Here is a 105,810-nt window from a genome sequence, read left to right as displayed (position 1 = left end):
ACTGCTCTTTGTATGTTGCAGCTTCATCTTCTCGTCCTAGTCCCTCCATGCAGTCAGTAGCGGGAAAGTTGTGAATAAGGCTTCGAAAACACTGATAATGAAATGTTTTCAGAGATTTTGATATAATTAAATAATTAAAGAAACAGGTTTGGAGGTGACAACTTTCTTCTATTTTTTTATATGTTTTTCTTCCCATATTTATTGTCTCTATTACTCCTTAAAGATAATGAAGTTATCTAAAATTTTCTTCTGAAAATTAAGCATCCCTGTAAATTTTGCAAACTCTAATGTAATTATCAATTTTCTTCTTTCTCTTGTTTCCTTGGAGACTATAACTTCATCTACATATCAAGGTTATATGCAGGGGATTTTAATTGGAATGCATTTCTTCTTTTCGCTACGAAAGAGAACAGTAACTTAGATCACCAAATTTTGTTCTTTCCTCAGTGGAGACTAGACACGTCCACATATAATAATAGATTTTGATATTCCTTGGAATATGGTCAAGTGATGAATGCCATCGATGATACATATGAGTTCTCGGTCTGTCCTATAAGGCAACACTGGCCTGGTCCGATATCAAATTGGGTAACAGAAAATAAGTTACAACTATTAACCATTTTTACCGGAAATTGATGTTCGGATGGCTGCTACTTGGATATATGGAACAAAGGCATACCTTCGCCCTCATTATCAGCCATCAGCAAACAATTTGGAAGAACTAATCTAAATTTTAAGAATTTGCATCAAATTATCTATTACATACTTAAAAGGAAACTTCAAAAGGACTTTTTCATTTTGTTATGTGTAAGCCTAAAGAAATGCCATGTTTTCAAATTTGGATTTTTAGATTTATGTCAAAGTTTGAAAAGGAAAAATCATGACTCATGAGTGAATCAAATTAAAATGTCTTTTTTCCGAACGAGTTTACTAAAATTTAAAAGAGAATAGTTTACCCCAACATGATGAGGGCCACATTCTAATATATCTAACAGTAAAGGGGTGATTTAGGTTCTTGCAGATCATTTGGATATTGTGAAAAATAAATGTCAAGATCACCAAAGAATTTTTCCTTTTTTTCTTCTCTAAAAACTATGAATGAGAAAATGATTTGATATTATATGAAATAATAATCTCAACTGACTATTATTTTTCGAGAAATATTGTCATCGTTATGTCAAATTTTATTATTTTTTGACAACAGTTTTACAAGGTTAATTAATAAATTTGTTATCTGCATAAAAGGACAATATAGCCGTCTTTTTTCATGAAAACAACATGATACAATTAATTTAAAAGAAAAAAATCAAATTAATTCTAAACTAGATTATATAATTAAAAACAAGTACTTTAATTATTTCCCAATTAAGTAGATCATGCTAGTCAATGTTAGAGAGATTCTTAACATAGTATTCTACATTCATTTCTTCTCGTGCTTTTGCTCAAACGAGCTCAAGTTGTAAATGAATCATGGATTAGATTTAGCCCAAGGACATTAGAAGATTTGTTTTTTCCATCACATATTTATCCTCATACCTTCATTTGAAGTATATCAACAAAGAAAAGAATAGAAAACAGGGATGCAATTCAACTTTTAAGGGGGAAAATATATGAAAATGGAATATAGCAACTCTAAATCCATGGAAACACCTTAATTTGTTGATTTTTTTTTTTTTGTTCCTCTAGCTACCATAACAAAGATCCCTTTATAAAGTTATGAGGTAATTAAGTACCAGAAAAATAAAGTTATGAGGGCAAAGTACAAAAAAGAAAAAAAATGTTAGAAACAACGAAACTGAAAACTTGGATTTGCCCTTTACGAAAAATGACAATGCAAAAAAAAAACCCACATCACGAGAATTGGAGAGGTTGTTCCTTGGAGTAGATCGCCCGCTTCCTGAAAAAACAATAAAGACCGTTAAGCTAGCTTCAAGAATCAATTCTAATTAGTTTTTAATGAGCTACTGAATTAACTTATGATAAAAAAACACCATAAGGGAACCCCAACTTCATCCAACAAGTTCCAAAACAATTTCTTGCAAATCCAACCAAGCCAAGTCACTTCTTTCCCTAGTTACCAAGAGGTTCTCTCTCTCTCTCTTCCCGTTTCTCTTTGGAAGCATAGTTATTCGGATTCACTTTGAGAAACTAACTGAAACTTTCTCCCAGAGAAACACGTTTGTCTTAGTTGGACAGTTGCAGAAGTAGTACTTCAACAAGAATTCTCGAGAACAAAGTTGATTCTCTAGAATTCAACGAGGAATAACTAGTCCCTAATGCAAGGTTTTTCTCTCTAGATCCATCTAAGACTAAACACTTGCTCTATATAAACACACTTCAGAGATCATGGAAATCAGCAAAAGCCTCAGACAAATTATACACTTCACACACACACACACACACACACCTCCCTCCACTAGCTAGCCAAGATGACAAAATACGTCAGAAGCTCAATACAGTTAAAAGTATAGAAAAACAGGTTAGGAAATCGAGATCTTTATTTTATTTTTTTTTTCATTCTGCCTTTAGATTTGTAGTCTCTTAGGTCAATACAAGGAAAAAAGCGTACAGGGTTCTTCTAGCTAAACTACATGCATGTAAATTCTGCATAGTTCAATGTAAAGTTATGTTTCCAACTCTTTCTTGTTTCTTAATTTCAATAGTGATATAGTGCCATCCACTATAACATTAAACCAAGCTGAAATGATTAATTTGTTTTCCTCTTCCTCCTTTTTATACTCAATGAAGGACAACTTGAATGGAGCATTAACTCTGAAACAGAGCAGCCCTCTTACAATCAAATTATGCTTACTTTTTAGGCATTGTCTCAGTGGGATCAAATTTAGGTTCTTTTTTTCCGAGTTAAAGGACAGAGAAATTAAAATGTTCCACATTTCTTCCAGAATCCTTTCTATTTTCTAGACTGCTTACCGTAAAGACAGTAGAATCATTTAACTGGCCTACAAGAGAATATGTAGCCTAAAGAAAGCAGAATGAGCTACTAAGAGCAGCGTTAGTGTTAGGAGAACACAATGGGAACCTGGGTTGTTTACGTACTTTCAATCATGAACAAGAAGTGAGATCCAGTAGTGTCTGGGAAGTACAGGATGTTTTCCTCGGTTTCTGTCAAAGATGACAGCTGGGAGTTGCTTTCCTTCTTTGTAAGAAAGACTAGACATCGGCCAATTTTAGAGCCGGAAATCCTTAACATCATCGAGGATTGGACTTCTCATTAATTTTGTCCTACTACTGCGTATTTTGCATTGGTTAGTTTCATTAACGAGTTGAACAAAGAAATTAAAAGGTTAAAAAAATAGCTGTTGACCATACGTAGTAATACTATATGAGTACAATGTTGGACTTCTTTTTTTTTTTTTTTTTTGAAGTAACTATGTTGGACTTTAAGTGCTACGGAATCAAAGATATTCTCTACGAACCGGAAGAAACAGAGAGCGAAAACGTAGAAAAATTTGAAGTCGAACGAAAACTATGATCATTCTATATATCTGGTCGAATTAATTTCGTTACCAATTAGCACTTGCATCAAATTATGTAGCTTGCTCTCGGGAAAATAGAGTTGGCTGAGAGCAATAAAAAGTTGTCAAAATTAAATATCTTATGTAGTTAATCCAACAACTCGAGTTAAACCGTCACTAGCTTTTTAAGCAGTAATTGTCTTTTGTAATTGTACAGATTTTTTATACTCATACCATGTCTTTATGTCATGAGAAGTTTCTTGTTATTTCAGCAAGAGATTTAAAATGACATATTGGTTCTCGAGACTAATAAATATGTTTTTTTTTTTAAAATCTAACAATTCTTAATATATTTAGTCAATATTTTATTTGCTTAATAACTTTTTTATATTGGTACAAATATAGTGATTTTACAATACTGTAAATACAATTTTCAAAGAAATGCAATTTTGTCATTGGGAAGAAAAGTCGCTATAGCGGTCATTTTCTTGGGGACTGATACGATACAACTTCATCAAAGCATGAAGTTGCTTTCGCAGAAACAATTGTTCCCTTTATATATACTCCTGGAATCTTACTTGCAAACTAAGTGTAATGCCTGGCAGAATTGCAAATTATTTAAATTCTCATGATGTACGGTTGTCTTGCGTAATCACATTAACATTCCAAGTGGGATGAATATCACATAAAAAGGTTCAATAATATTGATCTTTGTTTGCAACACAAAGAAAGAAAATCACTCTGGTCGTCAGCCATTGTTCTTATCTCTTTCCATGGAATAATTGCCAAAGTTGCATAATGAAAGAATAAAAGAAAAGACCATTCAAAATCATGTGACGTGGTTGACATCTTTCTTAGTATTGTCGTTGTGCGTGTGCGGAAAGACGTACAAAAATGTTGTATGCAAAGTGTAAAGACATTATCAGCAGAGAAGAGAACTACTATAGCGAGGGGATTTAGGAGTAACATATATAAGCATATAAACAGCAGTTGTGGTTAATTTGATTATTAGAACAAGGCTTGATTGGCTTCTAATGCCCTTCATTTAGTGGTCTTAGGAGATGTCATATTGGTATGATTATAAGGGTTTAAGTTTTTAATTATGATGGTTGACTATTTATATCAGAGTTTGCATGGTCCGATTATTCAAAATTCGAATGTGATAGCTTGTAATCTTAAGAATTAATTAGCACTTGCTGATTGAGGTGGGTTAGAAAATACTATTCTCTATCATTTCAGAACTATGGGTTCGGTACAGAGTAGGGAAATGAAAAAGACTAAAAAATCATAAATTGAGTTCTTTTCAAAAATACCTTTCATATATAAGCTGTTTTTAAAAATAATATTTTTTATAATTTTAACTATTTTTAGTTAAAAGAAATAAATTTTGGATAAAATTACCTTTAATGAAACCGACACATATGTTTAAATTCGCATCTCAAACCGACTCATATCCTTTGAGCTTTCTTTACCAGACTATTCATCTCCGAAGTGTTTATTGCTAGAAAGAAAAATTTTTAAATATTTTGAGTATTTTTGAGTAATTTTTTATATACGAACAAAAACCTTTGAGTGTTTTAAGCATTTTTAAGCATTTTAGAATGGTTTTTGATACATGATGAAAAACTTTTGAGTATTTTGAACATTTTGAGCATTCTTCGTTAAGTAGGCATATTCGTTGATTATGTTGTTAAATGGAATATGGTGTATTATTTGAAATTGTTGATTTTGTTAAATGAAATTCAGTAGTTTTGGTGGTTTTTAGGCATTGCATGATTGATTTTTAAGTATTGTATAACTGATTTTTAGGTGTTGCATGATTGGTTGATATGAAATTGTGTGACTAGTTAGTAAGGCATTGTCTAAAAATCAGTTATGCAATGTTTAAAAATTAGTCACACAATGCCCAAAAACTAGAGACGTAATGATTAAGTCACATAATATCTTAAAATTAGTCTCGCAATACCTAAAATTAGTGACACAATACTTAAAAACTAGTAATGCAAAACCTAATAATTAATTGATTTGCCTGCTCGAAGTCAAGTTTAAGTTATCAAAGTTATACAGTGTTTTAATTTACAAATATATCTAATCAATTTCAACACATCAACTTTGAGGTTCTATGAATAAATCAATAAATCTAAAATATACCGGTTGCTCGTACCATGGAAATGGAGGATGAGATCTAAAGGGCAAAGGTAACAGTCAGAAAACAGAAGCCAAATTAAACCGATACTACTTGGCTTTTATTGGTAGCTAAATATAGCTCAAGTCTAGAAAATTGGATACTTTGTCGCATAGGAAATTACCGCCATGTCGTATACAGAAAATTTGAAACTGTTAAAAGATCCATCAGAGTTTCAAACAATTAGCTAGTCAAAAAAGGGTGTCTTTCGGCAAAAACAATGAGAAAACCTCCCCTACTTCTACTAAAAATTCCAAAAACAAGCCATTGCAAACTTAACCAAGCTGATTAAGCCAAGCCACTGATTTCTCCAAAGTCCTCATAGATTCCCTACCACTCCAGTATCTTCCGTCTCTTTTTTATATACGAACAAAAACCTTTGAGTGTTTTAAGCATTTTAGAGTGGTTTTTGATACATGATGAAAAACTTTTGAGTATTTTGAACATTTTGAGCATTCTTCGTTAAATAGGCATATTCGTTGATTATGTTGTTAAATGGAATATGGTGTATTATTTGAAATTGTTGATTTTATTAAATGAAATTCAGTAGTTTTGGTGGTTTTTAGGCATTGTATGATTGATTTTTAAGTATTGTATAACTGATTTTTAGGTATTGCATGATTGGTTGATATGAAATTGTGTGACTAGTTAGTAAGGCATTGTGTGACTTAGGCATTGCCTAAAAATCAGTTATGCAATATTTAAAAATTAGTTACACAATGCCCAAAAACTAGAGACGTAATGATTAAGTCACATAATATCTTAAAATTAGTCTCGCAATACCTAAAATCAGTGACACAATACTTAAAAACCAGTAATGCAAAACCTAATAATTAATTGATTTGTCTGCTCGGAGTCAAGTTTAAGTTATCAAAGTTATACAGTGTTTTAATTTACAAATATATCTAATCAATTTCAACACATCAACTTTGAGGTTCTATGAATAAACCAATAAATCTAAGAATCTAAAATATATATCTTGATGTCATCTCTACTCTTTGGGATGGCGAGAAAGAACTAGATGATAAGATAGATAGTATTTGGTAAGAGAGAGAAATCATGATTCAATTTTGAAATTTTTGTCTGGATGGTGGAATAAAAAAAACCAAAACCATTTTAATTTATTTGAAATTATTTAAAAGGTATTATTGTCAAGTTATGTCAAAAATTAACTAAAAATAATTAAATTTATAATAAAGAATATTTTTAAATTGGACTTATAAAGAGGGTTATTTTTCACAATTTTCTTTAATAAATTTCCTCTTATAATCTCATGAATAGTTGAATGCATTGGAGAGAGAAAAAGGAAAAAGAAAAAAAAGGTGAATTTTAAATCAATTAAAATATTATGAATTAGGAAAATAGTATCAGATCAGTTGGCACAAGCAAGGGAACCAGAAGCACTTGTTTTGCCTGAATCAAACCAGGCAAAATATAAAAAAAAATGCTATTAAAAAAAAAAAAACCAAGCAAAGGATCAATGGTAGGTGTGGAAGCAAGTAGGTAACTTAGAATTAGAGGTGAGTAAAATTGGATCAGATTAATGATTTAATCGAATCAAATGTAATATGAGTACAATAATTTGATCTAATTGGTTTATTGGGTTTATTGGTCCAAAAATTTGATTTAATTGATTTATTTGATCGATTCTTAATTTTAAAATTTTTAGACCAAATCAACCAAAAGACCAAACTAATTTTATATATTAATAATATTTTATATATATTATTTTAAAATTATTATAAATATATTTTTTCATTCTATGTTTTATAATAATGAATGAAATTTATAAATTTTAATATTATAATTTATAAAAAATATAAAATTTTAATCATTTTGGTCTAAAATCGAATCAATCGAATCAATTCAATATTTGATCGATTTATTTTTTTTTTATATTTGACCAAGTTTGATCTAATTTTTAAAAATATTTAATTTATTTGATCTTTAAACATGATGGATCAAACCAATGAATCGATCAAATTGTCCAATTGCTTATCCTTACTTGTGACAAGTAGTAACTAGTATGTACTTAAATGAACACATTGGAGAATTGTTATAATACTTAAAAGTTTCCACAACCCCTCCCCGCTAAAGAAAAGATAATTAATTAGTGGTCGTATGTTAGACTAGTTTCCTCATACCGGTTGCTCGTACCATGGAAATGGAGGATGAGATCTAAAGGGCAAAGGTAACAGTCAGAAAACAGAAGCCAAATTAGACCGATACTACTTGGCTTTTATTGGTAGCTAAATATAGCTCAAGTCTAGAAAATTGGATACTTTGTCGCATAGGAAATTACCGCCATGTCGTAAACAGAAAATTTGAAACCGTTAAAAGATCCATCAGAGTTTCAAACAATTAGCTAGTCAAAAAAGGGTGTCTTTCGGCAAAAACAATGAGAAAACCTCCCCTACTTCTACTAAAAATTCCAAAAACAAGCCATTGCAAACTTAACCAAGCAGATTAAGCCAAGCCACTGATTTCTCCAAAGTCCTCATAGATTCCCTACCACTCCAGTATCTTCCGTCTCTTTTTTGTCGCCAAAATTTGTTTTCCAATGGGGATTGAATCTTCCCTTGACAAGAACGATTGTCTTAGTTAGAAAACTACCGCAGCAAGAACCAATTTTTCAAGAACAAAGTCATCTAGAACTCAACGTGGAGAACTAAAACAAAATTGTTCTCTCTACATAATATTCCATCTTTGACGCCCACCTAGCTCCTATTCCTTGCTCTATATAAACACTTGTAAAAGCATGCAACACTCTTTAACACGTTCACACATAAGCACTTAAAGAGAGACAAGAGAAGAGACCCTTACTTAAGAGGGAAGGAGATAGAGGGAGAGAGAGAGAGAGAGAGAAAATGGCCATTGGAGCAGCTAAGACGATGCTCCGATGTGTCGTTGAAGGAAGCCTAGCAATTTACGAAATAGAGATACAGCGGAGGCCATACCATCGGAATTGCGGCTGTGCTCTGCATAACTTACAAGGTGTTTGTTCCTCCGCCTGTTTCCGTACAAGGAATATATCATTCCCCAAAAGGCAGGCTTGGAGTGATTGCTCCTTGTCCATTGGAGCAGCTCCCAAATTCTCTTCTCAATCTTCTCTTTCCAGCCCTGAGTGGGCTCCTCGTCAGACGTAATGGCCCTTTGTCGCGTACATATGTTTGTAGATGATGGAAATATTTACGAGGATTGATACAGCTAAGTGGAAAAGAAACAGTTTAGGAAAAACAGAGTTTCGGTTTTTTTTTTCAATTAATTTCCATATTTCTAGTGATCTCTATACTCCGTAGTATCATACTCCTAGGGCTAATGAAATTACGTAGAGGAAAGAGCGCAGGCATTCTTCTAGCTACCTAGTTGTTAAATCCTTGTAAATTTCTGTCGAGAACAAGATGTAAAGGCAGTTCTGTACTTCGTTTCCTTTGGAATATTGCATTTCAGCAAATCAGAAAACAATACAAACAAATTACAAGCCTTTCGTTTCTTAACTTCATATTTTACAATTAGTGATTGTAGACCAGAGGGAAAAAGAACAATTATTGGTTATAGGAGGTCTCGTTCTGATACTATATTTTCATTTTCTACTTTACTCGACCAAACCCGAATTGACTGAAGAGTCATTTTCTACTTTATCTACTACTATTATTGCGAGGAATGCAACAACTTCAAAAGAAAACTTTATGACAGAATTTTATGATCTTTCCATGCTAACCGAGTCTTTTCACTGAATTAATACCATATAGACTGAAAAGGGTAGATATGCCTCTAAATTTTTTTACATGTTTAATTATTATAGTAAAAAAGTAGAGAAATACCCATTTTCCACGTTTACCATGGTTTCATTAGTCCAATTAAAGTTACATCAAGGTGAAATCAAAACTTTTACGAGCTTTGCAATTAGAGATCCAAATAAGCATACTATGTTATTTCACTTTACAAGTAAAATTTGAGTGTGAAACGGTAATACATATGAGTACTGGCTCAGAACGATAAATCCTAAGTTAATCAGCTCCTTTTATTTAATTAAGTATTATTTTCTTCTAAGTGCGAGACAGAGGCTGGAATATGGAGGACATCGCATTCTAATATGTTGTTTTCTAAGTTGGAGACTGAACAGAGGAGGTCTCTCCCAAAGATGGCCACGTCCTTAATATCATCGAAGATACAAAACAGATTAATGAGTTTAATGTTCTCATGTACGATATATATATATATATATATATATATATATATATATATAGATTGGCCTTGTTTGGATGAAACGTGACAATGTAGCATTCAAATTACACACAGAAAAGACAAGTAAATTGCCACAAAACTGGAACCTTATATTTTCTTGTTTGGTTTTTCCAACTCTCATAAGTGACAAATGATGCTCAAGGGGAAAACAAGATATTGATCCTGAGAGTATCTTTGTCAACCTATGCTTTAAAAAAGAAATAATTTTTATTTTGTAGAAAATGAGACAGAGAAATAATTTGATACAGCTGAATTAAAACAGTTAGACAAAATCCATAGCTGCTTTTCGCTAGCCTGGATCGAACTTAAAATCTTACAAGCACTTAGCACTTCATGCTGCAAGACAAAAATCATCAAGTCAAACGCTAATTCTCGATCACCACCATCAAGTAGACTTGGGGATGAGTTAACCCATTCTTTGGCTCGGCTTGATTGTGAATTACATGGGATGTGAGCGTGGGAAATATCTTTGTTTATAACTCACTTGATATCAAGAGTTAATCTTGAATGAATGTTTTATTTTTCAAAAATTCATTCTGCAATCTAACTCTGAACCAATAACAAAAAATGTTATTTATTATCTCATATCATTTTTGGATATATAGATAAAATAGCATCACTTTCCTTCGTTATATACTTGAATTAAAAAAAAATGACATTTTAATTTACCTATGCCTCACTTTATTACCATGGCTGACTTGTTCATCATTCCGACTCGTTGCATGACAAGCCCATACCCATCCTACGGCCCAACAAAATTTGATAAACTCTAGCAACTAACGAACAAAGGCCTAATTTCCTATTGTCTATTTATCCACTTAATGTAGGCCCCACTCTCCCTCTAACTACCAACCACTGCTATCAGCTTCCCTCTCTCTCCCTCCCATCTCCCACTAGCCATGTCTTCTCCACCCTCATGGCCGCCCCTCTATCTCCAATCCCTTTTCCGCCCCTTCTCTCCTCGTCCTCCACCACCCTCACTCGCCGCTCCCTCCTCCTCTCCTCCACCTTCTCCACCGCCCTCAACACCCCATCCTTATCTTCATCCTCATTTTCACCCCCACTAGACACCGCAATCACTGACCGCGTCTTCCTTGACTTCTCCCTCTGCCCCACCTACTTCCGCTCTACTGTTACCAACACATCCACGACCGCCGCCGCCGCAGATACCCCTCTCTGTACGGACCCTACTCCTTTAGGCCGCATAGTCCTCGGCCTCTATGGCAACCTCCTCCCTCTCACAGTCTCCACTTTCAAGCTCATGTGCACATCTTCCTCCTACAAAAACACTCTCGTCCACAAAGTATTTCCAGGACAGTTCTTTCAAGCTGGACGCCAAGGCCGAAGCCGAGAGTACAGGGAGGTCCATCTCCTTCCTGCCTTGGACTTGCCTCTGAACACCGAGACTGTTGACTCTAAGGCCTTCTTGCTTAGACATTCAAGGGCTGGCGTCGTTTCGCTTTGTTTATCAGAGAACGATGATGATGATGAGGTTAAGCTTGGTTCTGATTATAGGAATGTTGAGTTCTTGATCACTACAGGGCCTGGTCCCTGCCCTCAGCTGGATAATAACAACATTGTTTTTGGGACAGTGCTTGAAGGTAAGGTTTCGGTCTGTCTGTTATGTCAGCAGTGCTTAAATTTAGATTTTATGTGTAGTTTAGCATATATGCATTTAATTTCTGCTGATTTCGTTAATGAAGTTTCGTTCGGGGGGATAAAGTAGTGAAATTCAGTTAATTAGTAGGTAATATATGCAGGTGCATGTTTTATTTCTTCTGATGAGGTTAGTCTGATGGGTTTGGTAATGTTCAATTTGGGTACTTTATGAATAGAGTTTGTAGGAAAGAATGGCATTGCACAAATTCAAATTTCTTAATATCTCTAAAATATGTGATTGCGATGGTAAGTGGTGATTGTAGCTGTTCCCAGTTGGTAGAGAGACTAGCTAGAGAACTGGTTACTGATGTTTTGCAGTTTCTTTCAGTCTTCTTTCTTGAACTTTTGCATAAAAACTTGAAGGCAGTTCTTTTCTAATGATTCCTCAAAAGCAAACAGCTTCCTTATAAATACTCTGTTTGTTAAAATTGGAATCACACTGTTGCTAGAAGTAGGACTTTGGAACGCAGTTGTTGGACAATATTAATTTTGGAACTTTATTATCTATTTTTGAAATGGCCTTATGAGGTGAGTTAGTTCTTACAATTTTCTCTATTATATATATATATATAGTTCTTATTTTTGGAGTGTCTTTGGTCTTGTCTAATTCCCCCACAATTATAAACTTTGTGAGAATCAAGGCATAATAAATCCATTTGGATGGCATCTCTCAGAAATTGAATTGAACAAGAATATCTGAATCATGTTTTTGTAATTTTGCTCAAGTTTAGCAAATGTTACTCTCTAGGGTTGAATGTAACAACATAACAAAATACACCAGGGTTGGGTTCATTGCAGTGATTTTTGTTGCCTAATTTGGTGTTACTACAGCTTAAACTCTTTTGCTTAGGGGCTGCTACTTTTGTTCCGAGGATGATAGCATCTGGTTTTGAGTCGCTTCGATTGGGTTGTAGTCACAGTTCCAAGTACTGTATGTTAGCTTCTATGCCAAAAGGAGTCTTTTACTATATAAAGTTCAAGACTCAGCATAGCATTTTAGCTCTTCTATCAATAAAACACTAACTTTCAAAAGAAAAAAAAAAAGTGCCACAGGGTTAGTAGAGCACATGTGTCTCTAATCGTGTTAAGGAAAAGGTTAACCTCATCTGACTTCAAATGCCTTTGCCCTTTCCTTTTGTCCTCTTTGGAGGTTTGTTCTTAATTCGAAATCCATCTACACCAGAAAAATCGAGATCTTTTAAATGCTGTGACTTCTTCCCAAGGAAATGCTTTCTGTTCCATTAATTATATCTTGAAGGTTGCTGCTATAGTTGAAATGAATGAGTAACCTTAAGACAGCTTGCCACTGTTAGAGGAGAATCACAAAATCTCTCCACATTTATTGAATATAAACGAGTTTAGATCCTTGAACATTATGTCTTGTTGCTTTGATGCATATTGCATTCTAATGACTTGTGTCTGTTCTGGTTTGCCTTTCCAGTGAAACACATACCATTTGTAGCATGTGGTTCTGCATGCATGCTGATGCAAATTCGCCACACTTGTGTAGATATTACCAATGCTCAAACTCTGATATTACTGTCAAAATGATAGGTATCTGTGGTGCGGTATGAACCTCTAGAAGTGTTTGTCCTTTTGAAAACTGAAGAATTCTATCAGACATTTTGATATGCAGGAACTGGAAATTGTTTCTGGAAATTGTTGCTATCCATATATTCCCTCTTCATATTCCCTCTTCATTGTCCTTGTGCGTTTTACACACATTGTCTAGATTTTAAGAAATAATTTGCCACCTTTTGAACTTTGATTTCATTTCAATTTCAGGGTTGGATGTTGTGACAGCAATCGCTTCCATCCCAACCTACAAACCTTCTGAAAGAATTCGCCTACTAAATGACTTGGCTGAATTTTTTGGAGATGAAAGAGCACAGAAAGGTCGCACGTTATGGAACAGGCCCCTTAAAACTGTTTACATCAGTGACTGTGGAGAGGTCCAAGTTACAAAGCCTTCTATGTCACCTACTCTGCCGTAAGAAACAAGTAATATATTCATTCTTTAGCCTCCCCTTTTGCATGTACAAACTCTCGTCGTGTAACTTGTCCGATCTTGCAGAAAAATTTCGTAACAATATGTATGCATGAAAGAAAGAGAGAAGAGTATTGCCCTTCAAACTTCAAACTCAGATACTGTCTGTAACTGGGAGCAAAGCTACATGTTGCAAATGATGGTACGGTAAGGGAGGTTTTGTTTTGCCCCTCATCATCCTTTGCAGGCAAATCTTAGCGCCCACTGCATGGTTGATCACGGCTTACCGCTAAAACCGGGGCTTAATTAACAAACTAAGCTAGTCTAGTAGGCTAGAAGAGTAGAACAAACAAGAGCAAAATTAAGAGAATCATAGCAGATTGGATTTAACATGGTTAGGATCTAGAGCCCAAGCTATTAAACCTGGGCTTTGAGATTGAAGGTTTCAAAACTTTATGGAAAAATCAATTATAAAAGTTAAAAAGAACTGATAAATATTTATTAAAATGATATTTATAATTAATATATTTTATCTTCCTGAATAAGTATTTATATGTACCCGTTAAACTGTTTAAACATCAATGAATAGAGTAAACCGTTGAACTTGTTATTAAAATCTATGTTATTAACAATAAATTATTTAGCACCGAATTGACAAAGCTTGAACACCATGTTGACATCACGAGGGAACTTGGAGCTTAATTAGGGTAGGCTAAGGTTGAAAATGTTGAATTTTTTATTACCAAAAACCATGAGACATGTCATCCCACACTTTACAAGAAAAATCTTGAGCATATCAAATGGCCTATCTATTACATGTAGAGAAGGTGGTCTCTTAGTCAGATCCTTCGACTTGTAGTGTAAGATACATGGAATTTTTCATTATTGATGGCCGAGTGTTCGTAGCAAAAAGCTATTCAAGCTATGCTGAGTAAGAGGGGGCAAGCCGGGACCATTTGGGTCAACTTTAATGGGTTTCAAAGTTCAAACTCAGCAATGAATGAATTTGGCTCCTTGGCTTCATTCAACCAGTAGCTGTTGCAACATGTAATTTTGAATGATTCCTATTTCCTCCTACCGACAGAATATAAACCCATATTCAATTTAATAGTGCCCCAAAAATGCTTAGTCATTGCTACTTAAACCAACTTAACTTACCTATAGCACTAGTTAGTCAAGGTTAGGTGAAGTTTTGAAATTAAATAGTGGGTTCAGTATTTGATATACAAAAAAATTAATCAAGTCGCTATTTGAGAAAATCAGAAATCATTATTATATATTTAATTAAAGTGAGAAAATGCCTTGAAATGTAATTAACATAAACCAGTGATTGAATATAGAAAATCGAGTTCATAATTTCTAAAAATAAATATTTATTTTCTTTTGCTGGCAGCGGTCCCTGGTTAGCCTGCAACGGACAGGTGAAGGGATGTAGTTCGTTCTCCTAGATGGTCCCACCGGTGGTCCAATGAAATATGAGGATGACACGTGTAGAACGTACGGAGACAAGGAGCTGGAAATGGGCAATGGTGTCATCATAGGGCTTCTTGGCTTCTTGCAATGAAATTCACAGTGTCCTTGCCTTTCGAGCTGGGCCTCGTCCTTTTTTCGGTCAAAGGCTTGACCTAATTTTGCAGAGCAATGTTTTTTCACTGACCAAAACAATAAATATTTATTTTTTTTGTTCTGGTTTGGTAAATATGCTAAAACACAAAACTAAAAACAAAAATGTACATTTCCTTTTACCTTTGCCTTTAAAGCATAAAGCTAAGGAACAAGTCAGAGAATGACGGATCACCCGATATAATAATAAAAAAAGTTGGTTAGGGTGATATTTACAAGAAAAAAAAACTATATTGAATGTATTTTCTTTTAAATTTAATGAAAAACAGTATCTTAAACCTAAAAACTCTTCTTTAAAACAATATTTCAACAATTCTGAATCAATACTTATAATTATTGTTAACTTAATCATTAAACCATGATAACTTTTTAACAAATTACGATCATTATGGAAAAACGAAACATAGTGAAGTCTATTTGATGAAGGTATCGATTTAATGAATTTTTATGTAAGTAATAACAAAATTTTGTTGATATTTGTATGTGAATACTTAAAATGGAAAAATGGTTTAGCAGATAAATACGGTAATTATTTTTGGTTTTGTTGTATGGCATGAATGGCTACCCGTAAAGAGAGATGAAAGACGCAAGTAACGGAAGATGTGTCTAGGTCTTTTGTAGTAACCTTATTATTTTGATTTGGCTGTGATTGTACTTGAAATACTAGTATTATTACAAATGGTTTTTATGTAATTAAAGGAGGTAAACCAGTGAAACAGAAGAGACAAAAAAGCCAACCAAATTAACCACCAAAGACCTAGAAATTTAACTCAAACGTCAATAGTTGTTCCCCTGCATCATAGATCCCCCTTTGTCTTTATTACCACAATCCCTCCAACAACCGCGCCTTCCTCTCTTTCTTTCCTTCTTTCTTCTCCAAGACTCTCTCTCTCTCTCTCTCTCTCTCTCTTCTTATCTTCTTCTTTACTAAAACTCCAACCCTTCAAAGCCCTTTCATCTCTTTCTCTGAACATGGCTTTCGATGGCTTTGTCTCCGACCACACCAAAAACATGCAAACCCTTGCTCTAAACGGAACCGCTGCATCGGCTTCTGCCTCAGCTGCTGCCGACGTCGACCACTGGGAAAGAGCCAAACACAAGGCCGAGATAATGGGACATCCCATGTACGACCAGCTGTTGGAAGCACACGTCGCTTGTCTGCGTGTTGCTACGCCTGTTGACCAGCTCGCTAAGATCGACGCTCAGTTGGCTAGGTCCCAGCAAGTCTTGGCTAAGTACTCAGCTACCGCTGCTACTGCTTCTGACGATGAACTCGATCACTTCATGGTAAACCCTTTTCTCTTCTTGTTTCTTGATTTGGGCTCTTTGCTTTTCTTTTTTTGGCTTAGTTCTTGTTATCTTTCTTATTTGGGTCACCGTTGACCGGTTGGTTTTAGGTCTTTTTTTCTTTTTTCTTTGTTTAGTTATGATCCATTGGTTATACTGAGTTTTTTTATTTTTATTTTCTATTTGTAGTATACAAATTTTTTTGTTAATTATTTGCTTTTAATGAGTAGCTGGACTTATGGGTTTTTATTTTACAACAGTATGTGACTATTTTAGGAAAGGATTTCTCTTCAAGCTAGAGATTTTTTGTTTTCATGCTTTTTCTTTTTTTAGCTATGGAGATGCTGCTCCTTAATAAAGCTGAAGTTTTTAATCTAACCCTTTTACTTTTTTGGTTTCTTATTATGTAATTTAGTTAAAGAAATGAGGGGAGATAGATGGGTTTTGGGATGTTTTATGTTGGTAGTATTTTATGTGTCAACTAAAAAGATGGTATGCTGGAGTTTCTTAGTGGAGGATAGTACTTGAAGGTGTGCCTTGTGATGTGAACCAGAATGTGCTTTTGTGGCTTCATTGGATGGATGATGCTTTTCAGTACCCTAATAATGGAACTTTTGGAGTGCTCTCAAGAATCTTTTGTTTCTTGATTGTTGTAATATGTCTCTCCTTGCTTACGGAATTTGTTCTTGCGTGAAGGACCAACTTTCAGTTTCTGCCATTTTTTTTTTGGGTGGGGGGGAGGGGGGGATTGTTAGGTTTCTGTTTCCATATTGTTTCCGATTCTGGATGAGCATCAGTGCTCGGGCCTTCTGAGTGAATTAGTATCAGTTTGATGGTATAAACATGCAAGTACCAACTGGCAATTTAGTTGTTCAATGTTTTTCCCCTTTAACTGTGTAAAGAAAACTTAATTGAATTCTTAAATTTCCAATGGTTTGAGCTATTCTTTTTTTGTTTTTTACATATTATTTGGAATAAGAAATTGCTGTTGGAGATAGCTGGAAGCATGATCTTGGTTTCAACTCTGGATGATACTGCAACTAATTTTTCTATCCAAGCGTCTATATTCCTCATTTGGTCTTTCTTGATAATAGCAGATATATTCTCTATGATGCCATTAAGTATTTCGGAGACCAAGCTAAAAAAGTTAACTCAGTTATGGAAAAAAAAAATTGTGTTTCAATCAGGCATCTGATAGTATTAGAAATCTGTTACTTTTTTAGAACTATTTTTGTTGCTTGGATTGCACCTTTATCAGTCTTTATGGTGTTGGACAGTCTTCTAAAGTATAGTGGTTTCTTTGGTCAACCTGGCCATAGAAAGCATTCGTACAAGCCAGCATTACAGGTCTTGAAAGAGCTGGCATTATTTTTAAGACAAGCTAAACATGACCTGTCTATATTTAAGGAAGTGGTTTCTTGAATTTGACAATGCAAGAAATTTTTCACAATAATCTTTACTTTTATGATGAGGCGTAGGATTATGCAATTATGGGACTCACGATAGATTATTGTCCATTATTGTTAAAAATCATTTGAAGTGATGTCTTTTAAGTTTTGATCTGCCTTTATTGTATATTTTGTGGAATAAGGAATAGATCAGAATTTCCCTGTCCCCTCTGTTTCACATAGTTGCCTCACCAGATCAATCCCCTAAAATTTTTTGTAAGCTGCTGTAAATATTCAATGATTTTATTGAATATTTAATAAGTATGAGATGGTTTATTTCCCTTTTGCCTTTTTTTTTCCTTCTCAGCTTTCTAATATAGACATGTTATATGTGATCATTGGCATCTTTTGAATATTCTCTCTTTTCTCCCTTTAATGTAGACAAATTATGTTCTATTGCTTGGTTTCTTTAAAGACCAATTGCAACAACATGTCCGTGTTCATGCAATGGAAGCAGTTATGGCTTGTTGGGATCTTGAGCAATCACTTCAAAGTTTAACAGGTAAATAGTTCACCTTAAGGTGAACAGTTTTTGGAACAGATAGCAGAAAGTAGTAGTAGCATGCAAGTGCATCATTCTGATGCATTGGAGCTATGTTATCCGTAATGATTGCATCTTTTAATTAGTTATGCATTTTCCTTTTTCTGGTTTCTAAATGATGCTCCAACTATTCAAGTGTCAGTGCTCTGATAGTAGCATCCATATTCCAGGCTTCATGTCACATCCATTCTACTTAAATCTTCCTTGTTATGTCTTTCCTCTATCAGGAAATGTTTTGGAGGTTTAGATTAAGCATATGCATTAAGAGGTCTTAGTTCCTAGCTAAGTTTTAATTTTTATTTTCGTTAGAAATTTTTATCATTTCCTTTTCTTTTTGTTTTTCTTCCAGACTATCTTTTACCGCCAACCATTCTCGTTGATCCAGGGTTGAACCGGTTTTTTATACACCATTATATTTGTTAGCTCCCTTCTAGTGAACCTTGTGTTGAGACTTCTCTGAGCTATAAGTTGTAGATAGTTAAGCCACCTTTCTCTCTCTCTCTCTCTCTCTCTCTCTCTATCACACACACCTCCCTGTAAAAGCCAAACTGACAGCTATGGCCAATGAAGAACAATGCTAATCACTATGATATTGTCCCTTTAATTCACCTAGAACTGAAAAAGGGTCTATACATAAGCCTTAGAAGTTGGTTTCAGTATTTGAATTCTACATCTAGCTTTCCCACCAGCTATAATTCATAATAATGAACTTATCCTTCCCTGTTTATTTTATTCTTTTAGTATTACTGCATTAGCCATGGATTAAACTGGCTAAACTTAGATCTAAGCCATGAAGTATTGAACAGGTGTATCTCCAGGTGAAGGCACTGGTGCAACCATGTCTGATGATGAAGATGAAGTGGTAGATAGTGATACAAGCTTGTTTGATGGAAGTTTGGATGGGATTGACAGCATGGGATTTGGTCCTCTCATTCCATCTGAAACTGAGAGGTCCTTGATGGAGCGTGTTAGGCAAGAACTGAAGCATGAGCTGAAGCAGGTATGCTTTCTTAAACTTAATAGTGGAAAGACTTGACATATACTCTGCACCTAAATGTGCTTTCTGCATTTTAGGGTTACAAGGAGAAAATTGTGGACGTTAGAGAGGAAATTCTGCGTAAGAGAAGGGCTGGAAAGCTACCAGGTGACACCACCTCCCTCTTAAAAGCTTGGTGGCAGTCACATTCTAAATGGCCTTACCCAACAGTGAGTGTGATATATTTCCTGGGTAGCTCTGTTGACCTTATGATACGTACTTTTCATCAGTTTTCTGACAAAATGTTGTTGCAGGAGGAAGACAAAGCAAGATTAGTGCAGGAAACCGGATTGCAGTTAAAGCAGATTAACAATTGGTTTATAAACCAGAGAAAAAGGAATTGGCAGAGTAACCCATCTACTTCTCTGAAAAGCAAACGTAAGAGGTAGGCTGCTTATGAATGTGTGTGTTTCTCAATCAAAATGAGCTTTTCTCAAGAATCATTCGCCAAATTTAATTTGGAAAAAGAAGTAATGCAGGTAAAACCAGCAATGAACACTTAATGTAAATTAAAAACTATAGAAAACTACTTGTTTCGCTTTCTGCCTATACTGGTGGAAATTCAGCTTCAGAGCATGCATTATAGGCGATTGCAATGGAAAGTCTGGGTACAAGACAACTTCCGTTGGGTGCTTTATTTTGTTAACGTGGTTAGCTATCATCAATAACAAGTTTTGTGGTTCAGCTTTACAAATGGGTTGGCATGAGCACCAATCAGTTTTAGTCAATAGGTAATCCGCCGATAGGTAATGATATCTGTGTAACTATGTTGTTTTAGATTCTTGAAATTTAGAGCCTACAAGACTGTAAGAAAAGTCCTCTACATAGAATTAATGTATCATAGGTAGCTGTAAATTTTTAGCTCATGCTTTTATATCTGTGGACAAGAATGGCTTTAAGTCATGGGTTTATAATGTAATTATCAACTTGTTCATACTATATGTAATGTTTTACCTGTGAATTGATTGAAGGTTAATGCTTGCAATAATATGTAGACAGAGACATGGGGTTTGAGGTATTTCATTTTCGATTGGTCAAACTATTTAATAACACCACCTAGATTTCTGGTGTAGCTTCCATATCATCTATTCGTGGAATGGTTCCATGGTTCTTTTTTGTATGTGCTGTATCAGCGGTTTTCCATTTGATAAATGTCATTGTACAATCCAGAAAGGATATACAGGATCAATTAAAATTTTGTTTAAGGGAACGATAATAAACTAGCAAGGGCTAGGTATCAAATAACGGGACTTGTGACCGCAACTTAGCATATATGTATTTTGGCTAAATGAAATCTCATTCATCTTAAAGTCAGGAAGAAATCCTGTTAGTGATACAAAACAAACCAAGCTGCATGAGAAGGTAGGCAGAAAGCACAAAGAAACAAATACAACGATAAGACAAAACCAATACAATCATACCTAACCACAAAAACAAAGCGTAATTAATGCTTCAAAACTTCTTCCTTAAGTCTCCGGCTGCAACATAAAAGTCTATTACTCAAGAGTATTTTGAGATGTGGGAGAGACAATTTGCTGTGAGCAACACAATTTACTTCATGGGGTTAAATTAGCTGCAGGATTCTTTGGTCCTTAATGTCTTCTATAATTTCTCCCCTGCCTTTAAGCATAAATTACTCGTGCATATACATAAACAAATAGTTTATATTCATGTCCACATAAGTGACTTGACTTAAACCTCTATATCTTAATAAAAAAATTTTCAAAGCTTTGGGTTGCTGAAGCGAAAGGAAAGTATCCCTGTTTCTGCTTAATCTGCAGAACTATTGTCAAAGCAGCGCTGAGTAAAACCAGGAAATAGACAACATAAGAAATATCATGGTTCAAAATGTTGTTTGTTGTTGCCTGGTTGCAAAAGGACAAGGCATGAGTGTCTGCTTTTTCAGTTTCGCCTATATGGTTTCTCTAACAACAATTTTCCAAACTGTCATGCAGTATAATATGCATTTCTTTATGTAAAGCATTCAAGGTATCGCTCCATGTCCACCAGGCAAAGTAACTAAGGTGTATGAATATGCCTTGTACCAATACTAGAATATCGAGTTTAACAATTTGTCCCCTATGCTAGCTCGCTAATTACATCTTGTATTGAAATCTTGATCTGAATTGGTTGGGAGTTGTTCATACCTGAAAACAGGTTTGCCATAAATGAAAGGCAGGCATAGCTTAAGGTGCAAATACAAACAGATTCTATTCAAACTCCATTTCAGAGGCCCTACATACAAATTAATTGACATAACGCCCATACCTTGCAGTTAAATTTACGTTAACTATGTTCCAGGTTTGCAAGAATCAAAATAAGCCAAAGAATATAACTATACTTCACATGGATTCCAATTAAGAGGGTATAAAGGAAATCATATATATGCAAACATTTTTATCAGTATCATTAATTTGCATATGCTGAGAAAGAGATACCAATCATTAAACCAGTGTGATTACATTCCTGACCCAGCCCGCTGTCTCTCGTCCGAAAATGGCGCAACAAACCTGTCGGAGAAATCCTGAAGCAAATCATCTCCTTCTTTATCCGCACCATCGTCAAAGTTGAGAGCATAGCTATAAGAATCATACTGAAACCTGTTCTTTCGAGTCCTACGCTTATTGCAATATCCACTCATCTTCCTTATAAAATTCTTCCACTTTGGCCCTGCAAGTTTTTCCGAGACTTCTTTCACTTTCTTCAGTTTGCTTTTCCACCATGTCTGTGTGGGCTCTCCTCTCTGGTGCACTAAGGAATCAGTTTCCTCGATGTCGTTTCGCCGCCATTTGAGGCAGAAGAGACTAAACCAATCACATCCTTTATCCCAAACTTCCTCTTCATGGTCATCAACATCCTCTCCTTGTAATGGTGAATGCTTGTGCATGAAGATTGGTTTCTCTTCGGAATTTGTCATGGGAAGGAAAAATATAAATTAAAGATAGAAAAATAAGGCTAATGGTTTTGGATTGTGACGAAAGGAGGCTTTTATATGGAGAAGTTCTAAGAGGTTTAGGGGAAGTTCAAAAGAATTTGATTAGAGAAGCCATGCAAGGAAGTTGAAGAGAAACAAGCAAGGAAATATCATGGGAGGTGGAAATAAGGAGTCTTGTAAGCAATGCCTTGAGTAGGATAGATTATCATCAAGGCCCAATATAAAAATGCCACCTGTATGAAGAAGAAGAATCTTGGCTATCCAATGCTTAGAGGGGTCAATTTTATTGGTCATTCACTAGGGTGCGTAACAGTTTGTGATTAGTAGGGAACTGGAAAATGATAAGCTAGGGACTTGAATTTGACCCACTTGAATTTGACCCAGTCCGTTTGGCGGCCCATTGCAACGCGGCAATGGAAATAACGCGGCTGGAAAGAGGAAAATGGCATCAGGTGTCACTGAAGAAATGCTCATGCTAATGCTGGGGTCAAAAATATCAGCACTAAATTCATTGCATTCGAATTTTGAATAAGTGTGCTAATTTAATTAATTGAGTTTTGACTATTAAGTGTTTAGCTTAATTATAATCCAAAATTGTTAGGTAATCCTGCCAAACCTGAGCTACTTGTGATCCATTTTAGCATGCTGAATTAATCGTCTTTAGCTTAACAATCACTTACATAATTCAACACATCCAACCCATTTAAATCAATTACATTATAAATTTATAAGTTAATAAATTAGCAACCGGCTTGCCAGGGTCCCTAGCTGATTGTCCTTCAGATCATTGGTGCAAGCATTCTGGTTTCAAGTCATAGACTAAATGCTGTTCTGCTAACTAGGTGGCCAATGCCATAGATCATTGGTTTTAGTGCAAAACCATCCCCCCTCCCCGCATGTTGCACATCTATAAGCTTGAGAACAGAAAATTTAGGTCTATGAAACTGGATATACGAAACAATTCAACCCTGTTAGATTGACAGGATATGCACGATTTCACCATAATTAACCAATAAATTGCATATCAGGACATTTTTCACTTATAATGGAATTGTAAGAGCTAACACAATCAAGCCAGTATAATTTCTATAAAAATAGGGGGGGGGGGGGTGTGTTTTGTAACTTAGTTCCCTGTATTACATTCAAGCCAAGCACATTTACATCCTATTCCTCCAACTGCCAGAAACAGAAGATGATTTAAGCCAAGCACATTTATGGTGGGTTTTGTCCTCTAGGTGGAACTTTTGCAGCCATTGAGCGTAACTCATTGGCAATCTCAATGAAGCTTGGTCTCTCTGATGGCTCTGATGACCAGCATCTCTCCATCAATGATCTCCATTCCTGGTCACATGATTCTGGAACCGGAGGCCGTAGTGTATTACTCACAATACCACCTGAAAGCAATTCCAGGCAAATGATCACTATGATTTATCAAAGTGGAAAGAACAGAGTCCATGAATACGCGTACATATAATGCAATTACCTATAATAGCCCCATAGTGTAAGTCTGCGTATGGTTCTTCTCCAGTGAGAAGCTCCCACATCACAATACCAAATGAGAACACATCAACCTAAATTAGAGAAAATATCAAAACAAAAATCTCATGATTAACTATACGTAGACAAAAAAAGTTTACATGATTATGTAGGACATAAGTGAAGTAAGAAAATAAAATGATAAGAGATTAGAGGGCACCAGAAATGTGCTAAAAATCAGACCTTCTCTGAGACAAGACTGCTGCTGCCATTCAGAAGTTCTGGTGCCATCCATGGAAGTGTTCCACGTACGCCACCTGAGATCAGAGTTTGACATTTCACCTTAGATAGGCCCAAATCACCAACCTGCTACCAAAAACTAGGCATGAGAAACTGAATCTGCTGAAACAGTTCAGAATGAAATTGAAAGAATCATTAAAACCAATCTATAAAAGCAACATAACCTTCAGTCTGAATTTAAGAGAAACAATCTATAACAGCAATATCTTAGAGGGTATAGTACCATGCAATCACCAATTAGTTGGCATCAGATTAAGCTCCCTCCTCCTATCAACAGTTGATTAAAGGACTACTAATATACCAGAATTCATAATTTTATGTTGAGAAAATTGAGGTCCTCAACTCAAGATTAAATAGATTGCATATAAGCACTCTGCACATTTCAATCAAAATCATTTGAAACATCCGAGTCAATGTAAGTCCAAATAAATCAGTTATTTGTATTTATAGCTCAACAAGAAAGTTGGATAAGAGCAAGTTGTTCTAAGTTTTGCAGATGACATCTAATTAACCTTTTAAAAGTGAGCAGAACAACTTTTATCTTCAGTGCTTCATTACCAAATCAATTTATATTTCCCCTTTATCCTTCTCATTTTGCAAAAAATGAGAAGAAAATACAAAGGAGTGTTTCAAATATGATGGACTGATATATAGAAATTGACAAGAGTCAACTTCACAACTGTTCAACTCAATCATTATGCACCAATCATATTTTATTAATAATTTAAAGTATATAAAAGAGTAAGCATGCATTGCATGATTAAACTGAAAAGGAATATGGATTTTAAAATTTAATTCCTCATCCTCAAGAGCAGCAAATCAAAAGCAAACAAACAACAAAAAAGCTAGTAGTAATTTGTGACTGCAAAAAATCAAACCACAAGGAAATGATTTCTTTAAGTAGCTCAGATTGAAGAGGATAGCTAACAGCCACTTGGTTATAGCCATTTTTACATGCATCAAACAGAAACATGAGAGAATAATTCCAGATTATTTGAATTATAACAGGTATTCATGGGTGAAAGTTGCAGAAAAAGCATAGGATAAAGAAGCCGCATAATTTGTGGAAAAAGGTAGATTGACATTGACAACAAAGACCCAAAATATCTAGCAAGATTATTTCTAATTAATAGACAACTTGTGTTTCCCCAACCAGAAAGAAAAAAAAATGAAAAAGAAAAGAAAAGGAAGCTTACTTTTTAAGAGAAGTTGATAACTATGAAAGGACTGGGGAAAAAGGGAAAACAAGGACTAATAAAATGGCCACAACGGAAAGTTCATGCTGAATTATTAATGAATACCAATCAATGTATAAAACTTAGATGAGATTGTTTTTGAAGCAAGTAGATTTTTCTGTTAGAATTAATCCCATACCAAAAGGTATATATATGACCAAAGGCACATGGAATGCAATTAGCATGCTACTACAATGAACAATTAAGGCTTGTCCATCCAGCTAATGCTTTTAGTTAAGATTTAGAGCAGGTTGAAATTAAAAGGCTACTACTAATTATAGATTACTCATAAAGAGCTCAGAAATATTCATTCCAAGTTAATAAATATTAATACAAGAGCTTGCTCTGTTCTTCTGTTATTAATGACTGCTGTTTTGCACCAAACAATAATTTATGAAAATCCACAATAAAAGCCTCAAACCCCAATCCCATCCCCAAATCCTCAGCCAAGAATACCTGAATATCTTATATATCTTTTTTCTTTGTTTGGATAAATAAACATCTCATATATCAGTCAACTCAGTTATGAAATTAATCTCCTTAAGATGAGAATTCAAGACAAGACACTTTGTTAATATGCCAATTTAACGTACTCCAACAGGGAACCAAATTTACATATATGTCCAATTAATATCCAGAGTGAATCTAAAGAAATGCCAATTGGATCAAAGATGTTTGGGATAAATAATCAAAAGCTTTCCCACCATAGAACTTGCACTAGAATGAGATTGCAAACAAAACACAGGCCCAAGCACTAACCTTGCATATTGGGCGATGAGGATCTCGAAGATTGACAAGTAAATTGTCACTCTTCAAATCAAAGTGCACTATATTCTTTCCATGCAAGTACTCCATCCCAAAGGCCACATCCATGGCAATCAAGAGACGCTTACGCTTATCAAGATTCCTGGCAACAGCAAGTCATCCAATAATTATTTATTATCAGATAAACCTACAATTTACACACAATTATAGGGAAATGGCTATATGGCATAGCAAAACTAGAATTGTGTAGTACCTCTCATTCTTCTGTAAAGCATTTCTTAAAGAACCATTAACCATGTACTCTGTCACTGTTGCCACAGAGCCGCCAGGACCATCAAGCACAACACCATAGAAAGCCACCACATTTGGATGATGCAAGTCAGCAAGCTTAATTGCCTCATTCCAGAAATCATCTATCTGATCATATGCATTTACCACAGTACAAGTTGTGAGCAAGTGAAGTTAATATGGAGAAAATAGGAGCTTGCAAAGAGAAAAGAAAGTGTGAAACCATGCGTTCTTGTTCAGAAGGTTTTCCGGCAAAACATCTATCATTAATTCGTTTAATTGCAACATCAGTACCCCGCCACTTCCCATGATAAACAGTACCAAAGGTGCCTGAACCCAGCTCTCGCAGCTCTTCAAGGTCACTGTTTTTTATAATCTGCCAAACGAACATATAGCTAAATTAATGGGCAATAGAGGTTAATAGTAAAATCACAAATATCACGTAAAAACAATGCTTCAACCTGCAAGCGACCAGCAATGCCATCTGAAACTCGAAAACCAAAATTAGTTCTGTCTGGCTGTTTGGTCTTGATTTCCTGAGTTAATAAAAATAGCATGAAAGACAGCTCAATAATGCATCTGCAGAATGCAGCCACAATAAAAAAAGGCAAGGGTGAAAGGGGGACAGGACCGAGCATACAAATAGAGAATGAAGAGATCTTAGATTGCACACCTCAAGTTTAGCTTTATGCTGCATTTCGATATTGCTAGTTGAAACATCTGTGTCTTGATTGGCTTCATAACCAGCCACATTGACCTCTGCTGGTATGTCAGGATTGGAAGGGGTAGATGACTGAAAAACAGAAGCAGCTACTCCCTCAGCAACAGCTTGTAGTTCTTTCTTGATGAGTTCCTCGGCTGAGCCTTTGGCAGTGAAGGCAACAACAATAAATATTTACTCCACAGGCATAAAATGATACATGACAACATATTATAGTATCACTATAACCAAATAGCTCACCTTTTGTGGACTGTGTGTGGTCTGAACTAAAATCCTTGTTCAACTGGCCTAACGGTTGGTAAACTTCATCTTCCAATTGGGTATTAGATTCCCCGCTAATTGCTACCTGGTTCTCACCAAAAGGGTCTCTAGTAGCAGTTCCTTCTCTCTTTGACTGAATTTTGTTAGGTCTAGGAGGAGGAAAATGAGTATCTTGCCGCAAATTCCAAGGATCTTGATTGCTAAAAAGTGAGTTGGAGGAATCCAAAGCATCTCCACCTCTGTTGGATGGTGACAAGGAAGTTTGACTGTTACCATTCAAAGGGACAGATTCAGTGTCATCTTGTACAATCTTCTGCTCCAACCATGAAACATTGTCCAATTTATGTGCTGTCTCAACACCAGAAAATGGAGGGTTCCCATATCGAACTTCAACAGAATCCAAGTTTGGGGCTCCAACTTTTGGCTGTGCATGTGCTACCACATTTCCCAAAATGACCATCTCATTGGAATCTAATGGTTTGCTAAAGATACTATCCAAAAGCACCTCTCTCCCTGCTGTTTGCAGCGATCTATCTTCCAAGATATCTCCTTTTCTAGTTTTATCAACAGGGGATTTACTCTGCTCATTGCTTACCCGAAGAGTCTCCATCATCCCATCAATTGGCATCAGATGGTTAGGGTCTATAATATCTTCTTTGGGGACAGCAGGAAGCTTGCCATTATATTGTCTAGAGACTTCATGCGCTGGCTGTTCTGCAACTTGAATGCCCATTGCCCCAACATGTGGAACCTCCTGTTTAAACTGGTATTGAGTCGGCAAACCATATTGTAATTGCAACTCACCTGCCAAACCCATCACACCCTGGCTTGCTGGAATCCTAGGATGATCAGAATTATCTGTTTTTGGGAAAATATTTCTGTCATGTTCATATTGTGCCTCAAGACCTTGAGAGAATCCAACTGCCTCTGACTTAAGTACCCCAAATTGATGATCAAGTTGACCAGGCTGTCGAATCCCAGCTCCTTGTTCAACAATGCCATCCCCGAATGGTCCAGGCACCACAACTCTGTTTACTGATGAAATTCTCATAGCATCTTCAGGACGGAGACTATGATAACTTGGATTTGTATTTACTATAGGTGTTACACCACTATCTCTTTGGTCCTGTAGCAGTGGATCAGAATGTGTATGAGGCAATGCCTTTTGACACATATGGCAGTCCTCTAGCCTTGGAATCTTCTCAGGAATAGTTACTTGGTGCCGAGGAAATGATCCATCTGAGAAGACAACATGCTCAGTTTGTGGAATATGATGCCAGGCATAACCTCCTGCAACTATTGCTGGAATCTGGGCCTGATAAACATTGTGGCTCCGATCAGCTGGAAGCTGAACTACCCTTGCTCCAAATGAGTTTTCATCATGATAGCGCTCCAAGGGAGTTTGCTGGGGTTGCAACAGTGGCTGAACCACAGCTGGTCGAATACTGACATGGGAAGTGGGGGGAGTCATTGTCATGTGCAAAGCAGGAATGAACTGATGAGGGGTAATCCCAGGAGCATTATCAGAAAACTGCTGTTGGCTGAATACAGAACCAGTATTTCCCACCAACTTAGGACTTGAGAACCCCATTTGAGGCCCAAGACGCACATAATCAGTACGATTCATACCATCATGGTGAGGATCAATATATGTAGATGCATAGTGTTGCTGCAGATCATATCCCAATTGCTGCTGTGTCGAGGAAAGGGGCACCGTCCTCTCTAACTCAACCTCAGGTTGAGAAGTCAATGTCTGAGGAGGACCAGACTTGACCACTGGAATTCCTAAATGACCAGCAGGATTAGGATCCACAGCCATCATTTTTGGAGCAGTGTCATGAGAAGTAGCAGAATTCCCACTAGATGACAACATGTTTGCCGATGGAAGACCACTAACATCCCCTTGACCAGCACCGATGCTATCAACCGCCTCAGTCCCACTAAAATCAGAATTCTGTGTTGAAGCCACACTTGCTATGCTCTCCTTCCGTGTGATGCCACCAGCAGCTCCATCCATAATTCCATTAACTGCCTCAACATATTTCTGCGCATTGTCATGTAAATCCCCAAATTGAACCATACCAGAAGCATCAAGTTCAGAAGCCGAAAACAAAAATACCCTTAATTTAGCCGAACCATCTGAAGACCTTTCAACCACTTTCTCATACTCATCCATCATATTATCAAGATCATCTGAGCATGAAATGGACACCAATGCATCAAGATCCTCATCAGGAAGCTGGTACTTAATAACCACAGGTTGCCCATAAGCATCCACCATTTTTTGCACAAAGTCATTAAAGCTCACATCTCTCCTAAGACTAATAATCCTTGTCTGACCCCCGACATATCTCAACATGCCATCACTAGGTCTAGGCAATATCTTCCCACCAAAACTACACAAAAACTTAACTTTTTTCCCTGACACCGAATCATCCCCGCCCTCATCACTCACCTGATCAGCCCCACTGCCATTACTCCTAAGTCCCAAATTTGGTTCATAACCAAGCCCACTCATTAACTCATTACTCAACTGATCACTCCCATTGCCACTACCCCTGTTTCCCATATCGGAACTATGTCCAAAACCTGTTGGCAGCGCATCATTACTGACCTGATCACTCCCATTCCCACTACCCCTATTGCCCAAACTAGGACTAAAATTATGCCCAGCTACCACATCGTTACTAACCTCATCCACAGCATTAGCAACCACCCTATTGCTGAAATTGGGATTATAACCAAACCCAACAACCGGATTCATACTCGGATGCCCCACTGGCACAGGTACAGGAACAGGCATCGGCAGAGGCACCTGAGGCCTCCATGCCGGGACACCTGGAGCCAAGGGCACTGCATTCGCATACCCTAAGCCTACAAAACCGGCATCAGGCACTGTTGCCGGATAAAAAACAGGCATGGAACCAGGACTCCCAGACTCCCGAGCCGGGTTGGGAAAAAATCCTTCAACATTTCTACAGCTGGCATTTGTAGTAGCTGCCACCGCAGCCCCAACGCGGGGCTCTTCAGCTAATCCAGCTACATTCAATGGTCTCAGATCTTTTGGTACTGAGTTTTGATCAAATGCCATAATCTACAATAAAGGGTTCAGCTGAAACGGGATTTCAGCTTAAATGTAGTGTAAATCAAGTGTAGCAGGGATAAAGCTAGGGTTTTGGTTTCTGGGTTTTGTTTCTATCTTTAAAACATACAAGAATTTTCACATACTAACTGTAAGAAACAGCAATAAACCTTCTTTTACATAAAAGGGTCTTTTCTAAAACAACGAACGGAGCTAAAAAAAAAAACTCACAAAAAATATAGACAGATTAATGAGTGCCAGATTTAAGCGGGAAGAGAGAGAGAGAGAGAGAGAGAGAGAGAGAGAGACTTAAGATGGAAGTAAAAGAGACAGAGACACTGGGTCCGTGCTGCTGCTGGAGCTGGTTCTGGGCCGCCTTTGATTCAGGGCTTTGTTTGCGCTTTCGATGAATCTTTTCTTTCTTTCAAACTCTCTTTTTGTCTCTCTGCTTCCTACCTCCCCCCCCTCTCTCTCCCTCTCTCTCTCTGGGAATCAGGTCTTTTGGTTTTTATTTTGTTTTGAAAATAAAATTCATCATGGGATTTGCTTTTTTTCTTCTTCTTCTTCTTCTTCTTCTCTGGGTGGTGGTGGGGTTTTAATTTTCTCGAGAAAACTGAAGGGGATTGAAAACGGCAGCGACTATTTTTGGGTGTTTTTATCTTTATATTAAGGTTTTCTTAAGTTATGCGGCATTAAAGAAAGAGATGAAAGAAGAGTGACAAGGGGTGACGGCACGTGGATGGTTTCATGCAGAATTTCAGTCAAATCCAAAAGAATTTGCATTTTTTGGGATGATCTACAAAAAACGGAAGATGGTGACATATAGGAATAGAAGATGGACCTGGGTGGGCTCTTTCTCTAAATTCTTTTTGTTCTCTTTTTTTTTAATTATTCTTTGCCCATAATCCATTATCAAATCTTTTTCTTTGCCCCATCAAGAAAACGATTTGCTTTTCCAAGCAATTAAAATACCAAATTAGCATTTCCAGCATTTTCTTTCTTTGGCATAGAAGAAAATCTTAATCCTTTTTTTTTATTAGAGTCCCATAATTCTGTTTATTTCTTATTCGGGGGTACTTGAGTCCCAACTTCCATCTCCCTTGGATCTGTTATAGTGGCATCTTGTAAGTATGTTACCCAAACTAGGGGAAACTCTAGTTTTTTGGTTACGTGGGATAGTATGCAAGGTCACCTACATACTTTACTTGAATGTGTTGAAATGTGATTCAATTCATATGGAAACCCCAAGTCAATGAGATTTAGAATTTACCAGTAAGATAAGGATTCAATTCTAAATTAATTTAACTCCAAAATGATCTTGTTTAATTTTGGGCTTAAAATCTAATTGTTGTTCTATTGCACAATAAATAAGTCGAAAATGACCTAAACTAAAATAATCCATTCAATTTCTGTAAACCTAACGTATCTTTTAATAGTAAAAAACTTGGAAGTAACCTACATTAAATTTGAAATAATTAATAATCTTCTCCAAACCAAAATTAATCCTTTAGAAGTTGAGATCTATGTGTTTGAATTTCAATACTCTTTCTTGTATGATAAAGAAAAAAAGCATAATAGTCAAATAAGTTTCTAAATTATCCAAAAAAATTAAATAAATTTTTAATTTTTTTATTGTGTTTAATCTAGTTCCTGTATTTTTATTTTGAGTTAAACAAGTTTTTATTAGTTGTCATTAATCAAAATAACTTATCATTTTATATCCACATGATATTAATATAGAGTTCACGTAGAAAGTGAAAAATGTCATATTATCATGTTATTATACCAAATTAACATGTTGCGTTGTTACAAATTATGATACGTTAGCATGTCACATTATCAGCATTTATGATATATTAGTATGTCATACAGCACCACGCATTATAGAATAACAAATGATATTTTGACTAAATTAATCATTAATCATAAAAACATATTTGACTCAAAATAAAAATATAAGAGCTTGATTGAAAGTAATAAAAATATAAGGTCTTATTTAAATTTTTTAAAATACTTTCAAAACTTTTTTAGTTATTATGTCATAAAAAATATTTCAATTTCTTTTTTTTTTCAAATTTTCCCCTTTTTCGCAATCTACTCTTTTTTTATTAATTTTATTTTTCACGAGGTTGGTCTTCCAAAAAATTGAAATGTTGATGTTGCAAGGGCTCTATAAGTAAATCTTTAATGAATACAAATATTCGCAAATCATTTTATTATTTGTCAATATTAAGGACTGATAAATTGAACTTATCTAGATATGAGTGGAAAACCTTATCTCTCAAATCTAATGAAGGTACGGTACCTAACTTTCATCTCCCAATTAACGAGTTATAATAAATAAATAAATATGATATAGATAACTATTAAAACATTTGATTTAATAGTTAATACATATCCTCTTTTAAAAATAAGATTCAAATCCTCTTTTTAAATATAAAAAAAATGTAAAATAAATAGGCCCACTTCCCCTTTGTAAAATGGAAAAAATAAAAGGCTTTCCCTTTGAATCAACAAGTGTAAAAACATGGCAAAGCTTGTGGTTTGTCAAACAAATAAACGCAAAGGAGATGTTGGGGGATGCAAGAACAACCAACTTTTCAATTGTTTGGAGTATAAAGCCATTCATTATGGTGTAGGCAGATAGTTACATATAATTTTTTTTGGGTGGACGGTTGTTAGTTGAAGATCCTTTTAGGTAATATTATTTGTTAAACGCTTGTAAAACTTTTAGATTAAATCATTAATCTGGATTATTTAACAATAGAATAATTAAGTAAACAGGATGAAATCATGGGCAAAGAACAGTAGCGCAGCAAAGACAAAAAATCAAGTGTAGAAAAAAGTTTATATTGAAAATTAAAAAAAATATATTCAAACGTAAAAGCTTGTATTCCGTGGGGAAACCGCGTTAATTAAACTATTTGATAAAAAGAAAAAAGGTATAATAATAACATGCAAAGAAAGCGTTTTGAATAAGATAAGGTTTCTTGACTTTGTTGGTGAAAAGTTTAATGATCTGGTGCACTTTTTTGTCTTTGTCTTTTATGATAAATAAAATCTGATAAAGAAAAATGCGCATATTCTTTACCAAAAATCCAGATTGTTTAAGCAAAACGTCAAAGACCAAATGAGTCGTTGAGATTTTTTCCCTTTTGTGTTAGTTGGTTTGACTGTAACTGTTATCACCGAAAGCAAGCATCATAGCAATTTACAGGAAAATTTCTTGTCATTAAAGCTCACAGGGTTTTGAGTTGAATGACCCTTTTTCCTTTTCGTTTAGTTTATCCCATATTTGTTTAAAGAGCATGGAAAGTAATCCTATTTTCTTAAGCCTTAAGGCATCCAATCTTCCTTATTCATTATTAACAACATTAACAATGAAATAGTGAAAATTGTTTAAATAAGTCAAGATTTTTTTTATTTGGGTGGGTCAAGATAAGAATAGTATGTTAAATTGTAATTTAAATAAGAGTAAACATATAATAAAATTTCATTGATAATTAAAAAATAGTACAAATCATATTAAATTCAAATAAAAAATCAATTAGTTAAGGCATAAACAGAATTAATATCTTTTTATATTTAAACAAAACAATATTGCTTAATAAATGATTATATAAAATTTATAGATTTATTAATATTTTTTACTAAAAATAGAGTTGAAGTTGCAAATCTTGTGAAAACAAATATATAGGTTGATATATAAAAAATAAAATAGGAGAGAAAAAACTAAAGACAGAAAAGTTGTATGCATAATTGATTTTATATACAAAATATAACTTTTTTATTTTCTTTTATTACTCTTGATGATTGTCAAGATATTTTTAAATTAATTGAAAAGATAAATGGTGATTTAAAGAGTTAAAAATCAACTACAATAATACTTACATAAGAAAAGTCAAAAGAAATTAGATCAATAATTAAAATTAAAACTTAAAATGTACATTAACGAATATAGAATTTATCATATCAATAACAAAGTTTTTGTAAAAGAGAGGCCATGTTGTGAATTCTTGAGAGGTCAAATTCAAAAATTTCCCTTTTACTTGAGAAATGCTATGTGTAAACTAAACCAACATTTCAAGAGCCAAGGGGAGCAAGGCCACTCTCCAGCCCTCCGACGACTTCGCCCTTAAGCAATGGAAACATATACCCATGTCAGCGACAAGTACAGTAATGTTTTATTATTTTATTTTAAATCTCTTATACAATTACAAATATGTAACGTGACTTGAAGTTTTTTGACACTTTGAGTAAATTATGGAAGCAATCGTATGTATAGTATTAAATATCGATATTGAACTTTCTTATGTGTTTTGATGATTGTTTGTCATCTAAAGAAGGAGATTTTTACTACACACAGATGGAAAAAAACAATGATGGTGCTCTATTATGACTTCCATAGTATTTTTCAGAGTTTCACTTAGTGGCGGAGTCAAGGTGTAATGGGAGTAGCCATTGTCAGCTCTTAGTTTTTAATCATTTTATTAGGTTAAAATATATTAACTCTATCAACTTTTGATTATAATCTTATGTAAGTATTAGTTTTCAAAATAAATATTTTCTCTTATAAAAATATTTTTATTGGATATATAAGTCATACTATTAGTTAACTGTTAATATTTCTATTAGTTTGATGATATGGTAATATTTTTAAAATAATTTAACCTTTCATTAATTTTAAAAATTATAATTTTTTTAATTTTTTTTTCAAAAAAAAAATCTTTCTACTTGTCACTTGCGACTAACAACGCTAGATCCCCAAGGAATGCACAGTGCTCCCTAAAGGAGTTTAGGGAGATTCAACTAGATCTAACATTCCATAGTCAGATCCGATCGCTAGGTGCTCCCTTACACGAGTCGGTTTGAGAGAAAAGGAAAAAAAAATATTTTAAATATTTCACATTTAAACATTAACACCATTTATACTTTGGAATCAAAGGTTAATTTTAAAAATGAATGGATTTACATGTAATTATAATTAAAAATTAAAAACATTAATGCCTTTTTTAATATTATATATAATTTAAAATATATAAATTTATAATTTTATATAATTATTTTTTATATAAAATCTTAAATCTACCTCTGATTCTATCCCCAATGAATTACAAATCTATCATCAATGAACCATGAATATTTGAACTTAGAAGTTATTCTTCCAAAATTTTCATCTCTCACGAGAATTTGAAATAATTTTGTCCAATTTGGTAAAAACTTCAAAGTACTCATACACTACAAATTTATGGAGACATCATCTTATCCACTTAGGATGCCTAGAAACATGTTCGCAACAACCAACGAGTTGACGAGTCGTTAAAGCCTATTTGGTAGGACATAAGGTGGTTTCCCAAAATTGATCAACTCAGCGAAAAGATAGGAACCCCAACACGTTTATGTTGTCTTTTCGGTTGGAACGACTAGACACTTTGTGATAGAGATTGGTCATTCTCATCTATTGGTTACTTTGTCAATCCTATAATCCACTTCCTACGTCACCATTGGTCCTTGCTTCTTTGTAATTTTTATTTTATTTTGATTTATAAATTCGAACCCCTTTTCTCGTTTAATGGCAATTTTTTGCTTCTAGTTGGGGTTAGCTTAATTCAGCACTAACAAGAAAAAACAGTATGGTATTTATCTACTATGTACTATCAAAGCATCATATGTGTATAATAAGTTATTCTATAATAATTATTCTATAATACATATATATATATATAAGTACCAATCTTAACAAATTTTTTTATTAATAAAATGGACATTCATTTTGATTAAATTTTAAAATACTATTTTAAATTAATTTTTATCTATTGCTGTCATTAGAATATAAATTTTTAGATAACAATCCTTTAGATAACTCTTAAGCGGTTCAATTTCATTAAATAAGGACAAAGTTAGACTTGATGAATAATTAAATCTCATATTGTTATACGTATTGACACTTGGTCTTACTATAATCCCAACTTCAAAAGTGTAAAATTAAAGTTCATAAATAATTAAATCTTATATCATTATACATATTGAGACTTGGTTTTAAAATTTGAGTTCATGAATAATTAAAATTATCTTTATATTATTAGACTTGGTTTAAATCTTATATTATTAGAGTTCATTTTGGGAATGGGAATTAGGCTTATATTTGCTCTATGATTATCTTTCACTTTAAAAAAAAAAATCACGAGTTTGACGTTGGGAGATGTTCAAATTCAAAATTTGTTAAATCAATCTCTCAAGTGGGTTTGCATATCCTATCCTAACAATAGTCTTTTTATTTATATATTTGAGATTGGTTATACTTTATTCATATTTAATTTATTTTGAAGCAAATTTTTAATACATTCTATTTGGCACTTGAAAACTTGGAGTTAAATAGGCTATTAAATCCTCCAAACAATAATATAATTAAGGACTAATACAACGTGAGAGCCCACTGGTTTGATTTGAATTAAAGACAACTTGTTATTGAGAGACAAACACTAAAAAACTGAACCGACTTGTCATTTATTAATTCAGATGTAAGTCAGAAAACAAAATTGTAACTGTTGCTTTGTACTTTTATTCAAACGAATCCCAGTTGAATATGTGGTCCATCGCTACGTACTCTCCCCCACTGCTTAGAAACTGGGTCCATCTTCCGATTGTTCTCACCGTCTAAAATAAATATCCACATTCTATCCCTCGAGAGAACATGTTCACTGACTGTTTATGCCTTTGATTTTCTTTCTGATGTAATATAGAAAACTGGGAAGAGACATACCTTAATCTATATTTTGAGTGGGGTATGCATAGATTTGGGAGAGCTGATGAACGAAACCGCTGTATCCACATGCGTGAGAAAATTATGCGTCTGTTTGTTAAACAGCAGCACCACCAAGCAAAGCCAATCACCATTCACCACACCTTTGACAATATGGGAGAATCTTTTAGAGACGTTGACAAGATCGGTCTATCCGAGGAAGGTGGTATCTTATAGATTCTTGTACTCCACACCTTTTTTTTACGGTCTTGCTGTTGTGAATCTTTGTGTTATCAAATCTACGTGACCATTTTTTGTTTGCTTCTAAGCCTAATTAGCCTTTTTTATTTTCCCTAAAACCAGATGGGCCTGGGAAAATGCAGAAGTTGATAAAAAAATTAATATGATTGGGATCAGAAAAATTTATTAATTAATTCAGATATTATTTAATCGATAAATTAATAATTTATTAATTTATATATTAATTAATAAAAATTAATTTATTAAGGTATTTTTTTAAATATTAAACTTAATACATATATTGTTATTGTGATTATACAAATATTAACTAATTATCGAATTACAAATTATTAATATTCATGATGAGTAAATTATTTAGAACGTCATGAAAGTTGAAAAAAAAATGAAGTCGAAGGCTATAGTTTTGTAGTGGAGCTTGTCTCTCACAAGAATACGCTTAAAGCAACAATTACATTATATAATTTTTTCTTGTAATATGAGAATACTATATCAGAGCTTCTTAATGTACTAAAAAAAGTTAGAGATAAGTTCTAAGAAGATATTAATTTCAAGAAAAAACAAATTACACTAGAATCATATGTTACAAAGATATTCTAATTGAGTTATGCATATATATAATTTTGATTTATAAATAGATTATTAATTTATATATCAAGTGAGATATATGTGTTTTTTTTAAAATATATTATCTTATAAATTTAACGAATTAATAATTTATTACGTTAATTTCAAATTGAAACTGATTAAAAATATTATTTAATAAAAATTATTAATTTGTAAAAATTTTACTATAGCTGTTGAAATGTTTTTCGTGAAATAGTTGTCAAGATTTTGTGAATATTGAATTCCCTGTTTTCTCAATCAGGGGAAGAAGGGGCATGGGCATTGCTGCCTTGGGCTATGTTACTCGGCTTTGGATTTTGGGTGAGTTTAAGGACCTGAATATGCGTTTCATGTGGAATATGTTCAACTTTTTCTATTTTTTTCATATTTAAATGTTGGAACTCCATATTTATGTATGTTAAATATGTATAAAACACGAATATTTCAAAAAATAAAAAATAAAAATAGAGCAACATAGACCTTAGGTTGCGGGAAAGAGCAAATCTTGCTCTTAAGGTCCTATGGTGAACCATTACTCACTTAATTAGGTTTTTGTTTTTTTTTTTGGTTGAAATTTGATGTAATCTCTTATTGATGATTTATACTATTGGTGTTGTATATTAGATATATATATCTCTTAATAATAATAATAATAATAATAATAATAATTTTATAATACATTTATATAATAGTATATATGTGTGTGTTATTTGTAAGAAAGAAAAAGAAAGAATAAACAAAATGCATAAAGGTTTAATATTAATCAAGGCAGCTTAAAATGCAGAGGGGATTAAGATAATGCTACCCTTGTCACCATTTCTGTTCAAGATTGTAACAGAAGTTTTTAGTGGTAGTATGTACAAGGCAAAGAAGGTTGATTTATGCAAGGGTGTCTCAATAGGGATTAAGGGTTGAAAATTTTGCGTTTACAGTATACAAATGACACTATGATCTTCCACTATCCTAAGCCTTAAAGTTTGAAGAATGTGATGAGAATTTTAAGATGTTTCCGGGTCATTTTGAGCTTCAAGATCAACTTCAAGAAGAGTAATCTCTTTGGGATTAGAATTGATAAGCAACTGGTTGGTGTTTGGGTTGATTTGATCTCTAGAGTGGGAAACATTCCAAATACATACCTGGGTCTCCCATTGGGGACAAATCAACTCTCCCTAAAGATTTGGAAATCGGTAGTTGTCAAGAGGTATGAGGTAAAATTAGCTGGGTGGAAAGCTAAGTTGTTTTCGAGTGGGAGTAGTGACATTATTGGGGTCGTTTCTAGTAAATCTCCCTATTTCTTCATATTTTTGTTCTAAATTCTCATAGGAATTAAAAAAGAACTTGAAAAAAATTCAAATGATGTTTCTTTAGTGTGAGGCTAGGGCAGAGCAAAAAAGTTCATTATATTGAGTAGAACAAGGTGTGTAAATATAGAAATTGTGGGGGAATTGGTACTATGGATCTTGAAGTAAAAAAACAGAACCTTCCTTCATAAATGGATCTAGAGACATGACAAGAAACATACGAGCCTTAAGAGGGATGTTAACCCGTAGCAACCCTATCGAGCTACTGACAGATTCGAAATGCAACTTGATATGTTCCACTTGGGGAAAAATATGTGAGCCACCCTTCCTCAACTAACAATTGTTTTGTTACTCTTACAAATTGACCAATCACTTTGCATTGTGAGAATCAAGCTGTAATTTACAACACTAAAAATGAGAGATTTTCAAATAATAACAAGCATATTGCTTGGAGATATAATCATGTGAGATTTGAGAATTATTGTAAAGAAAGCTAAGGTTTATTTTGAATATTTTCTTACATGTTAAATGTTAGCGAACCCTTTTACTAAACTTGTATCAAGCGATAAAATTGGTAGCACTATGAGAAGTATGAAACTATTACCGATTGGAGATAGTGTTGATTGAAACCAATTCTATCTCATCGACGTCAATTAAGAGATTTGATTCTTTAAGTTTAAAGAATAATCTCTTCATTTGAAAACCATGTGTATAAGAGTTCAATAGCAATTCAATCGCGAATTATCGATGCACGCAGTGTAACATTCCTAATGCATTATCCTTGGAATAGTGGGGTAAGGAAATAATTGAGATGAAAGACTATTTCTATAAATCTCATATCTAGTACATGCATTGTTGATTCACAAATAAGAAAGTTGGACACATGTCCTTTATATACTTATAGCTAATTTGAGTTGAGTGATAGAACCTATGCAAGTAGATGAGTGACTTTTGGGTAAAATCCTAGGGTACTTGCCAATACAAGATAAGGCGAAGGCCAATTAAAACGTTACATTTTTTGGAGCATATAAACCCATGTATATCATCAATATAATTTCTTGTGTCTTAAATTCAATCTAAAGGTTGAAGCCTTGGGCCACCTTCGGACACGTATTTTACACATATCCGTTGTATAGTTTACTCGTATCATTGCCTTCATTGCATTATTGAAATTTAGTACTCAGAGACAATTATTAGGATGGTAACTTGGTACAGAATGCTGATGCTGGTAATAATGTTTGCCTATGCAAAATGAGCAATCCCTTTTCTTGCAAAATCATATTTGGATAAGAAGATCCCCGTTTTAGTAAAACAAATTGCTTTTGTTGAGAAAAATATGGAATCTGCTTTTCTTGTTATTTCAATTTCCACTAGGCAACCAGCTAGGTGTGCTGGGCTGCTGGCCATGCCTTTTAATCACCTCTCACTCTCAAATATTCATTCTCCAATCACTCATTCTTTTTTCAATTTTATAATTTCACCCCCTCAACTATTAAAGTTTTCAATTTCATCCCCTCAAACTTAAAATCTTGATTCCGCCACTGCTTATTGATGACTAATTAGAGAATCAAGCACAACAATTCAACAATATAGGCACATCTGAATTCATTTTCTGAAAACAGTTAATTTAAGCTTACTAAACAAAACTTTTAACATTAATAAGTTTATAAGATAATTTCACACATACGCACACACACACACATATATATATATATATATATTAAAAAAGGTGATGCGATACTAATTCTAGATTGTCTCCTTATTCTTTCTCAAACATAAGTTATTACATGAACTCATGATATTGGAATTTATGCATTTTTCCATGGAAGCCACATTCATATCCCTTTATTTTTCCATAATTAAATATTTAATTAATTTCAGCAATTACCTTCACAAATTTATGAAAAACTTTTTTTTATGAGATTACATTCATGAATAAAAATTATAATCTAATTCTCAATAAATATAAGATGATTATTATATTTAATAGAAGAAATTAATAAATAAATTAACAAATTAACATAAAATATAATCAACTTCATATATAATGGGATTGGAAACTTAAAACTTAATAAATTTCAAGATCTTCTTTACATAATTGAGATAAGGATGCATCTTATTTATAGTAACTTTTTATCAAAGATTAATCAACAAATGAGAAGAAAAAAAATTATATACAATTGCAAGCAATTTTCTTTTTTAACAAAAAAAAAAAAACCTACCACTATATCCTCATCAAGCCATCATTTTTCCATGCAAATTCAACAGAAAGCCAAAATCTTATTTTTCAAGTATAAGCAGTGATTTCTCTAGAAGTAGTAGTAGTAGGAGAAGCTGGCAACCTAGTAGAAAAATTTCTCGAAGGGAACTCATCAAGTTGGCTATCATTGAATCCTTCATCAAAATTCAATGCGTAACTAGACGGATCATATCGAAAATCCGCCGAGTGTCGTCTCCCGTGGCCATGGCCATGATAACCATAACTGTGGCTGTGGCTATGGCTATGGCGGTGACCAGGACCGTGTCCAATGCGGTTAATCAAGCTACGACACTTGTCTCTAAACTCCGGGGACTTCAGATACGTAGGAGACAATGTCTTGCTTAGCCTTGGCTTGTTGTGGTTGTTATTAGCCGTAGGGCTTGGAGTAGGGGTTGGAAGAGGAGTGGCTGAGGCATTTAGAGCCCTGTCTTGGCGGCTGTGGTGGCAGAGCCATGGGAGACGAATAGAAGACTTTAGCTTTTGTTTTAGAGATGATGGAGAAATTGGAGAGGTTGGATTTGTTTCGCTGCTCATTGCCTTACCTTTTTTTTTTTTCTTTTTCTCTTTTGAAAAATAAAAAAAGAGAGAAAGAAAAGGTTTCGGGTTTTTTTTTGTTGGGAGTTATTTTGCGAATGAGTGAAGGAGAGGGAATAATAAAATATAGAGTGAAGGGATTTGGCAAAATTACAAAAAAAAAAGGACGCGAATGGTACGGAAACGAGAAAATGGTTGGTTATGATTTCAACTGAGAAACCTGAACCTCCGCGACTGAAGGGATGGGTGCTTTCAGTAATTTTAGATAATAAATAGTGGAGGTTAATGCTTTTTGTGATTTTGGAAATTCTTTGGGCACTCCATTCATGCCTTTTTTTTTTAATTTTTTTAATTTTTTTTATTTGAAAATTGATTTGAGTTTTATCAATGATATTTTTTAGTTAAGCAAATGTGATGAGTTCGAAATATTATAACAAGCTCATATATATTGGTAAGTTAAGTTTTTTTTTGAAAGGCAGTGATCTTGTATTAACAATGATAGCTACAAAAGAACACACAAATGGTGGCCTAGGTAGCCTTTGCCTATGATCTCAAAACTACAAGTAAACAAAAATAATTTTACAGTAAAGGTCAGATTGCTTTGTCAGCTACCCCTCCCAACTATACGCCCTATGATATTTCAAATTGTACATCACTTTAGGAACTCATAATTAGTTTTCATCTGATACTTGGCTCGCACTTACATTGCCAATAGTCCACATTAGATCACCTTGTTTGCGTATGCTCGTTTTAGCCAAGCTATTTGTGATTTCATTTGTAGACCAAGAGATCTTACTTATACCCTATTTAGATTGCTTGGATTTTAGCCCTTCAATCTTTATGATGGTTTTCTTAAGTTTCCATGGAGTATTGTGAGGGTTCAGCACCCATGAGACAACGTTGGAGGAATAACTCTAAAAAACAACCCCATGGAAGTTGGGCCACTTTGATGCAACCATCACTTGAAAACCCTTCCAAAGGGCCATCAGCTTAGCTCTATTAGAATTGATGACACCCATTGAAATTGAAAATAATAAACGGATGCTCTCATTCTCATCCCCTAGAGCCCTTATCCCTACTTTGCCAGGGCATTCACTTGCAACTGCATCGACATTAAACTTAAAGCTTCTCGGGGGTGGTTCTTTCCAAGCTATTATACTCTTTATCTACTTCTTATTTTGAAGGCTCAAGCCAAGATTCAGACTTCTAATCACATCTAACAAATATGGGTTAAAGTTTGGCCATTTGAGTTTTACCCACCATCCCAACCTCAACTTAATTGTGTCAAAGGTGTTGAAGTTGCTCCACACTTTGCCTTAGAACAGAACATCATTTCGAGCTAACTAGATGGACCACGCAATAGTGTAAAAAACCATTCTAAACACTTTTCCATTTTCCATCTGGTTACTCATCTCATTCCAAGCTTGAAAGCACATAACAGGGTCCTCATGTAATACCCATTTGACATTCCAATAATTACAATACCTATTTAACATTCTAGTAATCACAACACTAGTGCCATAATTTCCATGTTTCAAGACATAAGAAAACTAAGTGATTTAGAGTTTCATTACCTGTTTTGCACAGCAAGCAGTACGTAGCCTCTTGTCTAATGATACTTCTACGTGCCAACTCTTTTCTCATTACTAATCTTCCCTTAAGTAGTTTTTTTCCTTTTTATAATTGAGAGAAAGGGGATTCAAACCCTACTCTTTAAGTAGAAAGATTATGCATCAACTAATGAGTTAAATGCTTAGGTGTATCTTCCTTTGAGCAATTGCCAACAAAATGCTTCCACTTTATGGGACGTCAAACCTTCCCAAATCTGTCTCCACACCTCAGAACTAGAATGTCTCACATTAATACAGTTCAACATAAAGGATTTTGTGCTGTAGTTGCCACTTATGTTATGCTTCTAAATCATCTTGTCTTGAAACTCCTGATTTAACTCTTTTTTTTAATTTTTTTTATATAATTGTGCTGAGGGGAATTAAACTTTGCTCTTTAAACAGGGGTTCATGTACCAACCAATGAGCTAAATGCTCTGGTTCCTGATCTAACTCTTGATTCAGAAGTAGGCACATAAAAGCCTCCCACTGTTCATCTTCCCATCCAAGCACATTTCTCCTTAGATCAGTGGCCCACTCGACCATTGATTGTCCCACTTACCAAAGTCATCGATCACACCGTTTTTATCAGTCGCCAAAGCAAAGATTCTTGGGAATTGATTAAGCACTACCCCTAGTATCGATTGCTCCTTCAAAAAATTAATCCTCTTGCCATTACAAACAAAATTCCTATTCCATCACAAGTAATTCTCACCATGTTAGAATTATCGTTAAGAGGCTTGACAATGTTTTTCCACACATTGGAAGATCTTCTTGTTTGGCACTTGATGGTAGTAATGTATTAAGGTCACAATCTGTCTTATCCTCTATCAACTCACTCCAAAGACACCAAGTTTCATTGTTGAACCACTAGAGCCATTTATTGAGAAGAGCTCTATTCCTCACATGGAGGTCACAAGGTCAATTCCACCCAAGTCACGATAAAGACAAGTTGATTCTCAACTAACATAATGTATCTGTTTTCTCTCAATGGTTTCACCCCATAGAAATTGTCTTTGTAATTTGTCAAGGATTTTTTTTTACTCTAGTTGGCTTTGCAAACATCAAAATAAAGAAGACTGATTGATTATTAAGGATAGCTCTTAACAAAGTTATTCTTTCACCAAAAGATAGGGACTTCACCTTCCAAATAGGAAGTCTTGCCTCAACTTTCTCAACAATTGACTTCCACATCTTAATCGAGTTCATTGATGTGCTAAGACGTAAACCCAAGAAAGTTGCAGGGCATTTGTTCACTTTGCTAACAATCTTCCTTGCCCATTCCACAATAGTTTCATGATCAAGACTAAACCCAAACAAGTAACTGTTCTGGAAATTAATCTTGAGTTTGAAAACTATCTGGAAACACCTCAGTAAAATTTTAGCATTAGTTAAACTATTTAGATCAAGTTTACATAAGATTAACGTGTCGTTTGCGAACTGCAAATGCAAAATTGCAAATGAAAGACAACCATCCGTCTTCTACCAACTTCCACTCCCTGACATAGACCCATGTTGACAGCTTTGTGCATAAACACACTAAAAGCTTCTACAACACAATTAAATAAGAAGGGCGAAAGCAAACAATCTTGGTGTAGTCCTTGTCACATTCAGAATTGATTTGTAGGGTTACCATTGACCAACACCGATATAGATGTTGAGGAAAGATACACTTTAACCCATTTTCTCTATCGACTATCAAATTTCATTTTTTCCAAAATTAGACAAAAGAACTCCCAATCAATGGAATCATACGCCTTTTCAAAATCTACCTTTAATAATAGTCCACTGCTTGCTTCTTTTCTAATGTAATCAGTGGCCTTACTTGCAGTAAGATAGCAATCAAGAAGCTATCTATTAGCAACAAAAGCAAAGTGGTTCTTGTCGATAACCTCACTAATCACCAATTTCCATCTAGTTGGTGAGGGTTTTGGCTGTGACCTTATAGAGATTGTTATTATTTTCTTTTCATTTTTAAGAGTAAAAATATTTATATTTTGATATAAAACAAGAAAATTTTTTTGAAAGGAGATTGTCTATTTTGATAATTTAATTTTAAAAAAATAATTCTTTGATTATCAATAACTATAAATCTTATTTATTAACGTTAATGTAACTTTTCTTAACAATAAAAAATATGAAATGATAAAAGTTTGAAGTTCGAATCTTGTTTGCATGCTACATTTCTGCTTCATATTTATTACTATATATAAAAATAAAGTTTTTGATGTTGTTCCAATTGAGGGCCTACGCCTCAATCAAGCCCTCCTAGCTTTTTTTTTTTTTTTTTCATGGTGGGATGGATGGTGGAGAGAGAAAAAAATCAAAGGGACGTTAAGATTTTTTAAAAAGAGTGAAAATTGGCAGCAAAACGAAAAGGGGAGAGAACAAAGGGAGGAGCTGTTGTTGTCGGAATGGACAAGGTTGATGACAGCACCAGATCGAGAAATGAAGAAAGGGGTGAGAACAAAGGGTTTGAAAATAATTATTTAAAATTAATCCACCTTGTAAACATAATTAAAATAATTATGAAGACATAAGATAAAAAAGTAATAATAAAAACTATAAATAATTTACAAAATTCGAATGAAGAAAATTTTATTAAGTACTGTAATTGATATACATATCATTTTACATATAATAAATTCTCTTTGTGCTTTTCTTTGTTTTTGCGAAGGATATGGGTCGGCTGAAACCAAGCCCAGAAATTATTGGCAGGCAGTCAACCAGCACCAGTTGTGCATTGACAAATATTTGGGTTTGGTTCAAGTTGTTAACATATTGTTTTTTAGAACCCAGTCTAAACCCATAAGGAGCACCCATAAAAATTATTTGTAGTTCGACAGTAACTCCAAGGCTTTTTTATTTATTTATTTATGAAATTATAAATACAAACAAAAATTTTAAATAAAATCACATAATTTTCATATATATTATTATATGTTATATTTACTAAAAAAATCAGTGAATAAACCAACTAACTAACAAACTAATATAAAGTTAAATTAGTGGATAAATAAACTAATTAATACAAATCAATATAAAATTACACTAAATTTATATACTATGGGATTTGAATTTAATATTTACAAATATCAAAACCTTATTTTTTTTGCTTATATTTTAACTCACAAGGTAAGGGTGAAGGTGAATTTAAATGTTAAATCTTAGCTTTTCACGAGGATAAAAACTATTAAGCTAAGGTTGGGTTTTTTTTTATATAATTATTATATATCTCCAATATTAAGTTGTTTATTCAAAAGCATTTCTGTCGTGACGTGCGGGTCCGGGAACCCGTCCGCCAGACGCGGGGCGAAAATTAAAATCTCAAAGTGTGGGAGTCGCCACCAATCTTTTTTTATCTAGGTGTGATTGGTCACCTATTAACCCGATTCTTAATCGACGAAGTCCTAAATTAATTTTAGATCCGTCGAAAGAACGAGAACTGGTCCACGTTTTTTAGAGATGGGTTCGGGAGTGCGGTTACGCACGGAGAAGGGTTAGCACCTCCGTGACGCCCGTTCTACGAACGGTACCATTTAATCTTAAGTTATCTTAATATAGCCTTTTCTTAGTTTAATCCCTATTTTATTAAAAATTTTATTGGATTGTCAGACTGAGTTTTTCACTTGGTCTTACATATGCATATGATGCAAGCGTAGAATGATGTCGTGACTTGTTTATTTTAAATGATGGAGTCGGTAATCTTTTATTGGAAAATTATTCGAAGACTATCCCAACGCTTTGGTGAAGTCTCGAAATCCTCCTCACCTAGAGATATCCCCGGAAGAACTCGTCTCTACGAGCTCATCGGGGAAATCCCATCATCGGGATTCCCGCGCCATATGCAAAGTAAGAGTGGCGTGCAATGACAGTGTAAAATGATGGTATCTATATGCACGCGTTTATTGATTGTTTAAAAAATTTTGGTTATTTATTTATTATTTATTATTATTTTTATATATACTTTATTTTTTGGTTATTTAAATCCATGTTTGTTGTTGATCAATTTTTACTTGTTTACAAAGCTTATCTAAATAATCAATTAATTAACTTTTAAATGATTAATTTAACTTTGTTTAGTAATATTTATTTGAATTAACAAAATCTTTCTACATATATTGTTTTCTAACAATAACTATTTGACTTAATGGGTTTTGAAATCTAGAGTTCAGATTTATCCCGACGCTTCGGTGAAAATCCGTCTCGAACTTCGCACCCGAAAAACATCCACCCGAAAGAGGCAACTCTTTGCCCCTTTTTCAAGCAGAATTCTATTATTGAATTAACTCAAATTAACCACTTGATTTTTTAATACTTGTAATTTAATATTATATTGTACATTTTATATATTCATAAATACTTAGAACATTTTATTTTCTCTTGCCTTTACAACTAATTATATTTTATTCTCATTTTTTTATTTCTTTTCATTTTTTTAGACCCATTTCTATTATTTATTAATTATTTTATACATATTAAAAAAAACTAAGTACTTTCTAATCTTTCATTTAATTAATTAATAAATTTTTTTCTTGTTCATTCTCCTATTTTTTGTTATATGTTTATATATATATATATATTTATACATGCATATCTATTAATTTACTACATCTGCTATCTATTGTATTAAAAATTTCATTTTTAGCCTCCATATATTTTATTTTTCATATGCATAAATTTCAAATAATACAAAAAATAATAAAACTATTATAACACTTAAACAAGAAATTAAACAATCATTTTCAATAACTCAAGCCCAAACCATTATTTAATGAGGTCCAATACCTATTGGGTTGTACCTAACCCAATGCTCCAAATGGGTTCAAGCTCCACTGGGCTTCAAAGGTCTCCCCCAATTCGGCCTGGGCCCAAAGGGCCTGCTGCATTTGCTTTTTGGTTTGGGCTCGAATAGTCCAATAATGCCTTAGCCCAAGGAGGAAGTCAAGCCCGCTGCAACAGCCCACTTAATCCCCTTCAAAGTGCACCGTTTTTGGCTTCAAAAAATTGCTCCAAAACGACGCCGTTTTGGTCTTTTATACCTAGCTATAAAAGCTTCTTTTCTTTTCCCTCTCTTCACTTTCCTCTCTCACTTTCTCTCTCTTGCCGCCACTCTCTCTATTTTCTCCTCAAGCTTTTTCTTTTTTTTTTTTTTTTTTTTTTCCTCCTTCTTCCTCTCTCTCTTTCTCTCTCTTGCCGCCACTCTCTCTACCTTCTTCTTAAACTTTTTTTTTTCTTTCTTCCTCTCTCTCCTTCTCTCTCTTGCCGCCACTCTCTCTATCTTCTCTACACCGACCTCTCGCTTCTCTCTTCCATTTTTCAGATCTAACTCTTTTTTCTTTTCTTGCTTTGTGTTTGTTTTTTTTTTTGCTTTTGTTTCTGTGGTTAACTCTCTCCTTCTCTCTCTTTTTTGCAGGGTTTTTAAAGAGCCGGGTTGTCCAATTTTTTGGACAACCCGGCGAGGGGGGTTCTGCCACCCCCTGGAGTTGGTGGTCAGAGCCCCCCACTTCACGCGTAGTGGGTGGGGGATGGGAAGGCGACGGGATGGCTGGGCGTACGCCCAGCCATTCCGATTTTTTTTTTTTTTATATTTTTTATATTTTTATATTTTTTATTATTTTTTATTATTTAATTTATTTATTTTTTTAATTTATGTGTCTACAGTTGCCCCTCTTTGCACATTCTTGAGAATCAAGGATAGTGCAAAGACGTAGACACCACATTTGGCTTATCTCGAAGCCAGTTGGTTTAATCAAATCGATCTAGAATCGACTTATCTCAAAATAAGTTCGATTTTAAACAAAAACGAAATTTTTAGACTTGATCTGGGCTTGACCCATGTTAGGACAAATTCAATTAAAATTCTTAGACTTAATCTTGGCTCGACCTCTCTCACAACAGGTTCGATTTGAACAAAATTAAAATTCCTAGACTTAATCTAGGCTCGACCTATCTCACAACAGGTTCGATCTAAAAAATTAAAATTCCTAGACTTAATCTAGGCTCGACCTATCTCACAACAGGTTCGATTTAAACAAAATTAAAATTCCTAGACTTAAACTAGGCTCGACCCATCTCACAGCAGGTTCGATTTAAACAAAATTAAAAATTCTTAGGCTTAATCTAGGCTCGACCTATCTCACAACAGGTTCGATTTAAACCAAGTTAAAATTTCTAGACTTAATCTAGGCTCGACCTATCTCACAACAGGTTCGATTTAAACAAAATTAAAATTCCTAGACTTAATCTAGACTCGACCTATCTCACAACAGGTTCGATTTAAAAATTGAAATTCCTAGACTTAATCTAGGCTCGACCTATCTCACAACAGGTTTGATTTTAAAAAAAATTGAAATTCCTAGACTTAATCTAGGCTCGACCTATCTCACAACAGGTTTGATTTAAAGAATTTCTTTAATGCTAACTTAATTGAAATAACATGAAATGAAAAGACTCAAATCCTTCCATTGAAGTTTTACAATCTCAACCCTTTAGGTCGAGTGACTTTCTACCTTCGATGCTTGGGACATGAACTAATTTTGATTCTTGTCGAGTGCATGGCTAGGCATGTATGCATGTATGCATGATTGACATGATTGAATGCTTTTCATGTTTACGATTCATTAAGGTTCCAAGACCTTCCTCTTGTTTCATCCGATTTTTCACTGCAACTTTCGATCTTCTTTGCCTGTTTTCTTTCCTCTTGTAGAATTCAGGTAACTCCAAATTTTCCCTTAATTACCCTCTCTCTTGACATCTGGCTTTGCCTTTGGTTCAGGGCTCTGTCACTCCTCTTTTTTTTTTTTTTTTTCATCATTAAGTCTTTTACTGAACAATGAGTGTAACTTCTTGCTTAATTAGTTTATTTCTTTTACCAATCATCATTCCTTTCCATGACAATCATTATGTGAATCATGGGATGGTAAATAACGAAAGAGTTGAAATAAAGAGGCGAAGAAAAACTTCATATATGAGGAATCAAATAGTTCAAGGTAAACAGAATTTACAGGGCAGACATTAGATCTTTTCAATAATGAACACCCAGACCACCAAGAGAAAACAATCTGATATTCGACTTCAAGAATTGTCCTTGATTGATGCTTTGAGCAAATCTGTAGGTTGCAGATTCCTTAACTTCCCCTACTTTGTGAAATTGTGGAGCTCCGTCCATGGTGTATTTCTACCTCAATCTTTAGGCTGACATCCCCAAATTCCATTCTATCTTCCTGTTTTTTTTGGCTTCAAGCCGCCCTTTTTCGGGTTTTCGGCATGAGCCTCCTCCCTTAGGTACGAGCTGCCCTTTTCGGGTTTTCAACACGAACCCCCTCCTTTAGGTACGAGCCGCCCTTTTCGGGTTTTCAGCACGAACCCCGCTCCGTTTTTTTTTTTTTTTTTTTTTTTTTTTTTTTTTTTTTTTAGGCATAGTACTTCTTCACCGCATCCGCATTTATTGGATTAGGCAAATCTCCCCCATCCATGTTAGCCAAAATCAAAGCTCCTCCTGAAAAAGCTTTCTTTACCACGTATGGCCCTTCCCAATTCGGCATCCATTTTCCCCGAAAATCAGTTTGATTAGGGAGTATTCTCTTGAGAACCAACTCTCCTTCTCGAAACTGCCTGGGATGAACTTTTTTCTCGTATGCTCGCATCATCCTTCGTTGGTACATTTGACCATGACAAAGAGCCGTCAGCCTTTTCTCCTCAATCAGATTCAACTGTTCGTAGCGGGAGCGGGCCCACTCAGCATCTTCCAATTCCGTTTCCATCAACACCCTCAATGATGGGATTTCTACTTCAACAGGTAGGACTGCTTCGGCACCGTATACTAATGAGTACGGAGTTGCCCCGGTGGAGGTACGCACAGAAGTTCGATATGCATGTAGGGCAAACGAAAGTTTCTCATGCCAATCTTTATAAACTTCAGTCATCTTTTCGACAATCTTCTTGATGTTTTTGTTGGCTGCCTCTACCGCTCCGTTCATCTTCGGACGGTAAGTTGTCGAGTTATGATGCTTGATCTTGAATTTAGCGCAAACATCCTTCACCATCGCACCATTCAAATTGCTTGCGTTATCCGTAATGATCCTTTCTGGAAGTCCATACCGACATATGATCTCCTTTTGGATGAACCTACACACCACCTTTTGTGTCACATTGGCATAGGAAGCTGCTTCTACCCATTTCGTGAAATAATCGATGGCCACCAATATGAATCGATGTCCATTAGAGGCTTTTGGCGTAATAAGTCCAATCACATCCATTCCCCACATTGAAAATGGCCAAGGTGCTGTGAAAACATGCAATGGGGCTGGTGGAGCATGGATCCTATCAGCGTATACTTGACACTTGTGGCATTTTCGAGCAAAGTTTATGCAGTCTGATTCCAATGTCAACCAATAATAACCAGCTCTCATAATTTGTCTAGCCAACATATGCCCATTAGCATGAGCTCCACAAGTTCCTTCATGGACTTCTTTCATTATTTTATTGGCTTCCGCAACATCCACACATCTCAAGAGTACTTGGTCTCGACTCCTTTTGTAGAGCACTTCTCCGCTAAGGAAGAAACCCATTGCTAACCTTCTAAGAGTTCGCTTGTCATTATCCGTGACATTCTCAGGGTATGTCTGGTGCTTGATGTATTGCATGATATCATGATACCACGGCTTACCATCAACCTCTTCTTCAACATTCAAGCAGTGTGCGGAGACTTCACGGACTTCTAAATCAAAAGGGCGTACATCGGCCGCCTCTTTTATTTTGAACATCGCTGCGAGGGTGGCTAAAGCATCAGCAATCTGATTCTCTTCTCGAGGCAAATGGTTGAAGCTGATTTCTTTGAACTGTTTGCTTAATTCTGTAACTAGCTTTTTATATGGAACTAGTTTAGGATCTCTAGTTTCCCATTCACCTTTCATTTGACATATCACTAAAGCCGAATCTCCGTAAACATCTATCGCATCAGCCTTCATATCAATTGCTGCTTGTAATCCCAGTACCAACGCCTCATACTCCGCCATATTGTTAGTACAATTGAAATTCAATCTTGCCGTGGCCGGATAGTACTTTCCATTTGGAGAAATCAACACTGCCCCAATTCCGTGCCCCAAAGCATTGGATGCCCCATCAAAATACACCTTCCATGGATTAAGTTCATTGGGACCAACCTCTTCTATATGCAAGACGGCCATCAAATCTTCATCTGGGAAATCGAAACTTACAGATTCATAATCTTCATTAGCTCGATCTGCAAGGAAATCGGCGATGGCGCTCCCTTTGATTGATTTTTGGGACACATACACAATGTCATACTCAGACAATAGCACTTGCCATCGAGCTATTCTTCCGGACAGGCAGGGTTTTTCAAAAATATACTTGATGGGATCTAATTTCGCCACCAACCATGTTGTGTGATACAACATATACTGCCGGAGCCTCTGAGCGGTCCATGCTAGTGCACAACACATCTTTTCGAGCGCAGAATATTTGGACTCATACTCCATGAATTTCTTGCTCAAGTAATATACGGCTCGTTCTTTCTTCCCAGTTTCATCATGTTGTGCCAACACACATCCCATAGAATTCTTGTTCACAGTCAAATACAAAATGAGAGGTTTTTCGACCATCGGTGGCATCAACACCGGTGGATTTGTGAGATATTCTTTGATTTTATCAAAGGCTATTTGACATTCTTCATTCCACTCTCCTGGGTCTCGTTTCCGAAGCAGCTTGAAGATTGGATCACATTTGCAGGTGAGCTGGGATATAAATCGAGCAATGTAATTCAGCCTCCCTAAAAATCCTCTCACTTCTTTTTGCGTTTTGGGAGGTGGTAGCTCTTGAATAGCTCGTATTTTATCCGGGTCCACTTCGATTCCTTTTTCACTGACTATGAACCCCAACAATTTCCCAGAGGTTACACCGAAAGTGCATTTTGCAGGATTCAACTTGAGCTGGAACTTCCGCAATCTCTCGAACAGTTTCTTGAGATTGACAGTATGATCCATTTCTGTATGAGATTTTGCAATCATGTCATCCACGTATACCTCTATCTCTTTATGCATCATATCGTGGAACAAAGCTACCATTGCCCTTTGGTAAGTGGCGCCTGCATTCTTCAATCCAAATGGCATTACTTTGTAACAAAACGTTCTCCACATGGTCACGAACGTTGTTTTTTCCATATCTTCGGGTGCCATCTTAATCTGATTGTAACCAGAAAAGCCATCCATGAATGAGAACAAAGCATGTTTTGCCGTGTTGTCCACAAGAGTATCAATATGTGGCAAAGGGAAGCTATCCTTCGGACTCGCTCTGTTCAAATCCCTATAGTCGACGCACATTCGAACTTTTCCATCCTTCTTAGGAACTGGAACTATATTAGCTACCCATTCAGGATACTTAGCCACCTCCAAAAATCCAGCATCGAATTGCCTTTTTACTTCCTCTTTAATCTTCAGCAACATCTCTGGCTTCATCCTTCTCAACTTCTGTTTAATAGGCTTGCAATCTGGTTCCAAAGGTAACTTGTGAACAACCATGTCAGTATTAAGACCTGGCATGTCCTGATATGACCAAGCAAACACGTCCACATATTCACGGAGCAATTCTTCCAGCTTTTGCCGTTCATCGGATGACAGCGAGGTGCCAATCTTAACCTCTTTCTTCTCTTCCCCACTTCCGAGGTCAATCATTTCCGTGAGTTCCTGATGAGGTAAAATCTCCTTTTCTTCCTGTTCCAACATTCTCGACAAATCAGGGGGTAAGCTGTAGTCATCCACCTCCTCTTCATTTTTTAATTCATCAATGTTCGGGATTATCTCAAAATCGATATTCAAATCGTTGTCTAAATTGTCTTCGTGTTCATTATTTAAAGACCTGCAAACAGGTAAAGTTGGACGGGTGTATGGGCAAGTATTTATTGGCTAAAAGAATAGATGAATGGAAATATGCAAAAAGATTGATGAGTTATGAAACACATTATGCATTGTCATTTATTCAAATGATGAAGGTAACAGAAAGCCCTACTTAAACAGGAAATTAATCTTAACACCATTGGGCATAGGCATTTAGATAAAATTGTTCATTACATTTTCGAAGACTTAAAGATGATGGGCAGTTCCGTGGCTGTCCAATTGCTTAGCTCCTCTCCTGGCAGTACTGGATACACCACAGGGATCTTCCCATCAGGTTCTTCATCTTTGATCATATGAATTGATAGCTCATCAAACACCCGTGGAACCTGATTGACCTCGTCCGATGCCTTGCACCCCACGAATCGAAAGGTTTCATACAAAAAGGGAATTGTTTTTTTCCAAAATTCTTCCTCCTCACTTTCTTCATAAAACTCGATTTCTGACAAATCCATCAACTCTTGCAACTTAAGACGAAAGCCATCACAATTTTGAATGGAATGTCCAACAACCCCCATATGGAATTTGCAAGAAAGGGTGAGATCATGTCCTACTTCTTTTATCTCTATCGGTTCTGGAGTGATGGCTTTTATTTTGGACAACGCCTCAAACACTCTATCCATCGGTGTTCGAATCTCGTTGACATTCTTTTTCACCCTTCGAATCATCCTTTCATGTATTGCATTCACTGTCGGACCTCCATGGTTAGGCAATGGATTCCCATCAACATTTGAATTGTCTTTTTTGGCAAAATTTAGAAGTCCTGCTTTAATGAGCGCTTGGACCTTATGTTTTAAAGCAGTACAATTCTCGGTGGAGTGCCCTTGAATTCCAAAATGGTAATCACAATGTGCATTCGGGTCATACCATTTCGGGAAAGGTGGTCGGAGTGGTTCTAAAGGGGTTCGAGCAAGGAGTCGATTTTCTATGAGTTGTGGCAGCAATGTAGTGTAAGGGACTGGAATAGGATCAAACTTTGGTCTTTCTGGGGTAGTTTTAGATCCTCTTTGACCATGGCTAGGATTATTGGTTGAAGCTACCGGTCTTGGTGGTGGAGTTTGTGGAAGAACATTGGTTTGAAATGTTGGTTGCGGGACGGGTTGGTACACATATGGGTTTTGTGTGATGTTGCCTATGTGCGGATAGAAGGGTTGGTATGGAGGGTACGGGTAATATGGGTTAAAGTTGTGAGCTTGTTGGCTGTCGTGAGCAACTGCTTGCACATCCCCTTCTTTCTTTTTGGGCGTACTCCATTTCTTTGAGCTGGCAACTTCATGCCCTTCAATTTTTTCGCTTTTGATAGCTCCTTCTATTATTTCTCCCGATAAGACCAGATCTGCAAAGTTTTTTGTGGCATTGCCGATCAAGCGCTCATAGAATGGAGCTCGGAGGGTATTTATGAACAAGACAGTCATCTCCTTATCAGTGAGAGGTGGCTGAACTTGCGCTGCTGTATCTCTCCACCTTTGGGCATATTCCTTGAAGTTCTCGCTTTGCTTCTTCTCCATAGTTTGTAATGACAAACGATCAGGGGCTAATTCAGCCACATGCTTGTATTGGGCTATGAAGGCTCTTGCTAAGTCTTTCCAAGTCTTAATACGGTTTCGATCTAGCTGTACGTACCACCGAGCAGCTGACCCAGTCAAACTGTCTTGAAAAAAATGGATCAGTAACTTATCATCGTGAGACTGTGCAGCCATCTTCCGACAGTACATGGTGATATGTGCCATGGGACATTTTGTTCCGTCATATTTTTCAAATTCCGGAACCTTGAACTTGGCAGGGATCAATACATCTGGCACTAAGCATAGCTCGGTTGCGTCTATGGTACCAAACCTATCAACTCCTTCGATAGCACGAAGACGCTCTTCCAATAAGTCGTACTTCTTCTGGTCTTTTTCATTTTCTCCTGTTTGCGACGAGTCTTTTCTCAGTTTCTCTTGTTCTTTTGGGTCGTCTAAATCTGGGACGTGTATTGGTTCAGCAGGATTTATCCCAAGGTATGGCCCAAATTGCCCCTGAGTCGGTTGATGGCCTAGCGGGGGTGGTGCATTGTAATAGATGGATGGCATCACTTGAGGGTGGACCCTTTGAGAGGTTTGGGCATGTGGTGGAGTGAACCCTGGGGGATAGGATGGATCGTCCCTTTGGTTTTCACTGTCTTGTGCTGGTGGGTTTTCTAACGGAGCTGGCTCTTCGATCGCTCTTTTTCCTTTACTGAGACTCATCATCAATTCCATCATCTTTGCTAACTGTTCTCTTATTTCTTCTTGAGCTCTCTCCATTCTATCCATTCGCTCACTTTGTTCTTCTTCCATGATCCTTGCTCGTCGACGCGTATTATGAACACGTTGGTCACTTGGCTTAGGTGGTCGAGCTATTTTTGGAACCTTATTGTAATCATAAACGTGAATTAGATGCATGTATGAATGAAGAAAATGAACCCCTTATCTTTATTTACAGGTGAAAATACTTATTGTCATGAAATGAGGATTTATGCACATGTGAATGATCATGTACTAAAAGTATCTGTCACATAACACCCCTCAACAAAGTAATTCAATGCATAAGCTATTGTTTCTTGTTGCAATTCAGGAGTCATCTTTTGCATCTACTTTGTCAATGGTTGTCAAATGACATACTTTTCCTATATACAAAATTATGATGCAAACATGCATATGTAAAAAGTTCAAGTTAGCACTATAAACAAAAATTCCAAAAGATAAATGAAAGTAATTAGTAACCTGATACCTTTATTATTCGCGGAGAAGAATTTAGAACAAGGGGATTATGGAAATTCCTTCATGTGTACCTAATCAAAAGGTATATTCTCACGGGTGAAGCTCTACCTAAGCAAAGGCGACTCTCGGTATTTTACATGCTGAGTTTGGGTTGAAAATGGAGCTAAAGGTTCCCAAATCGCTCCTCACTGTCGTCCACACGGACTAGTAAGGCACCCCGGTCCTCACCCATTACAGGCTTCAAACGGACTAGGTTCGATTTGAGTGGGAGTCTTCACTAGCCCATGCGGAGGTTATCACCTCACGAGAGCGTAGCTACTTAACTCCCTCCTAATTAAGGATAAAGCCCGGGTGGAAGGCTTATGCATGAATGCAAGATGTGTAGTGTGTGAGAAGGAATATACCGACCTTGGACCAATAATTTCACATTCCCCTTATCCTAAATTTCCCGCAATTATTAAAATAGTGAAGTAATAATAGCAAACTAAATAAATGCATTAAACAAAAATATGCAAAATTGATGCTAGGGAAAACAACAAATTATTCAATGCTAAAGATAACTTATGATTAATTAATGGCTTGACTCTCGAAGTCCCCAGCGGAGTCGCCATCTGTCGTGACGTGCGGGTCCGGGAACCCGTCCGCCAGACGCGGGGCGAAAATTAAAATCTCAAAGTGTGGGAGTCGCCACCAATCTTTTTTTATCTAGGTGTGATTGGTCACCTATTAACCCGATTCTTAATCGACGAAGTCCTAAATTAATTTTAGATCCGTCGAAAGAACGAGAACTGGTCCACGTTTTTTAGAGATGGGTTCGGGAGTGCGGTTACGCACGGAGAAGGGTTAGCACCTCCGTGACGCCCGTTCTACGAACGGTACCATTTAATCTTAAGTTATCTTAATATAGCCTTTTCTTAGTTTAATCCCTATTTTATTAAAAATTTTATTGGATTGTCAGACTGAGTTTTTCACTTGGTCTTACATATGCATATGATGCAAGCGTAGAATGATGTCGTGACTTGTTTATTTTAAATGATGGAGTCGGTAATCTTTTATTGGAAAATTATTCGAAGACTATCCCAACGCTTTGGTGAAGTCTCGAAATCCTCCTCACCTAGAGATATCCCCGGAAGAACTCGTCTCTACGAGCTCATCGGGGAAATCCCATCATCGGGATTCCCGCGCCATATGCAAAGTAAGAGTGGCGTGCAATGACAGTGTAAAATGATGGTATCTATATGCACGCGTTTATTGATTGTTTAAAAAATTTTGGTTATTTATTTATTATTTATTATTATTTTTATATATACTTTATTTTTTGGTTATTTAAATCCATGTTTGTTGTTGATCAATTTTTACTTGTTTACAAAGCTTATCTAAATAATCAATTAATTAACTTTTAAATGATTAATTTAACTTTGTTTAGTAATATTTATTTGAATTAACAAAATCTTTCTACATATATTGTTTTCTAATAATAACTATTTGACTTAATGGGTTTTGAAATCTAGAGTTCAGATTTATCCCGACGCTTCGGTGAAAATCCGTCTCGAACTTCGCACCCGAAAAACATCCACCCGAAAGAGGCAACTCTTTGCCCCTTTTTCAAGCAGAATTCTATTATTGAATTAACTCAAATTAACCACTTGATTTTTTAATACTTGTAATTTAATATTATATTGTACATTTTATATATTCATAAATACTTAGAACATTTTATTTTCTCTTGCCTTTACAACTAATTATATTTTATTCTCATTTTTTTATTTCTTTTCATTTTTTTAGACCCATTTCTATTATTTATTAATTATTTTATACATATTAAAAAAAACTAAGTACTTTCTAATCTTTCATTTAATTAATTAATAAATTTTTTTCTTGTTCATTCTCCTATTTTTTGTTATATGTTTATATATATATATATATTTATACATGCATATCTATTAATTTACTACATCTGCTATCTATTGTATTAAAAATTTCATTTTTAGCCTCCATATATTTTATTTTTCATATGCATAAATTTCAAATAATACAAAAAATAATAAAACTATTATAACACTTAAACAAGAAATTAAACAATCATTTTCAATAACTCAAGCCCAAACCATTATTTAATGAGGTCCAATACCTATTGGGTTGTACCTAACCCAATGCTCCAAATGGGTTCAAGCTCCACTGGGCTTCAAAGGTCTCCCCCAATTCGGCCTGGGCCCAAAGGGCCTGCTGCATTTGCTTTTTGGTTTGGGCTCGAATAGTCCAATAATGCCTTAGCCCAAGGAGGAAGTCAAGCCCGCTGCAACAGCCCACTTAATCCCCTTCAAAGTGCACCGTTTTTGGCTTCAAAAAATTGCTCCAAAACGACGCCGTTTTGGTCTTTTATACCTAGCTATAAAAGCTTCTTTTCTTTTCCCTCTCTTCACTTTCCTCTCTCACTTTCTCTCTCTTGCCGCCACTCTCTCTATTTTCTCCTCAAGCTTTTTCTTTTTTTTTTTTTTTTTTTTTTTCCTCCTTCTTCCTCTCTCTCTTTCTCTCTCTTGCCGCCACTCTCTCTACCTTCTTCTTAAACTTTTTTTTTTTCTTTCTTCCTCTCTCTCCTTCTCTCTCTTGCCGCCACTCTCTCTATCTTCTCTACACCGACCTCTCGCTTCTCTCTTCCATTTTTCAGATCTAACTCTTTTTTCTTTTCTTGCTTTGTGTTTGTTTTTTTTTTTGCTTTTGTTTCTGTGGTTAACTCTCTCCTTCTCTCTCTTTTTTGCAGGGTTTTTAAAGAGCCGGGTTGTCCAATTTTTTGGACAACCCGGCGAGGGGGGTTCTGCCACCCCCTGGAGTTGGTGGTCAGAGCCCCCCACTTCACGCGTAGTGGGTGGGGGATGGGAAGGCGACGGGATGGCTGGGCGTACGCCCAGCCATTCCGATTTTTTTTTTTTTTATATTTTTTATATTTTTATATTTTTTATTATTTTTTATTATTTAATTTATTTATTTTTTTAATTTATGTGTCTACAATTTCACACAAACCAGATCAAGTATTGTGGCTAAATGAATCAAAAGAATGTAGACAAAGTGATGAGCAGGGCAGCAGCTGTTGTCTGATCCAAATAAAAATTTTTATCAGTTGGAATCCCTTCTGGCCCAATTATCAAAAGGATTATTATGAGATTATGGGCAAATTAATGCACTATTCTATAAAATAATGCTGGAGAACAAAAAGACCCAATAAAGTATATAATCCAGGGTTACATGGTTTTTCCTGCTTCAATCTTCACTATCCTTGTCACTTGACAACTTCGCGTTTTCTTTCATCATCCTCTCTTTCCTGCACGAGTCGGATCATTGCCGAGATATCATGCAATAATAAAAAAATATTGCAGTGAGGGGGTGGGGGTGGTGCATCTCATCTCTTTTCTTTTCTTTTTCTTTTCACAGTCGTTACAGAGCTCAATCATGATACCTCCGTGGTGGTTGGTGGGATTCTCTTCCATCAATTTGTTGGCTGTTTCTGCGTTTTAGATAAAAAGAATTAAGAGTATGAGCTGTTTTCGGGTACTATTTAACTTAAAATTTATGTATTTTTGATATTTTAGGTAGGTGGTGAATTCTCTTTATTTAGTATTTGGTGTAATTTAGTCATTATGAGTAATTCTATCTAAATTAGCTGAGTGAGGGGGATAAATTAAAAAAATTTGTAAAAAGATTAAATTAAACAAAATTGTTATAATACAAAGACTTCATATGTACTTCAATCGAGAAAGAATCTATTGAATTTCTTAATGCCCTTGATGAATTGCCAAGGTTCTTATATATACAAAGTGTATGCGGTTAACTAGAAAGTATTTATTCGATGTCATGAAAAGAGCACATATGGGGAGAACATAATTGTCATGGGAAGAACAAGTGTATTATAGAAGAGCATATTCATCATGGAAAGAATAAGTTGATTATGTAAGAACATGTTTATCATGAAAATAACATGTTAGCTCACTACATATGTTAGGCAGTGAATGGATATTTTGATTTGATGAACTAGTGGAGATCAATGACACTTAGTAATGATTCACATGTTTCCCGAAAATGAAAAAAGAAAAAGAAAAATGCTTGTACTAAGAAAAAAAATTAAGTGAAAAACTTTTTAATTATATCTGAACCATTTAGTCAAATTCATTATAACATACTAGTGATACCCATGAACTTTACAATCTATTTTGGACTACTTTCACTACTATTCTTGTTATCTAACTATTCTATGTTCATTTTTATTCTATAAAATAACAAATAACTTAACTAAAATAAAGCATATGTCTTGAAATAAAAATTTGAAAATGTTAAATATTGCCTAGATATTTAAATGACGTGGTTATTGAATAAGGTTTTAATAAATGTCTAAAGAAAAACAAATTTTGAGAAGGAAAAAGTTATTCCATTTGCAATTACAGAAAAGTGGGAATTGGGTTAGTCACGTGGCTCACCCTTCTACACAAGTGCGGTCGTCTGGTGGGCGGCTGGTACACGGTGAGTTGCCGTGAAGCTCCCTTGCCTCCTTCCTCGTCCCTTCCTTATTTTTTCCAACAGTCTTTTCGGTCTTAATATTTTAATCTGTTGGGTATATTTTGAGCTCTTACACAGAAACATGACTCATACTTCTTCTATCTCTCAAATGAAGGGTGATTGAGAAAGATTGTTTCTTCGACAATCAATGGCACGGACCCGCTTTTGTCTCCCACTAGTAATCTATATGAGGTAACAACTGTTTTCCTCTTTGTTTTAGAGATTGATTCACTTTTTAATCATAACCCCTTTTTGGTACCCTTTCTTCTTGCAATTATTTATACAGGTATTTCCTCTTTATAACCACTCATTTCCTCCTTCTTTCAGGTAGCTTCATATCGGCAGACAAATCAGTTTACAGTAGACCATGCCCGAAGCCTTAATATAACAAATAAAAGACACTGATCTTAATTAATAGTCTCTTTCAGAATTCATATCTTTCATCAATGGCCGGCATGCTTCCTGGTGTTGAATGTGCCAGAAGAAGACGGTTCCATCAAAGCGGAGGCGCATCTGATTCACCAAGCACGGTACCAATTGGCTGGACAAGGAGGTCCTCTTTTTGTTTGTATACAAGCAACCATGAAACTCATCATAGCTCTGTTTCTTCACAGGTACTTCTTCTTCTTCTTCTTCTTCCTGATTATACAGTAATTTTTGGTCCATATATATGGTGGAGATTATAATTGGGACTGACTTGGTTTTACTTGGAAAAAATAAAGCAAAGGAGCATATTAAATCAGGCCAATCAAGATGAGAAGCTGGGAGAGGTAGCAAGAGAAGCTAAGGAAAGATTAGATGAGAGGCTGAGATCACAAAGAAAATCAGAACCCAAAAGGTACTAAACAACAGAATATTTATATCAGGCTCATGTTAGCAGATCTGCTATGTGACTTGCTAACATACAGCTTAATTAGTTTTTAGTTTTGCCCTTATTCCCCTGTTTTGGGCATTGAAATCAGGCAAAATAGCAAAGAAAGTTTGAGGTGCGTTGATGGAAGATCTATGGTTCAAGGGGAGTTTCACAAGGAAGTGTTTGGACCAAAGAAGAGTGGCACAAAGAGGTTTAGTTGGGCCAAGTTGAGTTGGAAAGCTTCAGATCAGGAGGAGTGCGCCATTTGCTTGGAACGGTTCAAGGCTGGTGAGACCTTGGTTCATCTGCCATGTGCACATCGGTTTCATTCGAGGTGCCTGATCCCATGGGTAGAGAATAATGCTCATTGCCCATGTTGTAGAATGGGCATCCTATCTTGAAAAAAAGGTTATTTCTTTCTTTTTTATCAGAAAGCCAAGGGATTGTTGTAGGGTTACTGATGAATGATTACCCATGAATCAGGAAGTAGCTTGTTTTCATATGTGAAATTAAAAATTTCTTTTGATGTTTCTAATTCTAGCATTCTTGATCACAGAATTCTTGATAGTAGTAGTATTTTGGTTCTAAATGCTAAGAACTGCTTATATCATGATTCAACAATCAAGGTAGCAAGGTATTTCTAGGAAGTAGTAAGGCTTTTGTTAAGGTCCTGCTACGAAAGTTCTAACCAATTCCTAATTTCAACTTTCTTCAGATACATTTGTAGATAAATAGCCAGTGTTTTTAATCAAATTTAAAAGGCAATACAACACCTCAATAATCCAACAAGTTAAATTTTTTTTATTAATTTATGCAGAAATATTTTAACAACATAATGTTAAAACATTCTTCTATTAAATGAAATAAAAACAAAACAATGATACTATAAAACATCCGCCGACTCATTGATTTAAATTAATATATTTCCTTTATATATAAATTAATATATTTCCTTTATATATATATATATATATATAAAACACATCCATAATCACCATTTTCCTTGGAAGAGTTGTAGTATATACTTGGTATAGTATCTTGTACCCCTATATTTCCATTTGCTACACTTTTATCAGTTTCCTCCATGTTAAGGCAACGCACACATAAAACAAAGCAAGTTGCTTTCCCTCATAGCCGTACCAGAGAATTGATTATATTTTTTTGGCAAGGAAAAGAAAAAGCAAAATCACAATGTACACGGTTGATTATGGAATATCATCTTAGTAATCACCAAAAATTTCTTGGAAGATTATCGAAGTTAGTAGTTGAATATATGAGAATTTCCATAATTACGAGTTCAATTACAGTAAAATTTTGATAAATTAATATTTGATAAATTAATAATTTAAATTAAATAATATTTTTAATCGGTTCCGATTAAGATCAACGTAGTAAATTAATAATTCACTAAATTTATAAAATAATATATTTAAAAGAAAACACATAGGTCTCACTTGATATATATAAATTAATAATCTCTTTATACATCAAAATTATATATATACATGACTCAATTAAGAAATTTTTTATAAAATATAGCTCCAATATTATTTGTTTCTTCTTGAAATTGATGTCTCATTATACCTCATCTCTAACTTTTCTTAGTATATTAAAAAAACTCTAGTGTAGTGTTCTCATATTATAGGAAAAATTATGCAATGTAATTTTGCTTTAAGTACATCTTGATCTTATTTGATGTACTCACACAATGTTTTACGCATTTCATCCGTCATTATTGATTTTTTTACATCTCAAGAAGTCGTTGTATTTAGTTTTACTGTTTGTGGTATTGTATGTTCTTTTGATAGATGTTTTTGTTTGACTTAATGTTCATGAAGTATATTAATTAAGTATATATCGAATGTAATTGTAGTTTGTTACAAAAATGGCTAGATTCGTTACTTCTATTTAATAAAACTAATTACATTCATGGACATTGTTTTGGTTAAACAAATACATAAAATAATGATAATTCGTAATTCAATAATTAGGCAATATTCGTATAATCACAATACATAATACATATATTAAATTCAGTATTTTGAAAAGATAAATAAAGAATATCTCAATAGTTTATTTTTTATTAATTAATATATAAATTAATAAATTATTAATTTATCGATTAATTAATAAATTTTCATGATCCCAAAATATTAATTTATAAATGTTTTATTGTATAGAAATCTAGTTTTCGTTAATATATGAAATTACTTTAACAACATTTTTTTACCCAAAATACTATCATAAAAATTATATAATACAATCAAATATATTTGTTTAGCAACATTTCTTTTTTCCTCTAGCAAAGGGGAAATTCAACTTATTAGGAACTCAAATATATATATTATGCATGTTGAAAATTTAAATGAACTACCTAATCCTCTCTTGGCAGAGAGAGGGTTATAATTGATTAAAGAGTAAAATATATTGATATTTTCATATTTTGATTATAATTATATGTAGTTTCATTAGTTTTCAAAATAAACAGTTTATCCCAAACATATAAATGGTGTTAATCCCTAGATATAAAATATTTAAAATACTCTTTTTCTTTTTTTTTTCACTCTTTTCCTTTTTCTGAGATCGACTAATGATACTACCTTATATCGATCGGCCACCTTACGGTCGAATTTGACCTTGGAATGCCAGATCTAACCGAATCTCTCCAATGGAGCACAAGATCTAGTCTTGCACCCTAGATCTGGTGCTCCCTTATGGAGAACTAGATCTGGTGCTCCCCTGCCCCACAAGAAGCACTAGATCAATGCTCCCTTTGGGAAGACGATGCTCCTCAAGGGAGCACGAACAGGAGCACCAAATCTGGTGCTCCCTTGATCGTGGAGCACCACCAATTGCAAGGTGGTCGGATTGAGAGTTTTTTTTTTTTCTGAAAAAAGAGAAAAAATTAAAAATTTAGTTTATATGGTAATAATTTTTAAAATTAATAAAAAATAAAATTATTTTAAAAATATTATCATATCATCAAATTAATAAAAAGATTGTCAGTTGATTAATGACATGACTTATATGGCCAATAAAAATATCTTTTTTGGACGGATTATTTATTTTAAAAACTAATTAACCCATATAATTATGATAAAAAAATATCATTATATTTTACTGTTAATTAAAGTACCGCACCCTTATTATACTTTTGTTGCAGCTGATAGAAGAAGTCTTAATAAAATTCGAGGTGAATGGGGCATTTCGTCATGGTAAAGTGATTCTTTTACTGAACATGCACATCAATGTCCATTCATTCTCTTGCCCCACCTTTGAAATTCAACTTAAATAATGCACCTAATCTTGTCTACCTCCAACTCTAATCACAGTGGGCCAACAACTTTGTAAAATCTAAGGTTGAGTTATTTAAAAAAAAATTAAAAAGTTGAGATGTTATAATTAATGAATTACTCTTCTTGCATCTGCATTTCTTTTAGGGTTATGAAATGTTTTATCATTGTTATTGAATGATAAATTGTAGCCCTCGTATGATGTCAACATTTGGACTTACAAAATCATTTTCACCCAGTCATATTAAAACAATAAATTATACAAAAACCAAAGCTGATATAAATAATTAAGAATTAGTTTTCGTAAAAAGTAGGCCAATTTCCATTGTTGGAGTGGACTATATAAAGTCATGTTCTGCTCACTAAGATGTATCAAATGCCAACCAAATCTTTACGAGATTGATAAAGAATTCAATCAGTTTTGACTGTCTGTCCTACTACTAATAAAAATAAAATGTTCATAAAATTATATTAATTATGTTTACATTATTTGTAAATAACTAAATAGTGCAGCTAACTGACGGATAAATCGACATTTTTGCATTGATAATGAAAGGGTTGGAGCTCATGGTGAAAAGGCTGAAAAGAAAAAGAAAAAGGGGAAACAATTAGGCAGGTGTGGACTCAGGGCCAGCTTTAGCATAAAGCCAGCAAAGTCCTTCCTTTAGGTCTCATAATTTTATATAATATAATTAATTATATTAAATATATATAAAAATTAAAATAATTAACAAAATATTTTTTAAATTAAGTATCTATTAAATATTTATTTTCTTTCACTTCCTACTTTCTATTAATTCTTAACTATTTATCTCACTTTCTCAATTTTGTGAAAGTTAAAATAATTAATAAAATTACATGTGCTCTCACTTTTTCAATTATGCCTAATAATTTTTTATTTTTTATTATTTTTCAATTCTCATAATATTAATAATTCTCAATTATATTTTTTTTATTTTCAATGAATGTAATATACTTTCAATGATTTCCAACTAATGGTAATTTTTTTTTAATTTCAATAAAAAGAGCTTCATTTATTTATTTATTTATTTTTTACTCAGTAAGGGTCTCATTTAAATGTTTAATCACTTTAGGCCTTTAAAAATGTTGAACCGCCCCTGTGTGAACTTAAATTAAATGTGATTTGGGCAACCTGTTCCATTCATATAATCATATGCGTCAATAGCATATTGGTTATGAGTACTAGTGATGCTTATCGATTTATACAGGATTCCTATGGAAACGATTTCCATCCACTATTAGCTTGAATTATTCGTCCTTATATGGACGGACCATGAATTGTGATCACACCTGATTCACAAAGAAGCCTACCTAGTCGATTCGTTAAGAACATACTATAAGATAAGAATGTGAACATTATCAAATTAAAACATTAACATGTATCTCCTTATTCATAAAATCGGATTTGAATCTCATTTTCTTTTGTTAATTTTTCAATTTTAAGTAAGTATTGACCTTGACAATAGCATCCATTTTGTCATATCACAGAGTAAATGATATTAGGGATGAGTAAAATTGGATCGGATTATTGACCCAATCGAACTAAATGTAATTTGAGTAATTAAACGGTTTGGTCCAATTGATTTATTTGACTGATTTTTAGTTTTAAAATCTTTGAATTGAATTGACTAAAAGATCAAATTAATATTATATAATTAATATATAATATTAGTTTATATATTTTTTAAATTTATATAAAATATATATTTTTCTATTATTAAGTTCATGATTTGCAATAATTGATTGTCTTGTGTTAGATGTTCTTTTTTTGTAGATGTTACTTTTATTATCTTTGTTATGTTGAATCTTAAATGTTAGAATTTAGAAGTTAAAACTCTTAAATGTTAGTTTGACGGTTTTTGTGAAAGGACATAATTATGTGAGTGAAAGAACAAATATTATATATATTTTTTATGTTTAAATTATTTGTATATTTTATAATTATAAATAAATTTATAAATTTCAATGTTGTAATTTGTAAAAGAAAAAAGTGACAATTTCAATTCTTTTGATCCAAAACCGAATTGATCAAATCAATTCGATATTTGGTTAATTCGATCTTTTCTAAATTTGGTCAATTTTGATTAATTTTTTAAAAATATTTAATCTATTTAATCCTTAATTATAATGAACCGAACCAATCAATTGCTCATCCCCAAATGATATGTTGTGCGGAAAAGAAGTAGGCTAATGCCTAACAATGTGGAAAGTGGAATGTAATGTAATGTAATGTTACGTGTTATTGAGGATAATTTAGTTTTGTCAAAGATTAAGGACCACCAGAGCACCCATTCCAAAGAGAAAGATAAAAGAAAGAAAAAGAAGATGGTCTCACCTGAAACTGAAATGTGCAATGTCTTTGTTTTTACATACGCAGCCCACCCCCACCATAATAATAATAATCGTCAATCATGTTTGGAAAATAAATGAGATGAAGCTAATTCTCATAAATATCTTATAACTCAAAAAATAAGCATACTCGAAATTCTTATAATAAACGTTAATTGTATCATTAATTGGTCGTTACTCTTTTTGATGCTTATGGTTATTGATTTATTGGAGAGCAAGAGAGGATTAGTGATAAGCATGATTTGAAAAATATTTGCAAGTCTCAACGAATACACCGACTTCCTTAATTTAATTCGAACCACTCTAAACCAAGAATAATCAGAATAATAATAATAATAAAAAGAAAACAGAGAACTTTCAAAGAGTTTATTAGTATTTATTGGTATGTATGTCACTTGCAATAGTACATTTAAATCATTTTTAGATCACTACTAATGTCACGATGATACATATATAAAGAGATGATCGTGGATCGGATTGGGTCCATTGGACTTTTAATTTAAAAAGCTAAGTCTAAGTTCGGTCTGGTTTATTCATTTAATTGTTTTTTTATTATTAAAATATTAAAAATACTATTTTATATTAATATTTTTAAATTAAAATTAAATAATATTAAATTATTTATAAATAAAATAATTTAATTGTGACGAGTCGAGATCGAGCCACAAAATCTGCCAAAATATGATCGAGTCAAGCTAACAGGCTTGAGCAAGTAGCTCAACCTTGGACACCTCTGCAAGGGAAGGAAACGGAAATGCCATTTTTAAGTACCCGTTCAAATAACAAATTTATTATCCATTTCTAGTTCAAGTAGAGTACGGTGTATCATTCATTGAATACTCAATTCTCAAACCTAATTATATTTAATATTTGAGTAGCATCGAGTACTCGTACCCTAAACTTGTCTATATATTTACAATTAATAATTAATCCAATTACCAAAAATTTATCAAGGGTGAGGATCAAACTTGGGTTTAGGTAAATTGAATTGAAAAGAAAAGCCAAGTTTTCACCAATTTAACCAACATAAGAACTTGAACAAAGTAAATAGGATAATCTCCAAGTCAACCCCTTGTGGTATAATCTTTCTTCTATAACTTCTTGAGTTATTTCTTTCTCATATTAAACCTTACGTTTTACTTCTTTTCCAAAAAATAGTAATGATGTTAAATTGTAAGTTAATTTTTTTTATAAAAAGACAATAACAACATTTGTGTTTTAATTTTTTTGTTTTTTTGTTGTTTAATTAAAAAAATTAAAACTTAATCTTAAAAAGAGAATTCATAAAAAAAAAATTGTCTAAGAAGATGAATGTTAGCCATCACTTTGGTCAAAACTCTTAGTTGCATTTATACTTTACCTTAACCAATTCAACTTCAATGCCAAATATCCCACTTGTTCAAAGTCAACAAGCTTAAAGAAGACTTCCAAGCATGCTGCGTATGTGAAGTCCTTCCGTATTTGCTAGCATGTTGGGTCCAGGTTTTCGTGTTTCTATATAGTCGTTGTCCAGAGCAACAAATCACTATAACAAAGTGTATCTTAATGCCTAAGCAAAGCATTTGTCCAAAGTAGCAGATCACTAAAGGGGAGTGTACTTTAATGCCTAAGTGAATAGCCCCTTTACAATGGAAAGTCATTCATTGAAAAGCTTTCACGTCTTTTCAAGATTAAAAAGGTTTTGTATCTAACGTCAAGATGCTGGTGAAAGGTGAGATGAACGGTCAGAATCTGGCTAAAATTTTTCTTCTTCAAATATGCTGATAATAAAATCAAACTTTAGATTTGCCCCAGTATAGGGTCAATGAAGGAACTAGAATTCGAAGAAGGAAACACTCTAAACCTGCACCCGGAGCAGAAAAGGAACTGAAGAAATCTAGTAAGGGCATTGAGGTAAGAGGGAGAGCATTAAATTTTATTACAGGTAACGGGCAAGCGTCACCTATGTTTCTTGTTTGGACAGTAAGAAAATGAGGAGAGAAAGGGAGAGAAAAGTTAGAAAGAAAAAAACACAAATAAATATTAAATTCTTTTTTTAATTAAACAAACAAAAAAAAAACAAAAAGATTAAAACACAAAGGATGTTATTGTCTTTTTATAAAAAATTAATTGACAATTTAATACTATTACTACTTTTGAAAAAAAAAAAAAAGGCAAAACACAGTTTTATATGAAAAAAAAATAACCTTTAGGTTACTATGGGAGAAAAGATCAGGAGATTTATGTGGAGTTTAACCAAGTAAATATTATGCTTGTTGAAGTATAAATTGATATATAAACAAATAAATAATATGTAAATTAACAAAATATATTTATCATAATAAGTAAGAAATGACCTGATTATGTTAAATTTTTATTTGTAATACCTTTATTTGTACAAAAACAATAAAACCAAGTATAAAATAAGCAAGATAAAGTATTTATCTTACTTATTTAATGAATAAAACAAATAAAAATATTTTATTTTAATTTTCAATTTATCTATTAACCTATTTAACTATATTTTGTGTTTTTTAAAATTTTATTACTTTGAGATAATCATTAACTTATAGTAAAGTCAAAGGAATTGACGATAAAATGAGTAATATTATATTGTAAATCAATAAGTATATTCTTTCAAAACAAGAAATATGTTTTAATATTGTTACCATATACTATTGTTTTTTAATATTTTAAGATGTTTAAATAACAATATCATATTGGTATTTGCTTAAGAAATAATTATTTTAAATTGGAACATATCATGCTTCATGTTTTGGGTTTAAAATTTAAATATATCATTGTGTAATTACCCTTACAATAACCCAAAATCTTGGAGTTGATTTTGGATTGGATTTTATAACTATTCTTACAATAATTGTAAACAAATAGATATGTTCTTTAAAGACAAGAGAAAGGGAACTAAATATTCTTGCACAAATTTTAAACTTGGTATCATGACTATAAACATGGAGGAAAACGACAGCGTTCTATTAACAAATAATTGGCTTCGCATCTGTCTTCCATCTCTCAACGGCTAGTTTCAAGTGACCGTTTTAAGCTCTCCCCAAGATTCAAAACTCTCGAAACTGAAACTACAATCTCACCTTGTTCAAATACATAACCCGAAATTTTCTTCAAAAAGAATAATCAAAAGCTCTGGCAACTAAAACCATCAGTCTCAAATCTTGCTTCAACCCATTTTCAAGCTCTCATCAACAAGCCAAAAGATCGAAAATGGTGTACAGTTATACACCCACATACTACTCCACTCTCCATGACTCCATCACTTCTCTTTGCAAGACAATTCTCCCTTTCTCATTCAAGAAAAGGCGGTTACCAGCCTTGGAACACAGGCTTTCCAAGCTGCAGTCTGATAATCTGAAATGGCAGCAGGATTCCTTTCACCAGATATTGAACTTGATGGGTCTACACAAAGAAGGGATTCTGGGTGAAGCTGAGGTTGCAGCTTTTAGAACGCATTTGCTTGAGACCCTTATTGCTTCTCCACCTGAACTCGAGCAGCCTGTTATTTTGAGAGATAAATTGGTCTTCTTGCAGGTAAGTATTTAACGCCTACTTTATTTATCTTTTTCTCTTTTGTTTTTTTTTTTTTTTGGATTTAGTTTTTTGGTTTAGTTTAGGAGATTAGTTGGTCTTGTAAGTTGCAGTTGTTGTGGATATTTGTCTTGGATATAGAAAATTAAGCTACATTTGTAGATTAAAAAGAACAATTTTCATTAGTTTAGATGAATAATTTACTCAATTGAGCTAATATTCAACTGGGTTTTACCTTTTAGTGCATAACACAACAAAATTCATCGAGTGAAAATGGATTTGATAAGTTTCCACTTTGGTTTCCTCTGTCCTAGGAACTGCTTTATGCAAAATGCATATCAGAGGAGGAGTACCATTCTTCAAAGAGGCCTTTGTTACAGCGGTTAGCAGTACAAGGAGCTGAAATTGAGGCCAGCGATGTAATTGTTGCGAACCCCAAAGGCACTAAAGAGAATCAAGAAGAAGAATGGTCTGTCATTGACTTGAAGGATGAAAACTGCAGCACTAATAGAGACAATTTGTTGCATTCCAAGAACAAATCAAAGAACAACCCCACAATGAAGCAGATCAAAGGAGCAGCTTCAGTTTTTGGCTTTGGATCATCTCAGAAGCCAAGTAAAAACAGATCAGAAAAGAGCATATTCGATGTAGATTCAAATTCCTCAGCCTATATGGTGGGTTCTAAAGAAAACCCGTTTTGGGATAGTCATATGAAGGGCAAAGAAAACGAAACAAAATTAATTCTCATGCAAGAAGAAATATTGCCAACGGAATCCATGAAGGAAAATGGTAGTGGTACTGATAAGGCAAAGAGAAAACCGTTTAGAACTTTGTTTCATAGAGAGCAAAGAGAGGGACATGGCGGTGGGGGTGGTGATTATGGCCCTGGTTCAGAGGAAAAAGCATCCAAATCAGCCAAAAAGCAATGGGGTTTTGATGGTTTCAAGAAATGGAAGAGAAGTGATTTAGAGGATGAGACTGCTCCTTTGCCCCTTAACGAAAGATCAGATAGTGAAGCTTTCGTGGGGTCATGCCAGCTTGTTACCACTCCCATAGGAGAGGGGCCAGACACAAAACAGATTAAGAAGAAGTTGCATGCAAATGGAGCTCCATCTGATTTCTTCATTGACAAGGTTCATCTTAATGTTGCTTATGTATATATTAATTGCATACTAGTCTTGGCTTATATTGAACCTGGAGCTTATATTTAATATCCTATTTTGAGTGACTCTTGCAGGTTTTAGGAGACAAAATAAAGAAGGAGCTATCACGAATTCAAATGGAGCTCTCCACTACCAATCCGAATCTCAAATTTTCGTAAGCGAGTTCTTCCCATCAAACCTTCAAATGGAGCAATATTTTGCGCATTTGCCTAAGTTTGCTTTTGTTGGAATTGCGCTAGGAACGATCAAATGGAAGCGATTTCCACAACCCTTCCTGTGGACAAGGCTGACCTCAAAAAGTTCTTCCCCAAGTAAGGATGATAAAGCTTGATTTCTTTACAACGCTTACATATATGTTTATTCTCTTTGTGTTTATGGGCAGTGGAGAATTATATTGCATTATTGCTGCTTACAACTCTAAGATGACACGAAAAGAGTACAATGCTGTCCTGTATAAATTAGGCAATATATGTCTTTGATGCAAGAAACGGATCACTTCAGTAGAGCCTAATATAGTATCAGCCCCTGGCTTACCCAAATCTGTAATCCGTTAGATTACAAGGCCTTGATTCTTTTAGTACATTGCTTTTGGATTTGAAAGATTTGTTAGATCTCTAGCCAGATTATCAGCGTTTCTATTTCTAATTGTCCTCTCTCCTTGCCAATTTTTTCAGGTCATGGTGTGATCGATATGGAGATGTTGTACTGGATGTGGTGAAGAAAGAATTCAAGGACCATGTAGGAGAGATGGAGAACATGAGAAACGCAACCAGAGAGAAGCATCATAATAACTCAATGCGATGGACTACTTTTGAAGATGATGAAAACTGTCACCCAAATCTCTTTGCTAATAATCACACTAGTGGTTACACTGATAACAAAAATAATCCTTTCTCCTATGATTACACTGACAGCAAGCTGAGACCTGAATCAGCTTTCTGTCAAGATCAGAATCCCTTTTGGAACCCAAGGAATGGCTCTTCTTTGCTGGGTTAGATCGAAAAGCAAGTGCTGTTGTATCCTGTTTTTATCTGTATCCTATATTTTTCAGTTAGGCATTTGCAATTGCTTCTGGAATAGCATTGTTTTGGTTGTTATGTATTTTAGATATAGCAATGTATGAACTATGAAGAAGAACTTTGTTCTTCTGAGTAATCTGTAGCATTTCGGTTCTTCAGGTAAAGCAAGCAACATTCTGTAACAGCCTCTATTAGCTTTGTGTAGATTGTGTCCCTCAGTTTTCCTTTGTACGTCTGGACAAAATTATTTGCAGCATTGCAAATTTGCAATCTTTTAAGATATTTTTTCAAATATTCTCTGGTTTTTTTTTTTTGGGTATTGAATATTCTTTGGTATTCACAAAGTTATTCAATATATTGACTTTGGAATTTGAAATTTTAGAATGTCTAAAGGGTTTAAAACACTTTTTTTCTTTTTCTTTTTTTATAATTGAAATTTCAACTTAATTAATTTGAGCATGGGATAAAAATTAGAGAAATATAGACGCTATAACTCCACATGGAAACGGAATAAGATGTCAGGTATTAAGTGAGGAAAATAAAGTATCAAGTATCAAGTGAGAAAACATCAAAATAAAGAAAAAGTTACTCTTCTTTTGAATAAGTAAACTCTAATTTAATTTAAAAAACAATATGTATAATGTTAGAACATGTAATTTTAAGGTTAAATCAAAATAATTATAGTCAAGATTGTGTTCCCTAAATGAGATTTTTATTTTCAGACACATGAAAAAAGCCGAAACAAAAGGGAGTTGAACCTGCAGTCCTTCCATATAAGGAAGAATTAACAATCATTGAACTAAACTTTGTTTGATTTGTTATCATATCAGAACTTATACGGCAAATAGAGTAACTTAAAAAAGGTGAAAAGCCTACAAGTCTTCTCCATCTGTAATATGATTTACAGGCTTCGCAACTCAAAACTACCACAATCATATATCGTAGTCACTTGCTGCATTGTTGCTTCACACATTTTAGCTGCTGCATCTCTGTAATCCTCAATGCACCCAAAGATTTTGGATAATTCAAGCTGCAATTTTATGAGGAAATTTGTACTACAAAAATAATAATATTCAATCAAACGATAAAAGACCATGCAAGGGAAACTAGGGTAAGCATTTATGTTTATTAGTTAACTTTTAAATGTTTACTGACATTCGTACCATAACAAGCATCTATGGATATCTAACAACACAAATTAACAGCAGCATGCCTCGGTCAATCTGTGCACATAGGCTTGATGAATTAGTCCTCCCATGTTGGTTAAGCTAAAGATGTAGCCATCAGAGGAAAATGCAAAGCCGGAAAAATCCCATTTTCCTCAATTTGCTATATGTAATAATCCCGTGGACTCGCATCATGAGGAAAAGATGCTACACGATGGCATATAGGAAATACAACATGGTAAATACTGTTGATACAACATTTTTAACATTTGTATAAGAAGCCATTACTATTTAGTATTTTCATATGTACAATTTTATCAAAGAGAGGGAATCTCCGAGTTTGAGACAGAGGACTCCACACCCTGACGAACATCACCTCTGCAAAGTGGGCACACCCTGTAAACCAGAGATAAGAGACAGTGAGGTCAGTTTCCAAAACAGAAGATGAAAAAAAGGCAGGTCGACAGGGAAAGCATATAGTAGCAATGATACCCATGTATCTCTTTAAGCCATTTATCCACACAAGACATGTGAAACTCGTGCTGGCAAGGCAGAGCTCTTATTTTATCCTCTTCCTCATATTCAGCCAGGCATATATAACACCTACATATAAGATTAGTAGTAGCAATGATAACATTAATAGCATATTCTATATACAATAAGTAGAGAAACACAAATAGTAAATAGAATCACTCCTTTCCATACACTCTTCCAGAAGCAAATTGATACGCACTCTTCTCCCTATGCTCTTTCAGAAGCAAATTGATACACATCCTTTCTTCAAGTATTTAGAAACAACTTACTGTTCAACAGCATCCCCGCCCTCAGCTGCATCCAATTTTTTGTGACTTCTAAGAGGGAAAGAATCAACTACAGATTCGGGGGCCGGGAGTGACACCATAGATAGGGAAAGTGATACTGGTTGACGATGAATTTCATCCAAAACCTACAAACGTTCATTTTGACAGAATGAAGAAATGGGTGAAACTTGTGGAGCTGAATAGGTGTTTATCAATATCAATGCACCATGAGCAGAAATGTTAACCATTACTACATTCCATTGTACTAACACAAAGGTTGCAGTCTCACTTGCCTCACATACACAGAGTCACCCCATTATACTAGAAATGCTACAAAAAATCTTTCTGAATAAGAAAAAGATCCAACATCTCACATGCAAAGGTATACTAGAAATGGGGAAAACAAAGTATTTTTAACACCCACAACCCATCTATAACATCTTAAAAGTCCTGATACTGATTCATTCTTCCACGTTGACAAAATCTACCATGACCATTATCAACAAGTAACTTTATAATTTGGCACAAAATGCAACACAAGATCAACTTCTCATGGAACAAAGGCACAGTAAAACAAAATCACATTAACATCATGAGTTGGCATAAGATAGGCAGAACATGCAAGTTGGTAAAGGAAAACTACCTCAAATAGAGCCTCAGCAAGCATGACTATTCGTGATATGCTTGCACGGGCACTAGACTCATCAGTCATCAAGAGAGAATCACATGAGCATGTGCCATCAGGGTGGAGTCCAGATGGACAAAATGTCGTTCGCCGACTATTTTCATCATGGCCACCACGCAGCCTTTCCCAGATCTGAAAAAGAGTCAAATGGGATAGTTCATAGAAGGTACACGAGGGAACAGGATGACAAATTGAATATATATAGCGAAAGAGATCTTGATAAATGTTGTCACATGATTGCAATGATCAAATACATAACCAGATACAAAAGATATTCCAACAAAAATACAGTGGACCATAAGCCCCAATCCAGGAATAATGGAGACAAAACAAATTTTTAAAATAAATCTAGTTTCTGAAAGCAAGTTTTGATATATCTCTATCTACTAAAAACAAGCAGTATAAACTTCAATATTCAAAGTGCTTTGCAAATAAATACCTCTGATCTCGAGTGTCGTCTTCGTTCATTCAAGCTGTGAATTCTACTGCTGAGGTAGCCGGAATCACCTCCAGCCCCATCATAAAAGAAATCACCACTAAAATCAAGAAGCCATCTGTCATGAAATCCTGTATCATCACTATCATCCGTTGAAAGAAAAATGGATGAGGAATCATTAAGTCTTCTAGAGCTGCGTCTTGAAAATGCATCCCAAAACAATCTTCTACTATTCCTCCTGGCTTCACGATTACTTGTATCAGCACTGCCACCAGATAAAATATTGGAAGAGATACTCACAACGTCAACATGAAGCACACTGCCATCTCCCCGGCCTGGTTCCCTATTGGATACGAGAAAACCTAAACCTGAAGGTATTGCCTCTCTGATGGATTCACCTCCTGGTGAGTGAAAAGTCACCGGTTCAGAGGCATGAGGAGCAGGATCAGGATCAGAGTTATGGACTGTTGTTACTTCACTTAACTGATTCTCAACAGGTATCCCATGCAAATGTGAATCTCCAAGCCCTTGAGGAGACAAAATACTTGGCTCAGGATGGATCTGAGATGCACCCTTGTTTGCATTTTCAAAGCCACTGACTGCATCCTCATTAGTCGAAAGATTTACTGAGATAGGGTCTGAAGATTGTTGTTCTTTAAAGGAAGTGCTAGCTGAAGTACTACTATCCCTATGAGATTCACCACAACTATAATCAGCACTTACCTGAGGAGCAACTAACTCCGTACTTTCAATCAAGCATTTCCTACAATTACTTGTTTCTAGATCTCTTGAACCACCTTCAATAGATGGATCACCACTGGCTGCAGAACTGCTTTCAGCTGAAATTCCAGTTTCAGTACCTGTGCTGCTGAACCTTGTTTCCATACTGCAGATCGAAGTAGATTCCTCCAGGGGACTTTGGACCATGTTGCCAACTGGACCACAGTGTTCTGCAGACTTCACCAGAATTTCAGCTGGATAATCTTCCATCTACATCAAAAGAATGTCATTGTATCACTTCCTGCTGCATATTCTAGAGCTTGCATGTAAAATGCTTAGTTTACAATCTAAAAACCAAAAATAAAAAATAAAAATAAAGAAAAAAGAAAGATAACTTCCAAGACATAAACGTGTTCATGAACATGCAATTCCACAAGACATTTGCTGGTGCTAACGGAATTTAGAGTTCACTTGACTCTTGCATCCTCAATGAAGACTTCATATTGTTCTCTTGGTGGCCCCAGGTTTGGAGCAACAATTATGAGATGCTCAACCCACTGCCAGAAAGAAGATTCTGTACTGCCTCCTGTCTACATCTTGGAACCGAGAGGAAAGCTAAAGAGTTAAGCTCCTTCATGGCATTTTAACTAAAAATGAACTTAACCAACTACAAAAGATGTATTGCTAATAGAAAAGGTACAAAAATCAACTGGAAAACAATTTAAACAAGTAATACTTGGTAAATTAATGCCTATCTCCAATATTATGTGTTGCTGATTTTAGCTAGGAAGGTTTTAATTTACAAACCTACCATCTACTCAACAAAGGATACTGCAAAAGAGCATTGCACTTCTTTTTCAGTTCCTCCCTCCAAATAAAAGATACACTGACAACTAACCAAGCAAAGATAAGCGAAACTGAAATTCCTGTTTTGAAAGAGCAAAATTCAGAGAAAAAGATACTTCAGAAATTTGAACATTACTTAAATGCAGTTGACAAGTAACTAGTAAGCACATTACACTAACTTAAAAAATTTGCAAGCAAAGGGAACAGTTTTTTTTTGGCCTGAAGCAAAGGGGATAGTTGAATGTGCACATTTGCTGCAACAGTGCAACAGGACAAGCTTATTTTTTGAGACAAGGGGCTGCAAGAACTAGTAAATATTCTTTAGTCCAAATCAAAGTCTGACACAGCACGAGAACCAAATCCCGCAAGGTTACAGATTCTTCATATTTCCTTAAAAGCATCCCACCATGATGAAAGCTATGGGTGAATACATAATTGAACCTCCAGGTGGGGCAGTAAAACAGGTCCAAAATACCAAAAAAGAAAGGCAGGCCCTCTCAAACTGCATCATTCACACACACGCGCGCGCGCGCGCACACACACTCAATGCATTAATACAAACAACCAGGATAAGAAAGAAAATTCGTTGTCTTTCAGAAGGATCAAAACAACATCAACTAAAGCACTATTTAAAAAGAACCAACCATTAAAATCTGGAATTTTTAAACAGAGAACGTTATATTTCAGACAATTAAATGCTAAAAATGATCAAGGAAAAAAAGTCAATAGAGGAACCCGTAACGTGGTTAATTGAGAAACATAAAAATCAATAATTTACAAAAAATTTCTAAACGAAGACCTTAAAAGCTTTCTCTATCCTGACTTGATTTGAACCAGAGGATTTTGAGAGGACAAACAAAATCAAAAAACATGATACTTCAAGCCTGTATTAAATCAAAAAGATGAAGAAATAATATATAAAAAAAACAAATATACCACAAAGAAGTATTTTAGGTATGAATTAAGGAAACCCCAGATCGCCAGAAGTTTATTAAAAATAAAAAAAATTAAGAAAAAGCAAGAAATGGGGCATTGACTTTATGATTAAAAAGTCAGAAAATAATAATCTTTGTATATAACTCAGCAACCAAAATACCCTATCTCGAATCATCCAAACAAACAAAAGGACCAAAATTTCGCTAGTTAATTACCTCAAGAGGGGCTTGAGAAGAAGAGCCACCGCAGATGAAGAGAGAGGAGAGCCTGGAACACCATTTGGGTCGGTGGTTAAGTCTCCCCCGTGATGGGTTCGACCCCAGTCGACTGCTACTCGAACCCATTTGAACCCCTTCTTTTTTAAGCCTTCTTCTTCTTCTTCTTCTTTCCAAATGCTTTTGAGAGAAAATAAGAGTTTTTCTGGTGAGTAGTGGGTCTTTGTCTTTTTCGCAAAGTATTATGAAGTTGATAATTGAAGAAGACCCAACTCTTAAGGTCTTTTTTTTAATTACTTATTTGGAAATGAATTTATTTTGCGGACTTACGTGTGATTGGGGGAACGAAAAAAGGGGAACCCTGTTCAGACAGAAGACACAACGAGTGAGTTTTGTGTTTTGGGAGTTTGGTTTTATACAGTGACAGTGCACTCATGGGAATTGTTATAGGCCCTCTTTTCTCTTTGGTGGGGTTCAAACTTCAAAGTTTAAATCATGTCCTAATAATTTCATTTGATTTCTTTTATTTTTATGCTTTTTGCTGAGTCACCAACTGTCCAGCGCTCCAAAATTCCAAATAGAAAAGACTTTCAATAATTATAGTTTCACTTTTTCGGTTAAATAATAGTTATGATTTGATTAACGTCAAAACAAAAGTGATAATTGAAAATTTTTTAGTATTTTTCCTACCTATAAATTTCAATCAGAAATGAGATAGGTATTAAAGTTAAACTTGAACACATTTCGGTTAATATTAAAGTTAAAATTGAAGACATGCTAAAAGTTAAAATTGGAGACATTTCTTCTTTTATATATATATATTGAATTGAAAATATAAACTCGTGATAAATGATATTAAAATTTATTAAATTTTTATTAATAAAAACTCTTACGAGAGAAATCATGCTTGGCTCGTGAATCTCTCTCTTTTACAAGTGAAAAAATTAATATAATGAGAATATTATATAATTGAGTAAAAGAGAATGTCATGAATCTCACATGATTTAAAAAATAAAATAAAATTATGACAAAGTTAATTACTTATATATATATATATTTAAAAAAAAAAACACATAGGACAAGATTATAGAAGTCAAGGGAGTTGAATTCTGGAGTTTATGATTTTTTTTAGAGATGAAAAATAAAATATTAAATTTTTTATTTCTATTTTTAAAAAAAAGATATCAATGAGATTATGTAATATGTATCTCTTTTCTAAAACAATGAATTTTTGCTAACTGATTTTCACAAATTAATTATAAAGGAAATTGACATGTTATTTGGAAATAATAATTATAATAATAATAATAATAATAGTGCTTTTCAAAAAAAAAATAATAGTAAGATGATGTTGGAGCAATATCTTACATTCTATTAATAATATTCTCTTTTTATAACAAAAACAACCATTTTATTTTGCTATACATAAAGGAAGCAATTAATTCTGATTATTTTAGTATGAGATATATTCCCCCTTTTGTGGTGGACATGCAGCAGCAGCAGCAGTGAGAACCCACTTTGCGGGCAATGCATGTGACATTATGCAGTGAGGCTTGAAAGTGGTGGACACAAATAAAAGGCAAACCATTAGTTTGGCAATTATACAAATATGTTATTGCTCTACTCCCTCCTTTTGATTTTGACAATGGATTATTAACATTTAAGTGAAAACTATGATGTAGTGCAGCAGCTGAGACTTGGTTACTTGGTCAAGGAGGTACTTGTTTTGGTAGGTTGATTGAGTTTTTCAACTTCACTTTCGTTTGGTGATGATGTTGCTATTCCAACTTTTAACTATTACAAAAATTTTCAATTATCTCATTTCTTTCTTGTTGTCAAATCTTAATTCAATTCAAACAAGTTAGCAGTTGTTTTCTGCAGCTAAGAATTCTTAGTAGGTCATTGTGCGTCATGGACCGGCTTAATTCATATGTCATGAATTTATATTTTTAATTTAAAAATATGTATATTAGATGATAGAGACTCTCATTTCTCTTATTGACGTGAAATGTATGATATTTTATATTACTCAATTGTACAATATTTTTAACCTTGATATTTCTAATAAGAGTTTTATATCAATGAAGAAGTCTCATTTTAATAAAAAAAATTAAATAAATTTTGATATTATTTGGTATAAATTCACATTTTCAATTTAAAAAACATATTACATAAAAACTCTTGCTTATAAACTTAAAATTCATCTCATCTCTTATTAATATAAGATACAAAACATATATCGTTGACTCCACCGAATTTAAAAAGAGTGAAAGGAAGTGTGGATCTGATGGGAAGTAGACCTGATCGCGTAGAAATGTTGAGACCCCACTATAATCAAAGCTCACAGTCCCAAGATCACAAAATTTTTCAGTATTCTTGAATGATATCTAGCTTTATCAGCCTTGCCTAGGCTAGCCAAATGATTTTAATTGGTGTTAGGCTAAGTAAGCCTCTGGAATTCCATGTTGGATGGAGACTATTGAAAACCCTTTGTCTTTCTCGAACACACACACACACAATATATATATATTCTTCATAGAAAAAGCTGAAAAGAGACAACCAAGAGAATATATGTACACCTTTAGGAGGCCAAACCCATGAAAATGATGAGTTTTGTTCACTAAACCACACAATTTCTATTGGCCAATTTATTCCCCTGATGCCTGATGCTGCCCTTTCTGTTATTCATTCACAAAAACAGAAGAGCCTGTCATTCATCCTCCAGCTAGGCTGTTTCTTTCCATGGGCTAAGTCTTGCTTGGCAGCATGCACCGAACCCCACTTATTAAAATGAAGAGCAAGAGTCCGGTTAATGATGCCTGTTAGTTAAGGATAATTAAAACATTAAATTTAAAAGGTTATTATATTTAATGTATTGTTTTCATCAAATTCAAACAAGGATGCTGCATTAATAGTATATATATATATATATATATATATATATTATAAATATTACCTTAATCAATGTCAATAAACACCTATTTAAAAATTTCCAAAAAAAAAAGCATAGAAACCTGATTTGAGGTTATCATGTATGTGTATATATAAAAATATTAATATATTTTTATTTATTTATTATGGTTAAAATACCAAATATAGATGTTCTATTATATTAACAAGTCTTTTGAGCTGAATATTAAGGTACTTAAACTCAACTCGAATTACTACCCAAAATAAGTCCTAAATTCTTTCATTTTCATTGAACATATTAATTACTTTGTACTTAGATCTTAAGTACTTTATTTTTCTCTCATTTAAATAATAATATTTATTTATCCTCCTCAGTCTCTTTCTTTATATTTATTTACTTTACGTTTCTGTACCAATATTCAATAAATCTCGTTAAGACTTGTTTAATCTTATGTATTCGAGACCATAGCACCACACGAATCTTGACTAAAAATTTCAAGCTCATGGCATGAAAGTTGAAGCAAGCCCTAAAATATAATAAATAGGATGTAGGAAAGATAAGAGGAGAGAGAACTTAGAGAGGGAACGTAGGTGCAATGAATGCAACCGATGAGAAGTTGCCTGCTAGTATGGTATTAAAGTCCCCTTTTCTAATTTAAGTCTTATTAATTGCGACTTACCACCCATACAGGCCACCAATAATGCAGTCCCTCCAAGGTCAAATCTCATAATAGTCCGTCTATAATAATTCACCACAGAGCCATGCGATCCATAAAAATCAAACCTAATAAAAACCTTCTCATGCATCCACATATTTAATGACCAAACCGACACATAGTACTGTTTTGGAGCCTATTTGAAGTTTCCTTTTATATTAGGGCATAGATGTTAAGGTTTTCGAAGTGTGAATGACATCTTCTTATTGTCAAGTTTTTTAAATATTCCAACAATGAAAGTAACTTAAAAATTTTACTGATCTTTTCAAAATTATTTGTACTGTTTCATGCGGTGATGTAAATTTTTTATTTATTTTGAGTTGCTTCCGCTGCTCTCTCCATTATTAATGTAATTCCCTACAAAAAATGACTTGATGATATTGAATAGATAATTTATATTAACCAAAATCAAACATAGACACTGGTATTGATAAAATCATCTCAATCTTAACACGATAATAACATTAACAATAACACGAAGATGAGACTGCAGGGTAATAAAGGTGACCACTGACTAGAACAGCAATACATAACAGATCTCCTGTCCCAAGTCTTGTATTTGGAGTTATGGCTCTTAATTATTCTAGGAAAGAGAGATAACACCATTCAATTCTTTTATTATTTAGACAACAGATTTGAAGTCTAAGATACTGTTCAGCGTTCAAGCTGCTGCTTCAGCAGCAGAGGAGACTTTCTGGAGGACAAAAATAGGATCTCCCACTTTAACCATCGGTCCTTTCCCTTCAGTAAAACTTTCCTTGCAAACCAAGTTCTGCCCAAAATAGATCTGCCATACCGTGGAACATCATTCTTTACATCTATCATTTGCATGGACAGCACACAGAAGGATATAGCGAAAAGTTGTGAATTCACATCTTACCTTCCCCTGCTGTTTTTGGTTCGGTCGCAAAACCTTATCCGACCTGACTTTCTTAAGAGTTTCAGTTGGCTCGGGGCCAGCAATTGCAGTGTCTTGATTGATTGTAGGTACCTACTAAATGCACAATCATCTTTTATTAACTGTCTGAGGATACAATGTGCTTAACTGCACAGCTCTAATTGATGACTTCAAAAAATTTTTTTTTTTTGAAAGTTGACTTCAAAATTATTAGCACACAGCAAAAATGCAAAGTCAAATATAGAGTGGAAGCATTCTTGTATGGAAACTATGGAATATTCCTTGGATTAACCACCCATCTGTAAGTTTGCATACCTCTAAATAACAAATCAGCGAAGGTATTAATGAACTCACTGTCTTCAACATAAGGTCTACTAAGGGGGTAATAAATTGCATAGAAATGGTGAACTCAAATAACAATCTTGCACTTGACAAGTTGACATCACCAACTTATTCTCTCAAGATAAATTAATTTGCATAAGATAGGCTGAAAATGGAGAATGCATAGATTCTTACCTTACAGCGGGAGCAAAGCTTCACACCTTGAAATGAGAATTTGCTTATTTTAATCTCTGTCCATAAGTCTTCAGAAAATGGTTCACAACCATCAACAAGGATGCTGTCACAAGCAGTTAAACAATGTAATCTAAGTCATAAATAATACAGAAAAGGAGAAAAACAGAGGTAATCAAATTTAGAGTCAGACACATGTTTTCTATCGGAAAATTCATTAGAGAAATATACTAAGATTTGAATCTGAAGCAGTGAATAGATCCTAGAGGGGATTTGTTATATGGCAGCAGTAAGCAGAGAAGCACATCCTTAAGAAACAAAACAAGAGACATTATACAAGGCTGGAAAGAAAATTACTTGGGCCTAAAACGATTAATTGGTACAGGCTCCTTCAGAAGCTTGTTCAGCGCATCCAGCGATTCCTGCAAAAATTTGTACATATAAGATCCGATTTGAGCTTTGTTAATAGTAATAATAATTTTTATTATTTAAAAAAAAAAAAACCCTTAACATCCTTTAGCTGACTAACCTGAGATAATAGCATGAATGGGTACTGGTCAGAAAACATTATGTTATGCCCACGAGCATACACAGGATCCACAGGCCTCCTTTCAGATGCTGCATTTATAAAATAATAATGCAACCAAATGATTGGACAAATAAATTTCTGATTGAAAGCATCTTTATATGCACACTGTGCTAACATGTAATCAGTATCTATATATTTATTGCTCTTCAAGGCAAATATTTTCATCTCAGTACTGCCTACCAAGAGTATAGTGTTTTCCTCTTTCTTATTTCTGATCGATCAATTGGAATAATTAGGATAGGGGATTTGATCTTTAGATCTTTGAGGAGAGGTTTGGCTACCATGAGCTACTCTCCACCCAAATCCTCTGCTTTCCCTTGATATCCCTTATTAAGAAGTGAGCTTCAAAATAAGCAACTCTCCATCCACATGATTTACTTTACCTTAACAAACCCAATCAGTGCACTTTAATGTCCTATTCTGTGAAATATACCAGAATGAAACAAACCTGCATTAAAACGAACTAGCCTGCTGGATTTCCCAAGATAATTGGTAAACCATTTTGAAGCCTCATCACCCTCATCCAATGCAGAGCCAGACCACTCCCATACTGAAACACCATCTGCTATTTCTGGTGGTTTACTGAGTGAAACCTTGAGCAAATCCATTCCAGGAGCTTTTATTACTGTTAATGAAAGTGGAATTTGGTCATGACAGAAAATCTAATGAAAAATCAAAGGAAAACAATGTACCAGTAACCAGACAATAGTAAAAGAAAGACACCTTCTTAGCATCCCTGCACTGCTAAGGAGAAGAGACATAACAATTCAATATAGAACCAAACTAATAAAATGAATCAGCATAGGACGTTAACAATCACAAATAATTAACCACACCTATTATAAGGAAATCAGTTTCTACAAAAGCGTCATCACTGCAATATCCTTTATACAAACATGGGAACCACAACTTGACACTTCAATTGGGAAGTCAAAAGAAAATGATGGTTTTTATTCTAGTTCACAATTTACTCAAAGTTATGAAATTATCTGTGGTTTTTTTCTTAAAAAAAAATTGGTCAACTGCCATAGATAACAATGATACCAAGTTGCTCACACCAAAACTTCTATAATTAGGGGAAAATTTTTTAGACGGCTTAGGTTGTTTGTCCTTGTGCAACATAGGCTTTGAGATGCTTTGTTGCAGACAAGTGATTCAGTTAAAGTAATGAGAAAGGGTTCACTATCTTTAGATCTTTCATTGACTATAACACCATCCTGAGCAAAAGGGAGAGAAAAGATGCATGTAAGCAACCCCAAATAGTTCAGGATTAAGGATAAGCTTATTTGAGTTGGTTTGCCAAGAAAATAGATGAAACCGGTTTTTGAAACATCAAACACAACCAACATTGCCTTGTAAAAACAAAATTTTGCTTAAAATCTGCAATATCTAAGTTGTGTTATAGATTAATGAGGCATAAACAAGGATGAGTTGATTTACCCATATATGAGGTCTTAGTAGGTTCCCAACCCTCTAAAAAGGCCTCCTTTGGCAGGTCTACCTCGACTAGAGCAAGCTTTGGTTCAACCCTTTGAGTATATGCCCTCCCTTTCTGATTCACAACAAGCCATTGCCGATCCCATCGAAATCCTGTAAATCCATCATCGAAACTACTATGAATGAAATTACCGTTGCTTGAAGGTAAGACACCAAAAATTAACTGAACAGATTGACAGACTGTTGAGGCCAGTGAACAAGTCCAATCAAGATACCTAGACTGTTTATTTTCAAAGATTGTACAAGTTTTCTTGTAATGTGTTTGGAAGTTTTGCTTCCACTCTGAAGGTTTTTGGAAAATGACCAACTGGTAGTCTTGTAAATAAAGTTGAAAAAAATCAAAGGATAGTGAGAAAATGGTGAACAATCCCCAAAATTACAGAAAAATGATTCATAATAATCACCACTATAGTTGTCCAATATTTCTTAGTTATAAATTCTAATGTCATTTGCTTTAACTTAATGATCGCACAGAAAAATCGGACTCATAGTGGTAAAAAATTGGGTTTAGCACCACAAACAAAAAACAAAAAAAATAAAATAAAATTCTTCATGCAAGTGTTAAAGCTGAGCTAATCCCAGGAGTTGCAGAGTAATACGTCAGTTCGTGTCAGTAAATGAAGCGCAGGTTGGAAGCAGGTGTCCAATCTAATTAACAAGGTGGCTAATTATTGATAGTTTTTTGTTTTATAAACTCCTTCCAGGGAGAAACTGTTAATAGTATTAGGTTTTTTTTTTTTTTTTTGTTTTTTGGAGGCAAATGCTAAAGAAAAGGCATGCAAATAAAAGCAATCCCAGCATCTGATGCAGGAAGAACATGCAGATAAAAGAAAGAGAAATAAACCCAGGCTTGAACTTGAAGAAATAATTTAAGGATTAAAGTCTAAAGAGATAGAAAAGGGAAGTGAGTGAAAGAAAGAAAGGAGTACCAGTCGGAGTGAGGGGTGCCTGAGGAACAGAAATTCCACGGCATGATTTTATCGGATAGATAAAGATTGATGATATCTTAGCAGCAGCAGCAGCACCACCACCACCTTCGGTTGATGATGAAGAAATCTTCTCCATACCTTCTTTTTCTTCTTCTCTCCACAATTCAGACAAAAATAAATCTTCGGTGTTCCTCGTCTTCTTCTTCTTTTACAGTCCCTTGGACCAAATAGCCAAAAGCACAAAAAACGTGAATATTGAATTCCACTTTTGTAACGCCTAACTCATTTGGATATATTTGTACCTTGGATTAGTAGAGTGGACCCACCCGAATCCCAAGTGGCCCCCACACGGCCACGCCCTTCCCCCACCCGCTTTTTTCCGAATTGATCTTTACTGATAAATAATAGATACAGTGTATAATTTGACCCAGAAAAAAATAGAGCTTTGTAAAAGTTCTAATTCTAGTTATAACAAAAAATATTAAGTAAATTACATAAATAATTTTCTCAGTGTATTTTCCAAATGATAGATTATGTCTCTTCATATGAGATATTGTAAATGAAACATTATATTTTTTTTAACATAAAAAGTTTTAATTATTGAAAAGTTATGTTAGTTGAGAAGTTATATTATATAATGTGACATAATGTGATTATTTTATTATAAGTAATTTTTTATATGAAAAATTATAGTTTTTGATAAAGTGATATTTAAAAAAACACTTTTAAATCCAAAAACTATGAAACAATTAAAAAATAACCTTATTCAAAAGTTTAGATATGAAAAATTATCTTTTCATATTATAATTCAAAGGTTATGTCTTATAGTATTAACACTTATCATTTTTTAATTTGTATTTTGTAGCATGCATAGGTGTATTAAGATATAGGGGTGACTTAATGAAATGATTAGGTTATTGAAAGCTAATACTTGAAAGTTTATATAAGAGACTTGCACGCAAATATTTTTACACACCTTATGAGTATAAAATAATATTTTTCACATAGCATGTTTCACTTTTAACGTTAATCTTATATCTATAATATATATAAAAGTAAGATGTTTCAATTTTTTTTTAATTTTTTTCAATTGAGTTTTCAATTGAATGACAAGTGTCATTCAATTAGAACTCATTTTTATTTTTTTGACTTTTCTTTTTCTATTGAGTTAATTTTTTTTACACCTTATGTTAAAAATAAGTTGTTTTTGATATTTGAAGGGTTTTTTTTGTTTTTCTACTTTTATTTATTTTAATAAAAAATACTTAAAAACAATAATTTCTAACTTTTAATGCTTAGAAGATAGATTTTTATAATATATATAAAAGTAAGATGTTTCAATTTCTTTTAATTTTTTTCAATTGAGTCTTCAATTGAATGACAAGTGCCATTCAATTAGAACTCTTTTTAATTTTTTTGACCTTTCGTTTTCTATTGAGTTAATTTTTTTTACACCTTATGTCAAAAATAAGTTATTTTTGACATTTGAAGGGTTTTTTTTTTGTTTTTCTACTTTTATTTATTTTAATAAAAAATACTTAAAAACAATAATTTCTAACTTTTAATGCTTATAAGATAGATTCATTTAATATTTATCAATTATAATTTAATATTATTTTTTATCTATATTCTCTTATTCTACATGAACCTGAATCCATAGTATATAAATATCTCTTTTATACTTAAATGTTTAAATTTCAATAAATATCTATCCAATTCATTATATAAAAGTAAGATAATTGATTGGGTCAATTAATTGACATTTATCATTCTTAATTAAATTAATTTTTTTTACATCTTATGTCAAAACTACATTGCTTTTGACATTTGAAGGGTTTTTTTTCTTTTTTACTTTTATTTATTTTAGTACAAAATATTTGAAAACAATAATTTCTAACTTTTAATACTTATAAGATAGATTCATTTAATATTTATCAATTACCATTTAATATTATTTTTTATCTATATTCTCTTATTCTGCATCAACCTGAATCTATAGTATATAGACATCTTTTTTGTATATGAATGTTTAAATTTTAATAAACATCCATCCAATTCATTGAACAAAATAAAAAAGTCAAAAAAATTTACTCATTTCTCAATATACATGACACACAGTTATCATTAAATAAATAAATCAATTGAATTTGATAACTTTTAGCTATTCATTTTATATATAAAAAATATATAATACTATAAATTACTAACTATTTTATATTGATAGGATCTTTACATTACACTGTTACTTTATATTTTACAACTATTTATTTTAATCTATTAATAGTATAGGTTATATATTTTCTCATTTTTTAATAGTTTATTATACATCTAATAATCTTTGATAGGATTATCATCTTTTTTGGATAAATTCTGTTTTAAATAAAATAACTAATTAGGTCAATTGGTTATCATTATCAATTGAATTAATTTTTTTTTACACCTTATGTCAAAGTTACGTTGTTTTTTTACATTTGAAGGGTTTTTTTTTTTATTTATTTCAGTAAAAAAAATACTTGAAAACAATAATTTTTAATTTTTAATATTTATAATATAGATTCATTTAATATTTATCAATTACAATTTAATATTATTTTTTATTTATATCCTCTTATTCTGCATGAACCTGAATCCATAGTATTTAGACATCTCTTTTATACATGAATGTTTAAATTTCAATAAATATTCATTCAATTCATTGAATAAAATAAAAAAATCAATAAGGTTTATTCATTTCTTAATATACATAACACATATCATCATTGAACAAATAAATCAACTAAATTTGACAATCTTTAACCATTCATTTTATATATAAAAGATATATTATTATAAATTAGTAACTATTTTATATTGATAAAATCTTTATATTATACGATTGTCTTATATTGTACAACTGTTTATCTTAATCTGCCAATAGTATATGTTATATACTCTCTCATTTCGTAATATTCAACTGTTTTATAATCATATATGTAGATGCAAGTTTCCGATAATTGAAACCAGAGCAAATAATTATTTTCAATTAATACCAGTTTATTTTTTCCTCTATCAGTAAAAACCGGACATTCATGCAGTTGACTAATACAATATTGCTTTCTCTACAAACTCTTTTAAAAGTACCAAATTGAAATCAACTTTAACATAATTAATATTTTTTGTGATTTTTTTCGTAGCATAGCTACGGGCACCATCCTAGTGATTATAAAATGACAAATGATATTTTGAATATACAAAAATTGATGGAATGCAATAAACAAATAAAGATGAGTGCTTCTTTGCTAGGGGCTAATTGCCTTTTAATCAAATCTACCACTTAGTGAAAATCCAGTTAGCAATCAATATTCTTTCCCAACCGTTTACTGTAATGGACCAATGAGGAAGATCAGATGAAACTATATATCCAGTTAATCCAATTATGCTTCCATTACCGCTTCTTAATAATCAACGATCCAAGTATGACTAAAGATACAGACAGATAAGATGGGGTGAACAAGAAGAAACAGAAAAATGGATACCTTATCTTTTGGATAGATTGACATAATATTTTCTGCATTCACAAAATTTCCCAACTACTCATCATTCTTTCTAAATTAGCAATTTATTGGCTTTTTGACATCGGCTCTTGAACAAAACTGTCTGCGATCCTATGAAGTCGAAACTCATTTAAAACAATATTCGCTCTTGATAGATGTCCAATGCCTGGATGACCTTCTCTATGAACAATTTCCGGTGCAATCTGTACCTGCATATGTAAGAATAAGAGTGACTTCAACTCAGTCTGTACTTAAGAATTAAAACCTGAATGCATGAGAAGAAGTATGTTATGTCAAAATCACATACTTAATCACAGTTTCAAGCGTCCTTGCTTCAGGCAGAGAATCTGTTGGTAGAAAATTAAGGGGTGAAGAAGACAGCATCATATATCCAAAAAACACTCAAATAAAATTTAGCCATGTTCAAGATGATCATGCATTATTTTAAAGTTAAAACACTTTTTCTGCTTATAGAGGCCATTTCAAGCCCCAGCCTCCACAACAAGTTTTCTCTAATTTCAACAACCGTATAAATCCTCAGAGCTAGTGAAAATTGGCATCAACATAATACCTAAAAACTGAAAAGGCGGAAGATTTAGAGCTTTTTTGAACTAATAATTCAGATTTCAAATTTAAAGTACTGCAATTTTGATAGTAATTAAATTTTAGCAGAAGATAAGTAGCAGATCTTAAAATTCTAATGGTAATAAACTATTAGCAGAAGTTTTCATATTGCCAGCTTAAACCGCACTTTAACCATGAAAACTTGAACGCATTATTTTTCAAGGAATTAAAATTCTGAACATTCTAATATGGATCAAGCATAAGGACTGTTGATTCCACCCATTTAAGACAGAAATATGTTCACCTAGAAACTTCTGGTCTTGCTCAGAAGTTGTAGGAAACTGTGCAAGCATCTGCTGACATTCCTCCTGTAACTCCTTCACAGCTTTCCTTTCTATGCTAGGGATTGGAGGAACATCACCATCTGACCATGTGGGCAATGTTCGTGCAGTGGCTATGACTGCCCCGTCGACAAAGTTATCTCCATTATCTGCTAACTGACCTGATAAAAATTTGTAATGCTTAAGGTGCTGAATTATGCATATAAAACTACCATTCTCATTCCAAAAGTTCTAAAAAGTTAAAATGACGCATACTGTTATGATAATACTCTTCAGGAAGACCAGATATATTGAAGACTGACAAGAAAGAATCCAAGTGAATATGTGCATTTCCAGAGAATGGTATTAAATCCCACGGGTTCTGCAATCGTCAAGCCTCATGAGTTAATTTTTTGCAAAACTGACTTATAGATATGATTACAAGATGAATGTTTTTTTGCTTTATTTGCGAGGACGTCAGATTTTTTCCTGATTCTGTTAAATCAGGTTAATATAAAACAGCTTTACATATTCAGATCAAAAATTAAAGATTGGAGCTAATTACCACAGCTGAAGAGAAGCCATATCGTTGCATGAGCATATGATTCTGCTGTCCACTCAGATAATTGATCGTCATCTGCCAAAATTTATGGAATTGTGGATACAAACCCCAAAATGTAAATAAAAAGCATCGTTAGGACCTAATTCGGTTGATGGCTTTACAAGGTATATAGCAAGGACAACAAGAAGGCGGCATATTTTGGCCCAAAGAAGGGTATTAAATCTGAGTAAGTCATAATTTCAAGCAAAATTTACATAAGCTCCAATAGCCACAAGAGACTCCAACACATTTGATTAGATTTTAAAAGGTGCATCACATAATCGGATTTTTAATTTTAAATCTATAAAGAAGAAAGTCTAGGATATTTGAGACAGACTGATATTGACAATGGCCAATTAACCATAGAGAAGAGAGAAATGTGAAAAATCCTGAAAAGATAACAACCAATTATTCACCTAAAAGTTGCAAATTTCATTGAGTATAAACTTGGATGAATTAAGCTAGTACTGGCAAAAGACTCCACTAGGTTCTGCACAGGTGTGTTCATGTTTCTGGGAAAAAACTACAAATAATGGTAGTTGGACCTCCCTTGTTAGTGAAGAATTCCCCTTGGACCAAGACCATTCACTCCAATAATTCAACAAAATTAGAATTCAAAAGATAACATGGAATACCAATACCTCATCTCCTTTTTTGATCCTCTGTCCGGCATTTATCATCACCTCAACCATGCGATCCTTAAAACGCCAGTGGAGAAAACAATTTGGCTGAAATGAATGATTTAGCATATCTGCCATGACAAATAAATACATGAAAAGCATATTAAGATATAAGACAGCTCAGATAAATAATAATTTAAAGGAAACGTGAAGGCAGTCAAAGTTTAGAAAAGGCAGGGAGGTATTAACTGATGCAAAACAGGCCAAAGACATTTAGGACAAAGAAGAGGACAATAAATGAAGGAATACTGGTTTACAGAATGGTCCGAAAGAAAAAAAAAGGATAAGTAAAATCTTACCAGGCCCTGCATTAGTTTATGATTGACCATTACAGACAAGAAATACATTGACAACATCACAAGGAGCCTCATGTAGGAAGATTACCAGCATAAGGAATTAGCATATTTGCATCTTGAACTAGTGCACCAATCCTAACTTGCATGTTAATGCACCGTGACTGTGCAATGCTAACAGCCCAAATGAATCTCTCAGCATCACGAGCAAGGCGCTTTATTTTCAGGGGAACTCCAGAATGCTGAGTGAGGTTAAGCACACAAACAATTTATCATTAAAGTAAGCAAGAACTTCTTGAAACATATGAGAGGATGGTGAGAGGGAAAATTCTTAGTTCCATATATGATAGACAGGTAGCTTATACCCAGTTCTTTTCCCAAAATTCTAATGCTCTTTGTTGTTGTTTTCTCATAGTTGAAGCAAGGCCAGGATCCTGCAGTTCTGAGAGGTCATCCTGCATGAATGGAGCAAGTTGTGAGTACAGCAAGTTGCTTCCTAATAAGTGACTCTTACAATTATGAAAAGCAAGGCTAACAAACAGTTTGTCCAAAATTAAAGTTCTCCACAACATTATGAATTGTATGTGTGTGTGTGCATATATTTGACATTCAACAATTGAAATCCTTTGCCGTTGAACTACCATATCCAATGCTTCTATGCCCTCATTAAATTATATCTCCCTCCCCCCTCATTTTATTGAAGACCAAAAATGTAATTTAGCCAAAAAATTAAATGAAGAACTCAAAACAAAGTAAAAGCAAGAAAATAAACATTGAAATGATTGTTGCTTCGCATCTTCCAATTTGTCACACCTCTGTAGCAAGAAGCAAGCTAGTGCACTCATCTGCACTAGGTAAGAAGTCACCATATAGTTGCCAAAAGTTATCATCCCTATCAAATGCATACAAAAGAAGGCATGCCAATCTCAGATCCCAATCGGTCTGCCAAGAGAAATACCCATAAATTACAATGAAAGAACAAAAGGACTAGTGTTATTGTAAAAGTTTTAAATAGTGTGCTAGTGCATTCACCAAATTGAATAAGGAATGCATAATTCTTCGAGGATAAATAAGTGTTCGAAATCTAGGAAAATTTCAGTTACCTCAGGATTGGTTGAGTTTATTATATCAAATATGGGATGACCTATTGGCACTATATCGGGGAAAAACATCCATGGCTGCTTCTGCCTTATTGTCAACATCAATTCTAAAGGTATTTCCATGATAACCTGTTCAGTCAAGTGCAGAAGCTTAGTTACCAAACACAAAAATATCATTCTGGAATATTATAACTAGTAGAATACAGTATGCCATTCGTTAGGAAGCAAATACAAAATAAAAAACACACGAAATTGGTGATGCAGGCAGGAAGTGATGAGTATGAGAATGGAAAGAAGTTAATTTGATATATCTAAACGGAAAGAATGAGTGAGAGATAAAAAGGTAAAAGGTAAAAACAGACTCTGGCACGACGCAGAGGTTCAACATCTTTGGAGGCATAGACTCCAAAACCGTCAGGTCCATCCTTAAACTCTATTCCATAAGCTCTCATACTTCGAACATAACCAATCTTGTAGAAATCAGGGTCGGCAGGCTCCAGCTGTGAGGAACACGGCAAAAATAGCAAAGGAAGGGAAGGTATTAAAAACTCAAAAGCAAAAGTAAAAAGGAACAGAAGTATTCAATTGATAAGCCAATGAGCATTTACCTGAGAGGGAGATTGCTGAAGTGGGGGAGGCTGAAAGAGTGGAAAAGGAGTTTCCACTGAAGCATTAATGGGTCTCAAAGGATAACTGGCTCTTGGCGTTGGTGACCACCCACGTCCATGATGATATTCCCTTTCCCGGCGGGGATAGCTGAAGCAACCGCCGACGTGATGAAGGGGAACGGATGAGGCAGCCATTGGACTTTAGAATTCAAAATGAAACCATGGCTGGCAGACTGGCAGTGGAGTATTGACGTTTTCTTGTTAGGAAAATAGACTCCGGTCTAGTCTAAACTCAAAAAGCATACTATACTAGTACCAGCGCCGGTAGTATACGTTGCAAAAACGTTATCCGCTCGCAGCCAGAGACTAGAGTGTGGCGCAGCCGGCATTCCGGCCCAGCCCATCTTTGCTAGCCTCGCTCACCTATGACCCACCCTAAACTAAGTTACCTATGCTAATTTTTTGACTTATTATTCCAGCCTCAAGTTCAAATGTTTACGTTGAAATTAATATGCTCATAACAATTTCAATACAAATTTAGTATGTAATAATATCTTCTAAATCACTAAACAATAACAAAATTTATTTGAAACTTATCATATATAGTATTAGAATCTAATACTTATATCTTTATGCAAAGCATAGGAAAAACAAAGTACATGCGCCTACTTTTATTAAGCTACACTAGAAAAGAGGGAAAAAAAAAGTGCAAGCTAAGTAGAAGTAGAAAAGAAAAGAAAAGAAACTAGTCATATGGCCCAAAAGGGAGAAATTAGTATGGGAGTTGGATGCTAATGGGCTAATGATGAGCTTTGGTCATGGTCCATGACGATTGCACCCATTTCCTCTTAATCATATCACTCGTTGTTAAGAGCTAGACTAGATGTAGATACTGCATACGGGAAATGTAACACACTGAAATGTGTCATCAGCACTGCAAAGAAGTTTCTGCAGGGCACTTTTATCTTCCAGAAAACTCCTTGAAATTTAGGTAGAAACCTACCAGAAACCAAACGCGGGTCTGACTTGTAGTTGTAAAAGATGAAAAACCTTCTCGCTTAAGTTACCTTAAGTGATCCTGGGGGTATTTACAACTATAAATTCACAAGCTCTTCGTATACGCCACATCACACTATCTGAAAGAGAATCAGCATAGGAGAATATTGAAAGAAAAAGATGCATAATCCTCCACCACCAGACCCCCACCATCCCCACCACCCACCACCCCATGCTCCGCCTCCAGGTCCACCGCATGTTGAACCTCCTCGTCCTCATGCCCCTCCACCTGGCCCAGGTCCCAGAGCGCCTCCACCAGGTCCTGCTGAGCCACACAAACCGCGTCCATAATCCCTCCACTGCTAATCATATTGGCTTAATGCATATGTAAAATTATGTAGCCAGCGGTACGTAGGATTAAATAGTTTGTGCTACCTCACTGATGTGCTCTTTTAACCAGTTGGTGTTTAGGGTCCTATTTTCTGATCTTATTTTTACTTAAGTGACGAGTAAATATGATGTAATAAAAAAGTATTACTACTACAGTAATAAATATTGCTCTATGTTATTTACGTTGTGGGCATGTTTATTTTTGCTTTGTTATGATCATGTCCTATACATGAACTATGATGTTTCATTGCTTTTAATTGGTAATTTTGGTTTTCTTTGACAATCCTTTTAATTTAGGGCTGAATATTATTCCATTTTGGTCTGTGGAAATGCTCAATTATTTGAGCAAAAGGCATGGCAGGTAAGTCGAATATGCCTCACCGACCACGTACATACTCCTCGAACCTTAATAAGCTATAATTAACTCAACTCCCACATTGGGCAATACTTGAACTTATATTGATAAACTACAAAAGCACAATACATGACATTGAAGCTCCGGTTACTGTGAATTCATCAAGTGAGTCACGTGGTTACCTATTTATATTGATATCTTAGTGTCATGAGTTTATACATCAAGACAACAATGTCACAATTTTTTTTAATTAGCTAGCACGTTTTCTGGATTTGATATCATATGGAATATAACACTTGGCCAAAACAAAATCACGTAGTAATTAGTTTGGAGGGATTCAAGCTCAAGTACAGGAGCTGTTTTTGGGCTAAGCGGTTTCCTCAGGCTTGCAAGGCTACGACTTCATGAATACTTGTCCTAGACGCATTGTATTGGTTTGTGATTAGTGGGCAAAAAAAGCTCTAGACAAACATTTTGGGCTGGCATTAAAGACTCAGATTCAGCTTAATATGATGGATTAATTATTTTCTGAATAAATGGAAGGACTGTAAATATATTCTTAACAAAATTTTAGAGATGAAAATCATTTTCTGAGAAAGAAATTAAGAAAGATAAGGTTGTTGGCCTCATCATGTCAATGGAGAATAACAACCACATAACAATGGAAATATCCCAACAAATGGTCACGTCAACAACGTGTAAGGTATGCATTAACAACCTCCGACCAAAGTTCTCATGGTAATAACCTTATCTGCAAGTCTGGGACCATTCTGGCCAAAAAATAATGAAAACAAGGACCGCACTACTATAAATCCAATAGTCCTCTCAAACCGTTTCACCGCACCAGCAAGAAGCAAAGCAGAGAACGATACCAACTACAACAGCAGATAAGATGCACGATCATCCTCACGGACCTCCACCACCAGGGATTCATCAGCATCAGGCTCCGCCTCCTCCCTGTCCCCAAGGACCTCCACCAGGCCATGATGGACATCCAGTAGGTGGCCCGGGCGGCGACCACGGTGGACACCATGGACCTCCAGCAGGTGGTCCCGGTCAGCATGGACCTCCTCCAGGTGGTCCGGGCCAACATGGACCTCCAGCAGGCGGTCCTGGTCATGGTTGTGGCCCGGAGGGGGGCCATGGACCTCCAGCAGGTGGTCCAGGTCAGCATGGACCTCCAGCAGGTGGTCCGGGTCACCATGGTCCTCCAGCAGGCGGTCCTGGTCACCATGGTGGTGGCTCGCATGGCGGCCATGGCGGACGTTGCTAAGCATGCACAAATGCTATCGTTTTACTAAAATAAAATGCTGGTTTGCTCTATCATGTATGTTTTGTAGTAGTGAAAAGTGAAATCCTGATCTTAATTTGTACGGGGTGTTATGCTATGTTAATCAAATAAACGTATATGGACTAATACCGTATATGTACAAGATTTGCTCTGCTTATATTCCATAACATTCTTTTCTGGAGCCGTGGGGTTCTTTTCCATTTTGCTTCGATATATCTGATAAAATTATAAAAGCATGTTACAAATTAATTTGAGCTTCTTAATTTAACCTTATAATTTGAGCTTCTTAATTCCATCGGTTGCACTTGTATCTGATACAGGCCCAGGGAGATTAAGTAAAATATTAGAAAGTATTTTACAAAGTATGTGATATCAACATTTACTTTCTATAAAATTAAAAGCAGAGGATTGCAATTAATTAGAAACGAAGCCATAACTTTCAATCTTGATCAGTTTAATTATTCATTTAACTGAGATTTCAGGCCCCGTTCCCTTAACCAATTCTCCTCTTCTGAAGTGTCAAATATATATATATATCCGTTCAGCACAATGCATTCTTCTCGTATCCATTCAATATGTGAAATTTTCAGGCTCTATTGATATATCCGGTGCTGCTTAGCAAATTATAGCCATCCACTTTCGATATCCTAAAAATTATAAGTTGAATCTTGGCATCTGTGGATACATAAATAAAGGAAAATAAAGAAGAGAATTGTTTCTCTTGTATTAATCACTAATCCAAAAATTTAAGTACCGAACCAAATGGTTTGTCATTTTTCTCTTCATTTTATACAAGTATTCAAATAAATTTTGGTCTGATGTCAACATGTTCTTTACCATATTCAAAATTTCTGTTCAAATTTTCTAAAGTTTCATTGAAAATTTCATAAAAAAAATTTTTTTGCAAATTTTTTAAAAAATATATTCCAATTCTTTTGTATATTTAATTCAAATGAAACTTTCCATCAAAAATTGTTTGAAAATATAGTTATCTGAAAATTTTTTCATCATTTAAATTAAATTGCTGTCAAATGTATTTTTAACAGACTTCTAATGAAATCAATCCCATTAACAATGTGACAAAATTTGTATATTAGATGCTGCATATTAAAATTTAGAAGGAATCATAATGTTGATAGCAACCTAGATTGTTTCTTGTATTGCAATTCAGCTCGTGTGTTGCATGTTGTTTCTAGCAAGTGTGTCCCATACGAGAGAAAAAGTCAAAAGCTCCAGCTTATCTTATCAGCATGTGGGCCATTCAGGATCACGTTTAAACTTGAGCAACGACGCGGACGGTGATGAAACATTTACAGGGAGAAGATGATGAGAATTGAGACAGATGGGCTTATCCTTTTTCATTAACAAAATTACAAAAATTCTCTTTGGCCTTAAATCAATTGAGAGTCATAACCATAAATATACATTAGAAACCAACAAATAAATATCTTAAATAGAAAAACCAGAACGTGATTCATTTTTGTCTTTTCATGTATATATATTCGGCAGGTGTACCAGCGTGAACAATATATGTTCGTTAGTTCTCTCGAACAGTTTGCTGCACATCAAAGTATAAGAAGGGAAGAGAAAGAGCTAGGTAGGTAAGTGCAAGAAGATATGCAACATCCTCCACACCACCCACACCCGGGGCCACCACATGGACCGCATCATCCACACTCAGGGCCGCCGCAGCCGTATGCACCACCGTTTGGGCCTCATCAACACCATGGTCCACATCCTCAACGTCCCCATGGTCCACCACCACCTCGCCCGAGTCGCTGCTGTGTGATAATGTAATTAAGCCTTTGCAGTTCATGTGATGTAATTACAGAAGAAGAATATATATATTCAGCTCAATTTTCATTTGTAAGTTGTAATGGTACTTTGTTTTATATCTCTGAAATTAGATTTGTTAATATCTAGTTTACTTTGATATAATTGTTAGTATTTGGTTAATTATTAATATTTAAAATCTGTATAGATAATAATGTAAGTGAATCAAGACATTAGACAGATAGTTTTTGAAGAGATTTAAGTTAAACTAATTTATATTCGTTTAACCACATAAACACACAAACCTGAACAAAATTCTAGAATTCATTTTAATAAAGTTCAAACATAGATAAACTTAGACTTGATTCCATTAAATACTCGTATAAAGCTTGTTTAGAAGTGCAATTGGAAATTGAGCACCCTAAACCTAAATATCCTTTCTTCCATTTGTAACATCGCCATGCTTTTCCATATTATGAATTTCTCTCCTTAACCACAGCTGCTCTATCACCATGCAGCATATGTCTGGTCTTCTTCTTGCACCACGACACAGTAGCTCTCCTTCCTTTCTTTCATTTTCTCTTTCTCCTCCTTAATGCTCACTATAATCCCTTTCAATTTTCATTCTCCTTTTTGTTCTTAACTTATAATAATTATGCGAAAATCAACATTCTCAAAGGCCACAAAACCAAGAGAAAACCACAGCAAGCAGCCCATTAAATGGCATGAAAACAACCACCTGCAGATCCATAAATCCACCCAAAAAAAAATACCAGCAGGACACCAATGAACCCACAAACAAATCAAAACCTCAACAAAGCCACCAAAACCAAAGGAGGACCATCAGACAGCCCTCAAAAGACAAAGACAAAATCACACAAAGAGAATCGCCCGTCAACGCAAACCAACAAACAAAAAAAATCAAAAACCAAATAAAAGCAGCCACTTCAGGAATCAGCAACAGAGCAAAATCTTAACCATGTACCTGGACAAGTCATTCTTAGTTATCACAAAGCACAACCATCATATCCTGCTCTCTTCCTACTCCGAACTTGGCTAAGGAATCAGCAAACTCATTGACAGATGGAATGAGAAGAAACACAAAAACCATGACAATCAGAAAAATAGATATGCTAAAAAAAATGTAAGCTAATAACACAAAAAACCAACAAAAGCCAAGGAAATGAAACAGCAATATCTAAGAAGACAAAAACCGTCAGCTGCAAAAGGTGCAAAAGCGAGAATGAAACCAATAATAGAACAACAACAAAAGAAAAAGGCAGGACACATAATTTTCTAATAACAGGCAAATAAAAAAAACATTACATGCACAACTTAAAAACTTGAAAACAAAAGCATCGACTGAGAAGACATAAATAAAAACTAAAAGAGAATAAATAAAAGAAAAATCAAATTTGAAAAATAACAGTGAAACAGAAGTCGAACAAAAGAACTTGCAAGAAAGAAAAATCAAACCATGAGTACATGAAAACAAAATACAACTTGAAAAACTAAAACATAAAGCAAATTAACACAATCAAACCAAAGCAACACAAAAACCACAGATCAAAACAGAAGAAAAAATGGAAGTCACAAAACCAAGACATATTCATACAACAGCCAAACCGAAATGCAAAAAAGAAACAAAAGAGAAAAGAATACAAATCACAAATCAAAACCAAAAAAAAGTAAAAAAAAAAAACCAAGAAGAACAATGGTTGAACAAATCAAAGAAAAAAACACCAAAACAATTTAAGGAAGCCAAAAAAAAGTAAAAAAACGAAAAAAGCAATGAAAAAAGAAGACAAAAAGATGAAAGGAATGGGAAAAGTAAAAGAAAAGGGAGGATGGAGAAATCGAGGGGAGAAGCAAAACATCTAGAAGCCAAAGAATGAAGAAAGCAAAATAAGAAAGGGCAAAGAAACGGAAGAAAGGGAAAAATGATTAAAAGTTATGCCCATTTCTACCAAAATAAATTATCAGAAGTTTCAATTGAACGAAATGGCCGTGTGTGGCTCAATTGGGCCAACACGTGGCAGTCATTGATCCTATCCGAAATAACTCAATAACAGCCCATATGTCACCTCCAATTGCTTTCAATTGTCTTCTTTTCAGGACAACATTTAATATATCTTGATGTTGTTTCGCTATTAGCATTCTCATGATTTTTTTTGGGAAAATCATAAGCAAGCTTTCATTAAATACTGGGAATGAAATTTACCCCTTACAAAGAGCCTTTCAAGTTGGCTTATACAAAAGTATCCTGTCCCAAAAGACCTTTGAGCAAACATCCTAGGTCGAGACAAAAAACATTCATTTTGCACAAGCAAAAAGCAATGCAGGCATCAAAAGCCCCTCCCCATATACTCATGTACAAGAACATCAATCATCACCACTCCACTGCACCAAAACAAATTAACAGAGAACAGGATCTAGTATCCTATCCCATATACAAAAACATCTCATATCAAAATTCAAGGACCCACTTAAATTCAAAAAAAAAAAAAAAAAAACCAAAATTCCCATCACGAAACCTGTCTTGCCCACCTCAATAATCAGGTTTATTCATCACCAATCTATCCTCAAGAAACAGGGTGATATGTATGTAATATATCCAGCATGTTCTTTTACCAATCTTCATCCTTCTTTTCCAGCACTCCTCAACCATCATGCAACCATTCAACACACAAGGAAAGAAAGGATATTTACAAGAATATTTGCAATAATTCTAATGTCAGCTCCACCCCTCTTTTTTGCCAAAGCATCTGCCGTATGATTTACCTCTTTTTTCACATGTTGAATGATCCAACCATCTAGCTTTTCGTTAAATCTTTCAATTTGTAGCATCCACTTTCGAATCCTTCATGGAGCTAAAACAGGTTGTTGAATCCACTTAACGGCATTGCTTGACTCACTTTCAATAACAAGTCCACATTCATCCTTCCATTTTGATGCATTGAAAATGATCAATGCTTCTCTTACTGCTATAATCTCTGCAAGATTAGAGTCTGCCATACCTATTGGCTTAGCGAATGTGATTTTGGCTTCCCCACAAGGGTCCCTCAAGATACCACCTATCCCCTTGGCCCTACGCAGCCATTAACATTGAATTTTATGAAACTTGGCTGTGGTTTTTCCTATTTGATGTCGCCCCTTCCTTGCCTTGTCTTCCTTTGCAGCCTTTATCTAGGTGATCGTGTCACGGGGGTTTTCTCTTGACCCGTGCGGCGTAGTCTTTACATCGTTAAAAGGGGTTAGAAAGGCTAGCAGCCTTCTCAAATTAGCTAGTTAGGATCGATTATGACAAGTACAAGAGAGTTAAGAGAACAAAAAGAGAGCTTTTATTGATAGAAATTTCAATATAAGAGTCATTAATCTCAAACGAGGGGACTCAAGAGGTTTATACAGCTTAGGACCCCTTGGAGCTGTTACAAGGCAGTTCCCAACGGCTAGGGGCTGTTTTGAGCTTTGCTGGGCCCCTCTGATGCGTCCCTGGCACTGTTGCCAATGGCAGGCAACGGCTGCCCTGCAGGTTTCGGGTTGGTCAGTGTTTCCCGCGCTTCTGGCAGATTGCCTGGGCAGTTCGCGCCCACCCGCTGCGAGCCAGTCTGCCAGCTCTGCTGCGCGCCATTTTCCTGCACGCCTGCGCACCCCGTCTGCCCGCTGGCCCGGGCACACTGCCTGTCTGCTGGCCCACGTGCCCAATCTGATAACTGGCCTGCGCGCTCATCCGCCCATGGGTGCCGATGTCTCAAGTCCCTTGGCGCCAAATCGGGGTTCCAGCCCTCGTTGCTCGTCCCTCTTCGAGCTGGCTCGTTCACTCCCGAACCTCAAGCCCTTGCCATCGGGCTGTCCCACCCTCCTCCACAAAAGGGGCGTGACAATTGTCTATAAATGTCTAAAATTGATGGTGCTCCCCAGGCTACTTTGCATTTGCTCAAGCAGTAACTCTAATTTTTGCCAATTCCAAACACTGATTAATATCCCACTCTTTCCCTTCGAAGACAATTTCGTTCTTGCTTTTCCATAATGACCAGGCCATAGAAAAGAATGTCATTTCCTAAATTCTTTTATGAAAACCATCCATATGGCATCCATTCCAAGCCACCAACGAATCTTTAGTATTTCCTGGTGAAACCCAAACAACTCCCCATCTTTTGCACCACCACGACCAGACCATCCAAGACTCTTTACATTCAATAAATAGATGATTACATATCTCTATCTCTTTCTTACATAGCACACAATCTAACTAATTGTTTAACTGTACACCCCTTTTAACTAGCTCATCCTTAACCCCTACCTTACCGTGAACCATTTGCCAAACAAAAGTTTCCACCCTAAAAGGTGCTTCCCTAGCCCATACATGTTTCCATAGCCCATTATATTCAACATTGGAGGACAAGACATACTTACAGAGCGACTTGGCAGTATAGTTCCCATTTGCTTCTTTTTCTCAAATTAGCTCGTCCTTAAGTTCTTTACTTAGCTTAAAATCTTGCAATAGTTTCTCAAAATGCTCTCATTGATCAACTTCCCAATCAAAAAGCTAACTTCTAAGGTTCACATTTTAGACTCATCTTTCCTTTTCCCATCCACCATATTCCACAATCTTGCTATTGTTGTTCTCTGCCAAAGCAAGAATTCTTGAAAAGCATGAGCCAGGACCACACCCACTGGTCCATTCATCATGCCAAAACAACATAATTGTCCCATCGCTCACTGCAAAAACTATATTAGACGTCATTTGCAAAATCATTTACAAAAATGTTCTTTTGTATCCTTTTTAATTACATAATTATTAGGGATACAAAGGATGTCTTGGTTGTGACAGCTAAAGGGAGAAGTGCAGAAATTATAGAATTTTTATAGACATGGATAAATTTGCCTATAGTTGCTGGCTTCATGTTGTTATGCGCAGTGAACTGAAACTACCTTAGGTACATAGTGAACTGAAATTACCATTATGATATGCCACTACCCTTCAAACAACTCTAATCGCATATGTGTGCAAGCCTTTTTTACAACTCCAATCTCATATGTTGTTTTACACAAAGTTGGCTAATATGTTGTCAAAGCAGGTTTTCTTCTACACTATTATTTTTCATTTTATAGCTTTTTTTTATAATGCACTTATAGGAACAGGAACGTG

General features: G+C 34.5%; 10 protein-coding genes and 2 long non-coding RNA genes across 16 annotated transcripts; 4 read left to right on the top strand and 8 right to left on the bottom strand.

Moving 5' to 3' along the window:
* The first annotated feature begins 10,757 nt into the window (after positions 1-10,757).
* Positions 10,758-15,237, top strand: LOC18588913 (Cyclophilin-like peptidyl-prolyl cis-trans isomerase family protein). 4 transcript variants are annotated; one of them, XM_088810358.1, is made up of 3 exons: positions 10,764-11,510; positions 13,354-13,569; positions 14,949-15,237. In XM_088810358.1, the coding sequence occupies exons 1-2, from the start codon at positions 10,826-10,828 to the stop codon at positions 13,560-13,562; spliced, it is 894 nt and encodes a 297-aa protein (XP_088666484.1). In that variant the 5' UTR covers positions 10,764-10,825; the 3' UTR covers positions 13,563-13,569; positions 14,949-15,237. The 4 variants fall into 4 exon arrangements, with proteins under 4 accessions (XP_088666485.1, XP_088666484.1, XP_088666483.1 ...); XM_088810357.1 differs by lacking the exon at positions 14,949-15,237 and adding an exon at positions 13,643-13,701 and having other exon boundaries at positions 10,765-11,510; XM_088810359.1 differs by lacking the exons at positions 13,354-13,569; positions 14,949-15,237 and adding an exon at positions 13,010-13,254 and having other exon boundaries at positions 10,758-11,510.
* A 767-nt stretch (positions 15,238-16,004) lies between these two features.
* On the top strand, positions 16,005-20,429 carry LOC18588912 (homeobox protein knotted-1-like 3). Its single transcript, XM_018127937.2, has 5 exons — positions 16,005-16,465; positions 18,295-18,415; positions 19,261-19,454; positions 19,529-19,660; positions 19,745-20,429. Exons 1-5 carry the CDS (start codon positions 16,151-16,153, stop codon positions 19,877-19,879), a joined length of 897 nt encoding a protein of 298 aa, XP_017983426.2. The 5' UTR covers positions 16,005-16,150; the 3' UTR covers positions 19,880-20,429.
* Positions 20,430-21,808: 1,379 nt separating this feature from the next.
* Positions 21,809-22,530, bottom strand: LOC18588911 (uncharacterized). Its single transcript, XM_007013635.3, has one exon. It carries the CDS (start codon positions 22,405-22,407, stop codon positions 21,949-21,951), a length of 459 nt encoding a protein of 152 aa, XP_007013697.1. The 5' UTR covers positions 22,408-22,530; the 3' UTR covers positions 21,809-21,948.
* Positions 22,531-23,430: 900 nt separating this feature from the next.
* LOC18588910 (kinase superfamily with octicosapeptide/Phox/Bem1p domain-containing protein) lies at positions 23,431-31,262 on the bottom strand. The gene is made up of 9 exons (XM_007013629.3): positions 27,451-31,262; positions 27,163-27,353; positions 26,951-27,025; positions 26,713-26,865; positions 26,455-26,618; positions 26,196-26,343; positions 24,145-24,267; positions 23,909-23,996; positions 23,431-23,819 (listed from the first exon to the last, which is right to left on the bottom strand). The coding sequence occupies exons 1-9, from the start codon at positions 30,560-30,562 to the stop codon at positions 23,638-23,640; spliced, it is 4,236 nt and encodes a 1,411-aa protein (XP_007013691.3). The 5' UTR covers positions 30,563-31,262; the 3' UTR covers positions 23,431-23,637.
* Positions 31,263-41,550: 10,288 nt separating this feature from the next.
* On the bottom strand, positions 41,551-42,354 carry LOC18588908 (uncharacterized). Its single transcript, XM_007013626.3, has one exon. The coding sequence runs from the start codon at positions 42,252-42,254 to the stop codon at positions 41,748-41,750; it is 507 nt and encodes a 168-aa protein (XP_007013688.3). The 5' UTR covers positions 42,255-42,354; the 3' UTR covers positions 41,551-41,747.
* Positions 42,355-60,677: 18,323 nt separating this feature from the next.
* On the bottom strand, positions 60,678-62,184 carry LOC148760678 (uncharacterized). The gene is made up of 2 exons (XR_016028627.1): positions 61,985-62,184; positions 60,678-61,017 (listed from the first exon to the last, which is right to left on the bottom strand). It is a non-coding gene; the product is annotated as an uncharacterized LOC148760678 (long non-coding RNA).
* Positions 61,900-63,451, top strand: LOC18588906 (RING/U-box superfamily protein). The gene is made up of 5 exons (XM_018126588.2): positions 61,900-62,027; positions 62,179-62,255; positions 62,391-62,677; positions 62,786-62,901; positions 63,026-63,451. Exons 3-5 carry the CDS (start codon positions 62,510-62,512, stop codon positions 63,315-63,317), a joined length of 576 nt encoding a protein of 191 aa, XP_017982077.2. The 5' UTR covers positions 61,900-62,027; positions 62,179-62,255; positions 62,391-62,509; the 3' UTR covers positions 63,318-63,451.
* An 8,188-nt stretch (positions 63,452-71,639) lies between these two features.
* Positions 71,640-74,590, top strand: LOC18588905 (uncharacterized). Its single transcript, XM_018126601.2, has 5 exons — positions 71,640-72,119; positions 72,431-73,249; positions 73,354-73,433; positions 73,519-73,590; positions 73,954-74,590. The coding sequence occupies exons 1-5, from the start codon at positions 71,796-71,798 to the stop codon at positions 74,273-74,275; spliced, it is 1,617 nt and encodes a 538-aa protein (XP_017982090.2). The 5' UTR covers positions 71,640-71,795; the 3' UTR covers positions 74,276-74,590.
* Positions 74,591-75,405: 815 nt separating this feature from the next.
* LOC18588904 (uncharacterized) lies at positions 75,406-80,363 on the bottom strand. Its single transcript, XM_007013620.3, has 6 exons — positions 80,103-80,363; positions 77,389-78,375; positions 76,908-77,081; positions 76,268-76,410; positions 75,957-76,067; positions 75,406-75,860 (listed from the first exon to the last, which is right to left on the bottom strand). The coding sequence occupies exons 1-6, from the start codon at positions 80,229-80,231 to the stop codon at positions 75,782-75,784; spliced, it is 1,623 nt and encodes a 540-aa protein (XP_007013682.3). The 5' UTR covers positions 80,232-80,363; the 3' UTR covers positions 75,406-75,781.
* A 3,740-nt stretch (positions 80,364-84,103) lies between these two features.
* On the bottom strand, positions 84,104-88,410 carry LOC18588903 (Molybdenum cofactor sulfurase family protein). The gene is made up of 8 exons (XM_007013618.3): positions 88,155-88,410; positions 87,169-87,318; positions 86,177-86,353; positions 85,669-85,757; positions 85,497-85,561; positions 85,143-85,245; positions 84,609-84,719; positions 84,104-84,515 (listed from the first exon to the last, which is right to left on the bottom strand). The coding sequence occupies exons 1-8, from the start codon at positions 88,288-88,290 to the stop codon at positions 84,390-84,392; spliced, it is 957 nt and encodes a 318-aa protein (XP_007013680.3). The 5' UTR covers positions 88,291-88,410; the 3' UTR covers positions 84,104-84,389.
* A 3,242-nt stretch (positions 88,411-91,652) lies between these two features.
* PTAC14 (plastid transcriptionally active 14) lies at positions 91,653-96,168 on the bottom strand. Of its 2 annotated transcripts, XM_007013615.3 has the most exons (12): positions 95,854-96,168; positions 95,608-95,745; positions 95,249-95,374; positions 94,959-95,087; positions 94,511-94,600; positions 94,237-94,387; positions 93,814-93,923; positions 93,137-93,208; positions 92,848-92,953; positions 92,556-92,753; positions 91,995-92,034; positions 91,653-91,896 (listed from the first exon to the last, which is right to left on the bottom strand). In XM_007013615.3, exons 1-12 carry the CDS (start codon positions 96,046-96,048, stop codon positions 91,818-91,820), a joined length of 1,434 nt encoding a protein of 477 aa, XP_007013677.1. In that variant the 5' UTR covers positions 96,049-96,168; the 3' UTR covers positions 91,653-91,817. The 2 variants fall into 2 exon arrangements, with proteins under 2 accessions (XP_007013677.1, XP_007013678.1); XM_007013616.3 differs by lacking the exon at positions 94,959-95,087.
* Positions 96,169-100,339: 4,171 nt separating this feature from the next.
* LOC108663168 (uncharacterized) lies at positions 100,340-102,614 on the bottom strand. The gene is made up of 2 exons (XR_001929162.2): positions 101,644-102,614; positions 100,340-100,663 (listed from the first exon to the last, which is right to left on the bottom strand). It is a non-coding gene; the product is annotated as an uncharacterized LOC108663168 (long non-coding RNA).
* Positions 102,615-105,810: the final 3,196 nt, after the last annotated feature.

The sequence above is a fragment of the Theobroma cacao genome, chromosome 9 (genome assembly GCF_053813885.1).
Source record: "Theobroma cacao isolate CCN51 chromosome 9, ASM5381388v1, whole genome shotgun sequence".
Classification (NCBI taxonomy): Eukaryota; Viridiplantae; Streptophyta; class Magnoliopsida; order Malvales; family Malvaceae; genus Theobroma; species Theobroma cacao.
This window is presented reverse-complemented; position numbering and strand designations above follow the sequence as displayed.

Bases quoted from the DNA above. Each gene is read 5' to 3' on its own strand.
- LOC18588913 (XM_088810358.1), top strand. From the start codon at position 10,826: ATGGCCGCCCCTCTATCTCCAATCCCTTTTCCGCCCCTTCTCTCCTCG. The intron at 11,511-13,353 runs GTAAGGTTTCGG...TTTCAATTTCAG, and splicing joins TTTTGGGACAGTGCTTGAAG to GGTTGGATGTTGTGACAGCA.
- LOC18588912 (XM_018127937.2), top strand. From the start codon at position 16,151: ATGGCTTTCGATGGCTTTGTCTCCGACCACACCAAAAACATGCAAACC. The intron at 18,416-19,260 runs GTAAATAGTTCA...AGTATTGAACAG, and splicing joins ATCACTTCAAAGTTTAACAG to GTGTATCTCCAGGTGAAGGC. The intron at 19,661-19,744 runs GTGAGTGTGATA...ATGTTGTTGCAG, and splicing joins CTAAATGGCCTTACCCAACA to GAGGAAGACAAAGCAAGATT.
- LOC18588911 (XM_007013635.3), bottom strand. From the start codon at position 22,407: ATGACAAATTCCGAAGAGAAACCAATCTTCATGCACAAGCATTCACCA.
- LOC18588910 (XM_007013629.3), bottom strand. From the start codon at position 30,562: ATGGCATTTGATCAAAACTCAGTACCAAAAGATCTGAGACCATTGAAT. The intron at 24,268-26,195 runs GTTAGTGCTTGG...TTTTGGTAGCAG, and splicing joins CTCATCGCCCAATATGCAAG to GTTGGTGATTTGGGCCTATC. The intron at 23,997-24,144 runs GTCTGATTTTTA...TCTCTAATTTAG, and splicing joins GCAGTCTTGTCTCAGAGAAG to GTTGATGTGTTCTCATTTGG.
- LOC18588908 (XM_007013626.3), bottom strand. From the start codon at position 42,254: ATGAGCAGCGAAACAAATCCAACCTCTCCAATTTCTCCATCATCTCTA.
- LOC18588906 (XM_018126588.2), top strand. From the start codon at position 62,510: ATGGCCGGCATGCTTCCTGGTGTTGAATGTGCCAGAAGAAGACGGTTC. The intron at 62,678-62,785 runs GTACTTCTTCTT...GAAAAAATAAAG, and splicing joins ATAGCTCTGTTTCTTCACAG to CAAAGGAGCATATTAAATCA. The intron at 62,902-63,025 runs GTACTAAACAAC...CATTGAAATCAG, and splicing joins AGAAAATCAGAACCCAAAAG to GCAAAATAGCAAAGAAAGTT.
- LOC18588905 (XM_018126601.2), top strand. From the start codon at position 71,796: ATGGTGTACAGTTATACACCCACATACTACTCCACTCTCCATGACTCC. The intron at 72,120-72,430 runs GTAAGTATTTAA...CCTCTGTCCTAG, and splicing joins ATAAATTGGTCTTCTTGCAG to GAACTGCTTTATGCAAAATG. The intron at 73,591-73,953 runs GTAAGGATGATA...CAATTTTTTCAG, and splicing joins CTCAAAAAGTTCTTCCCCAA to GTCATGGTGTGATCGATATG.
- LOC18588904 (XM_007013620.3), bottom strand. From the start codon at position 80,231: ATGGGTTCGAGTAGCAGTCGACTGGGGTCGAACCCATCACGGGGGAGA. The intron at 76,068-76,267 runs GTAAGTTGTTTC...TCTTATATGTAG, and splicing joins GGCGGGGATGCTGTTGAACA to GTGTTATATATGCCTGGCTG. The intron at 75,861-75,956 runs GTATCATTGCTA...TCTGGTTTACAG, and splicing joins TGGCTTAAAGAGATACATGG to GGTGTGCCCACTTTGCAGAG.
- LOC18588903 (XM_007013618.3), bottom strand. From the start codon at position 88,290: ATGGAGAAGATTTCTTCATCATCAACCGAAGGTGGTGGTGGTGCTGCT. The intron at 86,354-87,168 runs GTAAATCAACTC...TTTCATTAACAG, and splicing joins TACTAAGACCTCATATATGG to TAATAAAAGCTCCTGGAATG. The intron at 85,562-85,668 runs GTTAGTCAGCTA...AAATTTTTGCAG, and splicing joins CATTCATGCTATTATCTCAG to GAATCGCTGGATGCGCTGAA.
- PTAC14 (XM_007013615.3), bottom strand. From the start codon at position 96,048: ATGGCTGCCTCATCCGTTCCCCTTCATCACGTCGGCGGTTGCTTCAGC. The intron at 95,746-95,853 runs GTAAATGCTCAT...TGTTCCTCACAG, and splicing joins TTCAGCAATCTCCCTCTCAG to CTGGAGCCTGCCGACCCTGA. The intron at 92,754-92,847 runs GTATGCGTCATT...AATTTTTATCAG, and splicing joins TGAAGAGTATTATCATAACA to GTCAGTTAGCAGATAATGGA.